At 42.7% G+C, this 144,179-nt stretch overlaps 3 protein-coding genes and 2 pseudogenes across 13 annotated transcripts; 3 read left to right on the top strand and 2 right to left on the bottom strand.

Moving 5' to 3' along the window:
• The first annotated feature begins 73,752 nt into the window (after window positions 1-73,752).
• Window positions 73,753-125,186, top strand: YJU2B (YJU2 splicing factor homolog B). Of its 10 annotated transcripts, XM_077121640.1 has the most exons (13): window positions 73,753-73,998; window positions 79,955-80,260; window positions 80,475-80,685; window positions 81,582-81,804; window positions 113,965-114,164; window positions 114,801-114,854; window positions 116,366-116,448; window positions 118,416-118,471; window positions 120,242-120,302; window positions 121,122-121,264; window positions 121,371-121,543; window positions 124,244-124,382; window positions 124,492-125,186. In XM_077121640.1, exons 5-13 carry the CDS (start codon window positions 114,162-114,164, stop codon window positions 124,983-124,985), a joined length of 1,206 nt encoding a protein of 401 aa, XP_076977755.1. In that variant the 5' UTR covers window positions 73,753-73,998; window positions 79,955-80,260; window positions 80,475-80,685; window positions 81,582-81,804; window positions 113,965-114,161; the 3' UTR covers window positions 124,986-125,186. The 10 variants fall into 10 exon arrangements, with proteins under 10 accessions (XP_076977755.1, XP_076977760.1, XP_076977763.1 ...); XM_077121641.1 differs by lacking the exon at window positions 73,753-73,998 and having other exon boundaries at window positions 78,918-80,172; XM_077121639.1 differs by lacking the exon at window positions 73,753-73,998 and having other exon boundaries at window positions 78,918-80,260.
• LOC143649232 (52 kDa repressor of the inhibitor of the protein kinase pseudogene) lies at window positions 93,010-95,566 on the bottom strand (annotated as a pseudogene).
• LOC143649231 (52 kDa repressor of the inhibitor of the protein kinase pseudogene) lies at window positions 95,620-96,425 on the bottom strand (annotated as a pseudogene).
• A 1,065-nt stretch (window positions 125,187-126,251) lies between the features above and the next one.
• Window positions 126,252-132,384, top strand: MRI1 (methylthioribose-1-phosphate isomerase 1). Of its 2 annotated transcripts, none has more exons than XM_077121636.1 (6): window positions 126,252-126,522; window positions 126,646-126,884; window positions 127,615-127,790; window positions 129,231-129,407; window positions 129,504-129,728; window positions 132,164-132,384. In XM_077121636.1, exons 1-6 carry the CDS (start codon window positions 126,436-126,438, stop codon window positions 132,319-132,321), a joined length of 1,062 nt encoding a protein of 353 aa, XP_076977751.1. In that variant the 5' UTR covers window positions 126,252-126,435; the 3' UTR covers window positions 132,322-132,384. The 2 variants fall into 2 exon arrangements, with proteins under 2 accessions (XP_076977751.1, XP_076977750.1); XM_077121635.1 differs by having other exon boundaries at window positions 126,252-126,567.
• A 7,654-nt stretch (window positions 132,385-140,038) lies between these two features.
• C11H19orf53 (chromosome 11 C19orf53 homolog) lies at window positions 140,039-142,699 on the top strand. Its single transcript, XM_077121634.1, has 3 exons — window positions 140,039-140,173; window positions 140,251-140,306; window positions 142,270-142,699. Exons 1-3 carry the CDS (start codon window positions 140,077-140,079, stop codon window positions 142,411-142,413), a joined length of 297 nt encoding a protein of 98 aa, XP_076977749.1. The 5' UTR covers window positions 140,039-140,076; the 3' UTR covers window positions 142,414-142,699.
• Window positions 142,700-144,179: the final 1,480 nt, after the last annotated feature.

Genomic DNA, 144,179 nt, shown 5'->3' with positions numbered 1-144,179 from the left:
AGTTTCAGGTAGACATTGCTACCTGTCATAACCTGCCAAATCCCAACCAAGACCATTCTAGACGATCCTAAAGAACACCTAGGGCAATGTATAAGATTCCACAAGGGTTCCATGGGTCCCTGGTCCAGACAAGTCCGAAACCTAGTCCCACCTCTCCAGAACATCAGATGGTTCCATCTCCCTACCCCATACCAGTGACAGACCCTTCCAATATCAAAAATTTAGAATTGCCATAGCCCAAACAACCCCAGTGAGAGGTGTGGAAAGATCAAAGGTGATGGTGGAATTATACATAGAAGATAGGACTTAACAAATAAACACGAATGCTGAATCATTAAATTCGTATCTCTTTTTGCTTCACTATTTTAGAGCAGCTAGAAGTAAAAAAAATTGTGAAATTGTAACCTATGTCAAACTCAGAAATATGCTCTACAACTAATTGTGGTGCTGTGCTTGGAAATGTATAGCTTTTTTGTATGTATGTAATTGTTCACAAAAAAAGAAGGGAAAAAAAAGTCAATTGTGATGATAAAAAAACATGTAAACCCTCTAGCCTTCTATATTCTGGAGCAGCTAGAAGGAAAAATATGAAAGGATCGTATGGTAGCCCATGACAAACTCTGGGATCTGTCCTGTAACAACTTTTTGAAGAGTGCTTTGAAAATGATTGCTTTTTTATTTCTTTGCTTTGTATATATGTTATACTATACTATTAAAAAAATTAAAAAGAAAAAAAAGTATTGGTAGAGGGTGATGCAACGATGACTCAGTGGCAGAATTCTCGCCTGCGATGCTGGAGATCTGGGTTTGATTCCTGGAGCCTGCCCATGCCAAAAATAAATAAATAAATAAGTATTGGTAGTGACTGATGCTCCCTTTATCCAGAGTATGGACAGATGAGTAAAAAAATAATAAATAATGGGGGGATTAAGGGATAAAAAAAATGGGGCGGATTGCAATACTAGTGGTCAATGAGGAGGAGGTGTAAGAGGTGTGGGATGTTTGGGTTTTTCCTTTTTTCTTGTTATTCCTTTTTCTGGAGTGATGCAACTGTTCCAGAAATGGTCATGGTAATGAATACACAACTAAGTGATGATATTGTGAGCCATTAATTGTATACTTTGGATGGACTGAATGGTGCATAAAGATATTATAACTGAGAAATCAGGATTTAAGGGGTGATTTTGATTGCTGAATCATTATATAGATATCCTTTTTTGCTTTCTGGTATATTGGAGTCGACAGAGGGAAATTCCTGAAATCTTTCCATTGTAATCCAGGTCCTTTGATGTCTGATAATGATTGTATAGCCCTTATCTTCTGCTCCTGTGATTGTAAAAACACTTTGGCTAACCTTCATTTGTACCCAGTTATCCAGTTTTTCAACTTTAGAGTCTTGGAATCACTAAAGACAGCCCCTAATGCTTATTCATGAAGGGTCTTGGGCCAGCCCAGCGCTAACCCACCCCAAGTAAAATGGACTTTTGGGCCAGCCCAGAGCCAACCCACCCCAAGTAAAATGGACTTTTGGGCCAGCCCAAGTAAAATGGTCCTGCCTGACATGCACAGTAGCTTAGAATGCAAATTGCCTATACCTCATCTCGCCATTTTCCTACATACATTCTCTAAGCATGTCATCAATCTATATGTGTTCAACAATTAAATCACCTCTAATTGCATAATCTGGGGTCCCTGTGCTCATTATCCTAAACCCTGCCCATATTTTTCTGCAATAAAACTATCAGAATTACTGCAATGTGGGGAGGCAGGTTTTGGGCCAATAGGCCATCTGCTCTCCTGTTATACCCCTAGTAATAAACGCTTTCTCTCTTTGAAACCTATGTCTCAGGAGTTGGTTATTGAGTACTTTGGGCAAAAGAACCCATGGCCTTCGTCCAGTAACAATATCTCAATAAAAATATTTTTTTTACAAAGTATTGGTAGAGTCCCTTCAGGATCCAAAGGAGCAGGGGTGGGGATGTATGTGGAACTATTAAAATTTCCCATCAGGGAAACCTCTGGTACCCTCTCAACCAATGGGGACTCCCAGGAAAATAGACCAAGCCTTGGATTTTGAGACTTGTCCTTAGGAAACTTATTTCTGTAGGGGAGAAGCTGATACTACCCATAAGGAGAACTAAGAGCTGCTTCCAGGAAGCCTCTCTGTTGCTCAGATGTGGCCTTTCTCTCCCTAAGCCCAACTCAGCAAGGAAAATCATTGCCCTCCCCACCACATGGGACATGACATTCAGGAATGAAAATTTCCGTTATAACGCTGGGCGTGATTCCCAGGGATGAGTCTGGCCCAGGCACTGTGGGAACAACAATGCCTTCCTGACCAAAAGGAAAAAGAAGAAGTTTAATAAAATAAAGAAGTTTAATAAAATAAGGCATCAGTGGCCAAGAGAGATCAAATAGAGTCAAGAGGCTATTCTGGAGGCTTCTCTTATGCAAACTTCAGTTAGACAGTGCTAATTGCCATGGTTTGCTAAACCCCAACCAACATCACTCCTGTTGACACTTAAGAACACCCAGGGCTGGAACTGAGACTCTATTAAGGTTTAATGCACTAGGTTTGCTTTCCTGAAACATGTAATTGCTGGAGAGTTCCTAGGTCAGATAAATCCTGAAACCCAGAGGGACCAGCTTCTCCAGGGTTATCAATTAATCGCATCCCCCTATCCTTTCACAACATGAAAAAAGTCAGAATGGGTATTGCCCAAGATCCCTATAGATTGGGAGAAGAATTCAAGGAGAAGGAGAAGGTATAATAGAGAAAATGGGATTTTACAAATGAATATGACTGTTGCATCTCTATATTAATATTCCTTCTAGCCTCCAGTGTTTCAGAGCAGTTAGAAGGAAAAATCAGAGATGGTGGAATAGTAGCCATGACAAACTCTGGGATCTGTTCTGCAATTACTTGTTCAAGTTGTGCTTTGAAAATTATTGCTTCTTTCTTTCTTCGCTTTGTATATATGTTATATTTTATAATTTAAAAATTAAAAAAAAAAAAAAGATCGGGGGCCACGGTGGCTCAGCAGGCAAGAATGCTTGCCTGCCATTGCAGAGGAGCCAGGTTCAATTCCTGGTGCCTGCCCGTGTAAAAAAAAAAAAAAAAAAAAAAAAAAAAAAAAAAAAAAGATTGGGGTTCTGTTAGAAGGAATAATGGAGGATGGGTACAGGAGAGGCAATATGTGGTCTCTGCCACAATAAGCATGCTACATTTGCCTTCTGGTTATTATTTATTGCACAGGGCTTCCAGCCCAAAGCCTCCTCCCTTTGCCACTTCAGCATACCCCAACCTGTCTTCAGCTGAGAGACGTAGGGCTTCCATTTCCTGCTGAATCCTGCTTTGCCCTAGGCAGGCCATGAAATCAGTGCCCCAGTAGCAGCTCTCAACTCATAACAAGACTAGGTGAGTAAGTACCAAGCCCCCCACCCTGAACGGGGACAAATCGGAGATGCATATTCTACACCGCCTCCCAGAAGTTGCCACAGTAATTACTTTTTTTTTAAGACCTGCTTCATTGTCTCCCTCCCCACTTGTGTTTCCTGGGACCACCTCCAAAATAAACCTACTCAACCTTAACTCTTGCCTCAGCGTTTGATTGGATGGGAACTCAAACTGAAAGCAAACATCAAGGAAATAGAAAGAGAAAAACATCCAGAATCCCATCACCCTAATATTGCAATTTTTTTCTCAAACATTAGAACAATCCACATGGCATATTCATAATATTCATGAGTCAAAACACCAGTTACACGTGCACTCACGTATCTGTGTGTATGTGCAGCTCTGTGTAATTTTATCACGTCGATTTTTGTAAACCATAATTAAGATAATTAGCTGTACATCAGCACAAAGATTCTCTCATTCTTCTTTACAGCTCTCCATTTCTGTTCTCCATTTCTATAATTATGTTATTTTATGACAATCATACCAATGGAGTCATGCAGCAAGCATCTTTTTAATTTTTTTTTATCAGAGAAGTTGTGGGTTTCCAAAACAATTATATGTTAAATACAGGATTTCTCATACACCACAACATCCCCGACACCTTGCATTGGTGTGGAACAAATGTTACAATTTTTATATATTGTCCTTTTTTTAATGGTTACCTTTGTTACCACTGATGAAAAATTATTAAAATTGTACTATTATCTATCATAATACCATAATTTACATTAGGTATATACATTTTATATACTTAGCTGTGCAGATTTGAAAGGATTTATGTACCCTAGAAAAGCCATGTTTTAATCCTAATCCATCTTGTGAGTCTTTTAATCTCTATTCAGCACTATAGGTTGGAAATTTGATTGGATTATCTCCACAGGGGTGTGACTCACCCAATTGTGGGTATTAACCTTTCATTAGAGGGAGATGTGACTCCACCCATTCCAGGTGGGTCTTGATTTAGTTTGCTGGAATCCTTTAAAAGAGGAAGCATTTCAGAGTTCCGAGAGCCATGAGAACCATGAGAGTCCATGTAACCAGAGACCTTTGGAGATAAAGAAGGAAAATGCCTTCTGGAGGAGTTTCAGGAAACAAGAAGCCCGGAGGGAAAGCTATCAGACATTGCAATGTTTGCCATGTGCCTTTGCAGTTGAAAGAGCAACCTTGAACTTTCTCAGTCTTCTTGAACCAAGGTATCTCCTAGATGCCTTAATTTGGACATTTTTATAGACTTGCTTTAATTGGGACATTTTCACAGGCTTAGAACTGTAAACGTGCAATGTATTAAATTCCCCCTTTTTAAAAGCCACTCTTTTTCTGGTATATCGCATTCTGGCAGCTAGCAGACTAGAGCACTGTGTTATTATTAACACCTTGTATTAGTATCATAATTCATGAAAGAACATTCTTATACTTGTACTACTAACTCTAGTCCATCATTTACAATAGGGTTCTCTGTGTTGTACAGTCCTATGTTTTATCTTTTAATCTTTATTCTAATAATAGATACATCCAAAAGCTTCCCCTTCTCACCTCATTCACCTCTATAGTTCAGTGCTGTTGATTACACTCATGATAATGTGCTACCATCATCGCCATCCATTTCCACACCTTTACTATCAACCTAAATAGAAATTCTGTACAAGCTGAAAGATAAAGCAAAATATTTATCTTTATGCCAGTACCATGCTGTTTTGACCACTGTAGCTTTGTAATATGCTTTAAAGCCAGGAAGACTGGGTCCTCCAACTTCGTTCTTCTTTTTCAAGATGTTTTTATTTGGGGCCCCTTACCCATCCAAGTAAATTGATAATTGGCTTTGCTATTTCTGCAACAGGGGCTGTTGACATTTTAATTGGGATTGCATTGAATCTATTAATAAATTTGGATAGAAATAACATCTTAACAATATTTAGTTTTCCAATCCATGAGCATGGTATGTCTTTCCATCTATTTAAGTCTTCCTTGACTTCTTTTAGCAATATTTTGTAGATTTCTGTGTACAGGTCCTTTACCTCCTTGGTTAAATTTATGCCGAGGTATTTGACTCTTTTGATTGCTGTTATAAGTGTTTTTTCCTTGATTTCCTCCTAAGATTGCTCCTTACCAGTATATAGAAACACTACTGATTTTTGCATGTTGAACTTTATTGTGTCATTTTGCTGAACGTGCTTATTGGCTCTAGTAGCTTTGGTGTAGATTTTTCAAGACTTTCTAAATATAGGATCATGTTATCTGCAAACCGTGAAATTTTTACTTCTTCCTTTCCAATTTGGATGCCTTTTATTTCTTGTTGTTGCCTAATTGCTCTGGCGTAAACTTCCAGCACAATGTTGGGTAACAGTGGTGGCAATGGGCATCCTTGTAGATACAGAGAGAGAGAGCTCTCAGTCTCTCATCATTGAGTATGATGTTAGCTGTGGGTTTTTCTTATATGCCTTTCATCTTGTTGAGAAAGTTTCCTTCTATTCCTATCTTTCAAAGTGTTTTTGTCAAGAAGGGATGCTGAACTTTGTAAAAATGCCTTTTCTTCATTAATGGAGATGATCATGTGTTTTTTTCCCTTCGTTTTGTTAATGTGATGTATTACATTTATTGATTTTCTTTTGTTGAACCACTCTTGCATACCTAGGGAAAAAAAATTGACCATGATGCATATTTTCCTTCACTGTACTGCTGGATTCTATTTACAAGTATTTTTTTGAGTATTTTTGCAATGATATTCATAAGAAATTGATCTGAAATTTTCTTTTCTTGTAGTATCTTTATTAGGCTATGGTATTAGGGTGATGATGGCTTCATAAAATGAGTTATACAATTTTTGGAAGAGTTTGAACAGGGTTGGTGTTCTTGGAATGTTTGGTAGAATTCATCTGTGAAGCCATCTATTCCTGGGCTTTTCTTTGTTGTGAGGTTTTTGATGACTGATTCTATCTCTTTACTTGTAACTGATCTTTTGAAGTCTTCTGTTTTTTCTCAAGTCAGTGTAGGCTGTGTGTTTCTAGGAATTTGTCCATTTTATCTAAGTTGCCTAATTCATTAGCATCTTGCTCATAGTATCCTCCAATAATCCTTTTTATTTCTGCAGGCTCAAAAGTATGTCCTCTGTGCTGGTTTGAAAGGATGTACGGACCTATAAAAGCCATGTTTTAATTAAAATCCCATTTCATAAAGGCAGAATAATCCCTATTCAATACTGTAGGTTTGAAACTGTCATCGGATCATCCCCCTGGAGATATGATTTAATCAAGAGTGGTTGTTAAGCTGGATTAGGTGATGACATGTCTCCACCCATTTGGGTGGGTCTTGGTAAGTTTCTGGAGTCCTATAAAAGAGGAAACATTTTGGAGAATGAAAGAGATTCAGAGAGAGAAGAGCAGAAAGGCATAACCACGAGAAGCAGGGTCCACTGGCCAGTGACCTTTGGATATGAAAAAGGAAAATGCCTCCCAGAAAGCTTCATGAAACAGGAAGCCAGGAGAGAAAGCTAGTAGATGATGCCGTGTTCACCACGTGCCCTTCCAGATGAGAGAGGAACCCTGACTGTGTTCGCCATGTGCCTTCTCACTTGAGAGAGAAACCCTGAACGTCATCAGCCTTCTTGAACCAAGGTATCTTTCCCTGGGTGCCTTAGATTGGATGTTTCTATAGACTTGTTTTAATTGGGACATTTTCTTGGCCTTAGAACTGTAAACTAGCATCTGATTAAACTCCCCTTTTTAAAAGCCATTCTATTTCTGGTATATTGCATCCCAGCAGCTAGCAAACTAGGACATCCTCCCTCTCATTTCTATTTTTTCTTTCTCTTTTTTTCTGTCAATCTAGCTAAGGGTTTGTCAATTGTATTGATGTTCTCAAAGATTCAACTTTTGGTTTTGTTCATTCTCTCTATTGTTCTTTATTCTCAATTTCATTTATTTCTTCTCTAATCTTTATTGTTTCTTTCCTTCTATTCACTTTGGAATTATTTTGCAGTTCGTTTTCTAATTCCTCCAGGTGTACAGTTAGGTCTTTGATTTTGACTCTTTCTTCCTTTTTAACGTGGTTGTTTAGGGTTGTAAACTTCCCTCTCAGTGCTGCCTTCACTACATCACATATGTTATGATATGCTGCAATCTCAATTTCATTCATCTCAAGATTTTTGCTGATTACTCTTGTCATTTCTTCTTTAACACACTGATTGTTTAAGAGTATGTGGTTTAACCACCATATATTTGAGAAATTTCCACTTCTCTGCCTGTTAGTGATTTCCAGCTTTATTCCATCATGACCAGAGAAAGTGCTTTGTATAATTTCAATCTTTTAAAATTTATCGAGACTTCTTTTGTGACCCAGCATGTGGTCTTTCCTGGAAGATAATACATGGACACTTGAGACGCATGTATATCCTGTTGTTTTGGGGGAGTAATGTTCTGTAAATGTCTGTTTTAGGTCGAGTTCATTTATCATTTTATTCAAGTTCTTTGTTTTCTTGCTGATACTCTACCTGGATATTCTATCTATTGATGAGAGTGGTGTGTCGATGTCTCCAACAATTACTGTAGAGACATCTATTTCTTCCTTCAGTTGTCCCAGTGTTTGCCTCATGTATTTTTGAGTACCTTGGTTAGGTGCATAAATATTTACAATTTTTTCTTCTTCTTCGTGGACCACCCCTTTTATTAATATATTGTATCCCTCTTTCTTTTTCATTTTAAGTCTATTTTGTCTGATGTTAGTATAGCTACCCCAGCTCTCTTTTGTTTACTGTTTATCTTTTTCCAAAATTTCACTTTCAACTTATTCGTGTCTAAGATGTATTTTTTATAAACGGCATATAATTGGATCATACTTTTATCCATTTTGCCAGTCTGTGTCTTTTGACTGAGGAGTTTAATCCATAAACATTCAAAGTTATTACTGCAAAGGCAATACTTACCTAGCCACTTTATCCTTTGATTTTTACATGTCATGTCTTTTTCTCTCTCCCTCTTTTTAGCCTTTTAGTCGTCTTTACCGATAATCTTCACTTCTTCACACTACTCCAAGCCATGCTCTCCTGTCTTTTCCTTTCAGTCTGCATGGCTGCCTTTAGTATTTCATATAGAACAGGTCTCTCGTTGATGAGCTCTCTCAGCTTTTGTTTATCTTGGAATATTTTAAACTCTCCCTCATTTTTGGAGGACGGTTTTGCTGGATAAAGAATGTTGGACTGGCAGGTTTTCTCTTTCAGTACCTTAAATATATCAGACCATTGCCTTCTTGCCTTCATGGCTTCTGATGAAAAATCCATCTTATTGCAGATTCCTTGTATATGATGAATACCTTTTCCTTTGCTGCTTTAAAAATTCTCTCTCGACTTCCGGAGAAGATGGCGGCTTAGTAAGACGCGCGGGTCTTAGTTCCTCCTCCAGAAAAGCAACTAAAGAAAGAGAAACAATACGAAACAGCTCCCGGAGTCACGACAGAGACCAAAAAGACAGCGTACCCCATTCTGGAACAGCTGACGGGCAGGGAGAATCTGCTGTGGTGAGATATCCGAGGGGCGTGCGTTTTTCCCGGCCGGGGCGGCTGGCGACTGGGGTCCCCTCCACGCACGTGGCTCCCCGGTCTGACTGGGAACGTTGGATAGCGGGGCCCTCCCGTCACGCTTGGCGTTTCGGGCCAGCTGGGCAATTAGGACCGGCACTCTCCCAAGCCGCGGCGGCCAGCGACCCCCGCCTCCACGCGCGGTTTCCCGGGCCGACTGCCCCGCAGACAAACGACCGCCACGAGCGCCACCTACTGGGCAGGAAAAGAAAAACAGAGCCCAGAGATTCCACAGAAAAACCTTTCAACCAGCTGGGTCCCACACCCAGGGAGATCTGATCAAATGCCCAGACACCAGCAGAAAATAATGGATGACGCTCGGAAAATTGAAGATATGGCCCAGTCAAAGGAACAAACCAATAGTTCAAATGAGATACAGGAGCTGAGACAACTAATGCTGAATATACGAACAGAAATGGAAAAACTCTTCAAAAACCAAATCAATAAATTGAGGGAGGACATGAAGAAGACATGGGCTGAACAAAAAGAAGAAATAGAAAATCTGAAAAAACAAATCACAGAACTTATGGGAGTGAAGGACAAAGAAGAAAAAATGGAAAAAACAATGGATACCTACAATGGTAGATCTAAAGAGACAGAAGCTACAATTAGTGAACTGGAGGATGGAACATCTGAATTCCAAAAAGAAACAGAAACTATAGGGAAAAGAATGGAAAAACTTGAGCAGGGGATCAGGGAACTGAATGACAATATGAAGCGCACAAATATACGTGTTGTGGGTGTCCCAGAAGGAGAAGAGAAGGGAAAAGGAGGAGAAAAACTAATGGAAGAAATTATCACTGAAAATTTCCCAACTCTTATGAAAGACCTAAATTTGCAGATCCAAGAAGTGCAGCGCACCCCGAAGAGAATAGACCCAAATAGGCGTTCTCCAAGACACTTACTAGTTAGAATGTCAGAGGTCAAAGAGAAAGAGAGGATCTTGAAAGCAGCAAGAGAAAAACAATCTGTCACATACAAGGGAAACCCAATAAGACTATGTGTAGATTTCTCAGCAGAAACCATGGAAGCTAGAAGACAGTGGGATGATATATTTAAATTACTAAAAGAGAAAAACTGCCAACCAAGACTCCTATATCCAGCAAAATTGTCCTTCAAAAATGAAGGAGAAATTAAAACATTTATAGACAAAAAGTCACTGAGAGAATTTGTGACCAAGAGACCAGCTCTGCAAGAAATACTAAAGGGAGCACTAGAGTCAGATACGAAAAGACAGAAGAGAGAGGTATGGAGTAAAGTGTAGAAAGAAGGAAAATCAGATATGATATATATAATACAAAAGCCAAAATGGTAGAGGAAAATATTATCCAAACAGTAATAATACTAAAAGTTAATGGACTGAATTTCCCAATCAAAAGACATAGAATGGCAGAATGGATTATGACCCAGCAATACCACTGCTAGGTATCTACTCAAAGGACTTAAGGGCAAAGACACAGACGGACATTTGCACACCAGTGTTTATAGCAGCATTATCTACAATTGCAAAGAGATGGAAACAGCCAAAATGTTCATCAACAGACGAGTGGCTAAACAAACTGTGGCGTATACCTACGATGGAATATTATGCAGCTTTAAGACAGACTAAACTTATGAAGCATGTAATAACATGGATGGACCTAGAGAACATTATGCTGAGTGAGTCTAGCCCAAAACTAAAGGACAAATACTGTAAGGTCCCACTGATGTGAACCGACATTCGAGAATCAGCTTGGAATATATCATTGGTAACAGAGACCAGCAGGAGTTAGAAACAGGGTAAGATAATGGGTAATTGGAGCTGAAGGGATACAGACTGTGCAACAGGACTAGATACAAAAACTCAAAAATGGACAGCACAATAATACCTAAGTGTAATGTAACTAGGTTGGAACACTGAATGAAGCTGCACCTGAAATATGGTTTTTTGTTTGTTTGTTTGTGTGTTTGTATCTTTTGTTTTTGTTTTTTTTCTTTTTCCTTTATATATATATATATATATTATTAGTATTATTATTTTAATTCTCTTCTCTATATTAACATTCTGTATCTTTTTCTGCTGTTTTGCTAGTTCTTTTCCTAAATCGATGCAAATGTACTAAGAAATGATGATCATACATCTATGTGATGATACTAAGAATTACTGAGTGCATTTGTAGAATGGAAAAAAAAATTCTCTCTCTAAGAAATGAGACAAAATAAAGTTTCAGTGGCTGAGAGATTTCAAACAGCTGAGAAGTCATCCTGGAGGTTATTCTTAGGCATTATATAGATATCCTTTTTCAGTTTATAGTGTGTTGGAGTAGCTGGAGGGAAGTACCTGAAACTGTTGAGCTGTGTTCCAGTAGGCTTAATTCTTGAAGACGATTGTATAAAGAGAGAACTTTTATAATGTAACTGTGTGATTGTGAAAACCTTGTGGCTGATGCTCCTTTTATCCAGGGTATGGACAGATAAGTTAAAAAAAAATATGGATAAATAAACAAATAAATGGGGGACAAAGGATAAAATAAATTGGGTAGATGGAAATAGTAGTGGTCAATGAGGGGGAAGGGTGAGAGGTATGGGATGTATGAGTTTTTTCTTTTTTCTTTTTCTTTTTTTTTCTGGAGTGATGCAAATGTTCTAAAAAATAATCATGGTAATGAATACACAACTATATGATGATATTGTGAGTCATTGATTGTGCACCATGTGTGCAATGTATGTGTGTGAATATTTATCAGTAAAAATATTCTTTTAATTATCTCTTTATCTTTGGCATTTGACATTCTGATTAGTGTGTGAGTACATTGCACTTCTTAAAATGCATATTTATGTCTTTCAAAAAGAGTTGGAAAATTCTTGGCTATTATTTCCTTAAATATTCTTTCTTCCCCTTTTTCCTTCTCTCCTTTTTCTGGGATATCTATGAAGCATATGTTTGTGCAATTCATGATGCCATTCAATTCTCTGAGACGCTTGTTCAATTTTTTCCATTCTTTTCTCTATCTTTTCTTCTGTCTGGGATATTTTCATTGCCCTATCTTCTGGTTCACTGTTTCTTTCTTCTGCCTGTTCAAATCTGTTCTATGACTCCAGTGCATTTTTTAAATTTTATATTTATTGGTAATAAAACCAATCAACATAAAACACAAACATTCCTAACATATGACCATTCCATACTTGGTGTGTAATCAATGGCTCACAATATCATCACACAGCTGTATATTCATCATCATGATCATTTCTCAGAACATTTGCATCAATTCAGAAAAATAAATAAAAAGAAAACAGAAAAAACTCATATACACTATACCCCTTACCTCTCCCTTTCATTGACCACTAGTATTTCCCTCAACCCAATTTATTTTAACATTTTTCCCCCATTATTTTTTTATTTTTAATCCATATTTTTTACTCATTTGTCCTTAACGTACATAAAAGGAGCATCAGAACAAGGTTTTCACAATCACACAGACACTTTGTGGAAGCTGTATCACTATACAGTCATCTTACAGAAACATGGCTACTGAAACACAGCTTTACAGTTTCAGAAACTTTCCTCTAGCCTCCCTAATACACTTTAAACTAAAAAGGTGATATCTATATAATGCATAAGAATAACTTCCAGGATAATCTCTAGACTCTATTTGAAATATCTCAGCCATTGACACTTTATTTTGTCTCATTTCTCTCTTTTTGGTCTAGAAAGTTTTCTCAATCCCTTGATGCTGAGTCCCAGCTCATTCTGGGATTTATGTTCCACATTGCCAGGGAGGTTTACACCCCTGGGAGTCATGTCCCACATAGAGAAGGGGAGGGCAGTGTGTTTGTTTGTCGTGGTGGCCAAGAGATAGGCCACATCTGAGCAACAAAAGAGGTTCTTTGGGGGTGACTCATAGGCCTAATTTTAAATAAGCTTAGTCTATCCTTTGTGGGGATGTTTCATATTAGCGAACCCTAAGATTCAAGGTTCAGCCGATTGATTTTGTTGTCCTCACTGCTTGTGAGAATACCAGGCCTTCTCCAAATGGGGAAGTTGAATTTTCCCTATTTCTCACCATTCCCCCAAGGGTGCTTTACAAATACTTCTTTATTCACTGTTCCAATCACTCTGGGATTTACCGGGGCATCACTCCGGACAAACCTACAAAATCTCATGCCCTACTCAAGGTTCCATGTATTTATGGTGTTCAATTAAGCTGTCTACATAAGTTATATTAGGAAATGCACTAGTCAAAATATAAATTTTGTACCAAATAAACATTTTTTTGTTTTAGTCTCACACATAAGTTAAAGTTTTAAAATATGAATTACCATTTGTTTTCAACGCCCTGCAATATTGACATTCCTTTGTTCTTCTTCATGAAAAAACATTTTTTTAATTTGTACATTTAGTCCCTATCATTGTATACTCTAGGCATTCCTAGATTATACCATCTCAGTCTTTTTCAACTACCTTTCCTTCTGATTTCATTTGTGTCCCCAGCCCTTCTCCTTCTATCATATTCAGCTTCATTCAGTGTACTAACATTATTTTATTACAGTTAGGTAGTATTGTGTTATCCATTTCTGAATTTTTACAATCAGTCCTGTGGCACAATCTGTATTCCTTCAGCTCCAATCACCCAGTATCTACCCTATTTCTATTTCCTGATGATCTCTGATCTTAACTGAAATTCTCCAAGTTCATTCACTGATGTTAGTTCATATCAGTGAGACCATACAATATTTGTCCTTTAGTTTCTGGCTAATCTCACTCAGCATAATGTCCTCAAGGTCCATCCATGTTGTTACATACTTCACAACTTTATTCTGTCTTACAGCTGCATAATATTCCATCGTATGTATATATCACAGCTTGTTTAGCCACTCATCTGTTGATGGAAATTTGGGCTATCTCCATCTCTTGGCAATTGTAAATAATGCTGCTATAGACATTGGTGTGCAAATGTCTTTTGTGTCTTTGCCCTCATATCCTCTAAGTAGATACCTAGCATTGGTATTGCTGGATCATATGGTAATTCTATACTTAGCTTCCTGAAGAACTGCCAAACTGCCTTCCACAGCAGTTGTAACATTTTACATTCCCACCAACAATGGATAAGTGTGCCTCTTTCTCCACATCCTCTCCAGCACTTGTTTTCTGTTGTATTGATAATGGCCATTCTGGTGTGTGTGAGATGATATCTCATGGTTTTGATTTTCATTTTCCTCATAGCCAGGTGTGCTAGTTTGAAAGGATGCATGTTCCCTAGAAAAGCCACGTTTTAATCCAAATCCCATTTTGTAAAGGCAGAATAATCCCTATTCAATACTGTATGTTTGAAACTATAATTAGATCATCTCCCAGGAGATGTGATTTGATCAGGTGTGGTTGTTAAGCTGGACTAGGTGATGACATTTCTCTGCCCATTTGGGTAGGTCTTGATAAGTTTCTGAAGTCCTATAAAAGAGGAAACATTTTGGAGAATGAGAGATTTCAGAGAAAGCAGCTCAGAACGACATAGCCACGAGATGCAGAGTCCACCAGCCAGTGACCTTTGGAGATGAAGAAGGAACATGCCTCCTGGGGAGCTTCATGAAACAGGAAGCCAGGAGAAGAAGCTAGCAGATGATGCCATGCTTGTCACGTGCCCTTCCAGATGAGAGAGGAACCCTGACTGTGTTCACCATGTGCCTTTCCAGATGAGACAGAAACCGTAACTGTGTTTGCCATTTGCCTCCTCACTTGAGAGAGAAACCCTGAACTTCATCAGCCTCCTTGAACCAAAGTATCTTTTCCTGGATGCCTTTGATTGGACATTTCTATAGACTTGTTTAATTGGGACATTTTCTCAGCCTTAGAACTGTAAACTAGCAACCTATTAAATTCTCCTTTTTAAAAGCCATTCCTTTTCTGGTATATTGCATTCTGGCAGCTAGTAAACTAGAATACCAGGGAAGTTGAGCATCTTTTCATGTGCCTTTTGGCCATTTGTATTTCCTCTTCTAAGAAGTGTCTGTTCATGTCTTTTGCCTGTTTTGCAATTGGGTTGATCGTCTTTTTGTTGTTGAGTTGAACAATCTCTATATATTCTGGATTGTAGACCTTTACTGATATATCACTTCCAAATATTGTCTCCCATTGTGTAGGCAGTCTTTCTACTTTCTTGAGAAAGTTCTTTGATGCACAAAAGTATTTAATTCCGAGGAGCTCCTATTCATCTATTTCTTCCTTCAAAGCTCATGCTTTGGGTGTAAGATCTAGGAAACCGCCTCTTATTATAAGATTTATAAGATATTTCCATACATTTTATTCTAAAAGTTTTATGGTCTTAGGTCTAATGTTTAGGTCTTTGATTCATTTTGAATTAATTTTTGTGTAGGCTGTGAGATATGGGTGCTCTTTCATTCTTTTGCATGTGGATATCCAGTTCTCTAGGCACCATTTATTGAAGAGACTGTTCTGTCCCAGGTGAGTTGGTTTGACTGCCTTATCAAAGATCAAATATCATAGATGAGAGAGTCTATATCTGAACATTCTATTCTACCATTGCTCAGTACATCTATCTTTATGTCAGTACCATGCTGTTTTGACCACTGTAGCTTTGTAATATACCTCAAAGTCAGGTAGTGTGAGAACTCTCATCTTCATTTTTCTTTCTCAGGATATTTTTAGCTATTAGGGACACTCTGCCCTTCCAGATAAATTTGGTTATTGGTTTTTCTATTTCTGAAAAGTAAGTTTTTTTGGATTTTAATTGGTATTGCATTGAATCTATAAATCGATTTATGTAAAATTGACATCTTAACTTTATTTAGTATTCCAATCCATGAACACGGTATGCCCTTCATTTATTTAGGTCTTCTGTGACTTTTAGCAATTTCTTGTAGTTTTCTTTGTATAGGTCTTTTGCATCCTTAATTCAATTTATTCCTAAATATTTCATTCTCTTGGTTGCAATTGTAAATGGAATTTTTTCTTGATTTCCCCCTCAGATTGTTCATTGCTGGTGTATAGAAACACTACAGATTTTTGAGTGTTGATCTTGTAACCTGACACTTTGCTGTACTCATTTATTAACTCTAATGGTTTCTGCTGTGGATTTTTCAGGGTTTTTGACATATAGTATCATATCATCTCCAAACAGTGAGAGTTTTACTTCTTTCTTTCCAGTTTTGATGCCTTGTATTTCTTTTTCTTGTCTAATTGCTCTGGCTAGAACTTCCAACACAATGTTGAATAAAATGCTGAGAGTGGACAGCCTTGTCTTGTTTCTGATCTTAGGGGGAAAGTTTTCAGGTTTGCCCCATCGAGGATGGTGTTAGCTGTAGGTTTTTCATATATTCTCTTTATCATGTTGAGGAAGTCCCCTTCTATTCTTATACTTTGAAGTGTTTTCAACAAGAAAGGATGTTGAATTTTGTCAAATGCTTTTTCTCCAGCAATCTAGATGATCATGTGATTTTTCTGCTTTGATTTGTTGATATGGTGTACTACATTAATTGATTTTCTTATGTTGAACCATTTTGCATACCTGGGATGAATCCTACTTGGTCATGGTGTATAATTCTTTTAGTGTGCTGCTGGATTCGATTTGCAAGAATTTTGTTGAGGATTTTCGCATCTATATTCATAAGAGAGACTGGTCTGTAGTTTTCTTTTCTTGTAGTATCTTTGTCTGGCTTTGGTATGAGGATGATGTTGGCTTCATAGAATGAGTTAGGTAGGCTTCCCTCCTCTTCAATCTTTTTGAAGAGTTTGAGCAGGATTGGTACTAATTATTTCTTGAATGTTTGGTAGAATTCATATGTGAAGTCATCTGGTCCTGGACTTTTCTTTTGGAGGAGCTGCTTAATGACTAATTCAATTTCTTTACTTGTGATTGGTTTGTTGAGGTCGTCTATTTCTTCTCGAGTCAATATTGGTTGTTCATGCCTTTCTAGGAAGTTGTCCATTTCATCTACATTGTCTAGTTTATTAGCATAAAGTTGTTCATAGTATCCTCTCATACCTCCTTTATTTCTGCGGGGTCAATGATTGTGTCTCCTCTTCCATTTCTGATTTTATTTATTTGCATCCTCTCTCTTCTTTTTGTCAACCTCACTAAGCATCCATCAATCTTATTGCTGTTCTTATAGAACCAACCTCTGGTTTTGTTGATTTTCTCAATTGTTTTCATGTTCTCAATTTCATTTCTTTCTGCTCTAATCTTCGCTATTTCTTTCCTTTTGCTTGCTTTGGGGTTAGTTTGCTGTTCTTTCTCTAGTTCTTCCAAGTAAACAGTTAATTCCTCAATTTTTACTCTTTCTTCTTTTTTGATATAGGCACTTAGGCCTATAAATTTCCCTCTTAGCACTGCCTTTGCTGCATCCCATAAGTTTTGATATGTTGTGTTTTCATTTTCATTTGCCTCAAGATATTTACTGATTTCTCTTGTAACTTCTTTCTTGACCTACTGGTTGTTTAAGAGTGTGTTTTTGAGCCATCATATTTCCGTGAATTTTCTGGCACTCTGCCTATTATTGATCTCCAACTTCATTCCTTTATGATCTGAAAAAGTGTTTTGTATTATTTCAATCTTTTTAAATTTATTGAGACTTGCTTAGTGACCCAGCATATGGTCTATCCTTGAGAATGATCCATGAGCACATGAGAAAAAGGTGTATCCTGCTGTTGTGGGGTGTAATGTTCTATAAATGTCTGTTAAGTCTAGTTTGTTTATTGTATTATTCAAATTCTCTGTTTCTTTATTGATCCTCTGTGTAGATGTTCTGTCCATTGATGACAGTGGGGAATTGAAGTCTCCAACTATTATGGTAGATGTGTCTATTTCTCTTTTCAGCGTTTTCAGTGTTTGCTTCATGTGTTTTAGAGCACTCTGGCTCACTGCATAAATATTTATGATTGTTATGTCTTCTTGTTGAATTGTTTCTTTTATTAATACATAGTGTCCTTGTCTCTTTTAATTGTTTTACATTTGACGTCTAACTTGTTGGATATTAATATAACTACTCCTGCTCTTTTCTCATTGTTGTTTGCATGAAATATCTTTTCCCAGCCTTTCACTTTCAACCTATGTTTATCCTTGGGTCTAAAATGTGTCTCCTGTAGACAGCATAGAGATGGATCCTGTTTTTTATTCCATTCTGCCTTCTATGTCTTCTGATTGAGGAGTTTAACCATTAACATTTATTGTTATTACTGAAAGGCAGTACTTTCTTCCACCATTTTGTCTTTTGAATATTATATGTCATATCTAATTTTTCTTCTTTTTACCTTTACTGATAGTCTTCATTTCTACACTCTTCTCCACACCTCTATCTCTCGTCTTTCCCTATCTGTTTCTAGTGATCCCTTTAGTATTTCTTGTACAGTCAGTCTCTTGGTCACAAATTCTCTCAGTGATTTTTGTCTGAAAATGTTTTAATTTCCCCTCATTTTTGAAGTACAATTTTTCTGGATATAAAATTCTTTATTGGCAGTGTTTCACTTTTAGTATCTTAAATATATAATACCACAGTCTTCTTACCTCTATGGTTTCTGCTGAGAAATCTACAGTCTTATTGGCTTCCCTTGTATGTGATGGATTGCTTTTCTCTTGTTGCTTTCAAAATTCTCCCTTTCTCTTTGACATCTGACATTCTGATTGTTAAATGTCTTGGAATATGTCTATTTGGATCTATTCTCTTTGGGGTACGCTGCACTTCTTGGATCTGTAATTTTAAGTCTTTCATAAGAGTTGGGAAATTTTCAGTGATAATTTCCTCCATTAGTTTTTCTCCTCCTTTTCCCTTCTCTTCTCCTTCTGGGACACCCACAAAACATATATTGAAGGTGTGCTTCATGTCATTCAATTCCTAAGTCTCTGCTCATATTTTTCCATTCTTTTCCCTACATTTTCTTTTGTTTGTCAGATTTCAGATGTCCTGTCCTCCAGTTCACTAATCCTATCTTCTGTCTCTTGAAATCTAACCTTGTCGGTTTCCAGTGTTTCTTTCATCTCTTCTCCTGTGCCTTTCATTCCCATAAGTTCTTGATTTGTTTTTTCAGACTTTTGACTTCTTCTTTTTGTTCGTCCCTTGCCTTCTTTATGTCCTCCCTCAATTCATTTATTTGATTTTTGATGAGGTTTTCCATGTCTGTTTGAACATTCGAATTAATTGTTTCAACTCCTGCATCATTTGAATTGTTGGTTTGTTCCTTTGACTGGTCCATATCTTCAATTTTCCTAATATGGTTTGTTATTTTTTGCTGGTGTCTAGGCATTTGATTTCCTTAATTAGTTTATTCTGGAGATTATTTTCACTTTTTTTACGTAGGATTTTCTTGCTGGATGACCTTGTTGTCTATCTGTTCTTTGACATTCAGTTCAGCTTATTATAGACCTCTATCTTAGGTTTTGCTTAACAGATCAGAATTTTTCAGTTCTTTTCTTCTTGTTTCTTGCCTTGCTTGTATGATGCCTTTTTTCACCCCTTAGGAGGGTCTACTTAGGTATTATAGGCCCCAGTCAGATTTTTCCAGACCAAACTGGCCTCCTCTCAGGAGGAAAGAGTTACCTACATCAGTTTTCCCTGAGGATGAGACCCAGTAGGTTGGGAGACAATCCTAAGAAGCCTCTAGACTCTGTGCTTTTCCCATCCTGCCCAGTATGTGGTGCTTGTCTGCCTGCGGGTCCCACCAGCATGAGGTAATGTGGTACTTTTAACTTCAGCAGACTTTCCCTGCTGAGGTGTGGTTGAACTCCAGTGCATTCTTAATCTCTTTTATTGTGTCTTTCATTCCCATAGGTTCTGTTATTTTCTTATACTTTCAAATGCTTCCTTTTTCACTTTTTTATTGTGAAAAATAATACATATAAAAAAAGCAATAAATTTCAAAGCACATCACAACAGTAATAGAACAGATTTCAGAGTTGGAATGGACTACAATTCCACAATTTTAGGTTTGTATTTCTAGCTCATCCAAGACACTGGAGACTAAAAGAAATGTCAATATAATGATTCAGCAATCATATTCATTTGTTAAATCCTATCTTCTCTGGGATATCTCTACTTTCCCCTTTGATCTTTCTCCCAATCCCTAGGGATATTTGGCCTCTGCCCATTCTAATTTTTTCATGTTGGGAAGGACTGTTGATAATATGGGATAAGGAGATGGGACTAGGTAATATTCTAGAGAGGCTGGCCTCTCTGGGTTTCAGGACTTACCTGGCCTGGGAACCCACCTGGAGGTTGTAGATTTCTGGAAAGTAATCATAGGGACATGGAACTTTGTAGTATCTCAGACAAAGCCCTAAGTATTCTTTGGGATTGGCAGGAATGGCTTTGGTTGACGTTAGGCAAACCCTGGGAAGTAGCAATACCTAGCTGAAATTTGCCTAAGAGTAGCCTCCAGAGTGGACTCTCAACTTTCTTTGAACTCTCTCAGCCACTGATACCTTATTCGTGAATTGAGGAAGACAAATCAAAGAATAGTTAAAAAGCACAGTGAGTGGAATTGGCCAAGGCATAATGGTTTTTGAAGAGACCAGGCCAGTTGTCTTATTAAATGTCCGATATTCTGAAAAATATATATATTTGTTTTAATTTTCCCCCCCTTTTGGTCAGGAAGGCATTGTCAATCCTATGGTGCCAGAGCCAGGCTCATTCCTGGGAGCCATATCCCATATTGCCAGCGAGACTTTCACCCTTGGATGTCATGTCCTACATAGAAGAGAGAATAATATTTTGCTTGCATAGTTGGGCTTACAGAGAGAAAGGTCACATCTGAGCAACAAAATATGTCCTCTGGAAGTAATTCTTAAGCATAATTATAATTAGGCTAGGCTTCTCTACTACATAAATAAGTTTCACAAAAGCAAGCCTCAAGACTAAGGGCTTAACCTATTGATTCAAGAGTCCCTACTGTTTGAGAGAGTATCAGGTGTTTCCCTAAAGATAAAGTTTAATATTTCCATATTTTTTTCTCCCCTCCCTTAGGGGACCAAATTTTTCTTTATGCTCACATATTATCTTCTTATAATTCTTTATATCTTTATCTATATTTTCCTTCACCTCTTTGAATTGACTTAGGAAATTTGTTTGGACATCTTCGATTATTAGTCCCAAATTCTGTGTCTCCTTTGAAGTTTTAATTTGTTCCCTCGACAGCCATATCTTCCTGTTTCTTAGTATGACTTGTTATTTTTTGCTGATATCTAGGCATCTGATTATCTTGATGCATTTACTTTGAATTTCAGTTCCTCTCTCTTGCCTAGGGTTTTATTGTGGATTGACTTTGTGCTAAGGCTCTTCCTTGATGCTTAGTCTGCCTTATTCTAGATTTATAGAATAGCCCGTGTGTTCTAGTTTGCTAACTGCCAGAATGCAATATACCAGAGATGGAATGGCTTTTAAAAGGGGGAATTTAATAAGTTGTTAGTTTACAGTTCTAAGGCCAAGATAATACCCCAATTAAAGAAAGTCTATAGAAATGTCCAATCAAAGGCATTCCTCCAGGGAAAGATACCTTGGTTCAAGAAGGCCGATGAAGTTCAGGGCTTCTCTCTCAGCTGGTAGGGCACATGGCAAACACAGCATCATCTGCTAGGTTTCTCTCCTGGCTTCCGGTTTCATGAAGCTCCCTGGGAGGCGTTTCCCTTCTTCATCTCCAAAGGTCACTGGCTTGTGGGCTCTCGTGGCTATGTTGTCCTTCTCTGGCTCTCTCTGAATCGCTCATTCTTCAAAACGTTTCCTCTTTTGTAGGACTCCAATAAACCAACCAAGACCCACCCAAGTGGGTGGAGACATGTCGTCATCTAATGCAATTTAACAACCACTCTTGACTAAATCACATCATCCAGGGAGATGATCTGATTACAGTTTGAAACATAGAGTATTGAATAGGGATTTTTCTACCCTTATGAAATGGAATTTTGATTAAAACATGGCCTTTTTAGGGGAATACATCCTTTCAAACCAGGACACCATGTTTAGAAAAGCTGTTTTTTTTTCATCTTTTCTTCATCTGATTCTGCCCTGGCTATGCAGTAAACTTTTGATGGTGGTACTTTTTGTGAAATTGTTTCATGTCCAAGATAAAACTTACTTTCCTCCTCCTTCTCTGGGTATCTTGATCTGTTTGGTTTTTCTTTGCCTTTATACTTTTTTACTATCCTTTTGTTATCTCTAGCTTCTTTTGCCTAGATGGGAAATTCTAGGAAGAGGGTCATCCCAGAGAGGACTTTCCTAAATCAGTATTTCATGGCCAAATCATGGTCAGGGACCCACAAAGAGGGTGCAGACCTCCTCCAAAGTTCCCTGCAGAGAGGATAAGGAAGGGCACCAGAAGCCTTTTGACAGCTTCCCAAATCTGTGCTTTCCTGAGCTGCCCAGAAAATGCGGCCCTTCAGCTAACCATCCCCCAGAGTCTTGAGGTAGCACTGCATCTTTAAATCTCCACCTCCTCTGCCCCTGTCCAGGGTAGAGTTGAAACAATGGCTTCTACCACCTGTATCCAGGGGGTGTTGAAACACTCTCTCATTACCAGGACCCAGTGATACAAATTCACTAATCAAAAGCCGTGATCAGTGATCTGCTGTGCCCACCCCTGTTCTTTGGGAAGAAGATATTTATGTCCCTTTCTGTCCCCAGTGAGCTAGTCAGGGACTGGACCTGAAGGTGGCCTGCCAGGACAGTGGAGGATGGGCATGACAGCTGCTGTACAGAAAGAGCAGCTCATTTTGCTTTACTGTAGTTTATCAGCCTCTCCCTCCCACTCTTTCCTGGATGCTGTACAGTCTCTTTCGAGCCTCCAAGGCCCCAGAACAGCTGTTTCAGACAGTTCCTGCCTTTTTAACAGCTGTTTTGGGGGAAGGACTGAGTCCTAGAGTTCTCTACTCTGCCATCTTCCTGGGAAGTTCCATTAAGCATCTTTTATTTATTTTTTTTTTCACATGGGCAAGCACCAGGAATCATACCTGGGTCTCCAGCATGGCAGGCGAGAACTCTGCCTGCTGAGCCACTGTGGCTTGCCCCATTAAGCATCCTTTTGATATTGGCTCTTTTCATTTGGCACAATTCCCTTGGGATTCATCCAAGTCATTGCAAGTACCACTAGTTCATTCCCTTCTTAGTGCTGAATAGCATTCCATAGTATGGATGCACAATTTGCTTATCCATTCATCCATTGAAAGAAATATGGTTAGTTTCCACTTTTGTGTTATCAAAACTAATATACAAGTGAACACTGATGTAAAGTTGCTGTGTGAAAATAAATTTTCATTTCTTTTGTATATGTGCCCCAAGGGTGCAATGCTATGTCATACAGTAGGTCCATTTTTGGTTTTAAAACACTAACATACTGGCATAAAGATAGATTTACTGACCAATGGAATAGAACAGAGTGTTCAGATATAGATCCTCTCATCTATGGACAATTGATCTTTGATAAGGCGGTCAAGCCAACTCACCTGGGACAGAACAGTCTCTTCAATAAATGGTGCCTAGAAAACTGGATATCCACATACAAAAGAATGAAAGGGGTTTTTCAGCTTATACAAAAATTAACTCAAAATGGATCAAAGACCTAAACAATAGATCTTAAGACCATAAAACTGTTAGAAGAAAATGTAGGGAAATATAAATCTTATAATAGGAGGCAGTTTCCTAGATCTTACACCCAAAGCAAAAGCATTGAAGAAAGAAAGAAATGGTAACTCCTCAAAATTAAACACTTTTGTGCATCAAAGAACTTCGTCAAGAAAGTAAAAAGACAGCCTACACAATGGGAGACAATATTTGGAAATGATACATCAGATAAAGGTCTAGTATCCAGAATATACAGAGCTTGTTCAACTCAACAACAAAAAGACAAACAACCCATATACAAAAAAGGCAAAAGACATGAACAGACACTTCTTAGAAGAGGAAATACAAATGGCCAAAAGTCACAAGAAAAGATACTCAACTTCCCTGGCTGTTAGGGAAATGCAAATAAAAACCAGAATAAGATATCATCTCACACCTACCAGAATGTCCATTATCAATAAAACAGAAAATGACAAGTTCTGGAGAGGATGTGGAGAAATAGGCACACTTATGCACTGTTGGTGGGACTGTCTAATGGTACAACTGCTATGGAATGCAGTGTGGCGGTTCCTCAGGAAGCTAAGTATAGAATTGCCATATGGTCTGGCAATACCATTGTTAGGTATCTTCTCAGAGGATATGAGGGCAAGAACACAAAAGACATTTGCACACCAATGTTTATAGCAGCATTATTTACAATTGCCAAGAGATGAAAACAGCCCAAATGTCCATCAACAGATGAGAGGCTAAACAAGCTGTGATATATACATACGATGGAATATTATTCAGCTGTAATACAGAATAAAGTTATGAAGTATGTAACAACATAGATGGACCTTAAGGACATTATGCTGAGTGAGTTGGAAACAAAAGGACAAATGCTGTCTGGTCTCACTGATATGAACTAACATTAGTGAATGAACTTGGAGAATTTCAGCTAAGAAAAGACACCATCAGGAGATAGAAATAGGGTAGATATTGGGTAATTGAAGCTGAAGATTGTGCAACGGGACTGATTGTAAAAATTCAGAAATGGACAGCACAATACTACCTAACTGTAGTACAATAATGTTAGTACACTGAATGAAGCTAAATATGATAGGAGAAGGGCTGGGGCACAAATGAAATCAGAAGGAAAAATAGATGAAAAAGACCGAGGTGGTATAAACTAGGAATGACTAGAGTGTACAGTGATAGTGACTCAATGTACAAATTAAAAAATGTTTTTGCTTGAAGAAGAAAAAAAAACTACCAAACTGTTAGTGACTGTTGTAGTTTGCAAGTTGCCAGAATACTATATACCAAAAATGGAATGGTTTTTTTTAAAAAGGGAATTCATTAAGTTGCAAGTTCACAGTTCTGAGGCTATGAAAATGTCCAATCGAAGGCATCTGGGGAAAGATACTTTGGTTCAAGAAGATCAGTGATGTTTGGGGTTTATCCCTCAGCTGGGAAGGTACATGGCGACACCTGCTAGCTTTCTCTCCAGGAATCTTCAACAGCTTCCCCCGGGCTCTGTCCATTCTGTGGGCTCTGTCAGTTCTGTGGCTCTAAAGCTTTTTCCCAAATAGTTCCCTCTTAAAGGGCTCTACTAAACAGCCCCACCTTAAATGGGTGAAGCTAGGAGGGGTTACTTTTCCAGGTGTCTTAGTTTCCTGGGGCTGCTATAACAAAGTACCACAAACTGAATGGCTTAAAACAACAGAAACTTATGGTCTCACAGTTCTGGAGGCCAGAAGTCCAAATCAAGGTGTTGGCAGGGCTGTGCTTCCTCTGAAATCTGTAGGGTTCAGTCGGTGGCTTGCCAGGTCTGTGGACTTCTTTGGCTTATGGCACATCCAAGTCTCTGCCTCCCTCATTTGATGTCTTCTCTCTGTCTCTGTGTGTCCCAAATTCTTCTTATAAAGACACCAGTCATAATGGATTAGGACCCACCTGCCTCAGTTTGGCTTCACCTTAACTGATAACATCTCCAAAGACCCCATTTCCCAATAAGGTCACATTCATGTGATTGTGGGTTGGGACTTGAACATGTCTTTTTGGAGGACGCACTTCAATCCGTAACACTTAGGATCAATAGAGCTGAAGTTGCATCTTCATGGAAACCATCTAATCAGAAATTACCACCTACAATTGGGTGGGTCACATCTCCACAGAAACAATCAAAAAGCTCCCACGCAGTATTATTGAATGAGGATTGAAGAATTTGGCTTTTCTGGGGTACACAACAGATTCAAACCGGCACAGTGACTATACCATTTTATGTCCCCACCAGCAAGAGATGTCCCATTTCTCCACAGCCTTCCACTGTCTCCATTTGACTCTTGGTTCTGCAACTTCAGCTTTATTGATCCTAAGTGTTACGGATTGAAGTGCGTCCTCCAAAAAGACATGTTCAAGTCCCAACCCACAATCACATGAATGTGACCTTATTGGGAAATGGGGTCTTTGGAGATGTTATCAGTTAAGGTGAAGCCAAACTGAGGCAGGTGGGTCCTAATCCATTATGACTGGTGTCTTTATAAGAAGAATTTGGGACACACAGAGACAGAGAGAGAAGACATCAAATGAGGGAGGCAGAGACTTGGATGTGCCATAAGCCAAAGAAGTCCACAGACCTGGCAAGCCACCGACTGAACCCTACAGACTTCAGAGGAAGCACAGCCCTGCCAACACCTTGATTTGGACTTCTGGCCTCCAGAACTGTGAGACCATAAGTTTCTGTTGTTTTAAGCCATTCAGTTTGTGGTACTTTGTTATAGCAGCCCCAGGAAACACCTGGAAAAGTAACCCCTCCTAGCTTCACTCTTTTCATCCATAAAATAGATGTGATAATAATACCCACCCCACAATGGTGTTGCAAGAATTGAAGAGTGCGCTCTCACAAGTAAAGTGTTTATAACAGTGCCCAGGATACAGTGAGTGTGATCTATCGTTAGTGTAAATAGTTATTAATATTATGTCTCACGGCAAAAAAAAATTTGTCTAGAAGAACACACTCTAATGTCATCATGGACATCAGCAAAAAAATAAATCTTTTTACAAATTCACCATACTGTCAAATGAGGGAGTCAAAGAAAAAGGTGGGAATATTGCTTATTTTAGTAAGGATTCTCATGCACCAAGAAATAAAATATTGAGGAATTGCTGAAAGGTGCAGAGTCTGGAGCCAGATGGACTGGATTTAAATCCAAAGTCATCCACTTATTAGGTGATTGACTTTGAGAAATTCACGGGCACATCTCAGGGCCTCTTTTCCCAAGCCACTGAATGGGAGTAATATCAAATGTTCAGAAAACAAATGGATGAATGGATGGATGGATGGATGGATGGATGGATGGATGGATGGATGGATGAATAGATGAGTGGATAGAGAGATGGATGGATGGATGGATGGATGGATGGATGGATGGATGGATGGATGGATGGATGGGTAGGTGAGTAGATGAGTGGATAGAGAGATGGATGGATGGGTGGGTGGATGGATGGGTGGGTGGGTGGGTGAATGGATAAATAGATGAGTGGATAAAAGAGATGGATGGATGGATGGATGGATGGATGGATGGATGGATGGATGGATGGATGGATGGATGGGTGGGTGAGTAGATGAGTGGATAGAGAGATAGATGGATGGGTGGATGGATGAATAGATGAGTGGATAGAGAGATGGATGGATGGATGGATGGATGGATGGATGGGTAAATGGGTGGGTAGATAGGTAAATAGTGGATAGATGGATGGAAGGATGATAGATGAGTGAATGGATAGACAGACAAATGGATGGATAGATAGACAGATGACAGATTGATAGACAAACAAATGGAAAGAATGATACAGCAAAGGAGACAAAATGTTCAAATTGGTGGAACTATGTATCTACAAGTTTGGGGTATGCTGGAGTTCTCTGTATGGGTTTTACATTTTTTTTTTTTTACTGTCTTGTAAGTTTGAGGTTATTTCAAAATAAAAACTTTACAAAGCAGGCATGATAATAATAGTATCTCTTGATAGGGTGATTATGAGAATTAAACTACCTGTTAATGTACAGGTAAGGTGCTTAGAACAGTCCCAGGCACAGAGCAATGGCAATGCAATTAAATGTTAAAATCTAAATGATAGCTCCTTTATTAAAAATTGATGAAAACATGAAACCAAGGCTTAGAGGGTCTGCGTTCAGCCCCAACTGTAATAATATTAGGCCATGTGACTATTTTAGAGTCTTCCCGAATTAGAGACCATGCAACTGTCTAGACCTGGATTTCTTTTTTTATTTCTCACACAATGTGGATGTGATAGATAGTAGATATAGATGGCAGATAGATAGATGATCGATGAAAGGAGAATGGATGGACAGATTGATGGACAGATAGATATAATGAATGGATAACTAGATATGATGGGTGGATGAATGGATAAATTGATTAGATTAGATTAGATTGATATGACAGATACAGATTAGATAGATATATAGACAGAGAGATGACAATGATAAATGAAACAGCTACTAGGAGTAAGAAATAAGCCTTTGTTGTTTTAAAGCCCCTCAAATTTAACCTATTCTGAATGACCCACCTTTATTCCTTCTAACTTCTGATGAAGCTGCGGGATTTTCAGACACTTGAGAAGGACATTGCTGGCTTACTTGGCCTTGCAGGGACACAAGAGGTTTACCTGCTATTTATACTCAACTTCAGTGAAATGCCAAGATGGCTGCTCCAAAAGGATACATTGTTCTAACCTTTGTTGATATCAAAACACAATTCTCTTGCCATATTTGAGATATGGCTAACTCTTTCTAGTCTCTAGTCTCTAATGGAAATCATAAGCAATGTGTTGGGGCTTGTGGTGGTTTGAAGCTGTATGGACTGCAGAAAAAAACATATCCTCAAATCTAATCCATTCCTGTGGGTGTGAACCCATGTAAGTAGGACCTTTTGATGAAGCTACTTCTGTTAAGGTGTGACCCACTTCATTCAGGATGGGTATTAATACCATCACTGGAATCCATCTAAAAGGAATGAATACAGAGAGGGAGAAATCACAGAATCAAGAAGCTGAAAGCAATGAAACCCAGAAGAGAAGAGATGAGCAGATGCCGCCATGTGTCATGTGGCAGCAGAGCCAAGGGTCGCTAACAGCCAGGCTTTGGGAAGAAAGAAAGCGTCGCCTTAATGATGCCTTGATTTAGACACTTTCCTGGCCTCTAAACCATAAGCTGATAAATTCCCATTGCTTAGGCCAAACCATTTCCTGATATTTGCTGGAGCAGCTTGGGAAGCTAAGACAGCTCTCCCACATTTCCCAGATTCCCCTGCAGATGGGACAAGATCCCGAGGCTAATTCTAGACAATGGATTATGACTTCCGGACTGAGGCAGTTGAGAGGCAGTGTACCCCACCCTGTCCCTTCTTCCGCTCCCAAGTAGGCTCTGGAAGCCACTCCCCTTCCAAGTAGGTTCTGGAAGCCACAGATGAGATGGTGCTATTGCAAAATGGAGGAAGGTTGGACCTCCGAGTTAACACGTGGAGGCGAGTCCCGCTGACCAGCCTTCAGGGATGAGAAACACACTTATGCTGGATGAAGCCGCTGAAATCTCCAGTTTGTATGTTACTGCACAAAACGTAGCCTTTCCCTGACCTGCAAGTATAATTTCTGAACAAAGGAAGAATTCTCAGGGAAATTTGCAGGCATTGCATGTCACCTTCCCCAGTTGCAATTTGCATAATTCATCTATGAGAGGAATACACAGAATTTAGTGAATAACTACCTAAGAGCAAAAGGCAACAGTTTGCTGCTCCCATTTGTTCCCACGAGAGAGAGGGAAAAGCATTCATTATGTGGTGAATTTCAGAGAGGGGGGGCACCTCTCTTTAAAGGGAACTTGGCCAAAGGCTTTCTGGCAGAGATGTGCAGAAGTCATTTTCCCTATCTGGGCTTCAGTGTACCCATCTGGGAGGCTGGATGAAAATCTCTCTGCAGTTCATTTTCTCATCAAAAAAGTCTTTAATTCTAAATTCAGTCTGCATACTTTGGGAGGGGTCAGGCAGGAAATTTGGAAATAATTCCTTCTGTATGGTAACCCTGCTGATCCCATAAAGGTAATGGCGAGAATGGAAACAAGTATTCCAAAACTTCTCCACTCCTGGGGAAACTGCTGTCCTAAATGTAAACTTGGTAGAAAATTTGGCAACACCCTTGCGCCTCTTTCTGCCAAAACTCACTGAAATTAACAAATGGCCTGTTAGCTTATTTTTGGTCTGTCCTTAATACAGGAACGGTTATTCACAGCCTATAACAGATTATGTCCAACTTGACTTCCAGGTTTCCCTCTCCTCTCTGCTGTTGCATTGTGTCCTCAGTTTGAAAGGACACGTTCATCAAATTAGAACATTAAAGGTTGTATTCAGGCATTCCACGCAAAAGCCTAAATGCCTGGGGCAAGATAAGGGGTGAGGGGAATTTTTGCAAAGGAAAATAATTATAATAACAGCTTGGGCACCAAGCTAGAGTTCTGCCTATATTAAATTTAGCAATTGAGCTTTTTCATGGCCTGATTTTCTCTACATTTCTCCTTGCAGGAATCTGGGAACAATTGCATTATTTTATTTGCCCAAATAAACTATTGCAATAAATTTGTCATGCACCAAGATGCATCTTTCACACTACAACGTAAGATGTGAAAAAGAGTTTTGTTGGTTTCCCAGCTGCTAAAACAAATACCACACAATGGTTTGGCTTAAACAATGGGAATTTATTGGCTCACGGTTTTGAGGCCAGGAGAAGTCCAACATAAAGGCGTCATCAAGGCGATGCTTTGTCTCCTAGACTGTGGCATTCTGGGGTTGATTGCTGGTGATCTTTTGTCCTTGGCTTTTCTATCACATGGCAATGCATTTGGCAGCTTCTTCTCTGGGCTACTCCTTTCTCCTCCAGGTTCTGTTGTCTTCCGGCTTCTGGCTTCTCCCTCTGAGGCTTTCTCTATTTATATGGCCTTCCCTGTAAGGCTTCCAGTAATAGGATCAAGACCCATCTTGATTGAGCGGGGGCGGGGGGGGGCGGGGAGCAGGCCTTAACTGAAGTCACTGCATCAAAAGATCCTACCTACCATGGGTTCATGCCCATTGTTTTTCTGGGGGAAATAGCTCCAAGCCACCAATGTCATCTAAAATAACAAAAACAGAGGGCTAATGCCCTAATACTCTTGCTTGGGCAGTGCTGTCACCTCTGCCCTGTTCCCCAGCTCCTCCCCTCAATCCCCGCAGTCTCTTTCCACCACAGAGGCACCTGTGAACACCTGAGACAGGGCATGCCCCTCCTCTGCCCAGAACCCTGCATGGTTCCCACCTTACTTAAAGCCAAAGTAAGAGTCCTCCCCGTGTGCCCACAATTTCCCCCATCACCTCCCTGCTCTCACCATCTCTCCACTCCATTCCACTGGCCTCCTAACCGTTCCTCCAACGCCACAGGCACTCTCCTGCCCCAGGGCCTTTGCACATGCTATCCTGCCTGCTTGCATAATGCACATGCTATCCTGCCTGCTTGCATAAAGAAATCCTTCTCTCACCTGCCAGCAGGGGTTCTCAGTTCTCATTTCCTTAGTAAAGCCCACCCCAACAGATGTGGCCTCTCTCTCTCAGCCAACACAACAAGCAAACTCACTGACCTCCCCTCTCTACATGGGACATGACTCCCAGGGGTGTGGACCTTCCTGGCAATGTGGGACTAAAATCCTAGAATGAGCTGGGACTCAGCATCAAGGGACTGAGAAAACCTTCTCGATCAAAAGGTGGAAGAGAGAAATGAGACAAAATAAAGTGTCAATGACTGAGAGATTCCAGAGTAGAGAGGTTATCCTGAAGGTTATTCTTAAACATTAAATAGATATCACCTTTTTAGTTAAGGTGCAATGGAAAGGCTGGAGGGAACTGCTGAAAATGTAGAGCTGTGTTCCAGTAGCCATGTTTCTTGAAGATGATTGTATAATGGCATCGCTTTCACAATGTGACTGTGTGATTGTGGAAACCTTGTGTCTGATGCTTCTTTTATCTACCTTATGGACAGATGATTAAAACATATGGATTAAAAAATAAATAAATAATAGGGGGAACAAATGTTAAAATAAATTTAGTAGATTGAAATGCAAGTGATCAATGAAAGGGAGGGGTTAGGGGTATGGTATGTATGAATTTTTTTCTTTGTCTTTTCATTTCTTTTTCTGAATTGATGCAAATGTTCTAAGAAATGATCATGATGATGAATATGCAACTATGTGATGATATTGTGGATTACTGATTATATATGTGGAATGGAATAATCATAAGAATGTTTGTGCTTGAGACAAAATAAAGTGTCAGTGACTGAGCGATTCCAAACAGAGTCAAGAGGTTATCCTGGAGGTTATTCTTACGCATTAAATTGATATCACCTTGTTAGTCAAGTTGTAATGGAGAGGTTGGAGGGAACTGCATGAAAATGTGGAGCTGTGCTCTGGTGGCCATGTTTCTTGAAGATAACTGTATGATGATATGGCTGTCACAGTGTGACTGTGTGGTTGTGAGAGCCTTGTGTCTGATGCTCCTTTCGTCTACCTTATTGATGGATAAGTAAAACATATGGATTAAAAATAAATAAATAATAGGGGGAACAAATGTGAAAATATATTTAGTAGATTGAAATGCTGGTGATCGGTGAAGGGGAGGGATAAGGGGTATGGTATGTATGAATTTTTTTCTGTCTTCTTTTTATTGCTTTTTCTGAATTGATGCAGATGTTCTAGGAAATGATCATGATGGTGAATATACAACTATGTGATGATATTGTGAGTTATTGATTATATAATAAGAACGGAATGATCACATGATAAGAATGTTTGTGTTTGTATGTGGTTATATATCATAAATAAAAATAAATAAATTTAAAAAAAATAAAGGGAGAGGGAAGGGGTATGGTATGTATGAATTTTTTCTGGTGTCTCTTTATTTCTTTTTCTGAATTGATGCAAATGTTCTAAGAAACGATCATGATGATGAATATGGAACTGTGATGATATTGTGGATTACTGATTATATATGTAGAACGGAATGATCACATGTTAAGAATGTTTGCGTTTCTTTGTTGTCATTTTTTTAATTAATAAAAAATTTTAAATAATGTTTGTGTTTGTATGTTGGCATGTTTAATAAATAAAATAAATTTTAAAAAAGAAATCATGTTGAGCAAATGGAAAAAAAAAGCCCACCCTGACCATCCTACTTAAAACTGCAATCCACTCCCCAAGTACTCCCAATCCCCCCTTCAGATTTTTTCTTTTTTTTCCCATAACCTTTGACAACTTCTAACATACTTATATTTATGTTCTGTGTTCACTGTCCAGTGGTCCTCACTTAAATTTAAGCCCACACACAGTTAGAAGTGTTCCTTATTCTCACTGCTGTATCCCACACACTCAGAAAGTACCTAGCACGCAGTAGGTACGCAACAAATATTCACTGAATGAATGCATGAGCAAACAGACGGGCAAAGAAGACTTGCTTTGGGATAGCCAACATTCTGGCATTTTTCTGTAGGTTTTCATTTCCTACTTCTTCTCTATTGTATTCTATTTGAGTTCTAGCTCCATTCTTCCATCATCTAGAGTTCTCTCCACCCACAGACTTTGCAGTTCTCATGCCCCACCTTTCTGTATTTGTGCTAAACCTGAATCTCATGGAATAGCCCCAACACTTGTGCCTTTGTAGGAGCATGATGGCTCTGTGGGGTTGATGTAAGCACACACTGGGGTACTGCTACCTCGGCAGAGCTGACTTCATTCTTTGCCGCAGGGAGCTGACCCATGCATTGTAGCATGTTTAGTGGCAGTTCTGTCTACTAGATGCCAGTAGCTTCCCTCTCCCCCCAAGTCGTGACAACTGAAACGTCTCCAGACTTTGCCAAATGTCCCCAGCAGGGCAGAATCACCCCTGGTGGGGGACTAATGACCTAGTGGGTTAAGCATTTCTCGCAGATTACCAAACCCATGTCCTGGTAAACTTCAAAATAGGGGTCTTTGGATTCATAGTTAAGATGGCACCATCTTCTTTTTCACCCAATTTCAGAAAAAAAAAAAGTGCACACTGTAGCCAAAAAGTTTCCCAGTCATGCCCAGAGATAAAAACAGTACCACACCTGCATTGGTCAGGGTTCTCTAGAGAAAGAACCAAGAGGATAGCTGCAAACATGAGATGCAAAAATCTGTAGAGCACGTGGGACATGACTCCCAGGGCTGGAGGGAACTGCCTGAAAACGTGGAGCTGTGTTCCAGTAGCCGTGTTTCTTGAGGATGATTGAATAATGATATTGCTTTCACAATGTGACTGTGATTGTGAAAACCTTGTGTCTGATGCTCCTTTTATCTACCTTGTCAACAGACGAGTAGAACATATGGAATAAAAATAAATAATAGGGGAAACAAATGTTAAAGTAAATTTAGTTTGAAATGCTAATGAAAGCTAGGGGTAAGGGGTATGGTATGTATAATCTTTTTTTTCTGTTTTCATTTTATTTCTTTTTCTGTTGTCTTTTTCTTTTTCTGAATTGATGCAAATGTTCTAAGAAATGATGAATATGCAACTAGGTGATGATATTGTGAATTACTGATTATATGTTAATGTTTTAGTTCGCTTGTTAAATTTTTTTAATTAATAAATAATTTTTTTTTAAATTGTGGAACTATAACCCATACCAAACTCTGAAATCAATTCTGTAATTACTTGTTACAATGTACTTTGAAATTGATTGCTTTTTTGTATATATGTTATATTTCACAATAAAATGTTTATAAAAAAAGAAAAAAATTCTGTAGAGCAGGCTGTGAAGCTGACAGCTTGGATGAAGGGTCTGGACGAACTCCACAGGAAAGGTTCACTGACTGAAGTTGTGAAAATTCTCTCTTCCCCCTTAGAAGTCTTCAACTGATTGGACCAAATCTGAACCGATTGGATTATCTTGCTTGTGAGGCACTTGGTTGATTGTAGATGTAATCACCCATAGCTGCAACCAGCTGACTGATGATTTTATACACTAGCTCCTGGTTCATCAATCAGCCACAAAATATCCTTGCAGCAACCGTTAGACCAGGGCTTGCTGGACCAGACAATTGGGCATTGTCACCTGGCCAAGTTGATGGCCACCTGACCCAAGTGACAGTACTGACAAAAAAAAATGAATCTGGAGGAAATATCAGATAAATCCAAACAAGGGACTTTCTTCAAAATACATGTTCTGCATTCTTCGAAAGTGCCAAGGTCACAAAAGACAAGGAAGATTGAGAGGCTGTCCTAGAGTGAAAGAAACGTAGAGACCTGACGATTAAATGCAACACGTGACTCTGAATAGGACCCTTTTGACATAAAGTGCATTGTTGGGTCGTTGATGAAATGTGAAATCTGGGCATTAGCTGGCCATATTGCAGACAAGCTACTCTCCTGGTTTTGACAATGGTCCATGGTTTTGTAGGAGAGTGTTGGGATTAGGAAACACATCCTTAATTATGAGAGGCTGATGGGATCATGCCTGCATGACTTTCAGACAGTTTGGAAATGTTACCCATTGGGGAATCCAGGTGAAGGGAACATAGTTACTTCGTAAATTATTTCTACAGCTTTCATATAAGTTGATAACTATTTTTTACAGTTTTTTTTAAATCACACACTCCATCAGCAACATTTGAATATGGAATATATATCAGATAATCATATTATGTCAATATTTAGTTTTGTGAATTTGATTGTTATATTGTGGTTACGTATGAAATTTTCCTTGTTCTTAGGAGAGGCACAGTGTTTGAGACCAAAGGGTCAGAATGACTGCCACTAACTCTTAAAAGTTTCAGGAAAATAATGATAACAATAACTAATATATATGTGTGTATTTATACATATAGAGCAAGACAGAGAGACAGACAGTGAGACACAAATAGATAAACAGAGAGAAATGAAATCAACGTGGCAAATGTCAACAATTGGTGAGTCTAGGTTAAGTGAAAATTTTGTGAAGTTCATTGTACTGTTCTTACCATTATTCTAAAGGGTTAAATACTTTCAAAGCAAAATGTCGGAAAAGTAAGTCACCCAGTCTGTTGTCAGAGTTTTGACTATTTCTAGTATGGGATCTGGGTGTCAAAATGTCCCTCTAGGCCTCTTTTGCTGTTCAGATGTGGTCTCTCTCTCTCTCTAAGCCCAACTCTACAAGGAAAATCATTGCTTTCCCCTCTACATGGGACATGACACTGGCAACGTGGGGCATGACTCCCAGGGATGAGCCTGGCCTGGCACCATGGGATTGGCAATGCCATCCTGACCAGAAGGGGGGAAATAATCATAACAAATAAGGTAACAGTGTCTGAGAGAGTTCATATAGAGTCAAGAGGCTACTCTGGAGGCTACTCCTATGCAAGGTTCAGCTAAACATTGCCAACTCCCAACCAAAACCATTCCTGCCAACCCTAAAGAAGACCTAGGGCCTTATCTGAGATTCTACAAAGGTTCCATGCACTGTGATTACTTTCCAGAAAACCACAACCTCCAGCTGGGTTCCTAAGCCAGATAACTCCTGAAACTCAGAGGGGCCAGTCTCTCCAGAAAATCAACTAGTTCCATCCCCCTATCCCATATTATTGACAGCCCCTTTGTGCTGTTTTGAAAGGATGTATGCTCCCTAGAAAAGCCATGTTTTAATCTAAATTCCATTTCATAAAGGCAGAATAATCCCTATTCAATACTGTATGTTTGAAACTGTCATCAGATCATCTTCCTGGAGATGTGATTTAATCAAGAGTGGTTGTAAAGCTGGATTAGGTGATGACATGTCTCCACCCATTTGGGTGGGTCTTGATAAGTTTCTGGAGTCCTATAAAAGAGGAAACATTTTGGAGAATGAAAGAGATTCGGAGAGAGCAGAGAATGCTGCAGCACCACGAAGCAGAGAGTCCATGAGCCAGCAACCTTTGGAGATGAAGAAGGAAAATGTCTCCTGGGGAGCTACATGAAACCGGAAGCCAGGAGAGAAAGGTAATAGATGACACCGTGTTCACCATGTGCCCTTCCAGCTGAGAGAGAAGCCCTGACTGTGTTTGCCATGTGCCTTCTCACTTGAGAGAGAAACCCTGAACTTCATCGGTCTTGAACCAAGGTATCTTTCACTGGATGGATGCCTTTGATTGGACATTTCCATAGACTTATTGTAATTGGGACATTTTCTTGGCCTTAGAACTGTAAATTAGAAACTTATTAAATTCCCCTTTTTAAGAGCCACTCCGTTTCTGGTATAGTGCATTCTGGCACCCTTCCAATGTGAAAAGGCTAGAATGGGCATCATCCAAATACCCCAAATATTGGGAGAAAGATCAAAGGAAAAGGGGGAGTTATACAGAGAAGATGGGGTTTAACAAATGAGTATGATTGCTGAATCCTTATGTTGATATTTCTTTTAGTCTCCAGTGACTTGGAGCAGCTAAAAGTAAAAGCCTAAAATTGTGGAATTGTAACCCATACCAAACTCTGAAATCTGTTCTACAACTAATTGTTGCGATGTACTTTTGAAATTTATTGCTTCTTTGTATATATGTTCTTTTTTCACAATGAAAAAACAGTCCCTCTAGCAATAACCCAGTATAGAGAAGAGAGAAAGAAGATTTGAAAATCTAGGAAAATAATTGGTTACTGTGATGCATTAGCCACAGATAACCCACATTTTTACCTCTACCTGCAAGCGTTTATTCAATGATATTGTATGGTAAAATCCGATTTCCCTTTCAGAAAGCAAGGGCTCCTTCGAGATTTGCACACACCATTTAGCAACCAGGCAACCTTATGATAGATGTACATCTTGGCATGTGGGTGGTTAGAATATTTTGAAGCTGGTGAGGTAAAATGAAGATGTCATGCAGTGATATCTGCAAGACAAAAATACGGCTTCATATAATAAGGGTCTAGAATCCAGAATGTATAAAGAACTGCGTGCTGGTCTGAAACTGTTATGTACCCCAGAAAAGCCATGTTCTTTTACTCCAGTCTTGTGAGGGCAGACCTATTGTTGGGTGCGAACTTTTGTTTAGGTTGTTTCCATGGGGATGTGACCCCACCCGTTCAGGGTGGGTCTTAATCAGCTTGCTGGGTCCTTTAAGAGAGCTCAGAGCCCATACAGAGAGTAGAGAAATGAAACCGAGTGAAGGACACAGAGGGAAAGAGACCCTTGGAGATAGAAATGCCCTGGGAGATGCTAAGCAAGGACCCCCAGAAGTGAAAGAGCCTAAATCTGTAGAGGGTCAAGAGAGAAGCTAAGCAATAAAACCCAGAGTTTGCTCCAGAGAAGCTACAAGAGGACCCACAGAAGCTTAGAGAAGGAAAACAACCCAGGAGAAAAGGACCCACAGAAGCTGAGAACCATTTTGGAAACAAACCCAGTAAAGAAGGGCCAGCAGATGCCACCATGTGCCTTCCCATGTGACATGGGAAAACCGGATGCCATTGGCCTTCCTTGAGTGAAGGTATCCTCTTGTTGATGCCTGAATTTGGACATTTCCATGGCCTTAAAATTGTAACTTGTAACTTAATAAACTCCCTTGTAAAAGCCGATGCATTTCTGGTATATTGCATTCTGGCAGCATTAGCAAACTGAAACAAACTGCTCAATTCAAAAACAAAAAAGACAAACAATTTAATTTTAAATGGGCTAAGAACTTGAATAGACATTTTTCCAATGGCCAATAAACACAGTAAAAGACACTCAACATCATTCAGCAAATGTAAGTCATAACTCCATGAGAGGAGGGGTAAGGGGTATCGAATGTATGAGCTTCTTCTTTTTTCTTTTATTTTCTTTTTCTGAAGTGATGCGAATGTTCTAAGAAATGACCATGGTGATGAACATACGACTATGTGATGATACTGTAAGTCATTGATTATACACCATGAATGGAATGTTCATATGTTAAGAATGTTGGTGTTCGTATGTTGTTTTGTTTTGTCAATAAAAATATTTTTTAAAAAATAACATACCACTTCATATCCCCTAGAATGACTGTTATTAAAAAGCAGAAAAGATCAAAAGTTAAGAGGATGTAGAGAACTTGCAACATTCGTGTGTTGCTTGTAGGAATGTAAAATGGTGCAGCCTCTGTGGAAAGCAGTGGGGTGATTCTTCATAAAGGTAACATAGAATTACCGTATGACCAGGAAATCCCATTCCTAGGTATATACCCAAAAGAATTGAAATCCGGGATTCAAATGGATACTTGTACAAAACAGCATTATTCCCAATCACCAAAAAGTGGAAGCAACCCAAGTTGTCCACCCATCAATGAATGGACAAACAAAATGTTGTATATGCGAGTGTGGTAGACTGAATGACATACCCCAAACTGGACGTGCTTTTAATCCAAATCTGCAATCTTATGGGTAAGAATCCACAGTAAAGAAGATCTCTTGCAGATGCTACATTTACTTAAAGAGTGGCCTGACTGAGTGAGATTGGACATTAATCCAGGTTACTGGAGTATTTAATAAGCAGATGAAATTCAGAGCTAGTCAGAGAAAGCCACAGGAAGGAACGGGAAGCTAGAAGTCAACAAAACTCAGAAGAGAAAGGAAAGGACATGGCCATGTGGATGCAAGCAAAGAAATTCAAGCCAAGGAACCCCAAGGATTGAGGCAAGCCAGCACCAGATGCTGCAGATGCCAGGAGGAAGCACTCCTTCTAGCCTACAAAACCATGAGACAATAAATTATCATTGCTTAAGTCAACCTATTGTGCAGGATCTTTCATAGCAGTCTGGAAAACTAAGACAATATGCCATGCGATACTATTCAGCCATAAAAAGGAATAAAGTTCTGATACATGCTACACCATGGATAAACCTCAAAAATATCATACAAGTGAAAGAAACCAGACACAAGAGGACAAATATTGTATTATTCCACTTATATAAAATGCAAATTCATAGAGACAGCAAGTAAAGAAGAGATTACCAGGGGCTGAGGGCAGCAGGAATGGGGTGTGATTAATTAATGGATAAAGGGTTTTCATCTGGGGTGATGGAAAAGTTTTGATAACGGAAGATGGTGATGGTAGCAAAACATTGTGAATGGAATTACTGCCATTGAATTGTACACTTAAAAATGGCTAAAATGGGGGGTTCCGGAGAAGATGGTGGCTTAGTAAGACGCGCGAATCTTAGTTCCTCCTCCAGAACAGCTACTAGGGGAGTAGAAACAATACAGAACAGCTCCCGAAGCCATGACAGAGATCAAAAAGACAGTGTACCCCATCCTGGAACGGCTGACTGGCTGGGAGAACCAGCTCCGGTGAGATCGTTGAGGGGCGCAGGCTTCCCCGGGCCAGGGCAGCAAGCGGCCGGAGTCCCTCCCTTCCTCCTTCCCGGGCCAGCTGGGAGAAGTGGACAGGCGGTTCCCTCAAGCCGCGGTGGCTGGCGACCCCGCCACGCGCGGCCCCCCAGACCAATTGGGAGAATTGGATTGGAGATCCCCAGGCCGCGGAGAACGGTGACGGGGTCCCTTCCAGACACGTGACTTCCCGGTCCGGCTGGGAATGGTGCACTCTCCCGGGCAGCAGCAGCTGGTGCCCTCCCGCCATGCTTGGCGCCCCGGGCCAACTAGGAGATTCGGATGGGCGCTCTCCCAGGCTGCGGCGGCCAGCGACCCTCCCCGCGTTCGGATCCCCGGGCCGGCTGGCACTCTTCCAAGCCGCTTAGGCTGGCGAACCTCCCCCACGGCGAGAGTTTTCCAAAGTTAAAGGACCCACAGCACCTTTTACTGGTGGGACCCGCAGACAAACGTGTGCCACGAGCGTCACCTACTGGGCAGGATAAGAAAAACAGAGCCCAGAGATTTCACAGAAAAATCTTTCAACCTGTTGGGTCCAACACCCAGGGAAATCTGACTAAATGCCCAGACGCCAGCAGAAGATAACGGATCATGCTCAGAAAATTGAAAATATGGCCCAGTCAAAGGAACAAACCAATAGTTCAAATGAGATACAGGAGCTGAGACAACTAATACTGAATATACGAACAGAAATGGAAAACCTCTTCAAAAACGAAATCGATAAATTGAGGGAGGACATGAAGAAGACATGGGCTGAACAAAAAGAAGAAATAGAAAAACTGAAAAAACAAATCACAGAACTTATGGAAGTGAAGGATAAAGTAGAAAAGATGGAAAAAACAATGGATACCTACAATGATAGATTTAAAGAGACAGAAGATAGAATTAGTGATTTGGAGGATGGAACATCTGAATTCCAAAAAGAAACAGAAACTATAGGGAAAAGAATGGAAAAATCTGAACAGGGGATCAGGGAACTGAAGGACAATATGAACCGCACAAATATACGTGCTGTGGGTGTCCCAGAAGGAGAAGAGAAGGGAAAAGGAGAAGAAAAACTAATGGAAGAAATTATCACTGAAAATTTCCCAACTCTTATGAAAGACCTAAAATTACAGATCCAAGAAGTGCAGCACACCCCAAAGAGAATAGACCCAAATAGGCATTCTCCAAGACACTTACTAGTTAGAATGTCAGAGGTCAAAGAGAAAGAGAGGATCTTGAAAGCAGCAAGATAAAAATGGCTAAAATGGATAGGACTGTGCAACTCAAATGTGAACCCTAATGCAATCCACAGAGTATGGTTGTATTAGTTAGGGTTCTCTAGAGAAACAGAATCAACAGGAAACACTCACAAACATAAAATTTATAAAAGTGTCTCATGTAACCGTGGGAATGCAGAGTCCAAAATCCACAGGACAGGCTGTGAAGCTGACAATTCCAATGGAGGGTCTGGACAAACTCCAAAAGAGAGGCTTGCTGGTCGAAGCAGGAAGAGAGCCTGTCTCCTCTCAATCCTCCTTAAAAAGCTTCCAGTGATAGATTAAGCATCACTTATTGCAGAAGACACCCTCCTTGGCTGATTACAGATGGAATCAGCTGTGGATACAGTTGATGTGATCATGATTTAATTCTATGAAATGTCCTCATCGCAACAGACAGGCCAGCACTTGCCCAACCAAACAAACAGGTACCACCACTTAGCCAAGTTGGCACATGAACCTGACCATGACAGTCCACCCCTTGTCAACTTGGCAGCTATAACATCACCTTAAACCATACCCGATTTCTAAATAAAAACAATAAAACACACATTTTTTTCTTTCGTCTAACAATGCTCAACTGTCCTGCCTATAACTGGAAACACATTAAATCTCTCCAGAATTGGGTGCAAGTTCTTGGGTAATATTCATTCTTAAACTTTATATCTTACAAGTTAAATAGTATAACATGAACAAAACAGCATTACAGTCCTCATTTCTGTAACTGATCATGTGGTCGAAGTTCATATTTATCACTACCTTGTTCCACTACCCATTCCATGTTCCCTTTACCCTCAGCAAGCACTTCAGCTGGCCATGGTTCTTTGCCTGGTGGGGTGACCCAAACCTTCATTCCTGAAGTTTCAGAGCCATTGGTAGTCCTGCCTGGATTGGGTTGTTGCAGTTTTCCTTTGATTTTAATCACGGGGCATGGTAGTACTAAAAGACGCCCTAGGGTATCTCCTATATTTCAGGAAAACCCTTCTTTACCTCCATTGTGTAGTTGCAGTCTTATTTCCCCTGATTGTCAGGGTCAATCATCCCACACAATAATGTAATCCCCTCCTTGGCTTATTGATCCAGGGGTATGAGTAGCCCAAAGTGACCAGGTAGCAGTCTTAGATTCCAATTCAATGGAATCATTGTTGTTTCTCCTGGAGGAAGCACTCCCCCTTTTGGAACTAAAACCTGTAGACAAGCAGAGCTCAGGGTCGCAGGGACAGGAAGCAGAAATTTTCCTAGTGGATCACTGGGGGCAATAGTGAGTGGTACCACTCCCATTTCCACCTCTTGGTTCCTGGACCCATGGATCCTGGCTATGGGAGAAACAACACTATACAGCGGACACTCATTCAGAGTATATACAGCTTCCTGGAGAACATTACCCCAGGCCTTCAAGGTATTACACCGAGTTGGCACCGTAATTGAGTTTTCAAAAGGCCATTCCACCGTTCTATCAATCCAGCTGCTTCTGGGTGATGGGGAACATGGTAAGACCAGAGAATTCCATGAGTATGTGCCCATTCCCGCACTTCATTTGCTGTGAAGTACGTTCCTTGATCAGAAGCAATGTTATGTGGAATACCATGACGATGGATAAGGCATTCTGTAAGCCCATGGATGGTAGTTTTGGCAGAAGCATTGTGTGCGGAGAAAGCGAACTCATATCCGGAGTATGTCTATTCCAGTTAGAACAAATCGCTGCCCCATCCATGAAGGGAGTGGCCCAATGTGATCAACCTGCCACCATGTAGCTGGCTGGTCACCTCGGGGAATGGTGCCATATCGGGGGCTGAGTGTGGGTCTCTGCTGCTGGCAGATTGGGCACTCAGCAGTGGCTGTAGCCAGGTCAGCCTTGGTGAGTGGAAGTCCACGTTGCTGAGCCCATGCACAACCTCCATCCCTACCACCATGACCACTTTGTTCATGAGCCCATTGGGCAATGACAAGAGTTGCTGAGGAAAGAGGCTGACTGGTATCCACAGAACGGGTCATCTTATCCACTTGATTATTAAAATCTTCCTCTGCTGAAGTCACCCTCTGGTGCGTATTCACATGGGACACAAATATATTCATGTTTTTAGCCCACTCAGAAAGGTCTATCCACATACTTCTTCCCCAGACCTCTTTGTCACCAATTTTCCAGTTATGGTCTTTCCAAATCTCAGACCATCCAGCAAAACCATTAGCAACAGTCCATGAGTCAGTATACAAACGCACCTCTGGTTAGTTCTCCTTCCAAGCAAAATGAACAACCAGGTGGCTCAAAGTTCTGCCCACTGGGAGGATTTCCCCTCACCACTGTCCTTCAAGGACACCCCAAAAAGGGGTTGGAGTGCTGCAGCTGTCCATTTTCGGGTGGTACCTGCATATCATGCTGAACCGTTTGTAAACCAGGCCCTAATTTTTTCTTCCTCAGTCAATTCACTGTAAGAAACTCCCCCAAGAGTCCATAGCTCTGGTCTGGGAAAGAGAAGGTAATGTGGCAGGAGTGGAAACCATGGGCATTTGGGTCACTTCTTCATGTACCTTACTTATTCCTTCAGGACCTGCTCTGGCCCTGTATCATACGGCCAAGTGGCAGAGCAGCTTGTACAGCAGCCTGGACCTGTCTCAGAGCCTCCTCTTGTTCAGGTCCCCACTCAAAATTAGCAGTTTTTCTGGTCACTTGATAAATGGGCCGGAGTAGCACACCCAAATGAAGAATATGTTGTTGCCAAAATCCAAAGAGACCAATAGGCGTTGTGCCTCTTTTTTGGTCATAGGACGGGCCAGATGCAGCAACTTATCCTTCACCTTAGAAGGGATATCTCCACATGCCCCACACCACTGGACACATAGAAATTTCACTGAGGTCAAAGGCCCCTGTATTTTTGTTCAATTTATCTCCCATCCTCTAACACGCAAATGCCTTACCAATAAGTCTAGAGTAGTTGCTATTTCTTGCTCACTAGGTCCAGTCATCATGATATCATCAATATAATGGACCAGTGTGATGTGTTGTGGGAGGGAGAAATGATCAGGGTCCCTGTGGACAAGATTATGACATAGGGCTGGAGAGTTGATATACCCCTGAGGTAGGAGAGTGAAAGCATATTGTTGACTTTGCCAGCTGAAAGCAAACTGTTTCTGGTGGTCCTTACTAACAGCTATTGAGAAAAAAGCATTTGCCAGATCAATAGCTGCATACAAGGTACCAGGGGGATGTACTGATTTGCTCAAGTAATGATACCACATCTGGGACAGCAGCTGCAATTGGAGTTACCACCTGGTTGAGCTTACGATAATCCACTTGTCATCCTCCAAGGCCCATCTTGTTTTCTGCACAGGCCAATAGGAGAGTTGAATGGGGATGTGGTGGGAATCATCACCCCTGCATCTTCAAGTCCTTAGGAGTGGCAGTTATCTCTGCAATCCCTCCAGGAATGCAGTATTGCTTCTGATTTACTATTTTACTAGGTAGGGGCAGTTCTAGTGTCTTCCACTTGGACTTTCCCACCATAATAGCCCTTACTGCATGAGTCAGAGAGCCAATGTAGGGATTCTGCCAGTTGCTCAGTATGTTTATTCCAACTATACATTCTGGAACTGGGGAAATAACTACAAAATGGGTCCGGGGGCCCACTCAACCCACTGTGAGATGGACCTGAGCTAAAATTCCATTGATCACCTGGCTTCCATAAGCCCCCACTCTGACTGGTGGACCAGAGTGATGTTTTGGATCCCCTAGAATTAATGTCACTTCTGAACCAGTGTCTAATAATCCCTGAAATATCTGATCATTTCCTTTTCCCCAGTGCACAGTTATCCTGGTAAAAGGCCATCAGTCTCCTTGGGGAAGGCTTGGAGGCAGATTAACAGTATAAAATGTGGCAGTGTAACAGGTTTCTCCCCCAAAGGGACCTGGCCTCCCCTTCATTCAAGGGGCTCTGGGTCTGTAAAGTGTCTCAAGTCTGGAAATTGATTAAGGGGCCGTGACTCTGTGTTTTTGTAATTCAGGTTAGACTTCTGTTCACTTGACCTAGAACTCTTTTGTTTATACAGCTCAAACAAGAATTTAGTAAACTGCCCTTCTATTGTATTTCTAGGTACCCCATGATTTCCTAGCCAATACCACAAATCTCTGTGTGTCATATAATTTTGACGCCTGCTTTGAGTTTGCTGTCTATTATAATAACCACATGCACCCTGTCTTTGGCGATTAAGAGCTGCCACCTGGCTTCTGCCAACTCTGGATCTTGTCATCCCCATTGTGTTTAAGGATTCCAAGTCAGTGACAGCAGTTCCTACAGTAATATCTGACCTAAAGAGACGTGCAACCACAGAGCTCTTTAGGGATGATGGTGCTAGTCTCACAAATTTATTTCTCACTGTTCTGGTAAAAGGTGCATCCTCCGGACATTCCTGGGGTGTAAGAGCAGGCTTTGCATGATAAATCCACTCTAACATTCCAATCTCTCTAAACTTCTAGATCCCCTCATCTACATTACACCAGGGCAGTTCTGGCATTTCAACCTCAGGTAATGTTGGTTACCTGTTGATTCATGTTTCAACCAATCATCCAAACAAACTGTTAATGCCTTTTCTAACCCCTTGAGCTATAACACTGAATGCAGAATCTCTGCTTAGTGGGTCCATATCCATAAATTCAGCCTGATTCATCCTTATATTCCTTCCACCATTATCCCACACCCTTAAAATCCATTGCCATGCATAGTCCCCTGATTTCTGTCTATATAAATTGGAGAATTTACACAGTTCTTTTGGAGTATAACGTACCTCCTCATGTGTGATAGTTTGTACCTCACCTTTAGGGGCCTGTTGGGACTTTAGACTAGTTATAGGTCTGGAAGAAACAAGGGGTGGTGGGGGTGGGTCATGAAAAGAATCAGAAATATCTTCCAAGCCATTTGCTTCAGGGCCTTCATTTGCAGTTTCATCTGGTGAAACAGGATTAATCACTCTAGGGGTAATCCCTTCAGGGGGAGGGTGGGTGGCCAACTCAAGGCAGGCTGGAGGTGGGGCGGCAATGTCCTTAGGGCAGACTATTACAGGGTTATCTAGAGAAGACTCAGCATGGCCTAGGGTTTTGACCACACCCCCGACATCATTATCAATCCATATGTCACCATCCCATTTTTCAGGTCCCACTCCTTTCCAACCAATGCTCTCACTTTAATGGCAGACACCATGTAACACTGAGATTTCAATTTACGTTGTAAAGTTGCTACTCTAATAATAAGATTCTGAGTCTGATTTTCAGAGATCTCAAGTCTATGGCTACAGGAGATAAGATTTTCCTTCAGGATACTCATTGAAACGCCTACATCTGTCAGGCAATGTTTAAGCTTCTCATTTGAAGACTTAAGCCCATCCCTCTCACTCCTTAATGTATCCAGTATTTCTAACAACAACCAACCAACATCTCTATACCTCTGAGTTCCACAAAACTCCATAAAGGTGTCAAAAACATTATCCCCCAGAGCTTGGCTTCATACAAGCAAAGCATTAGGAAAATCAAATGGTGATATTTTGACTATCTCTTTTGCCAAATCACTCCATGGATTGGCAATGTCATTCTGATTATGGAAATCAGAGTCCTTAGTGCCTTTGAGTCCAGTCAGAGTAGAAAACCATCCATAAAAACCCATTAAGATTTGTTTCTTAAGAACCACTCCTGGTACCAAGTTGTATTAGTTAGGGTTCTCTAGAGAAACAGAATCAACAGGAAACACTCGGAAATATAAGATTTATAAAAGTTTCTCACATAACCATAGGAATGCAGAGTCCAGAATCTGCAAGGCAGGCTGTGAAGCTGACGATTCCGATGGAGGGTCTGAATGAACTCCACAGGAGAGACTTGCCGGCCAATGCAGGAAGAGAGCTTATCTCTTCTGAATCTTCCTTAAAAGGTTTCCAGTGATTAGATTAAGTATCACTTATTGCAGAAGACACTCCCCTTGGCTGATTACAAATGGAATCAGCTGTGGATTCAGCCAATGTGATCATGATTTAATTCTATGAAAAGACAGAATTCTATGACAGGCCAGCACTTGCCCAACCAGACAATCAGGTACCACCACTTGACCAAGTTGACACATGAGCCTGACCATGACAATAGTTAACAGTATAACAATAAAAATGTTTGTAACAAATGTACTAAACTATTGCACGGTGTTATTAATAGGGTGGCATATAGGAATTCTTATTTTGTGCATGATGTTTCCGTAAACTTACAACTTCTCCTAATAAAAAAATGTATTGGTTAAATGGGTTATTTTAACTTATATATGTGTGTGTGTTATCATAACAAAATTTTTTTTTAAATCAGGCGCCCCATCAGCAAGCAGGGCAAACAGACACTTCTCTACCCTCCTGTGCAGAGTGTGTAGAGGGAGCTGAGAAATGATGAAGTGATGCTGCCAAAAATCCCAAAATAGAGCTGTTCAAAACACCCTTTCACAGCCCGTCAGACAAATGTAGAGTGGGGACGATGACATCTGGAGTGACTGAATGTCAAATGAAGACTTTGAGGAGCTGTACATGAAAACATACTCTTTTCATGTCTCCCCAGATCTGGGTTAAATGCCCAGCTGTGGAATTGGGACTCTTCCTCAGCTCTCTGGGGAGCAGCACCAGCTCATCCAAGTCTTGCCCGGATGCCAAAACAGACTAGCATTCTATTGTTAATTGGTGAGTTTGGAATGCTTTAATTGAATGTTTATGTTCCAGGTGCTAGGCTAAGCATTGGAAAACACAGTGGATTCTCCCACTTCTTGCCCTTGGGGGATTATAGTCCAGTGAGAGAAACAGAGAAATAAAGACAAATATGGTGAACTGAATTGTTGGCCCCACTTCTTCATCCCTCCCTGGACTCATGCCTGCAGCGTGGGACCTGGCAGTCACTCTCACTAGAGTTAGAGCGAGACATAAGGCTTATTCCTTCACAGCCCTGCCAGCCGAGGAATTACAGAAACAAGCCAATTGCATGCTCCTATGGGAACCAGTGGTCACTACATCCTCTTGTTGCCACAGCCCCTGCTTCCCATGTGGCCCTGTGGTGGGAGCAGGGTGCTTCTTCCCAGGGAAGGACATCTGTGCGACTAACAAACTGCTGTCAATCTCATCTGACCAGTATCAGATATCATGTGCTCAGCCATCCCCATAACCCTAGAGCAGAATCCTTCACTGACTGGGTACGTAGGAAATGATCAAAGCACCAAGTTCCACCCCTTGACTTTGGGCTCCACCATGCAACCTTCGCCCAATGGAATATAGTGCAAAAATCCCAGTGCCAGTTCTGAGCCTAGGTTTAAAAGGCTTCAGGTGTTTCCACTTGCCCTCTTGTCTCTGTCACCTCCATAGGGAGAGCTCCCCCCAGGGAACTGCCACTTCTTTGGCCAAAGGCTCAGGATGAATATATGCAGAAGAGACTGAACCCAACCTGTACAGAGAAGCCAGAGCATGAATCAAAGCCACCCACCTAATGCCAGCCTGCACCACTCAAGTCCCAGCCAACCTTCTGATGTGCAAACGAGAATAATTGATTGTTACTTTTGGAATATTCCCCAAAAGGGTCCGTATGCTGGACTGTAAAGCAAGTCTCAATAAATTTGCAAGGACTGAAATCATACAGAGTATATTCTCTGACCACAATGGAATTAGACTAGAAATCAACAACAGAAAGATAATTGGAAAATCTCCAGTGATTTGGAAACTAACCATACATCTCTAAATAACTCATGAGTCAGAGAATAAATCATGCCAGAAATTAGAAAATATTTTTAACCTATTGATAATGAAAACAGAATATATAAAAAGCTGTGAGATGCAGCAAAAGCAGTGATTAGAGTGAAGTTTAAAAATTGCTGCTTCACTACAGTGGTCAAAACAGCATGGTGCTAGAAATTCAACTTCCCCAAGTTGAATTCTTGATATTCTCACAAGCAGTGTGGAGAACCAAAGCTATAGGCTGAGCCCCCAGGCTTGGGGTTTGTTCACATGAAACTTAACCCCACAAAGGATAGGTCAAGTCTACTTAAAATTTAGGCCTAAGAGTCACCCCCAAGAGAGCCTCTTTTGTTGCTCAGATGTGGCCTCTCTCTCCAGCCAACACGACGAGCAGTCTCACCACCCTTCCCCTCTCTGCATGGGACATGACTCCCAGGGGTGTGGACCTTCCTGGCAACATGGGACAGAGATCCTGGAATGAGCTGAGACTCAGCATCAAGGGACTGAGAAAAACCCTAGAATGAGCTGAGAATTAACATCAAGGGATCGAGAGAACCTTCTCGACCAAAGGGGGAAGAGTGAAATGAGACTAAGTGTCAATGGCTGAGAGATTCCAAACAGAGTTGAGAGGTTATCCTGGAGGTTATTCTTATGCATTAAGTAGATATCACCTTGTTGTTCAAGATGTAGTGGAGAGGCTGGAGGGAACTGCCTGAAAATGTAGAGCTGTGTTCCAGTAGCCATGTTTCTTGATGATGACTGAACAATGATATAGCTTTCACAATGAGACTCTACGAATGTGAAAACCTTGTGTCTGATGCTCCTTTTAGCTACTATATCAGCAGAAGAATAGAACATATGGAATAAAAATAAATAATAGGGGGAACAAATGTTAAAATAAATTTAATTTAAAATGCTAGTGGTAAATGAAAGCGAGGGGTAAGGGGTATGGTATGTATAATCTTTTTTTTCTCTGTTATCATTTTATTTCTTTTTCTGTTGTCTTTTTATTTCTTTTTCTAAATTGATGCAAATGTTCTAAGAAATGATGAATATGCAACTATGTGATGATATTAAGAATTACCGATTGTATATGTAGAATGGAATGATCTCTTAATGTTTTGTTTGTTAATTTTTTTAATTAATAAAAAAAGTTTTAAAAAAATCTGTTCTAAGAAATGATGATCATACATCTACGTGATGATGTTAAGAATTACTGATTGCATATGTAGAATGGAATGATTTCTAAATGTTGTGTTAAGAAAAAAACTTATTGTACTTTCCAAAAAAAAAAAAAAGAATATACAGTAAAGCTGTTGTGTACTAAAAAAAAGAATTTAAAAAAGATTCTATCACCCAGTTGTTAACATACAACTTTTTGAAATAAAATGAAATTATGTTATACATAAAAATTTTACTACCAGGCAACTTTTACCTGAAATTATGTTATATGTACCATTTTACTACCAGGTAACATTTACCTTAATATGTTTCCAACATTTCTCAGTGGAAATAAATATTTTTCAGCAACATAAAAAAAAAAAAAAACAGCATGGTGCTGGCATGAAGACAGATGTACTGGCCAGTGGAAAAGAATAGTGTGTTCATATATAGACCCTCTCATCTATGGACCAATGATCTTTGATAAGGCAGTCAAGCCAACTCACCTGGGACCAAACAGTCTCTTCAATAAATGGTGCCTAGAGAACTGGATATCCATATGCAAAAGAATGAAAGAGGACCCATATCTCATACCCTATACAAAAGTTAACTCAAAATGGATCAAAGACCTAAACATTACATCTAAGACCATAAGCTGTTAGAAGAAAATGTAGGGAGATATCTTATAAATCTTATAATAGGAGGTGGTTTCCTAGACCTTACACCCAAAGCATGAGCATTGAAGAAAGAAATTAATAAATGAGAACTCCTCAAAATTAAACACTTTTGTGCATCAAAGAACTTCATCAAGAAAATAAAAAGACAGCCTACACAATGGGAGGCAATATTTGGAAACGATATATCAGATAAAGGTCTAGTATCCAGAATATATAAAGAGATTGTTCAACTCAACAACAAAAAAACAGGTAACCCAATTACAAAATGGGCAAAAGACATGAACAGACACTTCTCAGAAGAGGAAATACAAATGGCCAAAAGGCACATGAAAAAATGATCAACTTCCCTGGCTATTAAGGAAATTCAAATCAAAACCCCAATGAGATATCATCTCACACCCACCAGAATGGTCATTATCAATAAAACAGAAAATGACAAGTGCTGGAGAGGATGTGGAGAAAGAGGCACACTTATCCATTGTCGATGGGAATGTCAAATGGTACAACTGCTGTGGAAGGCAATTTGCCAGTTCCTCAGGAAGCTAAATATTGAAATGCCATATGACCCGGCAATACCATTGTTAGGTATCTACTCAGAGGACATGAGGGCAAGGACACAAACGGACATTTGCACACTAATGCTTATAGCAGCATTAATTACAATTGTGAAGAGATGGAAACAGCCCAAATGTCCATCAACAGATGAGTGGCTAAACAAGCCATAGTATATACATACGATGGAATATTATGCAGCTGTAAGACAGAATACAGTTATGAAGTATGTAACAACATGAATGGACCTTAAGGACATTATGCTGAGTGAGATTAGCCAGAAACAAAAGGACAAATACTGTATGGTCTCATTGATATGAACTGACATTAGTGAATAAACTTGGAGTATTTCATTGGTAACAGAGACAATCAGGAGATAGAATTAGGGTAAGATATTGGGTAACTGGAGCTGAAGGGATACAGATTGTGCAACAGGACTGGATACAGAAACTCATAATGGACAGCACAATACTACCTAACTGCAATACAATTATGTTAAAACACTGAATGAAGCTGAATGTGAGATGATAGAGGGAGGAGAGCTGAGGGCACAAATGAAATCAGAAAGTAAGATAGATGATAAAGACTGAGATGGTATAATCTAGGAATGCCTAGAGTGTATAATGATAGTGACTAAATGTACAAGTTTAAAAAATGTTTTTGCACAAGGAAGAACAAAGGAATGTCATTACTGCAGGGTGCTGAAAATAGATAGCAATTAATATTTTAAAATTTTAACATGTGTGAGACTAAAGCAAAAAATGTTTATTTGGAACAAAATTTATATTTTGACTAGTGCATTTCCTAATATAATTTATGTAGACACCTTAACTGAATACTATAAGTACATGGAACCTTGAGTAGGGCATGAGATTTTGTAGGTTTGTCCAGAGTGATGCCCCAATAAATTCCAGAGTGATTTGAATAGTGAATAAAAAAGTATTTGAAAAGTTCCCTTCAGGGAATTGTGAGAAAAGGGGAAAATTCAACTTCCCCAAGTTGAATTCTTGATATTCTCACAAGCAGTGCAGACAGCCAAAGCAATAGGCTAAGCCCCCAATCTTGGGGGTTGTTCATATGAAACTTAACCCCACAAAGGAAGGTCAAGCCTACTTAAAATTAGGCCTAAGAGTCACCCCTAAGAGAACCTCTTTTGTTGCTCAGATGTGGCCTCTCTCTCCAGCCAACACAACAAGCAAACTCACTGCCCTCCCCCTCTCTACATGGGACATGACTCCCAGGGGTGTGGACCTTCCTGGCAACGTGGGACAGATATCCTAGAATGAGCTGGGACTCAGCATCAAGGGATTGAGAAAATCTTCTCGACCAAAAGGGGGAAGAGTGAAATAGACAAAATGGAGTGTCAGTGACTGAGAGATTCCAGAGTTGAGAGGTTATCCTGGAGGTTATTATTATGCGTTAAATAGATATCACCTTGTTAGTCAAGATGTAGTGGAGAGGCTGGAGGGAACTGCCTGAAAATGTAGAGCTGTGTTCCAGTAGCCATGTTTCTTGAAGATGATTGTATAATGATATAGTTTCCACAATGTGACTGTGTGATTGTGAAAACCTTGTGTCTGATGCTCCTTTTATCTACCTTATCAACAGATGAGTAAAACATATGGAATAAAAGTAAATAATAGGGGGAACAAATGTTAAAATAAATTTAGACTGAAATGCTAGTGATCAATGAAAGGGAGGGGTAAGGGGTATGCTATGTATGATTTTTTTCTGTTGTCTTTTTATTTGTGTTTCTGAATTGATGCAAATGTCTAAGAAATGATCATGATAATGAAAAATTGAATAAAATAAAATTTCCTTCCTTTTGTAGAAAAAAAAATATTGCTGCTTCAAGTCTTATTTTGGGCCCTTTTTGTTATGCAGCGGTAGTTGACTGCTAAAATAACTAGCTTTTAAATCATATTCATTATATTCCAGGCACAGTTCTAAGTCCCTGCTAAATATTGTGTACATTAATTCATGATTCCTTAGAAGGACTGCAGGAAACTGTAGAGCAAAGGTCCTATTATTCCCCCTTTTTAGACCCAAACAAAAGTCCCACAGGCATAAAGGGCTCAGAACGGCAGGCACATAAGGTGATTTATGGCAGGAAATGTGGCTCAAGAGTTAAACCAGACATTCGCGTGCTCCCAGCCGGGCTCCGCCGCCGCTGTCGTCGCCGGCGAGGAGGAGGAGGAGGAGGAGCCGAATTCAGCAGAGCCAGCGCATAATTAGTGGACATTTCTGATAAAATTACCAACTGATGTTAATGACTTTTCAATATGGTTGTTAAGAAATGAATTTGGAGACTTCCTGGAAGATGGCGGCTTAGTAAGACGTGCGGATCTTAGTTTCTTCTCCAGGACACCTACTAGGGGAGTAGAAACGATACAGAAAGCGCCCAAAGCCACAACAGAGATAAAAAAGACAGCGTACCCCATCCTGGAACGGCTGGCTGGCTGAGAGAAGCAGCTCGGGTGAGATCGCCGAGGCGCGCGGGCCTTACCGGGCGGGGTGGCAAGCGGCCGGAGTTACTCCCTTCCCCCTTCCCGGGCCGGCTGGGAGAATTGGAGAGGTGGTCCCCTGAAACCAAGGCGACTGGCGCCCACACCACGCGCAGCCCCCGGACCAACTGAGAGAATTGGATCGGAAACCCCCAGGCCGCGGAGAACGGTGACCCCGTGACTCCCGGGGAACGTGCACTGTCTCGGGCGGGCCGCTGCCGCTGGCGCCCTCCCACCACGCTTGTTGCCCAGGGCCGACTAGGAAATTCGGACGGGCTCTTTCCCTGGCTGCGGCGACCAGCAACCCTCCCTGCATTCGGACACCCTCCCTGCGTTCGGACCCCGGGCCGGCTCAAGCCGCTTCGGCTAGCGAACCCCCAGAACGGTGAGAGTTTTCCAAAGTTTAAGGTCCCACAGCACCTTTTACTGGTGGGACCCGCAGACAAACGTGTGCCACGAGCGCCACCTACTGGGCAGGATAAGAAAAACAGAACCCAGAGATTTCACAGAAAAATATTACAACCTTGCTGGGTCCAACACCAAGAGAAATCTGAATAAATGCCCAGACGCCAGCAGCAGAAGATAACTGTCCACGCACAAAAGATTGAGAATATGGCTCAGTCAAAGGAACAAACCAATAGCTCAAATGAGACACAAGAGCTGAGACAACTAATGCTGAATATACGAACAGAAATGGAAAACCTCTTCAAAAATGAAATCGATAAATTGAGGGAGGACATGAAGAGGACATGGGCTGAACATAAAGAAGAAATAGAAAAACTGAAAAAACAAATCGCAGAACTTATGGAAGTGAAGGATAAAGTAGCAAACATAGAAAAAATAATGGATAGCTACAATGATAGATTTAAAGAGACAGAAGATAGAATTAGTGATTTGGAGGATGGAACATCTGAATTCCAAAAAGAAACAGAAACTATAGGGAAAAGAATGGAAAAATTTGAACAGGGTATCAGGGAACTCAAGGACAATATGAACCGCACAAATATACGTGTTGTGGGTGTCCCAGAAGGAGAAGAGAAGGGAAAAGGAGGAGAAAAACTAATGGAAGAAATTATCACTGAAAATTTCCCAACTCTTATGAAAGACCTAAAATTACAGATCCAAGAAGTGCAGCGCACCCCAAAGAGATTAGACCCAAATAGGCGTTCTCCAAGACACTTACTAGTTAGAATGTCAGAGGTCAAAGAGAAAGAGAAGATCTTGAAAGCAGCAAGAGAAAAACAATCCATTACATACAAGGGAAACCCAATAAGACTTTGTGTAGATTTCTCAGCAGAAACCATGGAAGCTAGAAGACAGTGGGATGATATATTTAAAATACTAAAAGAGAAAAACTGCCAACCAAGACTCCTATATCCAGCAAAATTATCCTTCAAAAATGAGGGAGAAATTAAAACATTCTCAGACAAAAAGTCACTGAGAGAATTTGTGACCAAGAGACCAGCTCTGCAAGAAATACTAAAGGGAGCACTAGAGTCAGATACAAAAAGACAGAAGAGAGAGATATGGAAAAGAGTGTAGAAAGAAGGAAAATCAGATATGATATATATAACACAAAAGGCAAAATGTTAGAGGAAAATATTATCCAAACAGTAATAACACTAAATGTCAATGGACTGAATTCCCCAATCAAAAGACATAGATTGGCAGAATGGATTAAAAAACAGGATCCTTCGATATGCTGTCTACAGGAAACACATCTTAGACCCAAAGATAAACATAGGTTGAAAGTGAAAGGTTGGGAAAAGATATTTCATGCAAATAACAACCAGAAAAGAGCAGGAGTGGCTATACTAATATCCAACAAATTAGACTTCAAATGTAAAACAGTTAAAAGAGACAAAGAAGGACACTATATACTAATAAAAGGAACAATTAAACAAGAAGACATAACAATCATAAATATTTACGCACCGAATCAGAATGCCCCAAAATACGTGAGGAATATACTGCAAACACTGAAAAGGGAAATAGACTCATATACCATAATAGTTGGAGACTTCAACTCACCACTCTCATCAAGGGACAGAACATCTAGACAGAGGATCAACAAAGAAATAGAGAATCTGAATATTACTATAAATGAACTAGACTTAATAGACATTTATAGGACATTACATCCCACAACAGCAGGATACACCTTTTTCTCAAGTGCTCATGGATCATTCTCAAAGATAGACCATATGCTGGGTCACAAAGCAAGTCTTAACAAATTTTAAAAGATTGAAATCTTACACAACACTTTCTCGGACCATAAAGGAATGATGTTGGAAATCAATAATAGGCAGAGTGCCAGAAAATTCACAAATACGTGGAGGCTCAACAACACACTCCTAAACAACGACTGGGTCAAAGAAGAAATTGCAAGAGAAATTAGCAAATACCTCGAGGCGAATGAAAATGAAAACACAACATATCAAAACTTATGGGACGCAGCAAAGGCAGTGCTAAGAGGAAAATTTATTGCTCTAAATGCCTATATCAGAAAAGAAGAAAAGGCAAAAATTCAGGAATTAACTATCCATTTGGAAGAACTGGAGAAAGAACAGCAAGCTAACCCCAAAGCAAGCAAAAGGAAAGAAATAACAAAGATTAGAGCACAAATAAATGAAATTGAAAACATGAAAACAATAGAGAAAATCAATAAGGCCAGAAGTTGGTTCTATGAGAAAATCAATAAGATTGATGGGCCCTTAGCAAGATTGACAAAAAGAAGAAGAGAGAGGATGCAAATAAATAAGATCAGAAATGGAAGAGGAGACATAACTACTGACCTCACAGAAATAAAGGAGGTAATAACAGGATACTATGAACAACTTTACGCTAATAAATACAACAATTTAGAGGAAATGGACGGGTTCCTGGAAAGACATGAACAACCAACTTTGACTCAAGAAGACATAGATGACCTCAACAAACCAATCACAAGTAAAGAAATTGAATTAGTCATTCAAAAGCTTCCTAAAAAGAAAAGTCCAGGACCAGATGGCTTCACATGTGAATTCTACCAAACGTTCCAGAAAGAATTAGTACCAATTCTCTTCAAACTCTTCAAAAAAATCGAAGTGGAGGGAAAACTACCTAATTCATTCTATGAAGCCAACATCACCCTCATACCAAAACCAGGCAAAGATATTACAAAAAAAAGAAAACTACAGACCAATCTCTCTAATGAATACAGATGCAAAAATCCTCAATAAAATTCTAGCAAATCGTATCCAACAACACATTAAAAGAATTATACATCATGACCAAGTAGGATTCATCCCAGGTATGCAAGGATGGTTCAACATAAGAAAATCAATTAATGTAATACACCATATCAACAAATCAAAGCAGAAAAATCACATGATCATCTCAATTGATGCAGAGAAGGCATTCGACAAGATTCAACATCCTTTCCTGTTGAAAACACTTCAAAAGATAGGAATACAAGGGAACTTCCTTAAAATGATAGAGGGAATATATGAAAAACCCACAGCTAATATCATCCTCAATGGGGAAAAATTGAAAACTTTCCCCCTAAGATCAGGAACAAGACAAGGATGTCCACTATCACCACTATTATTCAACATTGTGTTGGAGGTTCTAGCCAGAGCAATTAGACAAGAAAAAGAAATACAAGGCATCAAAATTGGAAAGGAAGAAGTAAAACTATCACTGTTTGCAGACGATATGATACTATACGTCGAAAACCCAGAAAAATCCACAACAAAACTACTAGAGCTAATAAATGAGTACAGCAAAGTAGCAGGTTACAAGATCAACATTCAAAAATCTGTAGCATTTCTATACACTAGTAATGAACAAGCTGAGGGGGAAATCAAGAAACGAATCCCATTTACAATTGCAACTAAAAGAATAAAATACCTAGGAATAAATTTAACTAAAGAGACAAAAAACCTATATAAAGAAAACTACAAAAAACTGCTAAAAGAAATCACAGAAGACCTAAATAGATGGAAGGGCATACCGTGTTCATGGATTGGAAGACTAAATATAGTTAAGATGTCAATCCTACCTAAATTGATTTACAGATTCAATGCAATACCAATCAAAATCCCAACAACTTATTTTTCAGAAATAGAAAAACCAATAAGCAAATTTATCTGGAAGGGCAGGGTGCCCCGAATTGCTAAAAACATCTTGAGGAAAAAAAACGAAGCTGGAGGTCTCGCGCTGCCTGACTTTAAGGCATATTATGAAGCCACAGTGGTCAAAACAGCATGGTATTGGCATAAAGATAGATATATCGACCAATGGAATCGAATAGAGTGCTCAGATATAGACCCTCTCATCTATGGACATTTGATCTTTGATAAGGCAGTCAAGCCAACTCACCTGGGACAGAGCAGTCTCTTCAATAAATGGTGCCTAGAGAACTGGATATCCATATGCAAAAGAATGAAAGAAGACCCATCTCTCACACCCTATACAAAAGTTAACTCAAAATGGATCAAAGATCTAAACATTAGGTCTAAGACCATAAAACAGTTAGAGGAAAATGTTGGGAGATATCTTATGGATCTTACAACTGGAGGCGGTTTTATGGACCTTAAACCTAAAGCAAGAGCACTGAAGAAGGAAATAAATAAATGGGAACTCCTCAAAATTAAACACTTTTGTGCATCAAAGAACTTCATCAAGAAAGTAGAAAGACAGCCTTCACAATGGGAGACAATATTTGGAAACGACATATCAGATAAAGGTCTAGTATCCAGAATTTATAAAGAGATTGTTCATCTCAACAACAAAAAGACAGCCAACCCAATTACAAAATGGGAAAAAGACTTGAACAGACACCTCTCAGAAGAGGAAATACGGATGGCCAAGAGGCACATGAAGAGATGCTCAATGTCCCTGGCCATTAGAGAAATGCAAATCAAAACCACAATGAGATATCATCTCACACCCACCAGAATGGCCATTATCAACAAAACAGAAAATGACAAGTGCTGGAGAGGATGCGGAGAAAGAGGCACACTTATCCACTGTTGGTGGGAATGTCAAAGGGTGCAACCACTGTGGAAGGCAGTTTGGCGGTTCCTCAAAAAGCTGAATATAGAATTGCCATACGACCCAGCAATACCATTGCTAGGTATCTACTCAAAGGACTTAAGGGCAAAGACACAAACGGACATTTGCACACCAATGTTTATAGCAGCATTATTTACAATTGCAAAGAGATGGAAACAGCCAAAATCTCCATCAACAGAAGAGTGGCTAAACAAACTGTGGTATATACATACGATGGAATATTATGCAGCTTTAAGACAAGATAAACTTATGAACCATGTAATAACATGGATGGACCTAGAGAATATTATGCTGAGTGAATCCAGCCAAAAACTAAAGGACAAATACTGTATGGTCCCACTGATGTGAACGGACATTCGAGAATAAACTTGAAATATGTCATTGGTAACAGAGTTCAGCAGGAGTTAGAAACAGGGTAAGACAATGGGTAATTGAAGCTGAAGGGATACAGACTGTGCAACAGGACTAGATACAAAAACTCAAAAATGGACAGCACAATAATACCTAATTGTAAAGTAATCATGTTAAAACACTGAATGAAGCTGCATCTGAGCTATAGGTTTTTGTTTTGTTTTGTTTTGTTTTGTTTTGATTTTACTTTTATTACTTTTATTTTTTTCTCTATATTAACATTCTATATCTTTTTCGGTTATGTTGCTAGTTCTTCTAAACCAATGCAAATGTAGTAAGAAATGATGATCATGCATCTATGTGATGATGTTAAGAATTAATGATTGCATGTGTAGAATGGTATGATCTCTAAATGTTGGGTTAATTTCTTTTTTTCCGTTAATTAAAAAAAAAAAAAAAGAGAAGGGATAATTGGAGCTGAAGGGATACAGACTGTACAACGGGACTGGATATAAAAACTCAGAAATGGACAGCACAATACTACCCAATTGTAATGCAATTATGTTAAAACACTGAATGAAGCTGCATGTGAGGTATAGGTTTTTTGTTTTTGTTTTTTTTGTTTTTTTTTCTTTCTATTATTGTTTTAATTCTTATTCTGTTGTCTTTTTATTTCTTTTTCTAAATCGATGCAAATGTACTAAGAAATGATGAATATGCAACTATGTGATGTTATTAAGAATTACTGATTGTACATGTAGATTGGAATGATTTCTAATTGTTTTGTTAATTCTTTTTTTAATTAATAAAAAAAAAAAAAAGAGTTAAACCAGGTCTGATCAAGAAGGGGCTTTCTAAGGCACTTGGGTTGGGTTGGAGTTCATTCCAAAGTCTTTAGGGATTCAAAGCTGTTTGAGTCAGAAGACAACATGGTTGGATTTGCATCTCAAAGACTGATGTGGGAGGATGTGAAGGGTTGACTAGAAGAGAGGTCAGGAGGCAAAAATACAGTTAAGAAGCCATTGAGAGAAATAACAAGCAAGAGTGTGGAGAAAAAGGAACCCTCAGGCATTCTGGGTGGGAATGCAAAATGGTGCCACCACTGTAGGAAACGGTTTGGCATTTCCTCAGAAAGTTTAACACAGAATAACCAAATGACCTGGCAATCCCACTTCTAGGTATATACCCAAAAGAACTGAAAGCCCGCGAGTCAGATAGGCATTTGCACAGTGATGTTCATAGCAACATTATCCATAATTATCAACAGGAAAGCAAACCAAGTGTCTACCAACCAATGAATGGATAAACAAAATGTGGAACATTATTCAGCTGTAAGAAAGGAATGAAGTTCTAACAATGGGACAACATGGATGAACCTTGAAGACATCAAGTTGAGCAAAATAAGCCAGACGCAAAAGGACGAGTATTGATATGAAATAACTAGAATAAGCAAAATCATACAGTCAGAAACTAGGATACAGGTTACCAGGAGTTCAAGTTGGGTAAGGAATGGGGAATTAATGCTTAATGGGTACATGGTTTCTATTTGAGGTGATGGAAAAATTTTGATAATGGATGGTGGTGATGATAACCCAACATTGTGAATGTAATGAACACCACTTAATTATATATTTGAATATTTTAGATTGTGTATCTGCTACTAGAATAATTTTTTTAAAGGTCATAAGACTGTACTATGCAGTGAACCCTCATGGGAACTATGAATTCTAGTTAATAGTATAATTATAGTAACGCACTTTCATGAATTGTAACAGATGTACCACATTAATGCAAGATGTTAATAATAGTGGGAAATATGGAAGTTCTGTATTTGCTGCATGATTTTTCTGTAAACCTACAATTTCTCTTAAAAATATATTATTTTTTTTAAAAAAAGAAGCAATTGAAGCAACCAGACTTGAACTAGGCATTAACAATGAGGACCTATATATTCATCAAGCATTCATTTAGCACCCACTGTATGTGAGATTTTCTACTAGGTATTGGGGATACAGCAGCAAAAAAATACAAGCATATTGGTCTAGAAATGTTAAACTTAATTTTTTTCCATTTGTACAGGGGTAACGCACCGTATTAAATATGTAAGGTCTTATCTACATGGGTTTGATTACAGAAACTAATAAAGTATTCTCTAAATAATGAGGAAAAAAAAATACAAGCAAAAGTCCCCACCTTAATGGAGCTGGCACTCCACTGAGCCAAATGTAAGAGCTACATAGAATCTGCAGTAATGAGTGATTGGTTAATTGTAAGGGATGAAGAGAGGAAGTCTAAGAAGACACCACCATCTTTGTCTTGTTAGGCTGTCTTAGTATCCTGGAGCTGCTGTAACAAAGTATCTCAAACTTGGTGGCTTAAAGCTTCAGTAATTTCTTCTCACAGTGTTAGAGGCCAGAACTCTGAAATCAAGGTGTTAGCTGGGCACCCTCCCTCTGACAGTTCTATGGCAGAAATCCTTCTGTTGGAGATTGAATCCTTCCTTGCCTCTTCCAGCTTCTGGTGGTTCCAGGAATTCCTTAGCTTGTGGCAGCCTCCCTCCAACTCTGCCTCTGCCATCACGTGGCCATCTTCCCTCTGCATCTACGTGTCTGTCTTCTCACTAAGCCACTAAGTCACTAAGGTGGATTAGGGTCCACCTTAATTCACACAAGGACCTCCTCTTAACTTGTTTACATCTGCAAAGACCAGATTTCCAACTAAAGTCACATTCTGAGATTCTGGGGGTTAAGATTTGAACATCTTTTGAGGGTACACAACGCTACCCATTACTACATCTAAGGCCAGTCTGCTCCACTCATACTCATTCTAAGACACCAACTAAAAATACAATGCAGTTTCTCTTCTAAAAATCCCAGGTTCAAAGTAATGATTGTTTCAGTCAAGAACCATCAGCACATGCTAAAATTAGTGGCCCAAAGACTGATGAGAAATAGAATATATGAAAAGACTCAAGGTAACTCCCCATAAGATACTTACTTTTCACAAATATTCCAGTGGAAGCAACTGACTTAACTATGTTAATCAAATTATCAAAGTTAACTTCACCAGTGTTGGGGTACACCAACATCACGGGTCTCCTGATAATGGATTGAGAGGGACACAACATCAGCCTGAAGTAATCCTGCCAAAAATGCATCACCTGAATTTAATCACGAGGAAATACCAACAAACTCAAACTGAAGGACATTCTACAAAATACCTGCCCTTCAAAAGTATCAAGGTCACAAAAGACTGAGGCATTGTCCCAGACTAAGGGAACTAAAGAAGCACGACAACTAAATGTTATGTCATAGGATGGATTGGATACTGAAACAGAAAATGGACATTAGTGAGATAATTGGCAAAATTTGAGTAAAGTCTGTAGAGGCAATGTTACTATGACATCAATATTAATTTCCTAACTTCCACCATTGTAGCTCAGTCATGTAAATTGTTACAATTTGGAGAATCTAGGCGAAGGGTGTAGGCAGATTCCTTGTGCTTTTTCTTTTTTAATTTTAATGCAATAAATTCACAAAACCTAAAAATAATCACTATAAAGTAAACAACACAGTAGTTCTGAATGCATAACATTCAAAGTGTTATGCAACCATTACCTCTAGCTACTTCCAAAATATTGCATCCTGCAAAGGAGACACCACAGCTATGCAGTAGTCACTCCGCATTCCCCTCTCTCCCAGCTCCTGGAAATTTATATTCTGCTTTCTTTCTTTATGGATCTACCTATTCTGGGCATTTCATGTGAGTGGAACCATACAAAATTTATCCTTTCATGTCTGGCTTCTCTGACTCAGAAAAATGTCCTCCAATTTCATCCATGTTGGAGCATGTCTCAGAACTTCATTCTTTTTTACAGTCAAGTAATATTCCATTGTGTGGATGAACCACATTTTGTTTATTCATTTCTCAGTTGATAGACACTTGGGGTGCTTCCATCTTCCAGCAATTGTGAATAATGCTGCAACGAACACTGGTGTACAAGGATCTGTCTGAGTCTCTGCCATAGATTATTTTGGGTATATACCTAGGAGCGGAATTGCTTGTGCTGTTTCTGCAACTTTTGTGTATGTCTGAAATGATTTCAAGATAGAAAATTTTTTTAATTGTTTATTTAATAAGCCTCCTGGGAGCTGGAAATGTCCTAGCTCTTGGTGAGTGGTGGTTGCTTGGCTGTAGCATATGCAAAAATCCATGCACACTGTGCACTGCGTTACTGTTTACCTCCAGCGAGCCTTGTTTCTGCCTCGCAAGTCACTGCCCCGTTCTCAGCTGTTTCCGCCCCCTCTTCTGCTTTCCAGGCTCTCAGTCCACACTTTAGCTTTGCCATAATTATATTTAACTCTTCCCTTAAAAGCCATGTGGTAAATATTCCCGGCTCTAGGGGCCACGCGGTCTCTGTCACAATTACCCCACCCTGCGGGGCTAACGCAGCCACAGACTTAGAACAAGGTGTAGGCATGGCTTCCTTCCGAAAAAGGTTGTGGGTTGAACTTGACCCGCAGGCTGCAATTTTCGGCCCTCTGACTTCTGCCTTATATTAGTTTGTTGTTGTTGTTTGGGAAGTGCATGGACCGGGGAGTGGAACCCGGGCCTCCCACATGGCAGCCGAGAATTCTACCACTGAACTACCCTTCCATCCCTGATTTTTGCCGTATTTTAATTGCACATTGTTTTAGCTGCTTCCCTGATCAAGTGCAACCACACCCACCCTTCCTGTATCTTCACCAGGTCCACTCCCTGGCAGAAAATAAAGGATTGTCCATCTTCGTTTCATTGTTTATTCAGCATACACCCAAACAAGAAGAGAGAAATGCCACATTGCGCAACCTAAGGCCAAAGCAAAGGACACAGCCCTGACACCCTGTACCAAAGACCTTTCCTCGAAGTCTCTTGCAATGCATATAGGCTCTAGCCATTGAATGCAACACACATTTACCGAAAACCCACCCCTGTTTACTGAGAACCCTCATTGTCCTAAGTGTTGGGGATACAGCAATGACCAAAACAGACCAAAATTTTGACCTATCAGAGAGGACATTTTGGTTGGGAAGAGGAAGAATGCACCAATAAACAGTGTTAGCTGGTGCAATGAAGGAAGAGCCAACAGAGTTAAGGGACAAAGAGTCTCAGGAACATGCCTTTAGCTAAGGGTAGTAAGGGAGGGCTTCTCTGAGGAGCTGGCCTTTGAGCAGAGACTCCAAGGAGGTGGCACACAGATCCACGTGCATATTGGAGAAAAGAGGGCTCCAGGCAGAGGGAGCAGCCTGTGCAAAGGCCCTGGGGTGGGACCTTGCTTGGCGTGCTCCCAGAACAGCAAGGAGACCCATGTGGCTAGAACAAAAGGGGCGAGGGAGAGGAGTGCGGGAAGGTGGCCTTGTGCAGCATTGTGAGGTATGGTGAGGACTCTGGGGTTTCCCGTGAGTGAGGTGGGAGCCAAGGAAGGTTTGGGGCAGAGCGAGGAAGGACTGAGGTGATCAATGGATTAAATCACCCTCTAGAAGGCAAAAGGGTCCAACCACTATTATGGGTTGAATTGTCTCCCCCATGTCCTAACCTCCAGTCCCGTAAATGAGACCTTATTTGGAAATAGGGTCTTTAAAGATGTCATTAGTTAAGATGAGGTCAAACAGGGTAAGGGTGGATCTGACCCAATATGACTCCTGTCCTTATAAGAAAGGGAAAAGAAACACAGATGCTGGGGAGATGGCCGTGTGACAACTGAGGCAGAGACTGCAGTGATGCATCTATAAGCCAAGAATGCCAAGCACTGCCAGAAAACACCAGAAGCTGGAAAAGGCAAAGAAGGAATCTCCCCCACCGGTTTCAGAGGGAGCTCGGCCCCACCATCACCTTGGTTATTGGAACCTAGCATCCAGAACTATAACATGATATTTTTCCATTATTTTAAGCCATCTAGTTTGTGGCTCTTTGTTACAGAAGACACTTTAGAAAACACTTTGGCACTTTCTTATAAAGCTGAGCATACACTGATGATATCACAGAGAGTCCACGGTTAGTGTTGACCCAAAGGAAATGAAAAATCAAGTTCATGGTCACCTGCCTTACAGGAGACTCTGGTTTGGTTTCCAACTCATGCAGGCCCCCCTCCCCCGAAAAAAAAAGAGAAAGAAAATTAAAGTTCACATAAAAACCCTGTAGGTGAATGGTGTGACAACTTTACTCCAAATCTCCAGAAACTGAAAGCAACCCAAATGTCCATTAACTGGGAAACGGAAAAACAAACAAACAGTGGCACTTCCTTATCGTGGAATGCTACTCATCAAAAAGAAGGAACAAATCACCGCCATACACCCTAACATGGGTGGATCTCGAGTGCTTGATGTTGAGTGAAAGAAGTGGGACTCGGGCGGGCCGCGGTGGCTCAGCGGGCAAAGTGCTTGCCTGCTATGCCGGAGGACCTCGGTTCGATTCCCGGCCCCAGCCCATGTAACAAAAACGGGGAAACAGAATACAATAAAACAAGAAAATGTTTGAAAATGTTTCCCTTTCTTCCTTCCTTCCTTCCTTCTCTCTGTCTTTCCTTTAAAAAAAAAAAAAAAAAAAAAAAAGAAGTGGGACTCAAAAAGCTCTATTTATATTTATTCCATTTATTATGGAATTCCCTTTATACAAAAAAAGAAGCTACAGGAACAGAAAATAGATCAGTGGTTCCCAGGGGGATAGGAGTGGGAGAAGGAGACAACTACAAAGGGACAAGGGGGAATTATCGGTAGGATGGAATGGTTCTATATCTTGGTTGTGGTGTGGTTACACGACCACATCCATTTGTCACAACTCAGAGACGTGTACACTAGGAAGGGGGGATTTCCCTGTAGATATATTACAACTCAATAAACCTGACTTTTAAAACAAGTGATGGGCAGGCCACGGTGGCTCAGCAGGCAGAGTTCCCGCCTGCCATGCTGGAGACCCAGGTTCGATTCCCAGTGCCTGCCCAAGTGAGTTAGTTTACAAGCTACTGGAATGCAATATGCCAGAACTGGCTTTTACAAAAGGGAGAATTTAATAAGGTACAAGTTTCCAGTTCTAAGGAAGTGAAATGTCCAGATTAAGGCACCAACAAGAGGTTACCTTCATTTGAGAAAAGCTGGTGCCATCTGGAACCCCTCTTTCAGCTGGGAAGTCACGTGGCTGGCATCTGCTGGTCCCTTGCTCCTGGGCTCTCTTGCTTTCAGCCTCTGTTCCTGTAGGGGTTCCTCACTTTGTTTCTCCTGGGCTTGCATTCATCTCTTGGCTACACTTGGCTCTCTCCAGGTTCGGGCTTGCTTAACATCTTATGGGAAGGCCCACGGCAATGTCTGCTGGGCTCCAAGCATCTCCAAACACTCATGTCTCTGCTCTCTCTGTTGGCTCTGAGGTTTCAGTCATTTCTGACTGTCTCCAATATGTCTCCTCTTATAAAGGATTCCAGTAAACTAATCAAGACTCACCTGGAATGGGTGGTATCACATCTCCATTTAATCACAGGCCACATCCTCGATTGTGGGGATAATCTAATCAGGTTTTCAACCTACAGTACTAAATAGGGATAAAATAAATGGTTGCCTCCACAAGATTGAATCAAGATTAAAACATGGCTTTTCTGGGGTCCATACTACTTTCAAACCAGCACACCAAGTATCCACCAAGACAAGAATGGAAAGACAAAATGTGGTTTCCCGTACAATGGGATATTATGCTACATGGGTGAACCTTGAAAAACGTGGTGCCGAGTAAAGCGGGGCCTAAAAGGTCACCTATTGTAGAATTCCATTTACATGAAATATCTGGAATAGGAAGTTCCATAGAGACAGAAAGCTGACTGGTGGTTGCCACGTGCCGGGGGCGTGAGGAATCGGGAGTGACCGCTAAAGGGCTGCAGCGTTTCCTTTGGGGGTGATGAAAACGTTCTGGAACTGGAGAGAGGTGGTGGTTGCACACCGTTGTGAAGGTACTAAATATACTAAATCCTTCTGAATCATCCGCTTTAAGACGGTTAATTTTATGTTATGTGAATTTCCCCTCGATAAAGACCAAAAGAAGTAGATGTGAAAACTTTGCTAAGAAGGCAAAGGCAAAGGCGCCCTCTGGCGGCTGTGTGTAAACTAGACTGCGACGTGAGGCAGGAGGTGCCGCTGGAAGCTGGGGGAGAGGCTGGCGAGGAAACCCAGCTGAAAGACGAGGGTGGACCCTGAGCCTCGGTGATTTCACTTCAACGAATTCTGTCATTTCTGAAACATTTCTTGAGGGATACGAATGCTTGGCCACAGTGCTGCTGGGACTTCTTAGCCTCCTTAGAGTTGGGAAATGCCAAGAAATCAAGGTGCTAACACCTTGGGCAAATTAGTGGGGTGGCTGGTGCTTCAGGAGGGTGAATCTTGCTGGGTGGCAAGCACTGCGTTCCTTGTTTGTTCCTGACTACAGCTCTGTGAGCTGATGAACTTTTAATTCATTGTCTCTGCAGAGACCCCACCCCAGCCTCCACCCCCACCCACAAGCTCAGAGTCGCCTCCTGATGACAGGGTCAGTGCAGGTTTGACGCTATTATGTAGCCCAGAAAAGTCATGTTTTAATCCTGATGCAATCTTGTAGGAGGCAGCCACTGCTTCTAATCCCGATTCAACATTGCAGAGCAGAACATTTGATTAGCTTATTTCCATGGAGATGTGACACACCCATTCCAGGTGGGTCTTGATTCGTTGACTGGACTCCTTTGAAAAAGGAAACTTTTTAGAGATGGTTCAAAGCTGACACAAATACTGATGCTCGGAGAACAGAGACATGGATGTTTGGAGATGCTTGGAGCCCAGCAGACATTGTCGTGTGCCTTCCCATGAGATGTTTAGAAAGCCAGAATCTGGAAGGAGCCAAGGGAAGCCAAGAGGTGAAAGCCAGCCCTGGAGACACAAAGTGAGAAACCCCCACAGGAAACAGAGGCTGAAAGCAATGGAAGCCAGGAGCAAGGGACCAGTAGATGCCAGCCGGAGACTTCCCAGCTGTCAGAAGTGTCCCTGACCCATCAGCCTTCCTTGAACTAAGGTATCTTTTCCCGGATTCCTTAGTTTGGACATTTTAATAGGCTTAGAACTGTAAACTTGCAACTTATTAAATTCCGTTTTTCGAAGCCATTCCATTTCTGGCATATCACATTCCAGCAGCTTAACAAACTAATATAGGGTCCTTTCTCAAGCCCACACCACACATTTTTCAGCTTTCTCCAATTATCTCTGACTCTGCAGGGCAGCCCAAAAGTGTGAAGTGTACTGCAATGTACACTCAAAAATGGCTAAAATTGAATTTTTTGTTATATGTTATAATAAAATATTTTTAAATAAAGAAAAAAAAGGAGAATTGGACACAGGGAGACACAGGCGAGCGCCACATCATGTGACAGCCAAGCGACAGATTAAAAGCCAAGACTGCCAGCAGACACCAGAAGTCAGGAGGAGGCAAGGCAGGATTGTTCCGTACAGATTTTAGGCTTCCGGCCTCCAGAACTGTAAGACAACAAATTTCTGTTGTTTTAAGCCAAAAATAATCATAATGTTAAATGTGAGCTTAAAGACACCTAGGTCCAAGCTGACATCCCCAGAAAAGACATATCATGCCATGTACCTCATGATACCATGCACTGAGAAAGACACAATACCCTCCTGTGGGGTTCCTGCCCCAAATTCAGAACTGCAATCTAATCGTGAGAAAATATCAGATAATCACAAATGAGGGCCATTCTAGAGCATCCCTGACCAACTGTCAAGATCACGGAAACGAAAGAAAGATGTAGAAAGCGTTGCAGACTGGAGGAGAAGAAGGAGACGAATTAAATGCAACATGGGAGCATTTAATTGCAATTGATAGGATCCTGAACCAGAGAAAGGGCAATAAGGAGGAAAGGAGAAATATGGAAGAAAAATAATAGTAAGGTCGGTAGTTGAGTTAATAGGATTGTGGCAATATTGCTTTCTTAGTTTTTCAAATATACCCTGGTTATACAGAATGTTAATGTTTACAAAGCTTTTCTGTAAGTCTAAAATTGTTTCAAAATCAAGTTTAAAAAGGGAAATTCCACTACGCCAGGTAAGTTCTGAAAGCCAGAGGGAGCAGTCTCTCCAAGGTTATCAACTAGCTGCATTCCCTACCCCACAACGACACCATCTCTTCTCTACATAAAGTTACAACTGTCATTGCCCAAGTATCCCTGAACATGGGGGAAAGGATCAAATGAGAGGGAGGAGTTCTAATAGGGAAGCTAGGACTTGACAAACGATTGTGACTACTGAATCACTCTATTGGTATTTCTTGTTCCTCTCTAGTGTGTTAGAAATTGTGGAATTATAACCCACACCATGCTTTGAAGTGTGCTCTATAGCTACTTGTTAAACTGTACTTTGAAATTTATCACTTCTCTGTGTATGTTATATTTCACAATAAGAATTAAAAAAAAAAAAAAGAAAGAAAGAAACTTCTGGTTTCAACCTTCAACTAATCGGAGATGCCCCTGCCTCCAGCTTTCAAACAGACACTGTCATCAAACAACAGAGACCCCAAAGCCATGCCCTTATTTGTTTTTAACCTCCTTTCCCTATCACCGATCCCAGCTCTCTCTCTCACTCCTGCTTCCTGGGATCAGCTCCCAAATAAACAACTTGAGTGCAAATCCTTGTCACAGGGGTACTCAAACTAAGATAATCTCCATTTAACAGATAAGGAAAATGGGGAACAGAGTGCTAAGACACTCTCCCAAGGTCACACAGCCAGGAGGAGGCAGAGATGAGGCTCCAACCAGACACCCTAGCACGCCAGTCTGCCCCTCTAGATGACTTCACTCTCCCACCTCCAAGAGTTAAAGGATTTTCCATTTTAAATTTTCCCTGTGAAGATCCAGATTTAAGTCCCCATAACTCCTTAATGCAAACCCAAACGGCATTCTTTTGCCAGCTTATTTGAATAACGTGTGCAGGGCAGAGAGAAGTAACAGCTTGAAACCACTCTAATTTTACTTCCAAATAATTGAGGGTTGATTCATGCTGCTTCTTCCCAAATCTTCAAGAAACTGGTAATCTTGTTGGGGCTACAGGGTGCCAAATTTGTCACACGCATTGCTTCCGACTTCTTCAATTCTCCCTCGAAAGCAAAACTGAAAAGCAGTGACACAGCTACAGTAGTAAACAATGGAGACTTCAAGCCAGGAGAAAGTTGGAAGAATCCAGAAGTACTTCTCTTTCCTGAGGCTGGTGGTCCAGGTCTGTGGGGCAGCTCGATTTGGGTCACTTTGGATCCAGTACTTTCTATGTCTTGCTCTGCCATCACATCAGGGATGGGGATGGGCTGGGGGGAGAGGGGGTTTCTCATCTGAAGGGTTGACGCTGGGTTGTGGGTTGTCCGTGTTTCAGCTCCAGGGAAGGAGAAGAGCACAAAGGAACACATCCGTGGTGTTTTAAAGCCCATGCCACAGCTCACAACCATCATTTTCCATTGGAGGGAAGGTGCCCCATGGCCACACCTGGCTTAGCAAGGCAAGCTGGGGACTGCCATGTTACTATAGAAGCAAAAGAACATTCATTTTGGAAGACAGCTGTGATCTTTGCCACCCGAAAGAGAAAAAAGCAATCACTGAGTAAGACCAAGCTTTTGTATTACATTTTAAAAGAATTTTTATTTTGAAATGATTCCTAGATTTTCAGAAAAATTTGCAAAGAGAATTTAAAGAATTCCTGTCTGCCCCTCACCCAACCTCCCCCAGCATCTTATGTAACCACAGTACATTTATCAAAACTAAAAAATCAATTGTTGGTACAATACGATTAACTACAGTACAGTCTGTATTCAGATTTCCCCAGTTTTTCCCCAAATGTCCTTTTTACTGATCTCATACTGCATTTAGCTCTCATGTCTTCTTGGTCTTCTCCAATCTGTGACAGTTTTGCACCCTTTCCTTGTTTCCCACAACCTTTGCACTTTCAAAGAGGATTGGTCAGGTATTTTGTGGAATGCTCCTTGATTTGGGCTTGTATGATTTTCCTATCACTCTTTGATAACAGACAGCATTTGAGTTTTATTTATTTTTAAATTAACAGGGTGATAGATAGCTAGACAGACGGACGGACAGATGATGGACAGACAGAATGATACAGCAAATGTGAAATGCAGCAAAATGTTAAAATTAGTGGATCTCTGTATCAGGGGAGGAAATAGGCTGGAGTTCTCTGTATGGGTTTTGTATTATTTTTGCAACTGTCCCATAAGTTTGAAATTATTTCCAAATAAAAAGTTTAAAGAAAAACAAAACAATTAACAGTCTTTTGCTCATAAGAGTTGAACGGAGACAGCTTCCTCGCGTTTTTTGCAAAAGCAGTAAGATCTGACACTAATATTTCAGTACTCTTGCCTCTTTTCCCTTTGGCAATATCTTTTTGTGCAGCTTCCTGAAATTAAGAGTACATTGGGAAGTAAAAACTAAGATTTTTTTTTTTGACCATAGCTGAAAGGCAGGAGGGAGTTCACAAGTTTTGAGCAGTGTGCTAAAAGCTTCACCCCCATTCACCCTCACCACTCCCTCTGAGAAGGGGTCATGTAAACCGAGGCTGGGAGACAGTATCACTCTGCCGAAGTCATACAGTTAGAAAGTGGCCCAGGCACAATTTGTAGCCATGCTCCTCCACCATGCAACACTGCTTATCAACCAAGACCAAAACCAAGCATTTATTTTCTGTCTGATCTGCTGAAGGAAAGTTCTGGGGATTTGAATATTGCTATGGGCCAGTTCTTTCCCTCAAAGGGTTTCCAAACGTTCATTGTACCCCCAGAATCCACTCTCTTATGCCTTTTAGTAAAGGGAGCCTCTGGGTTTTAGCTGGGACACAAGAACACACAAGAGCCCACTAAATACCACGGTTCCCAGCAACCCTGGCCGCCGGGGGTGGCCATTTGAGTACGTTTGAACCAATAGCATCAGAGTAAACCTGATAAGCACAATATAGAGGTCATTTCCTACAACACACAGCCATTAGCCTGGGCCCCCCACTTCCTGTGGGCTGGAACTCACACATGGAGGCTGGGGTGCAACTACAGGGCAACAGGGCAACCCCTACGAGATGGAGGAAAAGCAAAATGGAAGGAACCGGCTTCCTGGATAACCTGCTGGGGCACGGAGAATTTCTACACAATCCTGTATGGTCTCCTTTGCACCCTGTATGGTCTTCTGTGCACTGCGTTTAGTTTTCATCCAAGACATGGGTCCACACCCAGGCTATGACATGAGTGTAACTAGACACGCTCTAACACTAGAAACTTTATAGCATGTTATAAGCGTTCCCTCAAGCCAAAGCCGTGGAGACGACTACTGCAAAATAACTATGTGCAGGAAGGCAGCTGACACTTGTGGAAACTTAGTGCAAATACAAAAGGAGAAGAAGATGCCTCAGCCTCTAACTCGAGGGTCTGAGGTTAGGCTCGAGTAGGGATTTCAGGTCCCACCCTCTCAGCCAGGCACCCTTGTTCTGGGCATAACCCCAATAGGCAGACACAGTTGTCCTGACTACATCTATACACAAAAAAGAAAAAAGAACTAAATGAATTGTGTATAAAGAAAACCCTTTCCAGTGCACTGAGAAAGTTTTCTGTGTAAATAAATCCCGCTGTTGAAACCTGTGGGCCCCTTATTGTAACTTCCACCCTTTTCTCCACCCTCACACAAACTGTCTGAACTGGGCACGAATCAGCTTAGCCCGGCCTGAAAAACTCCCCTGCCAGAGGCATGTGCATTTGCAGGCACTTATAACCTTAAGTAACCTTTCCTCAAAGAAGCCCCCCTAAATAAAAAGATGCCATTGTATTAGCATGGGACACGGGATCTACCATGTAAAACTTCTATGCATGCTCTTTATCTTCCTCACCCATCCAAATCACATAGAATGTGCCTAGCCCCCACATGTCCGCCTAAGCCCCACAACGGGGACACAGATTTAAGTTTACCTCCTGTCTCCTTGCCGGTTGACCTCTGCATCGCTAAATCTTTTTTCAACATCCAAGTGTCACGGCATGGAATTCTCTGTGCGTTGGGCAGCGAGCCCATTGCTTAGTAGCACTGTGAGCCCCTTTGTAAAGAACTGTTTCCTAATGCAGTTAGTCCTCAATGATTCATTCTGCAAAATTCAGATTTCTGATTTTGTCTTTGCAAGATCTGACCGAGTAAACCAGATAAATTATGCTGTTAATAAATTATATAGCACTCAAAGGCATAAGAGGAAATCAAAAACCCTCTAAAGGTTTCTAAGGGGCATTTCTACGTAAACCAGATGTGCTCCCGGGTTTAGGAATTGAGTTTCTGAGGCGCGTAGGAAAGTATAAATAAAAGTTCAACCTCAGTCTCTCCTTGCCCCGCCCCGGTTGCCTTGACAACCGCGCCGGCGTCTGGGCGGTGCCAGGGGTACGCAGCACGCCTCCCAGAGGCCCCTGCGCGCGCGCTCCTTCGCGCATGCGTCTCGCGGCTGGCGTCGGGCAGCGGATGCTGACACTGTTATGGCGACCCTTGGCTTACGCTTTCCTGCTCTACACAGAGAGCCTCGTCCCGCGGGGACCGGACGGATCGGGAAGGGACGAGCCAGAGCCCTTAGGGTCCGGGAGCGTGGGTGAAGGACTCCGTCAGGGCGCCTCGTTGGTGCTGCGCGCCTTTCGCGGGGCTCTGGAGAAGATCTCAGCCTTCCGGGCCAGCGCCATCGCTCAAAGCCGTGACAGGTCTCTCTAGCCTCAGTTTCCCCTTGGAGGGTGGGTGGTTCGCAGCCCCTGTGTCGGGGCAGCTCTGAGGATTCGGAGGACTCGAAACAGGGTGAGCGCACGGCGGGAAGCCTTGGCGTGGCGGTAGTGGGATTGTCAAAAAGCTAATCCGGGGTTGGTAAGGAAGGACTTTACTGGAAAAGATTATGGCAAAGGACTATTGCAGTAGAGGTAACGCTCCGACAGAATGGCCTGCACGCGTCTTCAGAGGTGGGCAAAAAGAGTTTTTCTCTTCTAGAAAGAACCAGGTGTGGGAAAGTAGGGGGAAAGATTGGCATTAACAGCAGATCTGAGAGTGTTTTATTCCGAAGCAGCCTATTTCTTGGGAGGCACCCTTTGAGTTGAGGGTCTGGGGGAGGGAGCGAAGCTTGAAGTCTGGTTAAGAAGCGTTATGTTCCGATTGATCAGCCGAGACAAGCTAGTTGAGCTCATCGTTTATAGGGCAAAGAATGGGCATTTGGAGGGTCTGTGTCTGGCCTTGCCACAGGTAAACAAGGGATATCCCTAAGTGTTATAGTCATATAGGGAAGGATGGTTCTTTTGTAGTAAGCCGTTTTCCGGAACACAAAGGACCTGGCTCTCAGTGCGGGGTGGGGGTGAGGTGTAAACTTATCTGTTTTCATAAATACTAGATTTGGGTAAAGTAAAAATATATATCGGGGTGAAGGTCCCCCGCAACAGCCCAAGGAAGGAAACGAGCCTCAGAAAGGTGAGGCGATCTGCTCAGTTGGCTCCGCTGATGCCTGGCAGGACAAGGAAGGAAAGGTGCCCATCCTGGGGTAACTGCCACTGTAGAATCTCAGGATAGGGATGTGCGTGTGCCTAGGCAGGGAGGGCAGAAGAAGTGAGGGTGAGAAATAGCAGCCCAGAATTCCTATGCACCATCCAATCTATAACCATGGTGGGAAAAGTGTTAGATTTAGGAGCCAAGGGATGCTTACTTTGCTAGCAAATTCTTCAGCCCACTTCAGCATCTGTGGTCAAGACAGTCAACAAACTTCCTGTCCAACCTGAGCTCCCATTTTGGTTTTTGTGCCTCTAGCCTTGGGTTTCTCCACCTTGATGCTATGGATATTTAGGGGGCTGTCGGTACATAAAAGGGTGTTTAGCAACCTCCCTGGCTTCTACCCAGTGGATACTAGTAGCATGCCCTCTCCAAGTTGTGGCAACTGAAAATGTCTCCACACATCGCCACATGACCCCCAATTGAGAATCTCTGACATGGAGCCAAAAACTAAGAGATAAATCTTCATTTTCACTAAAAGAATTTTGAACTCTTTGACCATTATCCTATGCCAGCAACTATAAACAATTCTCTCGCTGTGGAGATTCTTCACATAGCCAAATTGTCTGGAAACTGGCTGACCTGAAGGGATAATTGGACCCCAAAGGATGATCATAATGGGCAGTTCAGCTGAGGGGAACAGGTGTTGGCTGAAAACCAGGGAACCTGGGTTCTGACCCCAGCTCTGCCATCAAAAGCTCTGTGACTTTGAACAAATCACTTAACCTCCCTCTCCAGGTGAAGATGTTGTGATGTCTGAGGAAGCGCTCAGAATTTGCTGAGGTGGCCAACCCCGAGGTCAGACACCCCCTTCACTCACCTCCAAACGCCTTTTTTTATTTCTTTCCGCTTCCAGGCACAGGCCCTTAAACACATCTTTTAAGGTCTGTTCTTCTAGACTGTTGCTAGTCCTAAGGCAAACTCATTATTATTTCCTGATTGTAACAAGTAAATTATGGTGGTGGTGAGCACAGCAGTGGCAGGGCCTTGTTTGTGGGAAATTATGGTAGTTAAGCAGAAGGCACCCCAGTGTTTGCATAAGGAAAAATAAAATTTTAAAAACTGACTTGAGGGCCCTGCGACAGTGGCTCAGTGGCAGAATTCTCACCTGCTATGCTGGAGACGTGGGTTCAATTCCTAGTACCTGCCCATGCAAAAAAACTGACTTAATATAACTAGTCTGGGCATGATCTTTTTCAAATATGAATACAGGAAGATCCATTTTGATGATATTATTGAGAAGTTAAGGCTCAAAATCAGGAATTGTCATATTCATTCTGTAACAGACTAATATGTAGGTATAAGTTTATTTTCCATTTAAGAAATATATTGATATAATTTCAAGGAACACCAGTGGTTCAGTGGTAGAATGCTCACCTTTCATGCGGGATACCTGGGTTCCATTCCCAGACAATGCACCCAAAAATAAATTTAAAAAAATTTTAAATATGTTGATGTGACTTAAAAGTATTAATCTATTGTTTCTTCCTTTTGTACTTTATTTATATTTTACTAATATGGTTATATACGTATGAAGTTTAATAAAAGAAAATTTCACAGAGAAAAGAAAAGAAAGACAAACTGGCCTTATAAAATGCTCCATGATACAAGGCTTAAATTATAGGAATATCCCAAATATTTATAAAGATACTTCTGGCCTGGCTGGTATCCTCTCCAACAGCTATACACCATTCCATCCCTTTAATGAATTCCTTTCAGCATCCATCTGCCTTTCCGTAAACTCTGCAGTTGCCAGATTGGGGTAATCTGCCTCTGTCAGAATATCCTGTGTCCTACTCAAAGAGCTGGAACTGGAAAGTAAGGAATTAGGATGTGTAGTAATTTGCTAAACTGCAGGAATGTAATATACCAGAAAGAGAATGGCTTTTAGAAAAGGGAATCTATGCCAAGAAATGGAAACAGTCAAAATGTCCATCAACAGACAAGTAGCTAAACAAGCTGTGGTATGTATATATGATGGAATATTATGCAGCTGTAAGACAGAATAAAGTTAAGTATGTAACAACATGGATGGACCTTGAGGACATTATGCTGAGTGAGATTAGCTAGAAACAAAAGCATAAATACTGTATGGTTTCACTGATATGAACTGACATTATTGAATGAATTTGGAGAATTTCAGTTAAGATCAGAGACCATCAGGAGATATAAATAGGGTAGATATTGGGTAATTGGAGCTGAAGGGATACAGATTGTGCCACAAGACTGATTGTAAAAATTCAGAAATGGATAGCACAATACTACCTAACTGTAATAGAATAATGTTAGAATACTGAATGAAGCTGAATGTGAGAAGGATAGAGGGAGGAGGGCTGGGGGCACTAATGAAATCAGAAGGAAAGATATACAATAAAGATTGAGATGGTATAATCTAGGAATACCTAGAGTGTATAATGAGAGTGACTAGATATACAAATTTTGAAATGTTTTTACATGAGGAAGAACAAAAGAATGTCAGTACTGCACGGTGTTGAGAATAGACAGTAATTTGTATTTTAAAACTTTAACTTATGTGTGAGATTAAAGCAAGAAATGTGTATTTGGTACAAATTTATATTTTCTATAGTGCATTTCCTAATATAACTTATTTGGACAGCTTAACTGAACTCCGTAAGTACGTGGAACCTTGAGTAGGGCATGAGATTTTGTTGTTTGTCCAGAGTGATGCCCCGATAAATCCCAGAGTGATTCAAATAGTGAATAAAAAAGTATTTGCACAGTCCCCTTCAGGGAATGGCGAGAAAGGGGGAAAATTCAACTTCCCCAAGTGGAGAATTCTTGATATTCTCACAAGCAGTGGGGACAACCAAAGCAATGGGCTGAGCCCCCAATCTTGAGGTTTGTTCATATGAAACTTATCCCCGCAAAGGATAGGCTAAGCCTAATTAAAATTAGGCCTAAGAGTCACCGCCAGAGAACCTCTTTTGTTGCTCAGATGTGGCCTCTCTCTCCAGCCAACACAACACCAAACTCACTGCCCTCCCCTTTTCTACATGGGACATGACTCCCAGGGGTGTAAACCTTCCTGGCAATGTGGGACAGAAATCCTAGAATGAGCTGGGATTCGGTATCAAGAGACTGAGAAAACCTTCTCGAGCAAAAGAGGGAAGAGAGAGATGAGACCAAAATAAAGTATCAGTTGTGGGGTCCCTGGTGTCTGGTTAGCTGATGGCTGGGGGTAAGCGGCCGTACTGAGTCCCTCACACAGACACAGACACACAGCACACAACTCAGGAGACAACCCTCAGAGGAAAATGGAAGGCGTCTGCTTTATTCAGGAAGTGCACAGGCTTATATAGGCTGGGAAGCATGCAGGGACACGTGTCGGGCTGGGATTGGTGGTCATTGTTGCTAGGGTGGAGGGCAGATTTCAGGTTAGCCATTTTGTGTTGCCTTGCATCAGCCACGGCAGCCATGTCAGCGATGTTTTATGGCTTCTCCAACAGTCAGTGGCTGAGAGATTTCAAACAGAGTCGAGAAGTTATCCTGGAGGTTATTCTTACACATTAGATAAATATCACCTTTATAGTTAAGGTATAATGGAGAGGCTAGAGGGAAGTGCCTGAAAATGTAGAGCTGTGTTCCAGTACCCATGTTTCTTAAAGATAATTGTATACGGATGTAGCTTTCTCAATGTGACTGTGTGATTTTGAAAACCTTGTGTCTGATGCTCCTTTTATCTACCTTATGGACAGATGAATAAAACATGGATTAAAAATAAATAACAGTGGAAACAAATGTTAAAATAGATTTAGTAGATTGAAATGTTAGTGATCAATGAGAGGGAGGGGTAAGGGGTATGGTATGTATGAATTTTTTTCTTTTTATTTCTTTTTCTGAATTGATGCAAATATCCCAAGAAACGATCATAATGATGAATATACAACTGTGTGATGTGATGATATTGTAAGTTATTGATTAAATACCAAGAATGGAATTATCATAAGGTAACAATGTTCGTGTTTGTACATTGTTATGTTTAAAAAAATTTTTTAATTAAAAAAAAAGAATGTATGTGCTTGTAGGTTGTTTTATCAATAAAATTTTATGAAAAAAGGTAAACAGCAAAAAAAAAAACAAAGGAAAAGATATCTCTTCCTGGATGTCTTAGTTTGGACATTTTTATTGCCTTAGAACTATATATTTGTAACTTAATAAATTCCCTTTTTTAAAAGTCAAAAAGAAAAGTTTCCCCTTTTAAAGGACTCCAGTAAACTAATCAAGACCCACCTTGAATGAATGAATGAATGAGGGGTACCTGGAGTATTTGAGTAAATAATAAAGCCGGTATAATTATTTTGTTTATGGTGTGTCCAAACTTTCTGGAAAGTATTTCCCTCTTTTCCCCTTTCCCCCCTCACTGTTAACCTTTTCCCAGAGATGATTTGGTTGGGGGTGAGGCAGTTCTGTGGTCCCTAATACTGACTCTGACTCTCAACGCTGCCATGTTTCATCCTAGTCTTATTCCAGAAGCTCATTCCATATGCTTGTGCTTTGCCATTTGCAGTCATTGTGATGCAGATGAGTCAGAACAGACTGACATGATGAAGCAACATCATCTGGAAATGGAACTCTACAAACAGGTGTCATGCTGAGCCTTTCTGCTCCCAAATGATGCAAATTATAACTGCTTGTTAGCATCATCGTAGTTTCATCAGAATCTGTTTCAGTTCAGAAGCAACAAAGGAAGGGACTTCTCCCTCTTAAAAATTGTCAGTAGCTCTCAGTATTTGGGGACAGCACACCCCCTTTAAGATGCTAGGGTTAGAGCTTCAGCTTATCCTTTCAGGGGAACGTAGCATGTAACTGAGTTTTCTGTTTTGCCTGCAATTTATTTGAAAACACTCCAAGGAAATTTCTTTTATTACACATTGCTTTATGTCTTGGGACAGAAACTATTAGTTATCCATTGCTGCGTTGACAACTTAAAACTTAAACAACACACATTTAGTACTTGACAGTTTTTGAGGGACGTGAGTCTTGGCACAGCTTAACCGAGCTGCAGTAAAGGTGTAGGTCAGGGCTGGGGCTGGGGTCTCATCTGAGGTTTGACCGGGAAAGGATCTGCTTTCAAGCTCCTATGTTTATCGGTAGAATTTCACTTCCTTGCAGGCTGTTGAACTAAGGGCCTCATTTCCTTGCCTTGAAGTCTTCTCCAACATGGAAGCTCCTTGGGCATACATCCTGTGGCGATTTGAGTTCTGTACGCCCCAGAAAAACATGTATGGGGATGCATCAGTGGATGAAAGAAGTGGTGAGGTTTGGGGATGAAAAGGCAGAGGGATGACATCACCATTATGACATCATCACCATCAGTTTCCTTCTGAATGGTATATCCTTTCTTCACAAGTACTTAAAACTCTTTCAGTTGGTTGTTAACGCAATAGAAGTTCCCATTTTTTTATGCTAGATAAAAACGTAAGTGGATTTATGGTTATCTATATATGTAATGATATTACAGATGCACTTGAATATGTGCAGCTCTCCATCTTCTTGCTCTAGGGCATTCTTTTTTTGTTTTTGTTTTTGTATTTTTTTAATTTTTATTTTTTTTAATTCTTTTTTATTATTTTTTACTTTTTGGTGTTTCTATGGCATTCTTTAACATGTTTTCATAATATTTGACTTCTAGAGAACTACGGACATTTCACATTGGAGAGGCTAAGTTGTTTATTCCTTCACCTCTTATTTTTGGATTGGAAAGCTCAAAGCACAGACCAAATCCACACTCAGTCTTTTAGGGCACGTGAGAGAAGAGAAAGACTTTTTCTTTGCATTCGGACGCTTGTGGAAGCCAAGTTCGGCCACGCAAGTACATAGCAAGTACAAGTTGACATAGATAAGTAAGTTCATAGAAACTAGAAGTAGACTAGAGTTTTCCAGGAGCCTGAGGGAGAGGGGATAGGAAATTATTGCTGAATGGGTACAGTCTGTTGGGGTTGACTGGACAAGTTTTGGTAATGGATGGTGGTGAACATTCATAAATTTAATTAATGCTCACTGAAGTGTACCTAATTTACCACATTCACAAAGTGGTAAATGGCAAATTTTACAATGTATGTTATTAAAATAATTGTTTTCAATTTTTATAAAAGTACGAAACATCACATGATAACCCTTCCTGGGTCAGATGCTTTCTGAAAGTCAGGTTCTTTGACGTGAGTTCAGAGACTCAAGTTGAAGCAGGACTGGGGGTCAGAGAGGAGCATCGCCCTCTCTTTAATCATGGCAGCACTAGACGACCTGTAGTGAGTGGATATACTTGTAGAAGCACTGTCTTTTCTTCAGTGAATGAGTGTACACTCAGCATAAACAGGGAGGCAGAAGAGTATCTAGGAAGTTCTCACCTTAATTAGAGTTTGCGTAAGATTCCCACAACTACGATTAAGACATTTAACAATTTGTTAGTCATATTAAATCCATCCCTTCTCGGCATTCATTTCATTGTTGGCCCTCAAGATGGCCTACCTGGGACCGAGTGTAAGTGTATTGAGTGTGTTTGACCAAATGTTCTTTACTACCTACTTTGTTCACGACCGCAAGAATACAGAAATAGAACATTCCAGGCTACCTCGTAGCAAAATATTGGGGATTGCCATTTGGAGCTATGTGCTCTAGAAAAGCATGTTCTTAACCATCACTCTGGGAATGAACCCATGGTAAAATGACATGTTGTTAAAGTGACTATCCGTTAAGGTGTGGCCCAACTTAATCAGGATGGGTCTTAATCCTATTACAGCGTCCTTGTAAGGAAGGACACAGAGAGGGAAAGCCTGAGCTTAACATCAACAGAACCCGGAAGAGAAGGGAGAAGCCGAGAGAGACTGCCACGGGCCTTGCCATCTGACAGAAGAGCCCAGGACCTAGGATTCCAGCAGCCAACCTGGGAACACCACAGTCTCCAGGGAGAAAGGATCACCTTGCCGACGCCATGATTTTGGACTTTTCCTAGCCTCAAAACCGTAAGCCAGTAAATTCCCATTGTTTAAGCCAACCCATGGTGTGTTATTTGCTTTGGCAATGAGAAAACTAAAACAGGGACTTATGATTTCTTTCTTTGGATTTATAAATGCCTACCCACACAATCATTAGAACTATGCGAGTTAAGAGACTGTATTAGCTGTGCTGTTTGAAAGGATTTATGTATCCTAGAAAAGCCATGTTTTTTTGTTTGTTTTAAGCAGCTTTATTGAAATATAATTAAAATAACCATACACTTCACCCCGTTAAAGGGTATGCTGCAATGACTTTTAGTGTATTCACAGAGTTATGCAATCACCACCTCAACCAAGTTTAAAACATTTAAGTCACCCTAAGAAAGCCAATCAAATCCCATTCCCTCCTCCTCCTAGGCCCCTGGCAGCCACTAACCTACTGTCTCTATAGATTTGCCTATTCTGGACATTTAACATAAATGGACTCATACAATATGTGGTCCTTTATGACTGGCTTCTTTCATTTAACATGTTTTCAAGGTCCATGCATGTAATATGTGTTAGTACTTAACTGCTTTTTCTTACAGAATAGTATTTCACTGTATGTTTTCTTTTTTTTGTTTTTCTACTTATCAGTTGTTGGACACTTGGCTTGTTTCCACTCTTTGGCGATTATGAATAATGGTTCTCTGAACATTCACATTTAAGTTTTTTTGTGGGTATAAAATTTCATTTTTCTTGGGTATGCATATCTAGAAGTAAATTTGCGCAATCATATGATAACTTTATGTTTAAGCTTTTAAGGAACTGTCAGACTTTTCCAAAGCAGCTGCACCATTTTATATTCCCACCGTAAGGGGTCCAATTTCTCCACATCCTTGCCACACTTGTTATTATCTGTCTTTTTTATTATGGCTATCTGAGTAAGTGTGAAGAGATATCTCATTGTGGTTTTTTGATTTGCATTTCCCCGATGGCTAATGATATTCATGTGCTTGCTTTTTCTTTTGAATTTATTTAATTTATTTAAACATACCAACATACAAACACAAACATTCTTACCATATGATCATTCCATTCGACATACAGTAGTTCACAATATCATCACATAGTTGTATATTCATCATCATGGTCATTTCTTAGAACATTTGCATCAATTCAGAAAAAGAAATAAAAAGAAAACAAAAAAGTTCATACATACCATATCCCTTACCCCTCCCTTTCATTGATCACTATCATTTCAATCTACTAAATTTATTTTAACATTTGTTCCCCTATTATTTATTTATTTTTAATGCATATGTTTTACTTGTCTGTTGATAAGGTAAATAAAAGCATTAGACACAAGGTTTTCAAAATCACACAGTCACATTGCGAAAGCTATATCACTATACAATCATCTTCAAGAAACATGGCTACTGGAACACAGCTCCACATTTTCAGGCACTTCCCTCCAGCCTCTCTGTTACGCCTTAACTAAAAAGATGATATCTAAATAATGCGTAAGAATAACCTCCAGGATAACCTCTCAACTCTGCTTGGAATCTCTCAGTCATTGACACTTTATTTTGTCTCATTTCGCTCTTCCCCCTTTTGGTCAAGAAGGTTTTCTCAATCCCTTGATGCTGAGTCCCAGCTCATTCTAGGATTTCTGTTCCACGATGCTAGGAAGGTCCACACCCCTGGGAGTCATGTCCCACGTAGAGAGAGGGAGAGCAGTGAGTTTGGAATATCCATGTTTTAATCCTAGTCAGTTTTGTGGGAGCAACAGTTTCTTCTAATCCCTACTCAGTACTATAGATTGGAAATTTGATTGGGTTATCTCCACGGAGATGTGACTCAATCAGTTGTAGGTATTAAACTTGATTAGATGGAGGCATATTCCCACCCATTCTTCGTGGGTCTTGATTAGTTTACCGGAATCCTATAGAGGAGACATTTTGGAGAGAGTTCCTTTTTGAGAATAAGGAGAGAGCAGTAGAACCTCAACAGAATAAGGAAAGAACCACAAGGTCCACGAGCCAAAGACCATGGGGGAGCTTCCTGAAACAAGAAGCCAGAAGAGAAAGCTAGCAGACTTCGTCATGTGCCCTTCCAGCTGAGAGAGAAACCCTGAATTCCATCAGCCTTCTTTCCCTCGATGCCTTAGATTGGACATTTCTATGTACTTTCTTTAAGTGGCCTTAGAACTGTGAACTTGCAACATAAAAAAATCCCCTTTTTAAAAGTCATTCCATTTTGGGCATATTGCATTCCAGCAGCTAGCAACCTAGAACATTAGCCAAAATGGTGGCTTTCAAAATGATTCTTGGAACCTCTAGAATGCAAAACCAAAACCCTAGGAAAGCTACCTGCCTCCAGCCAGTTTAAACAAACAAACAGTCCTCTGGAAAAAGTAATTAAAGCTTAGCTGGTTTTGACAATGTATGAGTTATCTCTGGCTGTGTAACAAATTACCCCAAACATTAGAAGCTTAAAACATTCATCATCTCTCCTTCTCAACCTCTTTGGAAAAAAATAAAGAGAAAGGAACTCTTCCTAATTCATTCTATGGAGCCAGAAGGACTCTAATATGAAGCCAGGTAAAGACATCACAAGAAAAGAAAACTGCAAACCTATTTCCCTTGTAACTATAAATGCAAAAATCCTCAGCAAAATGCAAGCAAATTGAATCCAATAGCATACTAAAGGGATTATACACCATGACCAAGTGGAAATTATTCCAGGAGTGCAAGAGTGGTTCAACACAAGAAAACCAATCAGTGTAATACACCACATTAACAAAATGAAGGGGGGAAAATATCACATGATCATCTCCGTTTCAGTTTGCTAGTGCTGCTGGAATGCAATATACCAGAAATTGATTGGCTTTTTCAAAAGAGATTTATTAGGTTCCAAATTTACATTTCTACGGCCATAAAAGTATCCAAATTAAGGCATCCAGAGGAATATACTTTGACTCTGAAGAAAGGCTTCAGAGCTTCTCTGTCACATGGGAAGCACATGGCAACATCTACTGGCACTTCTATCATGAGTTGGTTTCAAAATGACACTCTCAGCTCCTGTGGTCCTTCTGGCTTCTCTTGGGGCATTTTCTTTCTCTGAGCTCTCTCCAAAATATCTCTCCCTTAAAAGACTCCAGCAAATGGTTTTAAGATCCACCTTGAATGAGCAGGGCCACATCTCCACAGAAACAACCTAATCAAAAGGTCTCACCCAACAATAGGTCTGCCCTCAAAGATTGAATTAAAAAGAACACAGGCTTTTTCAACTCTACAAGGAAAATCACTGTTCTCCCCGCTACGTGGTACAAACTACGTGGGGCATGACTCCCAGGGATGAGTCTGGCCCTGGCACTGTGGGATCGACAATGCCTTCCTGGCCAAAAGGGGGGAAAGAAGTTTTCTAAAATAAGGCATCAGTGACCAAGAGAGATCAAATGGAGTTGAGAGGCAGTTCTGGAGGCTACTCTTATGCAAGCTTCAGTTAGATAATTATCCTCGTTTGCTAAACCCCAATTAACATCCCTCCTGTTGTCTCTTATGAACATCTAGGGCTCCTGAAACCTAGAGCAGCCAGCCTCTCCAGAACATCCCCCTACCCCATATTATTGATAGCCCCTTCCAACATGAAAAAGTTAGAATGGCCATAGCCCAAATACCCCTAAAGAGTGGGATAGAAAGATCAAAGTTGATGGTGGAGTTATACCGGCAAGGTAGGGTTTAGCAAAAGAATATGATTGCTAAATCATTAAATTGATATTTACTTTAGTCTCCAGTAACTTAGAGCAACTAGAAATAAAAGCCTAAAATTGTGGAATTGTGACCCATAGCAAACTCTGAAATCTATTCTATGTTCTACAACTAATTGTTGTGCTGTGCTTTGAAATTTATTGCTTTTTTGTATATATGTTATTTTTCACACAAAAAAGTTAATTGTGATGATAAAAAGAAAATATTTATTCCTTCTAGCCTCCTATATTGTGGAGCAGTGAGAAGGAAAAAATCTTGAGAGGATGGTATGGTAACCCATGATAAACTCTGGGATCTGTCCTGTAACTACTTGTTGAAGAGTGCTCTGAAAATTACTGTTTTTTTCTTTCTTTGCTTTGTATATATGTTATACCAAAAAAAGTAAAATAAATAAATAAATAAAAATACCTAGGGCTCAAACTGAGACTCTATAAAGGTTTCATGCACTAGGTTTGCTTTCCTGGAATATTATAATCCCCAAAGGGTGCCTAAGTCAGATAAATCCCAAAACTCAGAGGGACAAGCCTCTCCAGAACTGTTAATTAATTACATCCCCCTCTCCGTCAGTGTGTACACCCCCCTTCTCAACATGAAAAAGTCAGCACAGGCATTTCCCAAAGAATCCCTATAGAATGGGAGAAGGATTAAAGGAAAAGGAGGGAGATATAATAGGGGAAAAAAGGGATCTAACAAATGAATATGAATCACTATATTAATATTACTTCTAGTCTCCAGTGTTTTGGAGTGGCTAGGAGAAAAAATCTGAGATAATGGAATGGTATGACAAACCCTGGGATCTGTTCTCTAACTACTTATTGAAATGTGCTTTGAAAAAGATTGCTTTTTTCTTTCTTTGCTTTCTATATATGTTATATAATACAATAAAAAAAAGTTTTTTAAAAGCATAGGCTTTTCTAGGATACGTAACAGATTCAGACCAGCACATTCCCCTCTGGACCCCAAAAAGATGTGTTCTTCCCATATACAAAATACATTACCATCACAATATCACACAAGCATTAAGTGATTTTGAAGTCAAATACAAAGTAAAAGACAGTACAAAATCTCATCAAAATCAGCTAGAGGCATGGTCTGTCCTAAGGCAAAATTCTCCACTGGCTGTGGACCTATGAAACTCAGAACTAGTTATCTGCTTCCGCTATACAAAGGAGGAACAGTCATTACTAAAGGGAGAAATTGAAAGGAAAACAGGGGTCACAGTTCCCAAAATCTGCAGGGCAAGCTCCATAAGATTTCAAAGTACGAGAGTCATTTATAGAATGATGCTTTATCCTTGGGGCTTGAGAGAGGGCAGTCCCACCCTCTCCAAGGGCTTATGCAGCAGCCCTGCTCTCTTCAAACACGGGTTTTAATATATCCAACACAGAGGAAATCACCTTGTTCTTGGCTCCATCCTTTTCAAGCATCTGGGCAGCACCCAGACTCTCTGCCATTTCTGGGGCACTCTCAACCCCTTCAGAAGAGTGGGGTGGTAGCCACGCTCTCTCCAATCCCCAGGAAATATGCTCCACTCTCTCTGAGACCTGAGACACCAAAACTTTTCCTGAACATCAAGGCAGAAGGCATGCCCTTTTCCTCTGGGGCAAACGTAAGCTCTCCACGTGCATGGGTGGGTCCATTCTCCTGGCCCAAGATTTCTTGGCTCCAGATCTTAACTTCCATGGTTCTGCCTTTGTAGTCATTTTTCCTTCAATCTGACCCTTTTCTGTCCTTTTTCATCCAGTCTGGCTAAGGTTCTGTTGATACATATCTCGCAAAAAAAATTTGTTGGCTTGGCACGCAGCATACAGCAATCACAACCATCAGACAATAAGACTTTCCACAAATCCTTTCTGGACTCGATTTTGCCAGATTCTCTGCCACTTTAAAACACGAGGCACCTTTTGTGGGGATTCCCCTCCATATTGAGAGTTGGTCATGTCATAGCTGCATATACGGCCAGGGCAGATATTAAAGGTCCTCAAACCTCCTCAGTGGGAAAGAATGTACAAATGGTATCGTAAACAAAGCATGGATGTCCCCGCCCCCCCCCTGATCACTGTTGATAGAAAACTCCTGTGTCACACCTTGTCCTAACCCTTATAAGCACTTGCACTCTCCCTACCCCCTTTGCAGGGCTTTAACTTCCATTTTTCATGGCCACCCACCACCGTGGAAGATCTTCTCTTGTTCTAAGAGCCTCATTAAAATTCCTCTCTAACTCCATGCCTGATGTATTCTTTGGTCTTTGGGCTGCCCTGACCCAAGTCTTCCAAGAAAGGAGTCAGAGCAATTGGTGGTCCAGCTAAGGAGACCAAAGAGCCACCGTCTGTAGCAGGTATGAGTCTTGGGAAGGAAGGGAGAATCCGTGAGGGAAATTCCAAGTTGGTCGGTAGCATCCAAGCTGGGAGGGGCAGCTGTCCTCCCAGATGATTGGGAACCACCCACGGATTGTGGGAATGCCTGGGATTCCCTGGCCTGACAGTTAGTACTCCTGCAGGCTGCAGGCGGTTTCATAAGAAAAAGGAGAGCTGTCGGGCCACTGTGGACATCATATGGCTTCTGTTAGAAGCTGCATATTCGGCCACAGAGGAGGCCCTGATCACTAAAGCTGTGGCTTGCCAATTAAAAGAAGAACTTGAGTTAGCAAGAAACTTGTTTATAGTCCTAGCAGATTTGAAAGATCCATTGAATGAGAGGCTATGCCATGGAGATGGGAGTTTAGAGCGCTGCCATGCTGGAATGCTAGAGTAAGAGGGCGTAGATTGCCCAAGGGGTAAGGAAGGCATATCCTGACTTCCCCTGACTGGGACCCTTAAATATGGAATCCTGTGATTTCTTTTCATAGGGATGATACATCCCAGTCTGACTGGGATATTGAAAATGAGGAAAGAAAGCTTGTTTGTCCTCTAGTCCAACAAAAAGTTGTCAGAACATTTTCAGCACCCTCACTCCTTAGTGGAGAAAGGGGGATGCTGAAGAAGCTACAGCCGCTGTGCCTGCCGCAGACCCCCTCCTAACCAAAAGATCTTTATTCCGTGCAGGACTACACTGCTGCTGAATTACATGAAATTGGAAAGCAATGGATAAAGTAATGCCATCTTGGCATGCAGTGGTTCCAGAGGTTGCCTCTTTACTACAAGGAATCAGCACTTAATTATGTCATTACCTCTTTGTTTTAAATTTAATGTTTTCTTTAGTATTCCTTATATAAGACCAGTTGACCTGCTTTCACCACCTGGGAAAGAAAGAAAAAGGACTTTCACCATGCTCTCACAGGGCGATGTACATAGCTCCATCATCTGCCACAGCTCCTGGGAATGGATTTGGCCAAATGGAAAAGTTTATTTCATTATATTGATGATGTCATGTTAACCAGGTTTCGGTTTGCTAATGCTGCCAGAGTGCAATATACCCGAAATGTATTGGCTTTTACAAAGGGGGTTATTAGGGTACAAATTTACAGTTCTAAGGTCATGCAAATGTCCAATCTAAAACATCCAGAGAAAGATATTTGACTCTGAAGAAATACCGATGTCTGTTGCATGGGAAGTCACGAGGCTTGTGTCTGCTGGTTCTTGCGGCCAGCTCTGCTGCTTTCAGTCTCTGATTCCAGTAGCTTTCTCTCTAAACATCTGTGGGTCCTCATTTAGCTGTTCCAGGACAAAACTCTGGGTTTCATCTCTTAGCATCTCCCAGGGCCAGAGATTTCTTCTCTTCAGATTCTGGATATTTCTGTGAATCCTTGCTTAGCATCCGGGTAATTTTGGTCTCAATCTCCAAACATCTGTGTCTTGGTTTCATGTCTCTGCTCTCCGTATTGGTTCTGAGTTATTTATTTCTGTCTGTGGGCTCTTTTAAGGGCTCGAGTACATTAAGACCCACCTTGAATGGGTGGGGTCACATCTCCATGGAAAAAAACTAACCAAAATGTCTCATCCACAATACTTCTACACCTACAAAACTGGATTAAAAGAGCATGGCTGATTAAGTAGATATTACCTTGTTATTTGAGATATATTGGAGAGGCTGGAGGGAACTGCCTGAAAATGTAGAGCTGTGTTCCAGTAGCTTTGTTTCTTGAAGATGATTGTATAATGATGTAGCTTTCACAATGTGATTGTGTGATTGTGAAAACCTTGTGTCTGATGCTCGTTTTATCTACCTTGTCAAAAGACGAGTAGAACATATGGAATAAAAATAAGTAATAGGGGGAAAAAATGTTAAAATAAATTTAGTTTGAAATGCTAGTGATCAATGAAAGCGAGGGGTAAGGAGTATGGTATGTAAAATTTCTTTTTCTTTTTCTGGTTTTGTTTTATTTTTCTGTTGTCTTTTTATTTCTTTTTCTGAATTGATGCAAATGTTCTAAGAAACGATCATGATGATGAATATGCAACTATGTGGTGATATTGTGAATTACTGATTATATATGTAGAATGGAATGATCAAAATAGGAATGTTTGCATTTGCTTTGTGTTTTTTGGTATTTAAAAAAATAAAATTAAAAAATTAAAAAAAAAAAGCCTGGCTTTTCTGGGGGTACATAACAGTTTCAAACCAGCACAGTGTTGTATGGCTATGTAAGACAAAAATTGTTCTTTCTGCAGTAATTGATAAGATAAAATGCTTTCCTAAGACACATATGCCAGACCAACTAATGGGTTTCTCGGGGTTGCTGGAATATTGGAAACCTTTTTTTTTTTTCCTTTTAACAAAATTCACATTTTATTTAGATTGAAATAAACTGTACAAAATTGATTTTCTTCACCAAAAATGACAGCAATATTTTCTGTATTATTCCTAGATAAATCAAAAAACACTTACTTTTGTAGGCTTTCCAGGTTTTGCTTATAAATCGAGGTGAGACCTTCTGATTCTGTCTTGACCATGAAGCGAAGTGTTCACACACATACCTGCTAAAAAAGCTTATGAAGGTGTAAGCTCAACCAAGGAATATAAGCAGCAACAACCAGATGAGGAAAAAGACATTCAAACTTTAACTGTAACCGTCCCTTTAGGTTCATCTGATAAAGACAAAATCCACCCCGAAATCCTTGCTTGGCGAGCTCAGTTTCTCTCCCTCTCTGGTAATTCCCTTAACCTGTCCAATACAAATTTTTAACAATGTATTTAAAAATCCAACTAGTTAAAAGACAATCATGAGCCTCATTTGAACATTTTGCACAATGCATTCCCTCCTTCCACATCTCTTCAAAATTCCTTTCTTCAAAGTACTGATGACTATTCTGATAACCTGACTATTGGATCCACAGTGATAATTAACGTTATGTTAAAATGACTTGAAGTAATCCTGGGGGGTTGCAAGGGTCGTTCAGTGGTAGAATTCTCACCTGCCATGTGGGAGACCTGGGTTCGATTCCTGACCCATGCACTTCCCAAAAACATACAAACAAGCAAAGAAAGAAGGAAAACAAGCAAACAAAAATTCAACAAATCGTGCTGCAGTAACAAAAGACTCACATGGAAAATGAAATGCGACCCTCGCCACACAGCATCCAAAAAAAAAACCTAAAGTAATTTCAGAGTGCCACCAATAAAGATCACGCTAAAATGAAAAGTGGTGCTCCAATACTATCTTCTGGAAAAATAGATAGGTCTTTGTATTAGTTAGGGTTCTCTAGAGAAACAGAATCAACAGGGAACACTTGCAAATATAAAATTTATGAAAGTGTCTCACGTGACCGTAGGAATGCAGAGTCCAAAATCCACAGGGCAGGCTGCGAAGCCGATGACTCCAATGGATGGCCTGGATGAACTCCACAGGAGAGGCTCACCAGCCAAAGCAGGAATGGAAACTCTCTCCTCTGAGTCCTCCTTAAAAGGCTTCCCATGATTGGATTTAGCATCACTAATTGCAGAAGACACTCCCCTTTGGCTGATTACAAATGGAATCAGCTGTGGATGTAGCTGACGTGATCATGACCTAATCCTATGAAATGTCCTCATTGCAACAGACAGGTAGGCGCTTGCCCAATCAGATGAACAGGTACCACAACTTGGCCAAGTTGACACCTGTCCCTAACCATGACAGTCTTCAAAGTATGAGACTGCAAACAGGGGCTCTTTAAATGGGTAGACTATTAATAACAATGTATTCAATGGGAGACCAACAAGCAAAGATAGTCAGTGATTAAACAGCTTACATACACCTCGCAGCTTCTCCTCCAAATATAAGATGAAAACATATTTTTTTAAAACTTTTTTATTAATTAAAAAAATTAACAAACAAAACATTAAGATATCATTCCATTCTACCTATACAATCAATAATTCTTAATATCATCACATAGTTGCATAGTCATCATTTCTTAGAACATTTGCATCGATTTAGAAAAAGAAATAAAAAGACAACAGAAAAAGAAATAAAATGATAATAGAGGAAAAAAAGACTATACATACCATACCCCTTACCCCTCGCTTTCATTTACCACTAGCATTTCAAACTGAATTTATTTTAACATTTGTTCCCCCTATTATTTGAAAACATATTTTTTAAGTCTCTTATTTTTAATGGTTTCTGAATTGCCTGTAGGAAGCTCCGACTTGTACAGAGCTTGATAGATGTGTGCACCATTGCTTTAGTTTGCAAAAGCTGCCGGAATGCAATATACCAGAAACGGAATGGCTTTTAAAGAGGGGAATTTATTAAGTTGCAAGTTTACAATTCTAAGGCTATGAAAATGTCCAAAGTAAGGCAAGGCTATAAAAATACCCAAATTAAACCACCCAGAGAAAGATGCCTTGGTTCAAGAAGGCCAATGACATTCAGGGTTTCTCTCTGAACTGGAAAGGCACGTGGTGAGCCGGCTTTCTTTCCAGGCTTCTTCAATGACTTCCCTGCGACTTTGCCCATCCTGTTAGCTCTGTCAGTTCTGGTGGCTCTCTGACTTTTTCCAAAATGGTTCCTGTGATGGTTAGGTTCTGGGGTCAACTTGGCCAAATGATCATGCTCAACTGCCTGGTCAGGCGAGCACTGGCCTGACCATTGCTTCAAGGATATTTCATGACTGGGTGATTAAATCATCAGTCAGCTGATTGCATCTGTAGCTGATTACATCTGAGATTAACTAGGGCGTGCCTCCCACAGAGATAATCCAATAAATTGAAGGCTTTTAAGGAAGAAGAGAGACTGTTTTACAGCTTCTGCTAGTGAGCCTCTCCTGCAGAGTTTGTCCAGACTCTTCATTAGAGCCACCAGACTCCGTCTGCACCACGGATTTTGGGCTCTGCCTTTCCCACGGTTGTATGAGACACCTTTATAGATCTCATATTTACAGCTCTCTCCTGCTGGTTCTGTTTCTCTAGAGAACCCTGACTAACAGAGTTCCCTCTTAAAGAGTTCCAGTAAGCAACCCTAACCTGAATGGGTGGAGACATATCTCCATGGAAACCATCTAATCAAAGGTTGCCACCCACTTGGGTGAAGGACATGGCTTTTCTGGGGTACATAATAGCTTCAAACCAGCACCACCATTAAATCCAAATCATGTTTTATATCAAAATTTATGTTAAGCAAAAGCCAAGGTACTTAACTGTCAAAGTGTTCTTCAGGTATGCTTTGAGAAACTTTCATCCACTTTCATAGCATTCATTCTCAACCTTCATTGCAGGAAGAACACACAAGACATTCAACCAGAGCATAAACACAAGGAAAAAACTTGATGTCAGGTAGTTGGAGGCTTCATAAAGGGTGGATGGAAGCGCTAAGTCTTTCCCTCTGTGTTTCCTCTTTATTCTCCCACAGTGAAACTTGGCTGAGAGTGTGTCAGGATTGGGTGAGTCACCTCTGTACATGTCAACATGATGTTCCTCTGACGTATTGGATTTGAGCTGTCCCATGACAGAGGGTACCAGAGATAAGCATTTAAGAACTTTGAAGTACTGTTCTGAAAATATATCTTTAAGTTCCTGAAAAAAAATGTGCTCCATTGTTGGAACACTTAGGATGTCTTTATAGTAACTCTCAGAGGTTAGCTAAGATTCCAGGTTACCTTGCTGAGCGCTGCAGACTTAGCCAGGGAGTTTCTTTTGAGTATCAAGTTTAGGTGTCAAATTTATGACTTCCTCAAACCAAAATTCAAGATAAACTTCCATGTTTTCCATCACTTCACATAGTGGCTGCAACCCTGCAGTCAAGTTGCTAGCTGCAAGGAAGACATCAGAGGTTTTTGTCCCTGGAGATGTTTCCCAAAGGTTTTTGTTAAAGATAGGGCATTCTTAAGAACAGCAGTGACAACTGTGCCGGTTTGAAAGGATTAAGCACCCTAGAAAAGCCATGTTTTAATCTTGATCCATCTTGTGGAGGCAACTGTTTCTTTTAATCCCTGTTCAGTACCATAGGTTGGAAACTTGATTAGATTATCTCCTCAGAGCTGTGGTTTATCCAATGGTAGGTATTAGCTTTTGATTAGAGGGAGATGTGACTCCACCCATTTCAGGTGGGTCTTGATTACTTTACTGGAATCCTTTAAGAAGGAACTATTCTGGAAAACACTTCAGAACCACAGGAGAGTTATGAGTCACCAGAGCCCAAGCAGCCAGAGACCTTTGAAGATGAAGAAGGAAAACACCCCTGGGGGAGCTTCATGAAACAAGAAGCCTGGAGAGAGAAAGCTAGCAGACATCATCAGGTTCACCATGTGCCTTTCCAGTTGAGAGAGAAACTCCAAATTTCATCAGCCTTTGAGTGGAGGTAACCTCGTGTTGGTGCCCTAATTTGGACATTTTTATAGACTTGCTTTAATTGGAACATTTTCATGGTCTTACAAATGTAAACTTGCAACTTATTAAATTCACCCTTTTTAAAAGCCATTCTGTTTCTGGTATATTTTATTCTGGCAGCTAGCAAACTAGAACAGCAACAATGAAATCAAAATCTGTTACTGCACAAGTCCCCTCAGGGAACGGTGAGAACGGGGAGAAATTCAACTTCCCCAGGTTGAATTCTTGAAATTCTCACAAGCAGTGTGGAGAACCAAAGCTATAGGCTGAGCCCCCAATCTTGGGGTTTGTTCATATGAAACTTAACCCCACAAAGGATAGGTCAAGTCTACTTGAAATTTAGGCCTAAGAGTCACTCCCAAGAGAGCCTCTTTTGTTGCTCAGATGTGGCCTCTCTCTCCAGCCAACACAACAAGCAAACGTACCACCCTCCCCCGTCTATGTGGGACATGACTCCCAGGGGTGTGGACCTTCCTGGCAACGTGGGACAGAAATCCTAGAATGAGCTGAGACTCAGCATCAAGGGACTGAGAAAACCTTCTCAACCAAAAGGGGGAAGAGTGAAATGAGACAAAGTGTCAATGGCTGAGAGATTCCAAACAGAGTTGAGAGGTTATCCTGGAGGTTATTCTTATGCATTAAGTAGATATCACCTTGTTAGTCAAGATGTAATGGAGAGGCTGGAGGGAACTGCCTGAAAATGTAGAGCTGTGTTCCAGTAGCCATGTTTCTTGAAGATGATTGTATAATGATATAGCTTTCACAATGTGACTGTGTGATTGTGAAAACCTTGTGTCTGATGCTCCTTTTATCTACCTTGTCATCAGACGAGTAGAACATATGGAATAAAAATAAATAATAGGGGGAACAAATGTTAAAATAAATTTAGTTTGAAATGCTATTGATCAAAGAAAGCGAGGGGTAAGGGGTATGGTATGTATAATATTTCTTTTTTTCTGTTTTTGTTTTATTTCTTTTTCTGTTGTCTTTTATTTCTTTTTCTGAATTGATGCAAATGTTCTAAGAAATGATGAACATGCAACTATGTGATGATATTGTGAATTACTGATTATATATGTAGAACAGAATGGTCACATGTTAATGTTTTAGTTCGTTTGTTGTTAAATTTTCAAATAAATAAATAAACATTTTAAAAAATCTGTTACTGCACTACAGAGTACAAAGGCTCAGCCAGCTATGCAGTTATCCCATCTAATATTTGTATCACTATTTATACCATCTAAATAAAACAAGCCCTTACAGGAGTTCCACAAAAATTTCAAAAGCATCATGCCTGCCTGTCCACTGAGAATGGCAATTTTCCTTCAGTTCGTTACCCCTTTCTTCATCGCTATGAAAAAGGACCGAAATTACATTGCCATGTTCTAAAAATAGTTGTGATAATTGATGGAAAAAAGGAAGAACCTTCCTCAACCGTTCCCAATGCAACAGATACTCTGGTAACAGCACTGATTTCGCTAACCAAGTTTTTAAGACAGGGGAAGAGCAGAGTGTGTACAAAGCTTGGGGATATTTCTCTAACAGTCTAGAAGCAACAACTTTCATTTTGGAAGAAAATCCGCTGGACACAGTGTAAGCCTGTCCACGACAGTGTTCCACTTCTCCGTTATGGTAGCCTGAAATTTCACAGCCCCAGTTTCTGCATCAGCTTCCTAAGGCAGGAAGCCCACAAATTCCTCTCTCGGGTTAGGAGATTTATCCACAAACCTCACCAACACAGGCAGGTGCCATGTCCTGCTATGTCCACCACATCCTCAGTGATAATGGAAAAGAAATGGGAGTCTCTCACTTCCCTGAGACTTTCTTCCCGAATGCAGCTTTCGAATCTCACCAGCAACTGTTTCGGCTGTGTTTTCCAACAGAGCAATGTGTTAACGGCTGTTGTCTCAAAGCGCTTTCTCAGAACCTCTTGATCAGAATTTATTCTGCACTCCAGCAGTGCTTGAAAGCAAACAGGAGTAAAGAGACCTTTGAGGAATTCATCAGCCTCCTGTCATCCAGAGGGATGTTTGGTTTTCCCGTAAGAATCAAAATTTCAAATAAAGATTTTAGGTATCTTTTCTTCTCCTTCTCTTCAAGGGTTAAAGGTAAAATATCTTTATCCTGTTCTTGACCCCTTTTTTTCTGCATTTGGGTTCTGAGCATTGCTGTTGTTTGTTCCTTTTTTGTTTGTTTGTTTGCTGGATGGTGGAGATCACACTGCATTCTTTTTCCATGTGATTATCCTGCTATTGCAGCACCATTTGTTGCATTTTCTTTTGTGAAGCAGGTGGAGGAGTGGTGGGGGGCAGTGCATGGGCCAGGAATCGAACCCAGGTGTTGCTTACTATTGAAATGGAGCTCGAAGGATATTAAGGAATGATGAGGGAAAAAAAAAGAAAGGAAGAAAGAAAGAAAGAAAGAAAGACACAGACGGGCTCTGGGGGTCTGAAGCTTGAGTTTACTTCAGACAGACTTCAGACAACTTTATTCTTATCCAGAGCCTACTTAAATACTGCAGGGTGACAAAAGGCATGCATGCATTTCTTGAAAGAACAGAGAGCTTATTTTTCAGTGCTCTCTTCCTTCATACTTAACATAACCATTTGGGGTAAACATTCTCTTCCTCCCAGACTGCTCTACATAACAATCTCCACAGTTTACTGCCGCCATCCTGAGGCCAGCTGCTCCCAACAAAACCTGCAGGTCTTGCTTTAACCCTTGGCTTCTACATCCAGGTCTTCTGCATGGCACGTGAGAATTCTACCACCAAACTACCCTTGCACTCCTCTTGTTTGTTTCTTTTATGGTTTTGTTCCTTTTCAGAAGTTGCGTCAATTTTTTTCTGTTTCAGTGTCCTGATTTCATCATCGCTCAATTCTTTTATTCATTTTCTGTGTCTACTATGTGGATTGTTCAAATGATCGGTGTTCTAGTTTGCTAGCTGCAGGAATGCAATATACCGGAAACAGAATAGGTTTTAAAAACGGGAATTTAATAAATTGCTAGTTTACAGTTCTAAGGCCGAGAACATGTCCCAATTAAGACAATCTTTAATTAAAACATTAGAAATGTCCAATCAAAGGCATCCAGGAAAAAGAGACCTTGGTTCAAGAAGGCCGATCAAACACAGTCAGAGTTTCTCTCTCATCTGGAAAAGCACATGGTGAATTCACAGTCAGGGTTCCTCACTCATCTGGAAGGGCACATGGCGAACACGGTGTCATCTGCTAGCTTTCTCTCCTGGCTTCCTGTTTCATGAAGCTCCTCGGGAGACATTTTCCTTCTTCATCTCCAAAGGTCGCTGGCTAGTGGGCTCTCTGCTTCTCGCGGCCATGTCGTTCTGCTATGCTCTCTCTGAATCTCTCTTTCTCCAAAATTTCCTTTTCTAGGACTCCAGTAAACCAATCAAGACCCACCCAAATGGGTGGAGACATGTCGTCACCTAATCCAGCTTAACAACCACTCTTGATTAAATCACATCTCCAGGGAGATGATCTCATGTCAGTTTGAAACATACAGTATTGAATAGGGATTATTCTACCTTTATGAAGTGGGATTTTGATTAAAACATGGCTTTTCTAGGGGACGTACATCCTTTTAAACCAGCGCAATTGGTAAGATCAAATATTGTTGGTATATCATCTCGAAGAACTGCCCTACAGGACTAGTTCTACAGATCATCGAGGTCTCAAAGTGGGTAGCACATGACTGATATTGTTCATTTAGCTGATCCAGCATGTTAGCTTCCAAGCATGCTCTCCTACTTTTCTCTATCCACTTCTGGCATCTGGCTGGGTCCTGCAGGAAACTGAGAAGGCCAGATTGAACTGCCTCCTATTCTGTGTGCAGGTGGGGACAGCATAAAAGCTCAGCAGCATAATCTGCCTGCTGCCCGCCTGGTCCTCCCCTCCCCACCTCCACAGGGCAGCGCCCCAGCCATCGGATCGGGGGAAGTGGGTGCAGGGAGGGAACCCAGGCTGGCCTGCTGCTTAACCCAAATATTAAAACCTTTGTATACACTAATTAGAAAGTGTCTGCACTGGAGATGGGAGGAGCTCCAACAGGCGGCTTTTGAAAAGGCCAACAGGGAGACAGCACACAACCAACCCTGTACGTTGGATGTAGCCAGCACCGATATTGGCTTTGGATGGGGTTTGTGGCAGAGGCAACACTCTAAACTAATGCTCCTTAGCTTTTGGTCACAATTCTGGTAAAAGGCAGAACTGAGAAACAGCCCCCTGGAAAAGCAATTGAGTGCTGCGTATAATGCCTTATTGCAAGTACATGGACTGACGCAAAGATGCCCAGTCACCTTAAAAATGGCCATCCCTATTCAACGGTGGATAACGGACACGATTTCTAAGCCACGCTTTGGCAGGGCCCAAGGGAGCGTGTTGACCAAAAGGAAAGCCTACCTGCTACAGGGCAGCATGTTCAAATACCAGCCCCCTGGGTGCAGAAATGCATGAGGACTTCCGGAGAAGATGGCAGCTTAGTAAGACGCGCGGGTCTTAGTTCCTCCTCCAGAACAGCTACTAGGGAAGTAGAAACGGTACAGAACAGCTCCCGGAGCCACGACAGAGACCAAGAAGACAGCGTACCCCATTCTGGAATGGCTGACTGGCTGGGAGAACCCGCTGCGGTGAGATCACTGAGGGGCACGCGCTTCCCCGGGCTGGGGCGGCAGGTGGCCAGAGTCCCTCTCTCCCTCTTCCCGGGCCCGCTGGGAGAATTGTACAGGCTATCCCCTCAAGCCGCGGCGGCTGGCACCCCCCCCGCCACGTGCGGCCCTCTGGACCAGCTGGGAGAATTGGATCGGAGATCCCCCAAGCCGCGGAGACCGGCGACCGGGGTCCCTTCCAAACACGTGGCTTCCTGGTCTGGCTGGGAATGGTGGATAGGCTCTCACCCAAGCTGCGGCGGCTGGCACCCCCCGGCCATGCTTGGCGCCCCGGGCTGGCTGGGAAATTTGGACAGGCACTCCCCCAAGCTGCGGAGGCCGGCGACCCTCCCCACGTGCGGATTCCCGGGCCGTTGGGAGATTCGGATTGGCACTCCCCCAAGCTACTTCAGCTGGCGACCCTCCCCCACAGCGAGAGTTTTCCAAAGTTAAAGGAGCCACAGCATCTTTTACTGGTGGGACCTGCAGACAGACGAGTGCCACGAGCGCCACCTACTGGGCAGGAAAAGAAAAACAGAGCCCAGAGATTTCACAGAAAAATCTTTCAACCTGCTGGGTCCCACACCCAGGGAAATCTGATTAAATGCCCAGACGCCAGCAGAAAATAACGGATCACGCTCGGAAAATTGAAGATATGGCCCAGTCAAAGGAACAAACCAATAGTTCAAATGAGATACAGGAGCTGAGACAACTAATGCTGAATATACGAACAGAAATGGAAAACCTCTTCAAAAACGAAATCAATAAATTGAGGGAGGACATGAAGAAGACATGGGCTGAACAAAAAGAAGAAATAGAAAAACTGAAAAAACAAATCACAGAACTTATGGGAGTGAAGGACAAAGTAGAAAAAATGGAAAAAACGATGGATACCTACAATGGTAGATTTAAAGAGACAGAAGCTAAAATTAGCGAATTGGAGGATGGAACATCTGAATTCCAAAAAGAAACAGAAACTATAGGGAAAAGAATGAAAAAATTTGAGCAGGGGATCAGGGAACTGAATGACAATATGAACCGCACAAATATACGTGTTGTGGGTGTCCCAGAAGGAGAAGAGAAGGGAAAAGGAGGAGAAAAACTAATGGAAGAAATTATCACTGAAATTTCCCAACTCTTATGAAAGACCTAAAATTACAGATCCAAGAAGTGCAGCGCACCCCAAAGAGAATAGACCCAAATAGGCATTCTCCAAGACACTTACTAGTTAGAATGTCAGAGGTCAAAGAGAAAGAGAGGATCTTGAAAGCAGCAAGAGAAAAAAAATCCATCACATACAAGGGAAGTCCAATAAGACTATGTTTAGATTTCTCAGCAGAAACCATGGAAGCTAGAAGACAGTGGGATGATATATTTAAATTACTAAAAGAGAAAAACTGCCAACCAAGACTTCTATATCCAGCAAAATTGTCCTTCAAAAATGAGGGAGAAATTAAAACATTTTCAGACAAAAAGTCACTGAGAGAATTTGTGACCAAGAGACCAGCCCTGCAAGAAATACTAAAGGGAGCACTAGAGTCAGATACAAAAAGACAGAAGAGAGAGGTATGGAGAAGAGTGTAGAAAGAAGGAAAATCAGATACGATATATATAATACAAAAGGCAAAATGGTAGAGGAAAATATTATCCAAACAGTAATAACACTAAATGTCAATGGACTGAATTCCCCAATCAAAAGACATAGACTGGTAGAATGGATTAAAAAACAAGATCCTTCTATATGCTGTCTACAGGAAACACACCTTAGACCCAAAGATAAACATAGGTTGAAAGTGAAAGGTTGGGAAAAGTTATTTCATGCAAATAACAACCAGAAAAGAGCAGGAGTGGCTATACTAATATCCAACAAATTAGACTTCAAATGTAAAACAGTTAAAAGAGACAAAGAAGGACACTATCTACTAATAAAAGGAACAATTAAACAAGAAGACATAACAATCATAAATATTTATGCACCGAACCGGAATGCCCCAAAATACGTGAGGAATACACTGCAAACACTGAAAAGGGAAATAGATACATATACCATAATAGTTGGAGACTTCAATTCACCACTCTCATCAATGTACAGAACATCTAGACAGAGGATCAATAAAGAAATAGAGAATTTGAATATTACTATAAATGAGCTAGACTTAACAGACCTTTATAGGACATTACATCCCACAACAGCAGGATACACCTTTTTCTCAAGTGCTCATGGATGATTCTCAAAGATACACCATATGCTGGGTCACAAAGCAAGTCTTAACAAATTTAAAAAGATTGAAATCATACACAATACCTTCTCGGATCATAAAGGAATGAAGTTGGAAATCAATAATAGGCGGAGTGCCAGAAAATTCACAAATACGTGGAGGCTCAACAACACACTCTTAAACAACGAGTGGGTCAAGGAAGAAATTGCAAGAGAAATTAGTAAATATCTCGAGGCGAATGAAAATGAAAACACAACATATCAAAACCTATGGGATGCAGCAAAGGCAGTGCTAAGAGGGAAATTTATTGCCCTAAATGCCTATATCAGAAAAGAAGAAAAGGCAAAAATGCAGGAATTAACTGTCCACTTGGAAGAACTGGAGAAAGAACAGCAAACTAACCCCAAAGCAAGCAAAAGGAAATAAATACAAAGATTAGAGCAGAAATAAATGAAATTGAAAACATGAAAACAATAGAGAAAATCAATAAGACCAGAAGTTGGTTCTATGAGAAAATCAATAAGATTGATGGGCCCTTAGCAAGATTGACAAAAAGAAGAAGAGAGAGGATGCAAATAAATAAGATCAGAAATGGAAGAGGAGACATAACCACTGACCTCACAGAAATAAAGGAGGTAATAACAGGATACTATGAACAAATTTACGCTAATAAATATAACAATTTAGATGAAATGGACAGGTTCCTGGAAAGACATGAACAACCAACTTTGACTCAAGAAGAAATAGATGACCTCAACAAACCAATCACAAGTAAAGAAATTGAATCAGTCATTCAAAAGCTTCCTAAAAAGAAAAGTCCAGGACCAGACGGCTTCACATGTGAATTCTACCAAACATTCCAGAAAGAATTAGTACCAACTCTCCTCAAATCTTCAAAAAAATCGAAGTGGAGGGAAAGCTACCTAATTCATTCTATGAAGCCAACATCACCCTCATACCAAAACCAGGCAAAGATATTACAAAAAAAGAAAACTACAGACCAATCTCTCTAATGAATATAGATGCAAAAATCCTCAATAAAATTCTAGCAAATCGTATCCAACAGCACATTAAAAGGATTATACATCATGACCAAGTAGGATTCATCCCAGGTATGCAAGGATGGTTCAAATTAAGAAAATCAATTAATGTAATACACCATATCAACAAATCAAAGCAGAAAAATCACATGATCATCTCAATTAATGCAGAGAAGGCATTTGACAAGATTCAACATCCTTTCCTGTTGAAAACACTTCAAAAGATAGGAATACAAGGGAACTTCCTTAAAATGATAGAGGGAATATATGAAAAACCCACAGCTAATATCATCCTCAATAGGGAAAAATTGAAAACTTTCCCCCTAAGATCAGGAACAAGACAAGGATGTCCATTATCACCACTATTATTCAACATTGTGTTGGAGGTTCTCGCCAGAGCAATTAGACAAGAAAAAGAAATACAAGGCATCAAAATTGGAAAGGAAGAAGTAAAACTATCACTGTTTGCAGACGATATGATATTATACATCGAAAACCTGGAAAAATCCACAACAAAACTACTAGAGCTAATAAATGAGTACAGCAAAGTAGCAGGTTACAAGATCAACATTCAAAAATCTGTAGCATTTCTATATACTAGCAATGAACAAGCTGATGGGGAAATCAAGAAACGAATTCCATTTACAATTGCAACTAAAAGAATAAAATACCTAGGAATAAATTTAACTAAAGAGACAAAAAACCTATACAAAGAAAACTACAAAAAACTGTTAAAAGAAATCACAGAAGACCTAAATAGATGGAAGGGCATACCGTGTTCATGGATTGGAAGACTAAATATAGTTAAGATGCCAATCCTACCTAAATTGATTTACAGATTCAATGCAATACCAATCAGAATCCCAACAACTTATTTTTCAGAAATAGAAAAACCAATAAGCAAATTTATCTGGAAGGGCAGGGTGCCCCGAATTGCTAAAAGTATCTTGAGGGAAAAAAAAGAAGCTGGAGGTCTCATGCTGCCGGACTTTAAGGAATATTATGAAGCCACAGTGGTCAAAACAGCATGGTACTGGCATAAAGATAAATATATTGACCAATGGAATCGAATAGAGTGTTCAGATATAGACCCTCTCATCCATGGACAATTGATCTTTGATAAGGCAGTCAAGCCAACTCACCTGGGATAGAACAGTCTCTTCAATAAATGGTGCCTAGAGAACTGGATATCCATATGCAAAAGAATGAAAGAGGACCCGTATCTCACACCCTATACAAAAGTTAACTGAAAATGGATCAAAGATCTAAACATTAGGTCTAAGACCGTAAAACAGTTAGAGGAAAATGTAGGGAGATATCTTATGAAACTTACAATTGGAGGCGGTTTTATGGACCTTAAACCTAAAGCAAGAGCACTGAAGAAAGAAAGAAAGAAATGGGAGCTCCTCAAAATTAAACACTTTTGTGCATCAAAGAACTTCATCAAGAAAGTAGAAAGACAGCCTACACAATGGGAGACAATATTTGGAAACGACATATCAGATAAAGGTCTAGTATCCAGAATTTATAAAGAGAATGTTCAATTCAACAACAAAAAGACAGCCAACCCAATTACAAAATGGGAAAAAGACTTGAACAGACACCTATCAGAAGAAGAAATACAAATGGCCAAAAGGCACATGAAGAGATGCTCAATGTCCCTGGCCATTAGAGAAATGAAAATCAAAATCACAATGAGATATCATCTCACGCCCACCAGAATGGCCATTATCAACAAAACAAAAAATGACAAGTGCTGGAGAGGATGCGGAGAAAGAGGCACACTTATCCACTGTTGGTGGGAATGTCAAATGGTGCAACCATTGTGGAAGGCAGTTTGGCGGTTCCTCAAAAAACTGAATATAGAATTGCCATATGACCCAGCAATACCATTGCTAGGTATCTACTCAGAGGACTTAAGGGCAAAGACACAAACGGATATTTTCACACCAATGTTTATAGCGGCATTATTACAATTGCAAAGAGATGGAAACAGCCAAAATGTCCATCAACAGACGAGTGGCTAAACAAACTGTGGCATATACATACGATGGAATATTATGCAGCTTTAAGACAGAATAAACTTATGAAGCATGTAATAACATGGATGGACCTAAAGAACATTATGCTGAGTGAGTCTAGCCAAAAACTAAAGGACAAATACTGTATGGTCCCACTGATGTGAACCGACCCTCGAGAATAAACTTGGAATATGTCATTGGTAACAGAGACCAGCAGGAGTTAGAAACAGGGTAAGACAATGGGTAATTGAAGCTGAAGGGATACAGACTGTGCAACAGAACTAGATACAAAAACTCAAAAATGGACAGCACATAATACCTAATTGGAAAGTAATCATGTTAAAACACTGAATGAAGCTGCATCTGAGCTATAGGTTTTTGTTTTTTGTTTTTTTTTACTATTATTATTACTTTTATTTTTTTCTCTATATTAATATTCTTTATCTTTTTCTGTTGTGTTGCTAGTTCTTCTAAACCGATGCAAATGTACTAAGAAACGATGATCATGCATCTATGTGATGATGTTAAGAATTACTGATTGCATATGTAGAATGGTATGATTTCTAAATGTTGGGTTAATTTCTTTGTTTCCGTTAATTAATAAAAAAAAAAAAAAAAAAAGAATGTAGGTCCCTTCCTCCACCCGCCCTCTGCTCTTTTCCCTAAGTCAGTTTCCATTTGCCCCATAGGAAGTGGCCTGTGTCTGTTGTCTTTGTAGAATGGGCCCACGGTATTTCAGGCTGATGTTGGGGTTCCCTCGCCCACCCCATATGTGATAATAACTGGTAGGCTGTATGCGCTTGTTTGAATCTGTAGTGGACCCCAGAAAAGTCATGTCCTTTACTCCTCATTCAGTATTGCTGGGTGGGAGCATTTTGATTGTTCCTATGGAGATGTGACCCACCCAATTGTGGGTGGTAACTTTTAATTAGATGATTTCCATGGAGGTGTGTCTCCACCTATTGTAAGTGAAGCTGTTTACTGGAATTCTTTAAAAGAGAAAGCATTTTGGAAAGAGTTCCTTTTGTAGAGCCATGAGAAAGCCAGCAGATGCCGCCATGTTCGCCATGTGCTCTTCCAGCTGAGACAGAAACATTGAACTTCATCAGCCTTCTTGAACCAAGGTATCTTTCCCTGGATGCCTTAGATTGGACATTTCTATAGACTTATTTTAACTGGGACATTTTTTCAGCCTTAAAATTGTAAATTAGCAATTTATTAAATTCCCCTTTTTAAAAGCCATTCTGCTTCTGGTATATTGCATTCCGGCAGCTTACAAAATAGAACACTGTAAGTTTGCTAGCTGCTGGAATGCAATATACCAGAAATGGAATGGATTTTATAAAGGGAATTTAATAAGTTTACAGTTCTAAGCCTATAAAAATGTCCAAACTAAGAGGTGGTGGCGTGAGTGAGGAGGGGAAGGCTAGCTGCCAAAAACTTTACTGAACTGTACTGTGAATGTGTTAAGGTTCCTGAGCCAAGTGGCTTGGACCCTGATTGCCCAAGGAAGTAGGCTAGATGCAGGAGTGGCTCAGCCTGATCAGGCCCCTCCCACCCTAGTTTGTAAAAGTAAAGTAAGATACTTTACTTCAAGGAAGGCTCATGGGTCAGGATCCCTCTGTCAGCTGGGTAGTCACCTGACTGACATCTGCTAGAGGTCCCTTACTTCTGGGCTGTGTTGCTTTCGGTCTCTGTTCCTCTTGGCTGTTTCTCCTCACTTTGTTTCTCCGGGGCTGGCTTTCATCTCTGCAGGTTCTGACTTGATCAGCATCTCATGGTGACATCTGCTGGGCTCCAAGCACCTCCAAGCATCTGCATTTCTGTTTTCCAAGCGTCAGAATCTGTCAGCTCTGCTCTGGCGCAGGCACTGTCCCTGTGGGCTCTCCCTCTCTCCAGAATGTTTCCTCTTTTAAAGGATTCCAGTAAACTTATCAAGACCCACTTGGAATGGGTGGAGCCACATCTCCATCTAATTAAAAAGTCACACCCATAGTTGGGCATGCCACATCTCCATGGAGATTATCTAATCAAAAGTTTCCACCCTACAATATTGAATTAAGATTAAAAGCAGCAGATGTCTCCAAAGATTGGATCAGGATTAAAACATGGCTTTTCTGAGGTGCACAATACTTTCAAACAGGCACATCTCCCTTGAAATTGAAAACTTCTCATGCTTCCACCTTCCAAAAATATCTCTCACAGAGGTGTTTGTGTGGCTTTTCAGTCACACCTCTTGGCTCAGGTGCAAGACAGAGTCTCACCCAAAATCCAGATTGTTTAAGTGAGATTACAGGGGTAATGTTTCCTCAGTGTTATGAGTTGAACTGTGTGCTTGTTTGAAAGGATTGCGTACCCTAGGAAAGCCATGTTTTAATCTTGATCCATCTCGTGATAGCAGCCATTTCTTTGAATCCCTGTTCAGTACTACAGGGTGGAAACTTGATTAAATTATCTCCATGGAGATGTGACTCATCCAATCATGAATAGCAGCCTTTCATTAGAGGGAGATGTGGCTCCACCCATTCCAGGTAGGTCTTGATTAGTTTACTGGAATCCTTTAAAAGAGGAAACATTTTGGAAAAGCCTTGAGAGCCACGGGAACCACGAGAGCCTAGGCAGCCAGAGACCTTTGGAGATGAAGAAGGGAAATGCCCCCGGGGTAGTTTCAAAAAATAAGAAGCCTGGAGAGAAAGCTAGCAGACGTTGCCATGTTCGCCACGTGCCTTTCCAGCTGAGAGAGAAACCTCGAACTTCATCGGCTTTTCTTGAGTGAAGGTAACCTCTCGTTGGTGCCTTAATTTGGACATGTTTATAGACTTGCTTTAACGGAGACATGTTCACGGCCTTAGAACTGGAAACTAACAACTTAATAAATTCCTCCTTTTAAAAGCTGTAAGGCTGTTCCGTTTCTGGTATATCACATTTTCACAGCTAGCAAACTGGATCAAACTGTGTCCCCCAAAAAGATATATTGAAGTCCTAACCCCCAGCCCCTCAGAATGGTACCTGATTTGGAAAAAAGGATCACTGCAGATGAAATCAGCTACGATGGGGTCGTACTGAAATAGGGTGGACCCTAATCCAACATGAACTAGGTCCTTTTAGAGGCAGAAACATGCGGGAGAAGGCTGTGTGAAGACGGGAGTGTCTACAAGCCAAGGAACGCTGAGGGACGTTGGCCACCACCAGAAGCTGGAAGAGGCAAGGAAGGATTCTCTCCTACAGACTTCAGAAGGAACACAGTCCTGCTGACACTTTGATTTCAGACTTCCGGCCTCCAGAACGGTGAGACAATACATTTCTGCTGTTTTAAGCTGCCGGCTTTGTGGTACTTTGTTATAGCAGCCTCAGGACACAAAGATACTCGGTGTCTTGGTTTTCAAGGCTGCTGCAACAAATACCACACCATGGATTGACTTAAACAATGAAGATGGATCGTCCTGGGGTTTGCGGAGGCTAAGAGTCCTGCTTTCTCTCCCAAAGACACTGTGGTGCCTGCTGCTGGCAATCCTTGGGTTCTTGACTTGTATTTCTGCCTCTAGTCACATGCTGATGTCTTTGACTTTCTTGTTTCTGTGACTTCCTGGTTCTCTCTATGAGGTCCCCAGTAATCTGGATGATGACCCACTCTCAGTCAGTTGGGCCATGCCTTAATTAAAAATAACAGCTTCAAGAAGTCCTCTGTGCAATGGGTTCAAACCCACAGGAATCTGGATTAAAATCAAGATGTTTCCCTTTATCCAATGTATGGACAGATGAGTGGGAAAAAAAGACAAAAAACAAATAAATTATAGGGGGGTGTACTGGTTTGAAAGGATGGATGCCCCTAGAAAAGCCAGGTTTTCATCTAAATCCCACTTCGTAGAGGCAGAATAATCCCTATTCAATACTATATGTTTGAATCTGTCATTAGATCTCCCTGGAGATGTAACCCAATCAAGAGTGCTTGTTAAACTGGATTAGGTGACGACGTGTCTCCACCCATTTGGGTGGGTCTTGATTAGTTTCTAGAGTCCTATAAGAGAGGAAACATTTTGGAGAATGAGAGAGTCAGAGAGAACAGAGCAGAATGACATAGCCACGAGAAGCAGAGTCCACCAGCCAGCGACCTTTGGAGATGAAGAAGGAAAATGCCTCCCGGGGAGCTTCATGAAACAGGAAGCCAGGAGAGAAAGCTAGTAGATGACGCCGTGTTTGCCATGGGCTCTTCCAGATGAGAGAGGAACCCTGACTGTGTTCACCATGTGCCTTCTCACTTGAGAGAGAAACCCTGAACTTCATCAGCCTTCTTGAACCAAGGTATCTTTCCCTGGATACCTTTGATTGGACATTTCTATAGACTTGTTTTAATTGGGACATTTTCTCAGCCTTGGAATTGTAAACTAGCATCTGATTGAATTCCCCTTTTTAAAAGCCATTCTGTTTCTGGTATATTGCATTCAGCAGCTAGCAAACTAGAATGGAGGCATAAGAGGTAGGGGACATTTTGGGCTCCCTTTTACCTTTACTTTTATTTTTATTCTTATTTTTATGCTTATGGAGTAATGGAAATGTTCAAAAACCTATTGAGAGCATCAATGCACAACCATGTGATGATACTGTGAACCACTGATTGTATACAGTGGATGATTAAATGATACATGAATATACCGCAATAACATTGCATTAAAAAAAAAGATCAAGGTGTCTATATTGGATCAAGGTGTCTACAACTTAATCTCACACACTCAGGATCTGCAGACATGCCTCTGTCCAGACCCCATTCCTTTGCCTCGCTCCTATTAATTCAGCAAGGATTTGCTCAGGGGTCACCCTTTAAAGGGATCTTGTTGATCCCCACACCTGTCCATTCACCAAAACTCCACTATGGTTAAACAGTCTTCTGGGTTCCCCAGCCCTTGTGTTTGGCAATACCATCCAAAGCAGTACAGCTCATAGGTTAAGGGCACCAGAACATGGAGAGTAAATCCTTCACCGCTCCTGGCTGTGTGACCTTGGGCCAGTTACTTAACCTTCCTCGGCCTGGCTCATCTGTAAAGTGGAAATGATAGCGTATCTATCACCTAATATGCATCTAAGTAATTTACAGCTGTCTGATGAGAACTGCGCACTGAAAATGCAGCAACATAATTACAGGAGGATTTATTTGTGAGGCACATAGAACACGGCCTGGCACGAAATAATATAGTATAATAGAAGCAGCAGTAATAGTAACAGTAGCAGGGTCATTACTCTCACAGTGCATCAGTAAACCACCAGCAGATTTCTCTGTCTCATCACTAAGAGGACATGTTCTGGACATGACTCCCAGGGGGATAAATCTCCCTGGCAATGTGGGACATGACTCCTGGGGATGAGCCAGGACCCAACATCAAGGGACTGAGAAAGCCTTCTTGACCAAAAGGGGGAAGAGAGAAATGAGACAAATAGTTTCAGTGGATGATAGATTTCAAACAGAGTCAAGAGATTATCCTGGAGGTTATTCTTATACATTTTATAGATATCACTTTTTAGTTTTTGGTGTATTAGAGTGGCTAGAGGGAAGTACCTGGAACTGTTGAACCATATTCCAGTATCCTTGATTAATGAAGATGAATTTATAACTACATAGCTTTTACAATGTGACTAAGTGATTGTGAAAATCTTGTGGCTGATTGCTCCCTTTATGCAGTATATGGATTGATGAGTAAAAGAACAAGGACAAAAATAATAAGGTGTGCGTGTGTGTGCGTGCAAGGGTAGTTCAGTGGCAGAATTCTCGCCCGCCATGTGGGAGACCAGGTTCAATTCCCCGCCCACGCACTTCCCCCAAAAAATTTTTTTTTCCAACAAATAGTGCTGCAATAACAAGATAGTCACATGCAAAAAAGAATGAAATGTGACCCCACCATTCAGCATACAAAAAAGTAAGTATAAATAAAAATAATAGAGAGAGATAAGGGGTTTTAAAATACTAGGTAGACTGCAATAGTAGTGGTCAATGAGAGGGATATATGGTTTTCTTCTTTTGTCTTTTTCTTTCTTTTTCTGGAGTGGTGCAAATATTCTTAAAAAAGATCGTGATGATGAATACACAATAATGTTATTTTATTGTGAGCCATGGATTGCATACTTTGGATGGACTGTATGGGGTGCGAAGGTATCAGTAAAAAAATTGTTTAAAAGAAAAAGAAGGCGTGTTCTTTGCTTTGCGAAACTCCCAGGATGTTGCATATAGCAGGCCACAGGCAAACATCTGTTAAATGAACAAATGAACAATCAGATACAGTTAAGCCCTACAGGGCATAAAACTAAGTTCGAAAGCCACTTCCCCGTGCAGAGGGCACAGCCAGGGTGGCCCAGAGAGGCTCTAAAACAAAGGACAAGGCTGGGCACACTTCTTTTGCAAGGGGCCAGATATTAAACAGTTTAGCTTTTATGGGACGTAAACTCTGCGCTGCAGCCATTTACTTCAATCACTAACGCCTTAAAACAGCCACAGAGGACAGATAAAGAATGCGCCTGGCTGTGTTCCAATAAAACTTTATTTATGGACACTGAAACTTGAATTTCATATCACGCTCGTGAGTCATGAAATATTAGTCTGGTCTTGATTTTTTCCCCAAATAAATATACAAATAATTACAAATTCTTAAATTTGTACTTAAAAACACAAATCAAGTCTTAGTTCCCCAGCTGCCCCCTACAGCACCTGGGAGGCGCTGTCACCAAAACGAGCTTCGGACTGGGCCTGGCGGAGGGGGCGGGGCAGCGGGTGGAGCGTCGTGACGCGCCAGCGGTTGGTTGGGAGGGACAGACGTGGATTGGTCCGATCCGGTGGCGTTTTCGGCGTCTAGCCAATCAGCGTGGTGCTGCCGCCCAGCGCCAGGAGCTCGCGTCACGCGGAGGGGACTCACGCCCTCTTCGCGCGCCGCACGAGCATTTCCGGGCGCAGTCGCGGCATGACGTCAGTAGGAGGGCAGGTAAGTGCCCTGAGGTCTGAGGGGCGGGCGGACGAGGCCTGGAGGGGCCGGTGGTCTCGCTGTCGCCTCTCGTCTCAGCCTCGGAGCCGCCCGGAGCGGACGCGCGCGCCACGGGCCTGGGGCCTCGGCGGGAGCGTGCCTGACGCCCGGAGGCGGCCGAGGGCCGGGGCTGTGACACCCCCAACCCGAGCCCCCCAGGCGCCTCCCCTCACCCCCAACCCAAATTCCCCAGATTTCGGCTGCAAACCCGGCCCCGGCCCGCACCTGCATGGTGCTTAGGGGACACCTCGGTTCTTCATCTGGAAGACGGGCCCTAGAAGTCCCTGCCTCGCTGGGCTGAGGTATTTTGTAGGATGACCGGTGAAAAGTCTAAGTAACCCAAGCTGCCAACATTTAGCGCCCATTCAGTGGGCATTTAGCGCCCACTCAGGCGCTGTCAGAAGCACTTTATTTCAGTCACTGAGTTTGTACAGCAACCCTGTCACGTTGATACTTACACAGGCCCCATTTTACAGATGAAGAAACTGAGGTCCAGAGGGAGGAATCGGTTGAACTAGGCTCACACAGCTAGGACGCAGCGGAGTGGAGATTCGAACCCAAGCCCTAAGTCCTGGAATCTTGTGACTACTCTTGACCCCAAAAACCAGATTCCTAGAAATCCACCCTGAAGCCCAACCGGTACCACTTAATGGAGTGGTAAAACCATCTTAAGACCTCCAGATTCTGTAAACTCAGTACTTACTCTGTGCAAGCACTTCTGTGTCCTTTCATTCATAGCCACCCCGAGAGTCACCTTGTTTTCTTTACAGGTGAGCAAATATAAGCTCAGGGCTGTGTTTTTTCACATGCTGGCTAGGGTCTCCCAGCTAGTGAGTCCTAGAGCTGGGATTGCAAACCCAGGGAACTGAGACTCCAAAACTGGACAGTTAGCGATATTGTTGACAAAGGAATTTTTAAGTTGGAACTGTCTTTAGGAAATTCTTGTCCTGTGGGCATGCTTTGCAGATGGAGGATTTGGGACTGAGAAAGGTTCAGTGTGATGGTGGGACAGTTTACAACCAACTTCGTACCCTAGCTCTGCTCCCTCGTCAGCTTCTGACTCTGAGCATGTGGCTTAACCTGCACACGCCCCCTTCCCCCCCGCAACGTCCTCATTTGTCGCCTGAAAATAATATAACAATATGGACTGACTGAGGCACTGCGTGTTAAACCCAGGCTGCATTGCCTGGCACATAGTTCCCATTAGCAATCTTGCAGTTATTTGGGTAGAAACAGTCAGAGACCAGGCTACCTGACTCCAGTGCAGGAATAGCAAACTATGGCCCGTGGGCCGAAACCAGCCCTCCACCCAATTTCGTTTAGCTCTGGGGCTAAGAATGGCTTTTAAATGATTGGGGGGGAAAAAAATCAAAGGAAGAATCTTTTGCGACAGGTGAAAATTATGAAAAATTCAAACTTCTTTGTCCAAAAGTAAAGTTGTGTTGGCATGTGGCCACGCCATTCACTTATCTTTTTCCTGTGGCTGCTTTCAAACAACTATAGCAGAATTGAGTTGTTGGGACAGAATGGCTCCAAAACCAGAAATATTCACTATCTGGCCCGGAAAAGTTTTGTCAGTGCCCATTCTAGAAGAGGCCTCATTGCCTAGGAATATCTTTCTTTCACAGTATAAAGTAGAACTTTTAAGTCTCTCCTCCAAACATGCAGGGCCTGGTTTAAGGAGCCTCTGTGTTAGAAACCTGTATCACCAGGACTGATTCTTACAGAACCTGTATCAGTTATCTCAGTCATTCATTCAGTCACTGTTATTGGGGTGCCAGGTGTATTCAGTCGGGGAGATAGACTGGACACGAAACAGGTACAAGGCTATGTAACGAGAACTCTGGGAAAGAAACTTTAGATCCGGTGGTCAGCGGGTAATACTTAAGCCAAGAGCTGATACAGAGAGCAAGCTGGCCAGGGAGACAGCTGGTGGAAGGGCATTCAAGACAGGGGAATCCCTAGAGGCAAGGGCCCTGTATTTGGCCTTCCTTTGAAGACAGCCAGAAAGCCAGTGTGGCTGGCTCAAGGTAAGAGGGAAAGAGCTGAGAGGTGGGCTCAGAGGGACAGGCAAGAACCCCATTGGTTTTTTCCTGAAAATGTTAATTTACTGGAAGAGTTGAAGCAGGGGAGTGACACATCAGATTTATATTTTAAACGGTTGCTGTGGGAGAGCAGACTTGGGAAGGAGGGGCAAGGGCAGAGCCAGGAGACCAGGGAAGAGGTGAGTGATGCTGGGGCTGGACCTGGTGAGGTTGTGGAGGGTGCAAGAAGTATCCGATTTGAAATATCTCTCTTGGCTGTGCAGCAGACAGAACATTGTTCTTTTTTTTAATGCTCTTTTATTGAAATATATTCATATACCCATCAAAGTATATAATCCCTGGCTCACAGTATCATCACATAGTTGTGCATACATCCCCATGATCAATTTTAGAACATTTTCATTACTCCAGAAAAGAAATTTTGAAAAGAACCCAAATCTTCCAATACCCATTATCGTCCCCTATTATTGACACATAGTATTGGTGTGTTACATTTGTTACTCTTGATGAGAGAGTATTAAAATAACACTATTAACTCCAGTCCATAGTTTGCAGTAGGTTCATTTTTACCACATACCCCTTTTGTTAACAGTATCATATGTTTGTTATAACAGTATCATGTTTGTTCTAGTTCATGAAAGAACATTTTTATGTTTTTAAGTTAATCACAGATATTACAATGTTACTTTTCTAAACAGACAAGCGCTACCCTCTGGATGCCTCTTACTCTTGGGAGGGACTCGCCTGGACTGGCACCACCACACAGCCCACGACACCTTCACAGGAGACCCCTGCACCCCCCCTTCCTGGCTCCCTAGGACTGGACCCTGGGTCAGCCTGTCTTGTCTTTTCACATTGCCCACGTGAGGGTGAGGAGCAATAGGCCGCTACCAAGATGGTGAGTAAACAGTCTCATGCTTGTCATACCCCTCAGGAGCCCCTTTCCTCCCACTCCCAGTATCCCTTCAGCCTCAGGCTCTCTGAGCTCTAAGATAGTATTTTCAAACTTTGGTCATAACTTTTGGTACAGTGGTTCTCAATTCTCACTGTACTTTGAAATCACCCAGTGAGCTTTTAAAAAGCCAGATGCCCAAGCTCCAATGTCCCAGACCAGGTTCTTTACCAGGAGAGCCTCGGGAGGTGATGCCCAGGCATCCATGCCTTGTAACAAGCAGCCACATTCGAGAAACACTGCTTGGGTGGGTCATGAAATCAGTGTAGCAGGTGGCAGCCAGCATTTAAAAGGAGAGAGAGCATACAGTCTTGTGGTCAGGTAAGGGTCGTCTCACAAAGCCTGTGTTTCAGCTGTGTTATGTGCATATTTACATAGCTGCAGCCTAAATTATTTACTACTGAGAGTCATGGTCCCCCCCCCAAAAAGAAGTTTGAAAGCCGCCTCTCTAAGATAATCATGTGGTATTTTCCACATCAGCCATAGCGGGTTATTTGCCCCACCCAAGCCCTGGGCCAAGAGGCTGCGCCCCCAGGTTAACTGCAGCCCCTCACTGAGTCACATCTCTCTCCTGCTTTCCAGGGTGAAAGAAAAGGTGTGAACAAGTATTACCCTCCAGATTTCAATCCAGAAAAGGTAAGAGGCAGGTAGCCTTCTCTGAGTCCACCATTGCTACAGCAGCCAGAGGGCAGGGCCTCATGGCACGTGGTTCTTTCCTGGGGAGGCGATGGGGGCTAATGGGTTCTGCTGTGACATGAGCTTCTGGGCTGTCTTCACTTCTTAATGACCCTTTAACCCTGTGCCAGGTATTGGTCTTGGTGCATTTCTAGAAGAGCTTGGGGCAAGGTCCAGCACGCAGGCTCTGGGGTCATACACTCCTCCACTGGCCTCTTTGCTCAGCCCCGCTCTCGCCTCTGGACCACTGTCCCCTCTGCTGCACCTTCTGCCTAGACCCTCTTCCTCCCCTTAGCCCAAAGCTCACTTCCCCACTTCCTTTAGGTCTGTGCTCCAATGTGACCTCAGAGAGGTCCTCCCTGACCACCAACTCATTCTGTGTCCCCCCACCTAGTCCTTTATTTTTTTAATTGTGGTAACAAATATAGAACATAAAATTTCCCCACTTTAACCATTATTGAGTGTGCAATTCAGCAGCATTACATGTACACTGTTGTGCTCCTTTCACCACCATCCATGTCCAAAACACCTCCATCACCCCAAAATGAAACTCCACACCTATTAAGCAGTAAGTCCCCCTATTCTCTCTCCTCCCAGCCCCCAGTAACCTTTTACCTACTTTCTGTCTCTCTGATTTACTTATTCTAGGTATTTCATATAAGTGGGATTGTACAAAATGTATCCTTTTGTGTCTGGCTTCTTTCACTTAGCATAATTTTTTTTCAGGTTCAGAATTTTATTGTAGCATGGATCAGAATCTTACTCCTTTTTATGGCCGAATAATATTCCATTGTCTGGATGGACCACATTTTCTTTATACATTCTGGATTGCCCGTCCTTTATCTTTCTAACCCTTAGAACTAGCTAATGTATTTTTCACTCATTTGTGAGCTGTCAGTCTCCCCTACTAGAACATCTGTCCCCCAAGGGCAGGGATGTCTCTCCCTGGCATCCACTCAAATGGCTGTTGAGTGAATTAGCAGATCCTCTTGTATGGTCTTGGGCACACGACTCAGTTTCCCCATATGTCAAAAGGGGGAAGTAAAATGGCCTACCCTCGTGGACTCACTGGGGGATAAAATGAGATGATACACATAAAGAACCCAGTAAGCATTTGCCGGTGCTATCATCTCACCTAATCCCTCACACAAAACCCAGAGGGAATGACAATCATTATTCCTGGTGACAGGGGAACTGAGATTCAGGAAGGTGAAAGCCGAAGTCATTTGCCCAAGGACACAGTGCTTTCAGCTCTTAAGCAGGAGATGTATATTTGCACTCAGGTATTCCTAATTCCAAGCCACCTGCTTCAACGAAACCCCTACCCTCCCTGGTGTTAAAATCCCCACAGGACATAAGAATGAGACCCTTCTCAACCCCTAAGCCACTTGGCCCAAAGCGGTGAGGACTGAAGAGAGCATAAACAAACTGGCTCAGCAGTGCTTACCTCTTCCCTCATCCTTTCCACACAGCATGGCTCCCTCAACCGATACCACAACAGCCACCCCCTTCGGGAGCGGGCTCGGAAGCTGTCACAGGGCATCCTCATCATCAGGTAAGGCCCCGGCAACACCTGCAAACACCTGCCTTTATGCCACCTGGTATCAGACTGAAGGAGAATTTCACACCCCCTGATTTCCCTAGCTCTGCAAGGTTATAGTTCCCTAACGCAAAAACCCACTGTCTCAGTCAGCTACTGCTGCATAACAAACACTAAGCATTTACTATTGATCACAGGTCTGTAGGTTAGCTGGATGCCTCCACTCAGCTTGGCTGGGCTTTGTTGATCTGGATCAGGCTTTCTCATGAAACTGGGGTCGGTTCAGCTGGCTGGGCACTAACTAGCTAACCAAGAATGGTCTTGGACCAGTATGATCTGGCTCTGCTCTACATGTCCCTCATCCTCCAGCAGGCTAGCCCAGGTTCTTTCCCAGGGCGGTGACAGGGTTCCACAAGACAGCACACAGAGGCCCCAAGACCTCTGGAGGCCAAGACCCAGAACCAGGACACCGTCACTTCTGTCTCATTCATTGCCCAAAACAAGTCAGGACACAAGGGGTGGCAATAAACTTTGCCTCTTGATGGGAGGAGCCATGGAGACACATTTCAGAGGGCATGGGTGTGGGGCAGGTACAGAATTACAGCCTCTACCACTGTCAGACCAGGGCAGTGGCCCTTCCCGCAGGCTCTCCTCTTGTTCCGGCCAGCAGCCCATGGGTCCTCCACTGCGGGAAGCACATACTGGCCTGTGAGGCTGACAGAGGAGGAAGAAACAAGAGCCCTTGTTTCTTCCTCCTCTGCCTCATCTTTCATCAGTCCTCAGGGTCAGATAGTTAGAGGGGTCTTAATTTCCTGGGGCCAAGTGCTTGAAACAACAGAAATTTACGCTCTCCCAGTCTTGAAGGTCAGAAGCCTGAAATCAAGGGGTCAGCTCCCTCCAAAACCTGGAAGGATGAATCCTTCCTTGCGTCTTCCCAGCTTCTGGTGTTTGCTGATGGTCCTTGGCATTCCTTGGCTTGTAGGCACATCACTCCAATCTCCACCTCTGTCTTCACATGGGTTTCTCCCCTTTGTGACCATCTCTGTCTCTCTTCTTCCCTTTTCCAGATAAGGTCACATTCACAGGTACTGTGGTTAGGACTTCAACTTGTCTTTCTGGACATCTCACCCATAATGGCTGAGAATGTCTGTAGAAGAGGAGTCAAGGTGACAGGTCCCAGGAGCCTTAGGAGGCACAAGGCCAGAGGGCACCTCAAAACTCCTGCTGTCTCCTCATGCCCCAGACCTGACCAAACTCACCTCACCTCAGTCCTTTGCACCCCATATCCATCCATCTGTTTGCTAAACACCCATCTCCATACATTTAGCTGCCTGGCATTTTCTCTTTGACACGACATCTCACTTTTATTTATTTATTACTTAGTGATTTTAGTTTGAAAGGAAGCCTATCACTTCTGTTCATAGAATGTCAGAGTCATATGATGTCAATAGAGCTGTTTAAAAAAATTATAATGACAGTAAAACAATTTTACTCAACTTCAACCAGGCACTGTGGCCTGAGACCAGCTCTCTCCTTTGCTCAGAAGGGAGTGTCAGTAGATGTATGGAAGAATGGCATGGCAAATATTAAAAGTTGGTGTATCTGGAGGAGGGGGAGATATGTTGGAATTCTCTGTATAGGTTTGGTATTATTTTTGCAAAAGTCCTATACATTTAGATTACTTCAGAGTAAAGAGTTAAATAGGGAGGTTTGCCCATGTGGCATTGTTGGCCCAGTAGCCCCCAGAGGAGACTCTGTCCTGGGCTCCATTAGTCGGCCAGAGAGCCACATAACAGAAGAGCCACAGTGTGCTTAGCCTGAAGTTGTCCTGAATCCCACTCTGGAAATATGGCCCTGAATTCTGCCCCCAGAATCAGGGTTGCATCCTGGACTGGGAGAACCTGCAGCCGTAGTTATAGGTGCCAAGAAGCAGAGAGCAGACAGACAAACACCTGGAAGTAAGATGTCCCCTGTCTTTATAGATTCGAGATGCCGTACAACATCTGGTGTGACGGCTGCAAGAACCACATTGGCATGGGTGAGTGCCTGAGTTCCCTCGAAGGTGCTGTCACCAGGTACCAAAAACTGAGGGGCTTAAAACATGGGAAAGGTATCTTCATACCTTTCTGGAGGCTAAAACTCTGAAATCAAGCTGTCAGCAGAGCAGCTGCCTCCAGGGCTCTAGGGGAGGAGCCTTTCTGGCCCCTTCCAGCTTCTGGGGGCTCCTGGCCTTCCTAGACTTGGGGCTGCATCACTCTAATGTCTTCCCCACCTTCATTTGGCCTTTTCTTCCCTGTGTGTCTGCAGGTCAGTGTCCAAATTTCCCTCTTCTTTTAAGGGCACCAGTCATTGGTTTTAGAGCCCGCCCTACTCCAATATGAATTCATCTTCCTAACCACATTTGCAAAGACCCCGTTTGCAGCTAAGCTCACATTCCGAGTTCCAAGTAGATGTGAATGGGGGTCGGGGGCACTCATCACCCTACTGTAGTGAGCTTTCCTGCCCTGCCCTTGCCCCAGCCCCAGCCTTGAACATGGAGTTCTGGAAACATCTGGCCCCTTTAACTCCCTGGCATGGTGCAGAGATACTCTCTGCCCAGGGCTCCCAATCCAGAATCAGGAGAAGTTGGGCACCCAAGTGACCCGCAGGCTGAGGGGAGTCCCTGAAGGGCAGTCAAGAGGCTGGGCTCTGGGTCGGCCATGGTGGCTCAGCAGGCAGAATTCTCACCTGCCATGCTGGAGACTCGGGTTCGATTCCCAGTGCCTGCCCATGTTTAAAAAAAAGTAAGAAAAAGAGGCTGGGCTCTGGGTTCAAGCACCTTCTCCACCACTTCCAACTCGGTGACCTTGGGCAAGCAACTGAGCCTCTGGGTGCCTCAGTTCACCTCATGCATGTCAGATCATAAGAGTCACCCCCCCCCCAAGTGGTATAGAAAGGGCTGAGAACAGTGTCAGCCCCTGTTCTTGCTGCCTGCTACCATCAGGACCCTTCACCATGCTGCAGGGGGGCAGAGAAACAGAAAGATGTGTGTCATGGCCCAGCTGAGCAGGCAACTTGACCCTTTCAGACCCCCTCCCTGCCCCATCTCCTCGAAACACCTCCCTCATGGGGAGCAGCTCCCTCTGCAAACAGGAGCCTGCATCTCTGGGCAGGAGGGAACAGACCTCATCACCTCAAAATGCCCTCCCCCCCATCAGATCCAGTGGGGATGTCAGACGCTCGGGGGACAGAGCTGGGCTGAGCCTGACACCACAGTCCCCCTCAGAGTCACTGACAGGAGCAGCAGTCTAGGACGTGGAACTCTAGCCAGGCAGTACCACCCCACCCATCCAGTTTTCTAGTTTAAGCTCTTTTTACCCAGCACGCAAGACCAAACAGAAGCATCTATGTTTTCTAACCAGCAAGCCAGCTTAAAAAACAACTCTGCTCATTCCCTTCAGTGCTCACCAAGTGCCAGCTACCGTTCTACGCAAGTCGTGTATATTTATCTCCTATGATACATGCTGCTGCCCTGCACAGAAAGTGTTAAATTCATCCCCAATTCATAGAGTGGGAAACTGAGGCCCAGAGAGGTGAGGCGGCTGGTGAGTGGTGCTGCTGGGATTTGAGCCCAGGCTCTTGGCCCCAGCCCACTCTGGGGGGAAACATCTCTCAGGCAGTTCGGACATTGCTCTGTCCCACCCCCCGTTCCAGCAGCCTTCCGGGTGCCCTCCCTCCCAGACAGCAAAATGTCACACCTGTCCATCCCCCATGCAGGGAAGACACCCCGGGGGTGGCTTGAGCCTCCACTCTGTTCCACCCCTCCCAGGTGTTCGTTACAACGCAGAAAAGAAGAAGGTTGGCAACTACTACACGACCCCCATCTACAGGTAGGGACAGCCTAGCAGGCGGCTCCGAGGGTGGATGGGGTGGCTGCAGGGCAAGGGGGCCACAAAGGAGCCTGAGCAGGACAGAAGCCTGTGCCCCCATCCTGATATCCATTCCCTGTGGGTCTCCTGGAAACTGTCCTGGGATGTCCATCAGGGCACATCCCTCCTCTCCCTGGAACCTTCTGTTGCTCCCACTGCCCTCGGAGCAAAAACCCAAGTCCTCCCACAGCCCACAAGGCCCCATATGAACTGCATCACCTCCCTGCTTCCATCTCTCCCATTTGCCCACTCATCCCTCCAGCCCCTCAGGCCTCCTTGGTCATCCTGAATACACCTGGGACAGCCCCACCTCTTTTTCCTTCCACTTGGAATACCCTTCCCTGTGTTTCCACAGGGCCCCTCACCTTCTCAGCTTCTGCTCAAAACTACTCTCAGGCTCTTTCTAAAGTGGTACCAGCCAATATCATATGCTGGACTCCTTACTGTCAGCACACCCTCCCAACTGGAACAGTTCCCCAAACAAGTGGGCTTGATTTGCTGTTGTGTCCCAGCAGCTGGCACCGAGCCCGCCACAAGGTGGCCTAGCCCATGAGCATCTGCTGAATGAATGAATAGGTGAATGAACGAATGATTGAACTTCAGCCTCACTGACAGAAAGTCATTACAGGCTGACGGGCCTGTGTCTCACCAGCAGTAGATTTCCGCGTGTAGGTGTTTAATAAATATTTGTTGAAGCATGGCAGAGGGTGGGAGAAAAGGAGGGTGTGGGGTTTTCCAGGCATCCCGCAGCCTCCTGACCCCTGCACGGCCCCCTCCCAGGTTCCGGATGAAGTGCCACCTCTGCGTCAACTACATCGAGATGCAGACAGACCCGGCCAGTTGCGACTACGTGATCGTGAGCGGGGCCCAGCGGAAGGAGGAGCGCTGGGACCTGGCAGACAATGAGCAGGTGCTGACCACAGGTGAGCCCCCCCTGCAGGTGAGCCCTTCCACCCGCCTGGCACACCCCCAGCAGCCATCTCCCTGACCCTAGGCCGCAAAGGCCCAGCCGCACTCCTGCCATTGCAGAGCATGAGAAGAAGCAGAAGCTGGAGTCGGACGCCATGTTCCGCCTGGAGCATGGCGAGGCCGACCGCAGCACACTCAAGAAGGCCCTGCCCACCCTGAGCCACATCCAGGAGGCCCAGAGTGCCTGGAAGGATGACTTCGCCCTCAATAGCATGCTGCGCAGAAAGTTCCGGGTGAGTGGGCTTCTCAGCTTGCTGGCGTCATAGGTACCTCTAGAGAGGAGAGTGCGTGGTGGGTCAAGACCCCAGTCCTGGCCCTACCCCACCTCCTCTGAGCCTCAGTTTCCCTGGTGGCCTGGAATCAGGACCCTACCTCACAATGTCCATGAAGGCACCTGGCCCAGTGGTCATTAGCCAGCAGGAATTCCTTTCCCTAGTGGGGAAAGGTGCTGCCGCTGGGCTTGGGGCAGGTAAGGCCCAGGAGCCCTGGGAGGCTGGCATGTCGGCCCTGACTCTATGGCAGGTGGCTGGCAAGACCCAGCAGGGCTGGGAGCTGGGACCTGGTCAGCTCCTAACTCCCATTTGTGGGCCCACTCTACTATTCAAAAATGAAATTCATAGATCATCACCTCAAAACCACCCCCATGTAATTTTCTAACTCATCTCCATGTGGCCCGTGCCCTCACTGTAATGGAAATAAAGATAAACGTGGGCATTTAAGTATGTAAATGCTCGGACAGGACATCTGAGCCTGGGTGCAGGTCCCAAGAAGGCACAGCTATAAGGTTACTTGGCACCCAGGCCACTGTCCCAGCGACAGTGAAACAGGGGTGCCAGGTCAGAGGGAGTCGGGGCCCTGACTCAGGCCCTCAGGACGGCCCACATGATGTAAGACTGTGCTCCCTCCTCCCTCACACTCTGGGTGTCCTGGACACTGGGCACTGAGGGTGGGCGTGTGCCCTGGGGCCTACAGGCAACTCTACCCCTGTCCACAGCTCCCCTCCACTCATCCTGCCACCCGTGTCCTTCCTGTCTCTTGGTCATTCTCGTGATCCTTTCAAGTAGAAGCTAAATCACTAGTCTTGTTCCTAAGGACATCAGTGAACGTGTTTGTGTTCAGCCAGGCTCTGCCCTGCGCCTTCTCTGTGTGTCCAGGAAGACATCCAGAACAAGCCCTGTTCACTCCCCCTGATAATCACCACTTCCCACCTCCGCACTGGTCCATCAGGCTCTCCCTTCAGATGATTTCTAGAATCTGACCTGTCAACCTGGCTCCCCAGCTCCTGCCCTCACACGTCCCCGTCTGTTCCCCCCATGGCGGCCAGAGGACACCTTTGCACACGTGAGCCAGGGTACGTCCCTCCTCTGCCCAGAACCTCCACAGCTCCCACCTCACCCGGAGCAAAATCCCAAGTCCTCACCACTTCCCACCAGGCTCTGCACGCGGTCTGCCTTATGATGTGCCTACCCTCATCTCCCCTTATTCTCTTGCTCCCACCAGCCACACTGGCCTTCCTTGCTGTTCCTCACCCACTCCAAGCACATCCCTGCCTCAGGGCCTTTGCACTTGCTGTCCCCCCTCTGCTTTCGGACACTTTTCATCCAGACCCCCAAATGCCCTCCCCAAAATGTCACCTTCTCAGAGAGGCCTTTCCTGAACACCTCCATTTAAAATGGACCCCCTTCTCCACAGGGTTTTCTCCTTAGCATCCACCATAGCCCTTATAACCTGTTTGTTTTATTTCTTGATTGTCTCACCCACTAGAATGATGGCTCCATAGAGGCAAGGATTTTTTTCTTTTTTAATTTTCATTGTGGTAACATGTATATACATTTATATAACAGAATTACCCATTCAGCCCAGTTTTAAGTATGCAGTTCAGTAGCATTAACATTCAATATTGTGCAACCATCACCACTGTCCATTACCAAGATTTTTCTTTCCCCCCAAACAGAAATTCTGTCCCCATTAAGCAGTAACTCCCCTTCCCCCTAATCCCCAGCCCCTGGCCATCTCTAATCAACTTTCCATCTCTGTGAATTTGCCTGTTCCAGATATTTCACCTAAGTGGATTTATCCAAAGGTGTTTTTTTGTTGCTGGCTTCTTTGAGCATGATGTTTTTAAGGGTTCATCCCTGTGGTAGCACCTATCAGAGCTTCATTCTTCTTTACAGCTGAGTAGTACCCCATTGTATGGATGGACCACATTTTGTTTATCCATTTGCCCCTTGATAGACACATCAGACAAAGATTCTTGTCTGGTCATTGTCCCCAGTGCTTCAAACAAGGCCTGGCACACCTGGTGTATTAGTTAGTGTTCTCTAGAGAAACAGAATCGACAGGGAACACTCGCAAATATAAAATCTATAAAAGTGTCTCACGTGACCGTGGGAACGCAGTGTTCAAAATCCGCAGGGCAGGCTGTGAAGCCGACGATTCCGATGGAAGGTCTGGACGAACTCCACAGGAGAGGTTCACCAGCTGAAGCAGGAATATTGCCTGTCTCTTCTGAATCCTCCTTAAAAGGCTTCCCATGATTAGATTAAGCATCACTCATTGCAGAAGACACTCCCCTTTGACTGATTACAAATGGAATCAGCTGTGGATGCAGCTGACACGCTCATGATCTAATTCTATGAAATGTCCTCATTGCAACAGACAGGCCGGCACTTGCCCAACCAGACAAACAGGTACCACCACTTGGCCAAGTTGACACATGAACCTGACCACGACACCTGGCATTCCATAAGTATTTGTAGAATAAAACATTTAAGAACCAATAGTGGCACCTCCCAATTGTTAAGTAGATCCCAGGTTCCAGGCACAAGGCAAAACCCCTCCCACCCCCACACTAAGAGGAAGAAAGGCCCCAGACTTAGCAGGACGCCTCTCTCTGGTCACACGGCCTCCCTCCCCATGCTGTCCTACCCCAGGAAAAGAAGAAAGCCATCAAGGAGGAGGAGGAGCGGGACCAGGCACTGCAGGCCAAGGCAAGCCTGGCCATCCCACTGGTGCCCGAGACGGAGGACGACCGCAGGCTCGCCGCTCTGCTCAAGTTCCACACCCCGGACTGTGCGTGGGGGTCAGGGTGGGTGAGCCCAGGGAGGCTGATGGGGTAAGCAAAGGGGGTCCCTGGCTAGAGTCCCATCTCTGCTCACATACGCTTTCTTCACCTTCCCAGCTTATGAGGACAAGCAGAAACTCAAGCGGACAGAGATCATCAGCCGTTCCTGGTTCCCCTCAGCCCCTGGCCCCAGTGCCAGCACCAGCAGCAAAGCCAGCAGCGTCCTGAAGAAGTTGGCCCAGAACCGCAGACCCGCCCCCGCCAGCTCCCCCATCACTGTCGGGGACCTGGGCATCGTGCGGCGGCGCTCCAGGGAAGTCCTGGAGGGCCCCCAGCATACTGCTGACACCCCCAAATCTGGAGAAGCACAGGTGCCCGAGAGGACGGCCCAGGACAGGCCCCCATCTCCCCAAGACTGTTCTCAGGAGACAGCCAAGAGCCCCCAGACCAGCAGGTTGCAGGGCCAGGGGAGGACCACCCACAACAGGCCACTGACCCCGCCAGCCTCATCCCAGGAGACAGCTGACACCCAGGAGACCCCACACCCCCAACAACCCTCCAGCCTCAGCTCCTCCCTCGTAGCGGACTATTCTGACTCAGAGAGCGAGTGATTCTGGGACACACCCAGGAGGCCCCTCGCAGACCAGGCTGCTTCATTCGCTTGCCCAGCAGCCCTCGGAAACCTCAGATGCCACCATCCCCTCCCCAGACCTGCCTTCCCACCGCCACTGGAATTATTTGGTCCTGGTGAGGATGTTTGTGCCTTGTGGGACCCGTAGACATCACATTTAAATTAAAACCCTGCCTCTTTGTTCTTGCCTCAGGTTACTTGCCCAGCCCAGGGCTTGCCCCCATCTCTACCCAGATTTGCCTAGCAGGCCTCTCCTTCAGCAAAGGCTGATGCTGGGGCCACAGTTATGACCACAGACATAGTGTCCATCCAGTCACAGGGCAAGTGGTCCTAGCTGATGAGGGTTTCAAAGTAGTGGCACCAGTTGGTCTGGGAGCCTGTGGTCTGGCCTGGGATCAGGGCAAGCTTCCTGGAGGAGACACAAGTTGTATGAAGGGTGGAAAGGGAGTCCTGGAGGGTGGACAGGGGCTGTTCTCTGTCCTCAGGCCCCCAGTTACAGGACGGCTTGGGAAGGTTAGATGAAAAGGCCTCAGCAGAAACAATGGCCAGATTGGCCATCCACCAGGGGACACCTGTGGCCCCCGCCACTCCCCATAAACTATGAGAACAAAGATCATTTAACAACTATTGATAGTGATACAAAATACTGTGAGCAAAACAGACCCTGCCCTACCGGACCAAGGTTCTGCGAAATTCAGCCTTATATCATCTCTTCGGAGGTGGTGGCCCCGCCCACCCCCGCAGGCCCTTGCTCTCTATGGGAAGGGGTCAGTCTTTTGCAGACCCCAATTCGTAACTGATGCCTTGGAGTCCCCAGTAAGTGCCTCGATTGCCACCAAACCACCTCAAATATAAATCGCATGCTTTTCCCTGAGCGTTTTGACCTATTTAGGCGCTGCCACTGCTGTATGAGACGCCTCCGCTGGCTCTAGGCCCTCGGGTGCCCACTTGGGGTTTGGGGTCGACAACCTGGCCACCTGGTTCTGCTCAGCTGAACCCTAAACACAGGGCCTGGACCCCAGAGATGGAGCAGCTTTGTGGTTCCGGGAGGGCTGCTGCCTGTCCGGGTCAGGGCTCAGAGGACAGTATGGTGGATAGCGGCTCCGGGGAGCCAGGACCCCGGGCGGGTGCGCGCGCCTTTTCCCAGGAGAAGCCCCGCCCCTCCCCGCGCGCCTAGCAGACCTTCCGAGGAAATCTCGGCACAACTTCCGGGGGAAGTTCCGCCCTCGCAGCGCCGCACGTGTGGCGTGAGCCTCCTCGCAGCAAAAAAAGCCGCCTCCTTCCGGGGAAGCCCCTCTCCCAGGCCCACCTCCATCCGGGAGAAGCCCCGCCCCCTTGGGTTCACTTCACGTGCGCGCCGCGCCATCCCCTCCCCACGCGCGTGCCCGGTGCCCTCGCATCCCGAGCGCAGGTGCGCCGTCCCGGGGACCATGTCGCTGGAGGCGATCCGCTACTCGCGGGGCTCCCTGCAGATCCTCAACCAGCTCCTGCTGCCCCATCAGAGCCGCTATGAGGCGGTGAGCTCGGTGCGCCAGGCCTGGGAGGCCATCCGCGCCATGAAGGTGGGCCGCGCCGTAGGGCTGGGGGGACGCCGGGGTGGGTGCGCCCGCGCCTGACGCCCGCTGCCGTCCCTCCGCCAGGTGCGCGGCGCCCCGGCCATCGCCCTCGTGGGCTGCCTCAGCCTTGCTGTGGAGCTGCAGGGGGGCGCCGGGGGGCCTGGGCTTGCCGCGCTCGTGGCCTTCGTGCGCGACGCGCTAAGCTTCCTGGTCACCGCCCGGCCCACCGCGGTCAACATGGCCCGCGCCGCCCGCGACCTCGCTGCCACCGCGGTCCAGGAGGCCAAGCGGGAGGGCGCCACCGAGGATGAGGTCCGGGAGAGGTAGGGCGCCAGCGCGCTGACCTGTGCCAGACTCATTTTTACGCACAGCGAACCCGTTTTGCTCATGGGGAAACTGAGGCATGGAGTGCTAAAGTCTGAGGTCACACAGGCAGCCCGGTCCCGGGGTCCTTGCTCGCAACCCTAAATGTTCATTGTCAGCATCGGTCCTTCGACACTCTTTTCAGTACTACCTAGTCTCCCGAGTTACTGCTTTTTAAGAATTTTGTTTCCTGTTCTGGTCCCCTCCCTACTCTCTTCTCCCCCCACCCTTGCCACTCCACTTTGTTCTGCTCCAGTCACATCCTCCCGCTCTGTGTTCTCAATCCCACCATGCTCGCTCCTGCCCCAAGGCCTTTGCACTGGTCATTCTGCTAGGGAGGGAACCACAGAACTAAGCCTCTACCTTCAGATTTCTGCTCTGAGGACCTTCCTGAGCCCCCTGCATGATACACACCTCCTCTGCCCTCTGTCCCCTGACCCTGCCACCCTTTCTTTGTTGTCTGCTCATCATCTGCATCCCCACCACTACCCCAGTGTCCTCTCCACAGAGGCAGATTTTTGTCTTGTTCATTACAGTGCCTTCAGGACCTGGGACACAGGAGGTACTTGGGTGTGACAGGTTGGGAGCTCTGGCAGAAAGCTCTGGGCAAAGCAGCTTTGGGCAAGGCGGAGGAGCCAGCTGGGACCTGTAGACTGGTGACTGGTGCCGAAAGCCCCTTGTCTTTCCCAGGGTGATCCGCTGTGCTGAGCTCATGTTGGAGAAAGACCTCAGGGACAATCGGAGCATCGGGGACCTGGGAGCCCAACACCTCCTGCAGCGGGTGGCCCCCGGGGGTGGCAAGGTGACAGTGCTGACCCACTGTAACACCGGTGCACTGGCCACCGCTGGCTACGGCACAGCCCTGGGTGAGTAGATCTGCCAGGAGCCTTCTTGGGCCCTTCCCCCACCATAGTCAAACCAGTCAGGCCTTTTGAGGAGGCAAGAGGAAGACACCCAACCCAAATGATTCCCCACACAGAAAATGTGAACTTATTAGCTCTTGTGATGGAAAGGCTCAGGGAGTTAGCTTCAGGTGTGAGTGCATCCAGGAGCTCAAACAATAGCCTCAGGGTGCATCTACCCCCGTCCCTCTGTGCTCTCCTCCTCGTCCATGGGCATTTAATCTTCGGGCTCCATGGGGCAGCAAGGGGGCTGTCAGGGTTGAGAAGAGCCACCTAAAGCCAGCAGCGTTGTATCTGCGGGGCTCTGAGGAGGTCACCTGCCATCCCAATCATTCAATGGGTCTGGCCTAAAAGTGGGTGAGATATGGGCTCCAGGAGGACTGAGGGAAGAGTAGTCCCCCAAAGAAAACTGGAGGTAGCTGTTACCAGAAGAGGGCAGAATGGATCCTGTGGGTACAGGCAGCAGATTCTCCATGACCCTCAATTCCTCAGGAGATTTTCCTTCCATCTTGAATCCCAACCTCATCCCTGGGGACTGAGGCCTTCATAGCAAGACTCCTGCTGCCTTTCATTCATTCACTCAGCATTTAATAAGCACCTACTGTGTGCTCCAACACACATGTATGCATGAATTCACACAACAAACATTTAGTAAGCACTGTGTGATGCAGTAAACAATGAGCACCTATTGTGTGCCCCATCATACATACATGTATGCAGTCATTCAACAAACATGTAGTAAGTACCCACTGTGTGCATTTGGTAAACATTTAGTAAGCATCTGTGTGTCCCATCATGTATGCATGCATTCAGGCACCGAACATGTAGTAAGCACCCACTGTGTGCATTCAGTAAACAGTGAGTATCTACTGTGTGTCCTGTCACTCATGCATTTATGCATTCACCCAGCAAACATTTAGTAAGTACCTACTGTGTGCCTCATCACACATGCATGCATTCATTTATGCAGCAAACATTTAATAAGCACCCATTGTATGTCAGACACTATTTTAGACCCGAGGGTCCAGCAATGAACAAAGTAGACAAAAATTTCTATCCTCACAGAACTCCCAGTAAAGTAGGAGAAATATGGTAAGCAAGATAAATAAATCCATATGATCTATTGGGAGGTGCTAAGTGCTGAGGAGAGAGCTGGGAGGAGAGCCAAGGAATGGGGGAGGGGGTCACCGTCCGAGGTCCAGGGATTGAGAAGGACCTCGCCAAGAGCAGTGGGGAAGGAGAGAGTGAAGAGGCAGAGGGTGCCGGGGGGTCGAGTGTACCACACCAAGGGAACACCCTGAGCCTTTGGAGTCTGGAGCCCTGATCCCTGACCCCCAGGCCAGCCTACACATCTGCCCCCCCCCCCCAGCTCATCCCTGCCTCCTCTTGGGGTTGTCCCTCCAGGTGTGATCCGCTCGCTGCACCACCTGGGCCGTTTGGAGCAAGCCTTCTGCACAGAGACCCGGCCCTACAACCAGGGCTCCCGGCTGACGGCCTTCGAGCTGGTATACGAGCAGATCCCTGCCACCCTCATCGGCGACAGCATGGCTGCCGCCGCCATGGCCCACAGGGGCGTGTCAGGTCAGCAGATGTGGTGCAGGGTGCGGGCCGGGCCCTGGGTGTCCAGGGCCAAGATGCATCACCCTCCCACTCCCCACCCCACGTCTCTCCTTCCAGCCGTCGTCGTGGGAGCCGACCATGTGGTTGCCAACGGCGACACAGCCAACAAGGTGGGTACCTACCAGCTGGCCATCACCGCCAAGCATCACGGCATCCCCTTTTACGTGGCCGCCCCCAGCTCCTCCTGCAACCTCAGCCTGGAAACAGGACAGGACATCGTCATTGAGGAGAGACCGGGCCAGGAGCTGACCGACATCAATGGGGTCAGGATTGCAGCGCCCGGTAAGCCGTCAGCTTGCCGACCCACTCCACCCATCTTTGGGGGTGAGCTGCCTTTCAGGGCACGGGCAGCTCCTTCAAGCCATTGCTTGTAACGGGAGTACCTTGGAAGTCAGACTCCAAGGTCAGGATCAAAACAACCCAAATGTCCATCAGCAGATGAAGGGAGAAGCAAAATGTGCTCCAAGCAGACCCGGGATATCATTCTAGCCTAAAAAAGGAGGGAGGTTCTGATAACTGGCAACACGTGGGTGAAACAGGAGGTCGTTACGCTGCATGAAATAAGCAAGATGCAAAGGGTCAGACATTGTACGATTCCACTTACATGGACTATCTAGAATAAGAAGTTCATGAGACCTAGAGTAAGTGAGGTTACCAGGGGTAGGGGCAGGAAGATGAGGAGTTACTGCTTCCTGGGTGCAGAGTTTCTGTTTAGGGTGAAGAAAGAATCCTGACAATGGATGGTGGTGATGGTAGCACAGCGTTGTAAAAATTAACACCACTGAATCATACACCTAAAAATGGTAGCGTGGCGAATTTTATGTAACGTATATGTTTACACAGTTAAAAAAAAAATCAGAGTCACAACTTACGACCAACCCATGAGTTAGGAGACCTTGGGTTAATTGATTCACTCCCGTGCACGTTGGTTTTTTGTTTTGTTTTGTTTTGTTTGGCATGGGCAGGCAGCGGGAATCTAACCCAGGTCTCTGGCATGGCAGGCAAGAACTCTGCTGAGCCACCGTGGCCTGCCCAGACGTTGGGTTTTTTCACCTGAAGAAGAAATAATAACAAGAGTATCTGCCTAGCTGGCGGAGGCTGCTGCAAAGGGAAACTGAGACATTTCCCACCTTCCACATTTCCTGGCTTGGCATCTGTGAGCAAATGGCTGGAGTTTTCTGAGCCTCGGTGTTCCCATCTGTAAAATGGGGCTATCACTAGGCCCTGCCTCCTAAACCCATGGCCACTGAGTGACGTTTAAAAGAGTGGCTGCCCTTAGTTGGTGATTGTGCTTATGATCAGGATTATAATTTAAAACCTTTCATAGAAAAGACCAGTGGGGATTTTTTCATAGAAAAGATCCCCAGACACCAGAAATACCGTGAGGCCATCACCGTATAGGCAAAGCAAAAGTAAAACTATAAAGTTAAGCAGAAGGAGGTTCTAAACTTCTGTTGTTATCCACATTGATTACCTGCAGTCTTTACAAAATAGTGACACTTATCCTGGAATATATTTTCGTTCCCTTTTTTCTTTTGGGGGGGGAGGGGGGTGCCCCTGCTGTCCTGGAGTCATAGCTAGCATTGGTCTTTGTCCTTAAGATGCTCAGCTGTGTAAAGCAGACAGGACAAACATCCCCCAAGGGACAGCATGGTAACAAGGAGGACAGGCATAGGTCCCAAAACTCCACATCGGCCAGTGGCTGCAGGATTGCAGCCCCCAAAGAGACAGGTCTAACTTTTACAAGATGCTGAAATTTTTTTTACAGGAATTCTGTATGTTTTGAAAGCTGGCAGAGAATTCAGTTCTCTTTTTAAAAAAAAAAAAAAATGTGCACCAGAGGAAACACACATACGGGCCATGGGTTTGCAGCCGCTTGTATAAGGAGCTGTTGCGGACAGTCATTAAGTCATTCAGCAAACATTCTTGAGCCCCTGCTGCATGCCAGGTGCCCTGCTGGATTCTGGGAATACCTCCGTGAACAAGACACAAAAGTCCCTGGCGCTGGTGGAGCTGACAGTCTGGTGGGGGAAACAGACAATGAACATGATCAGGACATTCGAGTGTGTGTTAGAAGGGCATAAGGGCCAAGGAGAAATGAAATGAGGAAAGGGACAGGATTTGTCCATGCACGGGTGTTTGAGGTTTTTAGACAGGATGGCAGGAAAGGTCTCACTGAGAAGGTGGCGTCTGGGCAAAGACCTGAAGGAGGCGAGACTGAGTCATGTATATCCGGGGGAGAGCCTCCACATAGAGGGGAAAGTCAGTGTAAAGTCCTAGGGTACATTCCAGGAGGTCCTTAAAAAGATCCCTGTAGGGCGGGCCATGGTGGCTCAGCAGGCAGAGCTCTCGCCTGCCATGCCGGAGACCTGGGTTCAATTCCCGGTGCCTGCCCATGTGAAAAAAAAAAAGAGATCCCTGTGGCAGGCAGAGTGGGGAAGATGTCTCATACACAAGTCTGGGGACAATCCAGGAATGGAGGAAGTCTAAAACTTGTCAATGTAAAAATCCTGAGCCCCTGTGCATTTTTGATGTGGGGATCCCCAACTTCTCAGGGGTTCCCCACCCCAAGAACCACTGTGGTTCTCTCTTAGACAGATGACAATAGCTTGAGAACTTTTACAGAGCCAGATGACCAGAACAGAATGAGGGGCCAGGGGCATGGACGGACCACCCCTCCTCACCCTGCCTTCTCTCCTCCCCCCTCTCCCCTTCAGGAATTGGGGTGTGGAATCCTGCCTTTGACATCACCCCCCACGAACTCATCACAGGTGGCATCATCACAGAGCTGGGCGTCTTCGCCCCCGAGGAGCTCCGGGCAGCCTTAAACTCCACTGTCTCTCAAGGGGGGCACCTAGATGGACCCCCACAGTAACCAACCTGGCTCTCCCTACCTTGCCCCAACCCCCCTGTTTTATAATAAATTTATTGAACAGCCTGCCTGCAAACTGACCTTCTGCCCCCACCCACCCTTTTTCCCAGAGCAGGGAGAAAGCACAGGGCTTTAAATGGGCCATAAGATCTCAACTCCTGGAGTCAGGCCGCCAAGGTTCAAACCCCAACTCCGCTGCTTTTTGCTGTGTGATCTGGAGCCACTTCTCTTCACCTCTCTGGGCCTTGGTTTCCTCATTTACAAAACTGGAGATGATATTAGTACCTCCCTTTTAGTGGGGCTGTCAGGACGGATACAGATTTTAAAAGGGATGCCAGAAAGCTCAGTAATCAAGACAAATAATATATTTTTTTAACTTATTTATTAATTTAAAAAAATTAACAACAAACGAACTAAAACATTAACATATGATCATTCCATTCTACATATATAATCAGTAATTCACAATATCACCACATAGTTGCATATTTATCATTTCTTAGAACATTTGTATATTCAGGAAAAAAAAACAAAAAGAAATAAAACGAAAACAAAAAAAAAACATTATACATACCATACCCCTTACCCCTGGCTTTCATGGATAACTTAGCATTTCAAACTAAATTTATTTTAACATTTGTTCCCCCTATTATTTATTTTCATTCCATTTGTTTTACTCATCTGTTGATAAGGTAGATAAAAGGAGCATCAGACACAATGTTTTCACAATCACACAGTCACATTGTGAAAGCTATATCATTATACAATCATCAGGAAACATGGCCACTGGAACACAGCTCTACATTTTCAGGCAGTTCCCTCCAGCCTCTCCATTACATCTTGGTTAACAAGGTGATATCCATTTAATGCGTAAGAATAACCTCCAGGTAACCTCCTGACTCTGTTTGGAATCTCTCAGCCATTGACACTCTCATTTCACTCTTCCCCATTTTGGACGAGAAGGTTTTCTCAATCCCTTGATGCTGAGTCCCAGCTCATTCTGGGATTTCTGTCCCACGTTGCCAGGAAGGTCCACACCCCTGGGAGTCATGTCCCACGTAGAGAGGGGGAGGGCAGTGAGTTTGCTTGTTGTGTTGGCTGAGAGAGAGGCCACATCTGAGCAACAAAAGAGGTTCTCTGGGGGTGACTCTTAGGCCTAATTTTAAATAGACGACCTATCCTTTGTGGGGTCAAGTTTCATAGGAACAAACCCTAAGACTGGGGGTAGCTTTGGTTGTCCACACTGCTTGTGTATCAAGAACTCAACTTGGGGAAGTTGAATTTCTCCCCGTTCTCACCATTTCACAAAGGGGGCTTTGGAAATACTTTTCCACTCACTGATCAAATCACTCTGGGATTCATCAGGGCATCACTCTGGACAAACCAAAAAAATCTCATGTCCTACCTGAGATTCCAAGTACTTATGGTGTTCAATCAAGCTATCTACATAAGTTATATTAGGAAATGCTCTAGTCAAAATATAAATCTTGTACCAAATAAACATTTTTTGCTTTAGTCTCACACATAAGGTGAAATTTTAAAATATTAATTACCATCTATTTTCAGCACCCTGCAGTAATGACATTCCTTTGTTCTTCCTCATGCAAAAACATTTTTTTATCCTCAAATTTTATTGTGATATATTGACATATCATATATGTATACAGTGTCTCACAGTAGCATCCCCTCATTGTGCGATCATCATCACAATCAGTTATAGACCATTTTCATTGCTCCAGAAAGAAAAATGACACATAGATGTATAAAACAAAAAAACCAAATCATCCCATATCCCTTATCTCCTCTATTGTTGACCTCTAGTATTGGTGTGGTATGCCTGTCACTGTTGATGAAATAATTAGGTATTACTGTTAACTCTAGTTCATAGCTGACAAAGGTATTTTCCCCTTATATCACTTCTATTAATTCTTTATACAAGCATTATATATTTGTACTAATTCATACAAGAAATTGATTATATTTGTAGGGTTAATTGGTGACTTGCTATTTCTCTATCAGCCCCTTTCAACCAAATTCACCTACAGTAGAAGACTGTTACTTATAATCCCAATAAGAAGCTACCCTCACCTCTACATTTCCAAACATTTAAGTTCAACCTTGTTAAAAATTGTCTGTGTAATAAGTAATAGTCCCCCCTTTCTCTAACTTCTGACTATTTCTATGTACCCTATATTCTATGTCAAAAACATTTTTTAAATTTGTACATTTAGTCACTATGATTATACACTCTAGGCATTCCTAGATTACACCATCTCAATCTTTATCGTCTATCTTTCTTTGTGATTTCATTTATGCCCCAGCCCTCCTCCCTCTATCGTTCTCATATGCGGCTTCATTCAGTGTTTTAACATAACTGTATTACAGCTAGGTAATATTGTGCTGTCCATTTCTGAGTTTTTATATTCAGTCCTGTTGCACAATCTGTATCCCTTCAGCTCCAATTACCCAATATCTTACCCTATTTCTATCTCCTGATGGTCTCTGTTACCAATGAAATTCTCCAAGTTTATTCACTAATGTCAGTTCATATCAGTGAGACCATACAGTATTTGTCCTTTTGTTTTTGGCTAATGTCACTCAGCATAATGTCCTTAAGGTCCATTCATGTTGTTACATACTTCATAACTTTATTCTGTCTTACAGCTGCATAATATTCCGTCATGTGTATATATCACAGTTTGTTTAGCCACTCGTCTGTTGATGGACATTTTGGCTGTTTCCATCTCTTTGCAATTGTAAATAATGCCTCTATAAACATTGGTGCGCAAATGTCCGTTTGTGTCTTTGCCCTTATGTCCTTTGAGTAGATACCTAGCAATGGCATTGCCCGGTCATATGGCAATTCTATAATCAGCCTTTTGAGGAACAGCCAAACTGCCTTCCACAGCGGTTGCACCATTTGACATTCCCACCAACAGTGAATAAGTGTGCCTGTTTCTCCACATCCTCTCCAGCACTTGTCATTTTCTGTTTTGTTGATAATGGTCATTTTGGTGGGTGTGAGATGATATCTCATTGTGGTTTTGATTTGCATTTCTATGATAGCCAGGGAAGTTGAGCATCTCTTCATGTGACTTTTGGCCATTTGTATTTCCGCTTCTAAGAAGTGTCTGTTCAAGTCTTTTTCCCATTTTGTAATTGGATTGGCTGTCTTTTTTGTTGTTGAATTGAACATTCTCTTTATAAATTCTGGATACTAGATCTTTATCTGATATGTCGTTTCCAAATATTGTCTCCCATTGTGTAGGCTGTCTTTTTACTTTCTTGATGAAGTTATTTGATGCGCAAAAGTGTTTAATTTTGAGGAGTTCCCATTTATTTCTTTCTTCAGCGCTCTTGCTTTGGGTGTAAGGTCTATAAAACCACCTCCAAGTATGAGATTTATAAGATATTTCCCTACATTTTCTTCTGTTTTATGGTCTTAGACATAATGTTTAGGTCTCTGATCCATTTTGAGTTAATTTTTGTATAGGGTGTGAGATATGGGTCCTCTTTCATTCTTTTGCATATGGATATCCAGTTCTCTAGGCACCATTTATTGAAGAGACTGCTCTGTCCCAGGTGAGTTGGCTTGACTGCCTTAACAAAGATCAATTGTCCGTGGATGAGAGGGTCTATATCTGAACACTCTATTCGATTCCATTGGTCAATATATTTATCTTTATGCCAGTACCATGCTGTTTTGACCACTGTAGCTTCATAATATGCCTTAAAGTCAGGCAGCGTGAGACCTCTGACTTCATTTTTTTTCCTCAGGATACTTTTAGCTATTCGGGGCACCCTGCCCTTCCAGATAAATTTGCTTATTGGTTTTTCTATTTCTGAAAAGTAAGTTGTTGGGTTTTTGATTGGTATTGCATTGAATCTGTAAATCAATTTAGGTAGAATTGAAATCTTAACTATATTTAGTCTTCCAATCCATGAACACGGTATGCCCTTCCATCTATTTAGGTCTTCTGTGATTTCTTTTAACAATTTCTTGTAGTTTTCTTTGTATAGGTCTTTTGTCTCTTTAAATTTATTCCTAAATATTTTATTCTTTTGGTTGCAATGGTAAATGGAATTCGTTTCTTGATTTCCCCCTCAGATTGTTCATTACTAATGTATAGAAACACTACAGAATTTTGAATGTTGATCTTGTAACCTGCCACTTTGCTGTACTCGTTTATTAGCTCTAGTAGTTTTGCTGTGGATTTTTCAGGGTTTTCGACATATAGTGTCATATCATCTGCAAACAGTGATAGTTTTACTTCTTCCTTTCCAATTTTGATGCCTTGTATTTCTTTTTCTTGTCTAATTGCTCTGGCTAGAACTTCCAACACCATGTTGAATAACAGTGGTGATAGTGGACATCTTTGTCTTGTTCCTGATCTTAGGGGGAAAGTTTTCAGTTTTTCCCCATTGAGGATGATATTAGTTGTGGGTTTTTCATATATTCCCTTTATCATTTTAAGGAAGTTCCCTTGTATTCCTATCTTTTGAAGTGTTTTCAACAGGAAAGGATGTTGAACTTTGTCAAATGCCTTCTCTGCATCAATCGAGATGATCATGTGATTTTTCTGCTTTGATTTGTTGATATGGTGTATTACATTAATTGATTTTCTTATGTTGAACCATCCTTGCATACCTGGGATGAATCCTACTTGGTCATGATGTATAATTCTTTTAGTGTGTTGCTGGATTCAATTTGCTAGAATTTTGTTGAGAATTTTTGCATCTATATTCATTAGAGAGATTGGTCTGTAGTTTTATTTTTTTGTAATATCTTTGTCTGGCTTTGGTATGAGGGTGATGTTGGCTTCGTAGAATGAATGAGGTAGCTCTCCCTCCTCTTCCATTTTTTTGAAGAGTTTGAGCAGGATTGGTGCTAATTCTTTCTGGAATGTTTGGTAGAATTCACATATGAAGCCATCTGGTCCTGGACTTTTCTTTTTGGGGCGCTTCTTAATGACTGATTCAATTTCTTTACTTGTGACAAATAATATTTTAATGCAGTAATTTTGAAAATCAAAATTAATGGGAAAAATCCTGATAAACAAAATGTCATGATTATTTTAAGTAACAACAGGATGGAACCTTGCCCTTGCACAACTAGGCCTTACCTCACCCTTAATACTGGCCCTGGTTCCAATAAAACTTTATTTATAAAAGCAGGTAGCTGGCCCCCAGCCTATAGTTTACAGATTTGATTTTTGTTTTAATAGTAATGTTATTTTTAAATGGTTAAAATACTTATCCTTGACATGCAAAATTCACTTTTGTTCCTAGACACTTTCAATTAACAATTTGAAAATGCATATACGAAAACAATTCCATTTACAATAGCAACCAAAACACTAGGAATATATTTAACCAAGGATACAAAAGACTTGTGTACTGAAAACTACAAAACATTACTGAAACAAACTGAAGATCTAACTATGAGAAGACATGCCATGTTTGTGGATGGGAAGAGTTATATTGTTAAAATGTCAATCTACCCAAAGCAATATGCATAGTCAATGCGATCCCTATCAAAATTTCAATAGCCTATTTTGCAGACATGGAAAAACCAATCCTCAAGTTTGTGTGGAACTGCAAAGGGCCCTAAAAAGCAATTTTGAAAACGAACACTAGCATTCATGCTTCCCGATTTCAAATCATGCTGCAAAACTACAGTAATCAAAACTGTCATACTGACATAAAGATAGACAAAGAGATCAGTGGAACAGAATGGAAAGTCCAGAAAAAGATCCACATTTCTATGGCTTGATATTTAATAAGATATGCAATGGGAAGAGTCTTCAACAAATGGTGCTGGGAAAATGGGATATCTACATGCAAAAGAATAAAGTTACACACCTACCTCACCCCAAATACAAACATCAACTCAAAATGGATCACGGCTACCTAAAGAAAGGTGCTAAAACTGTAAAACCCTTAGAAGATAAGGGCAAATCTTTAAGACCTGAGATTATACAATAGATTCTTGAATATGATGTCAAAAGCACAAACAACAAAAGAAACCATTAAATTTGATTTCATCAAAATTAAGAACTTTTGAACATCAAAGGGAATCAGGAAAGTGAAAAGACAACCTACAGAATGGAAGAAAATTGTTGCAACCCATGTATTAAATAGATGCTTAATGTCCAGAATATATAAAGAACTTTTATAATGCAGCAAAAAGGCAAACAACCCAATTAAAAAGTGGGCAAAGAATTTGAATAGGCATTTCTCCAAAGAAGATATACAAATAGCCAATAAGCACATGAAAAAGCAGCGCAATATCATCAGCCAGTAGGGAAATGCACATCGAAATCACTTCATATCCACAAAGATAGCTATTTAAAAAAAAAAAACAGGAAATAAGTTTTGGGGAGGATGCAGAGAAATTGGAACTCTTTGCATTGTTGGTGGAAATGTGAAATGGTGCAGCCACTGTGGAAAAGGAATATGATGGTTCCTTAAAAAGCTAAATATAATATTACCATTTGACCCAGCAATCCCACTTCTAGATCTATACCCAAAGAAAATGAAAACGAGGTCACACACAGCTGTACACCAATGTTGATAGCAGCAGTATTCACAATAGCTAAAAGGTGGAAACAACCTGAGTGTCCGTCAACAAATGAATATCCTCCCTTCCCCACCCCCACCATGTGGGACTTGACTCCCAGGGGTAGCAAATCTCCCTGGCAACGTGGGACAGGACTCCCAGGATGAGCCAGGACCCAGCATCATGGGAGTGAGAAAGACTTCTTGACCAAAGGGAGAAGAGAGAAATGAGACCAAGTTTCAGTGGCTGAGAGATTTCAGAGTGAACAGGTTATCCTGGAGGTTATTCTGCATTATATAGATGTCCCTTTTTAGTTTATGGTGTATTGGAGTGGCTGGAGGGAAGAACCTGAAACTGTTGAACTGTGTGCCAGTAGCCTTAATTCTTGAAGACGACTGTATAACTGTACAGCTTTTACAATGTGACCCTGTGATTGTGAAAAACTTGCTGCTAATTTTATCCAGAGTACGAACAGAAGGGTAAAAAAATAAAGACAAAAAATAAATAAATAATGGGGGTGGGAATAAGGGGTTAAAAAAAAGGATAAATAAAATACAGTACATACACACAATGGAATTTTAATTAGACATAAGAAAGAATGAAGTTATGAGGCATGTTGCAACTTGGGAGAGCCTTGAAAACATTATGCTGAGTGAAGTAAGCAAGATGCATAAGGACAAAAATTGTATGACACCCAAGGGATAAGTAGAAATAGCAAATTAGCCGAGATAGAAAGCAAATTGGAAGTTATCAGGGGTTGGAGGAGGGTTGAAGGGTGAGTATGTGTTTATAAAAACTTTTTTAATTTACATCCAAAGTAAAAAAATTTAAAAAGTAAATATATATATATATTTATCTTGATTATTGGTTTTAGACAATCCCATAATTGACAAGAGTGCTAAATACACAATTACTATATACTCTCACCCTACTCTGGCAATAGACTGAATTATTATACATAAAGAGCATAAAACCGTTCGTGGCATATAAGCACCCAGCAAATGTTGCTGCTCATTTTACCTTAACACTCGAAATTGTTGCTCTTGACCAACCACGATTACGGGGAGCTTTCCCTTTAACTCCCCGCCACGCTGTATCCCGTGAGCACTTGCTCCCTCCTGCCCCCGTGTATCCCATCCTGCTCCGCGCCTCCGGTCGCGACGCGTTTCAGCCCCGCCACTTCCGGCGCACGCGCGGTCATGGCGCAGGGGCAGCGCAAGTTCCAGGCGCAGAAGCCCGCGAAGAGTAAAGCAGCGGCAGCGGCTTCGGAGCGGAGCCGCGGGCCGAAGAAGGGAGGTAAGGAGCGGGCCGGCGGCTGAGGGGAAAGGCGAGCCCACGGCTCCCAACCTAACGCGAGCGCATCTCTTCCCCAGGCCGTCTTATCGCCCCCAAGAAGGCACGCGTCGTACAGCAGCGGAAGCTCAAGAAGGTGACTTGGGGGCATGCAGGATTGGGGGCCCGGGGGCCACGGGGTTGGGGTCTGTGGCCTGGGTGCGCCTCTTGCAGCAGCGAAAGGCAAAAACGGTGAGCGGGGTCTCCGCGGTCTGCGAGGGGCAAGGCCTGAAGCGTTGGTCCAGGAATCCCGGTACCGACGACCTAGCCTCGTGAGCCTCGTCTCGCCTGTGCGGTGGGTACAGGGGCAGCACCTGTCAGTCCACGGGCTTGGTAGAAGCTAGGTCTGGCGCGCAACAAGTGTTTAGAATACATCAGCGCCTTTCGCTGTCCTTATTAGAACTTGAGAGGGGGGCGGCATGGGAAAGGAGTGGAAAACCCCACCTTTGCATGAAGCCAGGTGCGAATCCCAGCTAGTGTATTTTCTTTTCACCCTGAGCCCCTTACGTCTAACTGTGAAGTGGACATAGCCATAGCACTTTTCTCCCAGAGATGTAAGGATTTGATGTGATTGTGCGCCTATAAAATGTTTAGAGTAGCATAAGGCCATAATAAACCTTAGCTGCATGTTATTTTGGGGGATTGTCAGAGACACCTTTCACATACAGATGGGTGGGTTTGAACTTATTAAAAAATTCCAAAGGTGTTTGAAATTGTTTTTTTGGTGGAGGCACACCTGGGTTCAAATTGTCTCCAGAGTAACCAGCCCTGTGATCTTGATCAAGTTGTTTAGTCGCCCTGTAGACTTGGGTACCTGGCAGCCTGCTCACCTCCATCTGGGGCTCTCGTGGGCATGTCAAAATTAGCATATCCAAAATCCTTTTGTACAACAGGATCTTGCTACAGTTGCACTTCAGAGTAGCTGCATCTTCCAGACACTTGGGGGTCATTTTTTACTTCCCCTTTTATTCCACATCTTGCCCTGATCTCATTTGTTCTGCCTTTAGAATAAATCTTGGCTCCCACCTGGGCCAGTGCTGTTGCCTCCACTGTGGGCTCTGGGCTTCTGCACTTTTCCCCCTGTCCCAGTCTTTTTCCAACAGCAGCCACAGGGAAGGGCGCCTGAGAACTCCTGAGTCAGGGCACGTCCGTCCTCTGCCCAGAACCCGCCATGGTTCCCACCTAGCTTGGGGAAAAAGTCCTACATAACCTGCCCCATCACTGACGTGTCCTCATCTCCCCTCTAGTCACACCACTCCAGCTGCACGGGCCCCTAGGTGTCCCTTAAAGACAACAGACATGCTCCCACCTCAGAACTGGTGCTCTGGCTATTTGCTCTGCCTGATTTCTTCTCCTAGAGACCGACAAGGCTCCCTGTCTCAAATTTGAGGCAGGCCTCACAGGCCCTGCCCCGATGACTGCTCACACCCCTCCTCATCCTTTCCCTTGTTTTCTGTTTCTCTGCAGCCCTTAATCCCGCTTGGTGCAGTGTCATTACCACAGTGTTGTGTGTCCTGCTGCCTCTGCACCACAGTGTCTGAGTAGGGAGTGCAGGGCAGGGATTTTTCTGTGTCCTGTTCATGGTTGCATCCCCAGCGTGGGGTCAGCTACCCTTGTGGTCTTGGCTACTCACACTCATATATAGCCAGAGCATGGGGGCAGTTGGGAAGGTGATAAAGCTACCTGGAACTTAGACAGTCTGGTTCAACCAGTGCTTTTATTTCCTTGCTGTGTGTGCCTGCCCCTCTGCGCCCTAGTTCACCATCTAGTAAATGGAAACCCCATGAAACAGGAAGTAGGTTACATGCCCAGAGGCCACAGACTCCTTAGGACTCGAGCACACCAGAGTTTCATTTGTCCTTATCAACAAAGTTCGGAGACCTGGGGCAAGTGCTTCTCACAGCCTGTGCCTCAGTTTCTCCATCTGTAAAGTGGGGGTGAGCCTCGGTAACGAGAAGGGTCTGTGTAAGGCCACCGAGAATGTGGGGCAGAAATAGGACTTACAACTCGGGTCACCTTCCGCCCAGTGTGACTGCCCCATGGTTCCCCCTCCCCGCCAGGACCTGGAGGTCGGGATCCGGAAGAAGATCGAGCACGATGTGGTGATGAAAGCCAGCAGCGGTCTGCCCAGGAAGCTGGCGCTGCTGAAGGCCCCGGCCGCCAAGAAGAAGGGAGCAGCCTCCTCCAACAAGGCATCCTCTTAAAGGTGCAGCCCCCACCCTGGTGCTGGGTCTGTGCAGGTGACCACGTGGGCTGCCCTGTGCACAGAGGAACCCTGCTCCCATGGCTGGGTGGCACCCGGAACTGCAGAAGGGCCTGGTCCTGAGCAGGGGGCCTACAAATCTGGAGTGTGGCCGGCTTCCTGGGGGCTGGAAGCTGCAAGAGTGCTTTCACTGGGCTCTCATGTCCCCGCTGTCCTGCTCCACGCCCCATCTGCACGGGTTTAACCCAGGGCAATAAAAGTTGGCTTCGTTGGCCGTTCTACTGTGACATGGCCTGTACTTGCACTGGGGTTCCCCAGCGGTATCCACAAGAGAGTCACCCCTCTGCCTTTAGCAGCCCAGCCAGGGTACAAACAGCGGGGCCTCCTGTGCCTCCAGCCCAGGAGCCTCTCACCTCTGAGCTCGGGCCTGGCTTACCTGAATCCCTCCACCACTCAGTGCTGGGAACATGCCAGGAACAGACCAGACCTGGTGGGAGCCATGTTCTCATCACCAGGACAGGCGCTGACCCCGCCTTGGTCCTGGTGCTGAGTAAACCGGAATGCCTTTGCAGACTCCTGCTGCCTCCAGAGAGGGCAACTGTGACAAAAAATAATGATGGCAGTAGTGCATGGTGCTTCCTGTCTGTGTTCAGAGAGCTTTTATCTCTGTCTTTTTTTTTTTAAATTATTGTGCTGCCATATATATATATATATATATATAACTTTAAAATTTGCCATTTTAACCATTTTTAAGTAGACAATGCAAGGTGTGAATGCCATTTGTAGTGTAGTGCTTCCTTCACCACCATCCATTACCGAAAAGTTTTGATCACCCCAAATGGAACCTCTGCATCCATTAAGCAGTCACTCCCTACGCCCCTCTTCCGTGACCCCTGGTGTCCTCTAGTGTACTTCTCTTTAGGAATTTGCTTATTCTAGCTATTTCATATACTTTTCAGACTTCCTCCACAAAGCAGACCTTCCTTCCTTTTCACAGCTGAGTAGTATTCCATCAAGCAGGTGTGCCGCCCTGTACTCATCCACTCCTGTCAGCGGACACCTGGATTGTTCCACTTCAGGCATCCCAATGCTCTTCATTCCTGGGCCCCCAGGTTAGGGAGCATTCCATGGCCGGGCCATGAACCGCCAACTGTCCCCATCCATGCCCTCAGCTCCACCATGTTCCTCCCCCTCTCACCACACCAAGGAGTCTCTTCCGTTCCGTGAGGGCTCCCCAACCCCCTCAGCGTTGCTCACATCTGCTGGACGGCACCTGGAGGAGCCACAGAAGCCTTGGCTTCCCTTCCCTCATCCCTTTGTTGGAGGTGAGAGGAGGCTTGTCCGCGAGAACCCCATCCCCACAAGGGGCCCGGGCACTTGCAGCCCTGGGTGACCTGAGCTGTTCCCTGGGGGCAGAGGTAGATGGTAGTATCTGTGGGTACAGCCAGCTACACCCCACCACCACCACCAGGGCTGCTCAGCCTGGTGGTGCAGCTCCACTCCCCAGGTAGACATGTTAGGTCAGCAGCGGCTGCAGGCCAAATCCCACCCAAGGCATGATACCTGGTCCCATGGTGTTAAAAGTTTTTTTGAATTGCCGATGTAGGAAAAGCTAGGAATAACAGCTATGGAAACAGTTTTGTGACTCTTGAGTAAGTTAGACAGTTAAACCAATTGTCCATCAGCAGATGAACAGACATACAAAATGTGGTGTCTCCATGCAATGGGATATTGTTGAGTCAAAAAAAAAGGGATTAAGTTCTGCAC

The sequence above is a fragment of the Tamandua tetradactyla genome, chromosome 11, assembly GCF_023851605.1.
Source record: "Tamandua tetradactyla isolate mTamTet1 chromosome 11, mTamTet1.pri, whole genome shotgun sequence".
NCBI classification, from domain to species: Eukaryota; Metazoa; Chordata; class Mammalia; order Pilosa; family Myrmecophagidae; genus Tamandua; species Tamandua tetradactyla.
Note: the sequence above shows the minus strand (reverse complement) of the source record. Positions and strands in the feature narration are given on the sequence as shown.

What these genes read in the sequence shown, in the direction of transcription:
- YJU2B (XM_077121648.1), top strand. An exon ending in CAGATTTCAATCCAGAAAAG is followed by an intron (nt 114,855 to 116,365) that starts GTAAGAGGCAGG and finishes CTTTCCACACAG; the next exon opens with CATGGCTCCCTCAACCGATA. An exon ending in CAAGTTCCACACCCCGGACT is followed by an intron (nt 124,383 to 124,491) that starts GTGCGTGGGGGT and finishes TCACCTTCCCAG; the next exon opens with CTTATGAGGACAAGCAGAAA.
- C11H19orf53 (XM_077121634.1), top strand. Translation starts at nt 140,077, where the DNA reads ATGGCGCAGGGGCAGCGCAAGTTCCAGGCGCAGAAGCCCGCGAAGAGT. An exon ending in CCGCGGGCCGAAGAAGGGAG is followed by an intron (nt 140,174 to 140,250) that starts GTAAGGAGCGGG and finishes TCTCTTCCCCAG; the next exon opens with GCCGTCTTATCGCCCCCAAG. An exon ending in AGCAGCGGAAGCTCAAGAAG is followed by an intron (nt 140,307 to 142,269) that starts GTGACTTGGGGG and finishes CCTCCCCGCCAG; the next exon opens with GACCTGGAGGTCGGGATCCG.
- MRI1 (XM_077121635.1), top strand. Translation starts at nt 126,436, where the DNA reads ATGTCGCTGGAGGCGATCCGCTACTCGCGGGGCTCCCTGCAGATCCTC. An exon ending in AGGCCATCCGCGCCATGAAG is followed by an intron (nt 126,568 to 126,645) that starts GTGGGCCGCGCC and finishes TCCCTCCGCCAG; the next exon opens with GTGCGCGGCGCCCCGGCCAT. An exon ending in GGTCAGGATTGCAGCGCCCG is followed by an intron (nt 129,729 to 132,163) that starts GTAAGCCGTCAG and finishes TCTCCCCTTCAG; the next exon opens with GAATTGGGGTGTGGAATCCT.